The sequence below is a fragment of the Puntigrus tetrazona genome, chromosome 3 (genome assembly GCF_018831695.1).
Source record: "Puntigrus tetrazona isolate hp1 chromosome 3, ASM1883169v1, whole genome shotgun sequence".
NCBI lineage: Eukaryota > Metazoa > Chordata > Actinopteri > Cypriniformes > Cyprinidae > Puntigrus > Puntigrus tetrazona.
Window position 1 is genome coordinate 16,282,288 of NC_056701.1, and position 144,179 is coordinate 16,426,466.

Consider the following 144,179-nt stretch of genomic DNA (forward strand, 5'->3'; position numbering starts at 1 on the left):
AAACAAATAATCAGTTTCAACACAAATATGGTTGCTTTTACATTCATAATAACTGGAAATCAGCATATTAGAAAATCAGCATATCAGAATGATTTCTGGTGGATCATGTGACATTGAAGACTACATAAATTATTCAGAAAATTCAGCTTTTCCATCAGAACAATACATTTCATTTTAAAATGTAATGCAATTGATGGATTATTTTAACGTGATATTTTTTTATTTTTTACTGTATTCTTTTCTACTTTTTTATTATAAATATTATTTTGTATTATTTGTATAAATTATTATTTTTTTTGTTTTTGTATTGTTAATATGTAGCCTAAATGACTTTGAATAGAGATGAATGAATATTCAAGGTTCAGTACAAATGGCACAATGTTAATTACCATAAAGATGTGGTTAGAGAGCAGCACAAACAATGAAAGTAAATGGGGCTTATTTTTGGAGGACTGAAAAGCAGAGATGTGGCACTTATTTTATTAAAAATATATTTATAACATTCAATTATGGCTGTTTAAAGGTTTTAGGCCTTATATTGTCGTGCCGACAAAGTTGTAAAGCTGCATATGCCTTTACACAAAAAAGCTACTTTTACACTAACATTTTTCTTGTTTTGTTGTACAATTATTGGTCTTTGAAAGTGGCTCACTAACCCAAATCTTTTTTATAGAAAAGGAAAGACAAGTGGAAATACACTTTAATTAACATCATGCCAAAAAGTCCTGTCGACTGAGCTTAACGTGCACTGAATTCTGAAGTCTTGTAATGTTTCTGAGAAAAGAGTGAGAACATTCACTGAGACTAGATTTTTATCCGATACTGTCCTGGAAAGATGGGCTGCGATAATGTTAAGTGGACTAAACCTAAACAAGAGGGGTCCTGTTTAACTAAAGGGTCGGGCCGTGCCTGCTCTGCCTCTAAAAGCCTTTTAAAGGGCCTTACTGAAGGCTGTCAGGTCGTATTGAGCAGACTGAATGCTGGGACGGCCGCCGGTGTCCACCCACTAGAAGAGAGCGGGTCTGTGACCCCGGTAGGTGAATACATGGGCTGGCATGTTTACTACTGACCCTGGGAATGAGCCAATCTTATAGAGAGACAAGTAGAGCAGAAGATTGAAGTCAGCTGACTAGTGCAGCACGTCTAGAGAGAACTTGGGTGGGGGGCAGCCGATAACAGACAGACTAAATCTGTGTTGAACAGGTGGTGGTCTGGATATCGTGTGGCGTTTTCGACCCTACCCAAACACACAGAGCTACTGCTGGCAGTATAATTCAATCAGGAAAGATTCTAGCCATCACTTTAGTATCTCTGTTGTTTCTTCTTGACAGGTACAAGATTACATGTACTTTGAGAGAGAGAGAGAAAAACACAGAAACTTAGACAAAATCTTGATGTCTCGTACACTTCTCAGTCTTCAAAAGTCCTTTTACAATAAACCCAGACCAGATTATCTGAGGTAGAATGAATTTTATTCTATAGCTCCTATATAACATACACACATTTTCAGCTTTTCATAAATTACATTTTAAAATTTATTGAAATAGAAAATAGTTTTTTTAATTCTAATTATTTCACAATATTGCTGCTTTTTAAATCAAATAAACGCAACCTCAGAGAGCATTACAGACTTCTTTCAAATTGACCCCAACATTTCCAACATCCCAACACACACACAAATCTTATGTAATCAATGGATTCAAGGAAGAAAAATGATTCAACTGTACAACACTGAGTGAATCTGGATCAAGATGAACAAAATGAAATAAGCCTGAACTGAATTATAATCAGATTTATGGCCGATGACTGAAAGAGTGCTGACAGTATAAATTTACAGCCTCAAAAAGCAAATTACCCCAAAAAGCCTCAAAGTATGAGTCATCGCGTTACGTTCCCGTGACGTAAGAATTTAGGCAGACGAGTGAAGGAATAAAAACCCATGTTAAAGCAGTTTGCAGTTTGTCTTTGGTGATTATCGTGGCCTGGTTCCTTTTGTGTTGTGTACCCAGCATAAGTCTCACATGGCTGTAAAGTCATTTAACTACCTCACAGTTACATCTGCTTCACATTGAAAAGACGCAATTCCTCCGGCCCCCCATGGACCACCACATAAAAGCCATCCTACTCTATTGCATCAGTACATGGGCCATACGAAGGCTTATCTTAAAACTGCTTTAGAAGACACAGAATAAAGATTATCTGCTGGAACCATGTGTCTTGTTTCATTAATGTGTTTTTCTTTATTCATTTCTTCAGTTATGATCCCATAACAGTCAAACTTGAGTAAATCAAACACCAAAATGTGGACACAGACACCACAAGGGACTGAAATCTGAGCTGCCGGCTGCAAAGCGGGAAATAAAAGTGGCCAAAACTGTGAAATCCAAAATGGATTATACGAGAAGTGTATTATTACAGATTGGCTAGATTACTGACCTTGAATGGCTGTCCCATCTGTCATGGTTTCTCTTCCTGTGCTCACAGTGATGGAACAGCAGCAGGGTTGAGGGTCCAGGCATTACACTCAAATGTTTGGGCCTCTCTTGATGGGAAAAATTAGTCAAACAGGCTTCAAAAGCTCTAGTGGTTACTGTACCAGAGACAGATCGACTCCATGGGGCCACCGGTCCGCCCCAAACCCTTGAGGGAAGGGAAGTCAGGGGGTCATAAAGGCTGTTCACTGGGAAGCAGATCAGGTATCGGGCTAGTGCGAGGCCCGGGACCTTTATGAGCTCTTGGGGACCTCGGGCAGCTCATAATAATGGCATTGAGGCGCCTGAGACCAGCTCTACCTGCAGAGAGCACCGATATAAGACTGAGACACAAACCAAAGCATGGGAAAAAACAGAGCTCACTATAAATGCTATGTATCATCACTAAGTGAGAGCTTGGATAAAGCAAAAAAAAAAAAAAAAATAATAAAATCGCTATGAGAAAGGATCCTGTCTCTTCTAATGTGTTAATATTTCCAATCCAAATCCAATAATGGATACTTCAAATGTGCTACAGCAGCTCAAAAGCAACAATGGAGAGGTTGGGACTGTGTAAATGAGTCTCTCTTCTGAGAAAAATATTGTCAAGGAGGTCCACCAAACATGTGACATCAACTTACCATTTCACTGAAAGTCAAAAGGCACCCGACTGACCTTGAGGTAACCGTTCCCACAGCTTGCATGTTATTTTGGGAAAAGAGTGTAATATCTCACTGTGTGAAAAGAGAGCAATAAATACATTTCTGAGGTATTTTAATGTTGCCACACTTACAATGGATTTACAGAAAAGACGTAGCATGTCACATGCAAACCAAAACAAATATTCCAATCACAATTAATTTAGCAATGAGCTTAGCAACCAGTTTTATTTTTATTTAACAAAAGCATTTCTAAGATATACAATACCATACCATAAACACTACACTACACTACCAAAGTTTTTATGTTTTTGACATAAGCCAGGAGAATAGGCTATATAGAATAAAATATTTAAGGAGAATAGAAAGTTCTAAATATAAATAAATAAATCATAAAACATACAAAGTAGGTTTTAAATACTTTAAATAGTTTTAATCTAGTTTATTTTATTTGTTTTATACTAAAACGTGAATATACTTCCTCTTTACTTAAAATATTATATTTTGTTACATTTCTTCCAGTATTTGGAGAATTATGTTATAAAAGTAGTTGACATTTAAACAATGTTGACAGGTTTGTTCATATATTTTAAAATTTTTAGTAGTTGCATTATCCATTTTTCACCGGGGACTTGCCCAAGATGCTGATGATTCACTGTTTGACGCTGCAGCGGATAGGGACTGATGTCAAATATAACATTATTTTTGCAAAGCACTCTACTAGGGAGCTGAGGTTATCAAAGGGATTAGCTATCCTGGAAGCTGGCAAACCACGGCCGTTCTGATAATGAAAATATCTAACTAAGGTAAAAGTTAACCTAAAACATCCACTGCTAGTTTGCTAAGTCCGTTAAAAATGATATTAGGTAAAATTAAAGCCAAAGTAGCCTTAAAACAATTTAGCCATGACTACAGAACTGAGCATTTCATCAAGTCTCCAGTCCTATCAGTCAGAGATGCTAGTTTTTGATAGCAGTGGCTCACCTGTTACTAGCGCACCTGCTAACATCGCCCTCGGTGGACTTGTAAACGCTGCTTAGGTATTAATTATGCACAAACACGTTACATACAAAGAGAGTCTCAGGCGTTTTGCGGGCCAGAGATCATGTTATTATACTTTGCATTACTAAAGTCCTGCTCAGCACTTTGTGAGATGGTAGACTTCTCTGTCCGATTTTGAGATTCTCACACAGAATTATTCGCAAAACTCTGTCATCCTATTACCCCTACAACTGATTTTCAGCCTATTCTAACATCTCTCTGGTCTTTAGATCTCTCTCTTATGTTTGCCTACAGTAAAATTTTGACTTTGTGTCTTTTCTGTTTTACCTGTCTGCTCTCATTGCCTGTCTATCGCTTGAAAGCGAGGTGCAGGCTGAGCCTTCCAGGTAAGAAAAAATTAAGAAAAGATACAATTGCAGCAATGGCTTCATTCTTCCCCTCGTACCACATTGGTGGATGGCGTCCCCTGTGACCACACAGATACTTCACATCACAAAGCCCATCCGAAACTCAAAGTAGCTGACATGAGAGAAAAACGAGAAGACATGAGCCAAAAAGAACACAACAAACAAACAAAATCAACCTATCAGTCTGCTGACTCTGTTTTAATTGGTACAGTCCCAAAGTTGGTGTACGCATTCTCACTGCAGACCCCATGTGTCACTAAAATCCACCCCATATCCTCATTAAGTTATCTAAAACTACATTGTTTTGCCCCAATTACTTTAGGGTTTAAAATACATCTTGGATTTTCCTTCTCTGTCTGACACAAGGGATGTTAAGGCAGATTTATTAATTTATCTCATTAGCAGGTACTCAGGATAATAGGCCGGGTGCAGCCACATTAATGGCCTGTTTTGTAGGAAATGTGTTAGAAAGAGTTGGTCTATCCTATCTTTTTCTTCTTCACTTTTTTGGAGGACAGTCTGGGTGAAAGTAGGACATTTCATTTCTTGAGGTATTCAACTCAACAAAAAATGTTATGCAAATGAGCCCGTCCAGATAACAGGACGCTACAGGCAACAATTAGCACAATAGGCCAGTCTCAGTTATTCTGGGCTGTTAGATGTCATACTGTTTTATGAACTAAGCAATAAAACAAACGCCCAAAAACACAGAGGCTGTGTTTCCGATGAGACCTCTATTTTTCCCACGTCTCACGCCTCTCCTCGGTGGGTAAACTGCGATTAGCATCACACACACATACAAAGAGAGTCTCAGCGTTTTCCCAGCACACTCACTCTCTCCTGCTCAGGATTCTGCAGTACCACATTGGTTTTGGAAACTATAGCATGACTGGGCAAACAAAATGCAGGTTCTAATTTTCCCGGGAGGAGACAATTAAATAGACATGAAAACAAACAGATCAAGAATTCATTTCAGAGCTTGTTGCAGTTAATGAGAGTCTACAGGGGATTTGTGTTTGAAGTTGTCACTCACTCACCAGCTCTGAGGATTTTGACGCTTGAGGATTTTGACGCTTGGGACAATTACTTTCGCGCTTGTAGGTACGACCTGTGTGGCCTTCATTATCAACCTTAAAATGGTGTTTTATGGCGTTTAACTTCCACACCTCCATGTCACACACTGGTTTAGTGCGACATCTTCCCATCCCAAACCCTGTGCTGAGCTTTCACACTAAACTGTAGGATTGACACCATGTTCAACACTCATAATCATGCTATAGCAGGGTTTAAGGAGAGCTATGTGTCTGTTCAAGTATACATGACACAGACTGTAACCAAATACATTAGGGATTAAATACATGTCACACATAATTTCTGTCTTTTAGAGCTTGAACACAATGCCAAGGCCAACTGGAAACAAAAAAAGTGTATACATGCAGAACAAGGTCAAGCTACAATTGCATGATCTTGGTCTGTTATTCTGGTTTGTAAAAAATACTCCAATTGACTGATATGACTAAAGGCTGGAATCCACTTCACAACTTTTGCCCAGATTTTGCACGGCATTTACTTCTGGAGGAGCCGACGATAGTTGCAAAAACTTTTGGCAAATTATGGACAGACAATTTCACAGAAAAATCACAAGGATGATGGGCTCTTCTTAACTCCAGATTATAAATCTGTCCGGAGGAGATTAAACATATTTTTTATTTTGTGGCTCTAAACAAGACATTGTTTACATTTGCCATTATCCTTCAGCAATCATCTCGTTTATGTGACAATGAATGATGTAAAAATTGCTCTTTCAGTCTGACTGAAATCTGACATTTCAAAGTGCATGTAAACACAATTAATGAGGCTAATTGTGTTATACAACACAGATACACCACAGTTTCCCTAAGCACTATTCATCCAGGTCAAAATTTAAATATCAACAGTAGCTTATCTCTCCATTAATTACCATTCAAAGCACCAAGAGATTCACATAATGAGATCTCTTGATATTCTCCCAGAGGAGCCATTTCAGCATTCCCAAATGCCATTTAGCATTTAAATACCCAAAATGGGCTGGAGAAAAGGTAATTCACCTCAACAGCGGTCACGCCACCCAGAACCCATAGCTGGAATATCTCATTGTTTTCAATGAAAACAAAAGAAACAGTTCAGCATCTCAGTACCTGATACCCCAAACCATTTTAAGCTATTTGTAACACAGGAGCATTTAAGGGACAATCAATATACATCTAGTAAATGTGGTCACAACAGCATCACTGCATAGACTAGATCAGTCATGAGATCCATGAAGCCAATTACAACAGGACATGTGATTACATCATGACAACTGGCAGCGTTCTCAAACCCCAAAGGTGGGGAAACCTGACAACTTGAAACCCACTTGTATTTGTGGCTGGAATGCGATGGGAGCTTCTAGCAACAGGCCTATTGGCATGCAGCAAGCTATTAGAATGAGAATAGAGGCCTGATGAGAGAGACCTACAGTAGTGCTTTAGAGCTTAATGGGCTCCGGGCAGCACAGAAACATGTCTCAGTTTTCAATGGTTGGCTCATTGTCCCGCTCAGCAAGGTAGTGGCAGGCCACAAAAGGGAAGGGTATAGGTTGAAGAGAACTCTTTCAAAGAAACTGAGTGATCCAGAGCCTGATTCACCCACAAACAGCAGCGTCCTTGTCCCAGCTCCACTGTTCCAGCACTATACAAAGAGAGCCAAGCGGCTCCTTTCCCATCGTTACACCTCCCACTTCTTCCTCAAACTGTAATCGGCTACAAAATGTTACTGCTGACAGGTTGGGGAAAAGATTAGCTTCAGCTTCAGTATGTAAATCTCACATATGGTTCCAATGCTGATCAAATCTGCAGCTCTAAGTTGTTGTGCAATAAATTATGTAGATGAATGAGCGGTTAATTAAACTTTTCCCTGTGACTGCATGTCAGATGTATATTTAACTATCACTTATCACTACATTACATACATTGAGCATTTGCGGTTGAGGACAAGCCCGGACTAGTCAGGGGTGCAATATGACCCCCCACTGCTACAGAAAGGCCATTTAATCCATTGCTAAATTTCCCATAATCCATTTGACATGGTGGAAACAAAGCACAAGTTACAGCAACAACAGCTGGCACTGTGACACAGACCCTGGCGGCTAACATCTGCAAAGTACGACAGTCCAACTATCCGCAATTCTCAGAATAACAAAATTAAGTCTCTTCTGAAGAATTGTAGGATCTGGAGAGAATGACGAGCGAATCAAAGGCTTGGATGAGCCCCGAGAAAACAGACAATGTTTATTTGTTAAAGCTGCAAAAAAAATAGAGGCGCAAACCCAAGTCATCCAAGCGCATTTTCTTGTTCACAAATATTTATTCCATAGCTGAAATGCGCTGTGTGAGAGAAGGACATAGTGTATAAAAAGGGCAGTGGCAGAAGCCAATAGCTCTGTTTATTCTCCCAGCATGGCTGTGCTAGCATTGATAGGATTACAGGTCACACCAGAAGTGAGAGCCAGGGGACTCCGCGGGCCCTCAGAAGCTGCATTATGTTTCCCTGCTCGGGACGCAACCATAGAGGATATGCGCTGCAGGATTTATAGCCCAAAAAAGACAAATAAATAAAGAATGTTTTTCCTTCATCTGGCTAGAACACATCAATACTTTTTCCATCAACTAAAATAGATTTTACCAAGATGGGATGAATATAGTTTTATTATTACTCTGCTCTTACACCATAGGAATATCATCCAGAGCCATCACTGTCTGGAATCCCTTTTCATCCGAGACATTTAGAGAAAGAAAAAACAGAGACCTGGAAAAGAGAAAGAATGAAACAAGACAGTAAGACATTAAAACTCCAAGGACAGATTTGAACTTGGCAGGATATGCATAATTCAAACGAACATTTCACAGATCCACATTAAATATGTCAAATGACCATGACCGCTTCTCAGAGAGCCATTTTCTTCCTTTTAGTTGAGGAAAGAGATGACTATATGTCACGTATTGTATTTGATATTTGAAAGTTCTGTTTCGTAGCTGGCCAAAAGGAAGAAATTATCCCTTTCTCCTAAAAAAAATCAAATAGACCACCAAAAGATGTACTACAGGACACATACTGTAACTCCAGATGATTGTAATGCAGTTAAATGCTCCATTATGTGGATCAGAATAATAAACAGGAGACTGTAGGCTGACAGACAACCACTAACCATCCCACTATATCCTTGTATATGCCCATTGTACAAGTATACAGTGGGACACCACATAGCCGTCATCCTCTCATACAGCTGTTGTAAATTTAACCTCCATCTTCAAAGAAACTGTCCAATGGTTGGAGGGTAAGGAAAAGACAGAAATGAATAAAAATAAATATGGAACGGATGAAGGAAGGATGTGCCTTTATCAACATGATGGCGTTCTACCACTCCGAACAGACCGCTCTCATTACCCAGAGTATCTGTGTTTGTAGTTGTGGTGCATCGAGGGTATTAAGATCAAAGCGAGTCAGTTTGCATCAAGGGAACTGTTTAAACTGAACGGTCAGATAAGACAACTCTGTCCTCAAATGCAGCTAACATGCCGAAATTGCTTTGTTTACCCTACGCAAACATTCAAATCCCAAAACAAACAGTTGCGCCAAGCCTTGAGCTTGAGTTTTGGCAGGCGGGAAAAGGGGATGTTCAGACAGGGCACGTCCAGTTTCATTTAGCAAGGATGCCAGCCACACGCATTGAAATGTTGTAGCTCGCCTCTTTGCTGCACACATTAAAGTGACTATAAATAGCATGTCAGTAATCATATCCATTCCTCTGAGATTCTTCGTCATCCTGCTCCAGATGCCACGGCGGGACACCGGGAATGGGTTTGCGTTTATTAGCAGGATTGCTGGGCATTCTTGTGGGGAAGTGGGTTGTGCTTGGAGGGGAGATTTCATTTAATTGGAATTCGGCGGTAACTTCTTCAAATGGGAAAGGATCCGGGATGTGGTATGGAAGGCAGACGGGGGAGACTTTTTATGCGAATGAAAGAGAGGTTGGAAGAAAAGGAACCCCCCCTCCCCATTTTTTGTTATCCGTCAGAGGTGGAGGAGGGGGAATGGAGTGATTGGCATGAATCTGGGATATAAGCGGAACTTTCGCATTGTGTGTGGTTTAGTCCTGCTTTTTATTGCACAGATTGTCTGAGGAGTCTGACAAGGGGCCTGCCAAAGTGTTCCTCCATTCCAGAGTAAAAAAGAGTGCTTATTCTAAAAAAGAAAAGAGGCCAGGGGAGGCTGACCCCTCTGCCTGGTTTCTTATACACGTTTTAACACATTTTTTGTTGGCTACTTCAAAAGATTAACAAAAGATGCTCTATGTCTGTTAGCAGCAATGAAAAGTTTGAAGCTATGAGCTTTGTTTTGGATCTCTAGTATTTCTGAAGGAGCACAACCTTTTGTTCGAAAATTTCCAAATGACCATTTCTTGAGTGTTAATTATCTCTGCTATCAAAAAACAAGAACATCTCAGCTGTTCAGCCTGACTTGGAATTGAGGACTTAAATGTAGTATCTGTCTGCTCCTTGTTTTGAAAGCAAGCTGTTGAGAGGACTAGAAGTAGGATGTGAAGCATTTAAGTCTGTCACCAGCAGTTGCCGAGCTGTCAGCTGGAAGTCACGGTCAGGGTCGTGCTCCCAGATCTACAAGCTCTTCACCGCAGAAGAGGCGCCATTTTAAAGTGAGCTTAAGGAGCACGCGGTTGTTTGAAGGCCTCGTGGGGTCAGCTGCCGTGGATTGACTGGAGTGCGCCATCATTGTGAGTTTGATTTGAATGTTGGCATTGAGAAATGGCTGGTGCTTGATGTGATCCAGGATGTCTATTGAAGATGTCCTAAGTCAGTTGTCTTTATTGTTTTGTTTTTAATCTGTGCTGCTGTCTCTCCCTCTCTCCCTCACACACACACACACACACACACACACACACACATTGTAGTGGAAATTGTCATGTATTTTCGCCTTTCATGTATTCTGTATAGGCCTACATTTTCACAGTCATGTTAAAAATTGATTAAATCTGAAAAATAAATAATAACACACAAAATAAATTAATAAATAAAAAATAATGAATAAATAAGTTGCCACTAATTTGCTGTTCATGATAATGAAAAACATGTAATTAATTATAGCGGAGGCATGCATAGTTTGTTTTATAAGAGCATGTGCTTTGAAAATGTTTACGCCTGCGCTCTTCACCCTCCCCCCTCTTTGTCCCTCGCCTGCTGTCCTTTAACGCGTCCTCCCATTGACAGTCTCTCTGCGGTTCCCACAGCACAATAGCTATCGATGCTCCGCCCACTGGGTGTGACCATCGCTGTGGGCAGTTTATAAAAGCCCCTCCGATTTACAATGAGGAGACTCTCAGCGCGATTATGTTGCATTCGGATGACACGCTTGTTTTTTAGTGTAGGCTACTGGAGGGAGGTTTAGGTTAATGCTGTGTATATCACAAAGAGAGCGTCCTTCTCTTAGAGTTTAATGAACATGTCGAAAGCGTACGGCAGGAAAGCTATGCTCTCCCTCGCGGGGGCGACCGTCACCTGCTTCGGGCTGCTGTTGTTCCTGTCGCAGCATCAGCGGACTCAGATGGACGGGATGCAGAACGAGAGTGAGGTCGGTTTGCGCTCGCTCCAGAGTCTGGGAGAGTCAGAGGCGGATGATGGAGCTCAGTCTGAGCAGAATGGAAAGAAAGGATTCTCTGCCTATTTTTCAAAGCTGACCCGCAGCAGGAGGGAAGCGGATAAGCCCGGCGATGCGCCGGGAGCGACAACAGACGCGCCGCCTGCTGAGGACATCAGCGCGGATGACATCTTCATCGCAGTGAAGACCACTAAGAAGTTTCACCGGTCCAGACTGGACCTACTGCTGGACACCTGGATATCCAGAAACATGCAGCAGGTATGTCCGTTTAGGCTTTTACAAACTGTTTGCATAACTTGTTGCACTCTTTGGTTAAATTCTTTACCAGCCGGAAACAAAGGGGAAGTTTTTCGTGATATTAATGATAATGCGTGGGTACTGTTTTTTCCGCTTTAAGCCACTATGCCCTACTTTATGACACTTTTAACTGTAAATTTAGTTCATTTTTATACTGCTATCCAGTTATATTTTACATTACTATATATCTTAGTTAACTTTAATTGGAGATGGATAATTATTGCTTTTCAGCAATACAGATTACGTGGTCTATACATACATGGATGCATTTAAATACCTTAAATAATTGTATTATTAATTAATGACATTTAACTTTTTTTTAGTCTAATTGGTTGCAAGTTTACTGAGTCACTTTACCTGTGAACATTGTTGTTTCTTGTTGAGCACAGTGGTAAAATGGTGGTGTTTCTCTTTAGAGATCATCTGAATACTTGCATTTATTAGTACACGTGTTAATAAAGGACTAATTTAGCAATGTGTAAATAGCAGTGAAAAGCTGGTCAAACCTATCATCAGCCATATTAATATCTACAAGCAGGAGCCCAAAAACAAACTCAAATGTTGTACATAGTTATTGAGGGACCAAAAATCTTTAACATTATTTAAAATGATTAAACTCAGATTCACAGTGCTGCCTGTAGCAAACGCTGTGTTGGTCACAGAGCGATGGGTGGCTGTAAGTTCCCCCCTTTCTCCCCTCCTGCTCCATTGTTTGGGGTGTCCCCGTGAATACGCCAGGGCTAAGGATGCATCACAGCGGCTTCAGAGCTGTCCCCTTCTCAGCACTAACAAAGCGTCTTTCTGAAGGGGGAAAGAAAAGCTTTGCCAGCCCCTTGTCTCCCACTCTCCATGGGAACCGGGGATCTGGAGCAGAGGCTGGGTCAAGCTACCCAAGCGGTGGGAAAAGAGAGTCTTCGTTATGGAGATGCTGGGGGGCACAAAGGGACAGCATCTATAGGCAAGGGAAGGCTTTTCAGCAGCATGCCGAGTGGCTCACAGTATGAAAATACAGCTCTGAGAAACTCTTTTGCCGCCTGCACAAAAGCACTCTCTGCACATCAACAGCGGTGAGTGTAGAACAGTCAAAGTGATTTTATCCACCACCTAGAGTAGTTGCCGATACGTTTTGCAAAAGTCAGTTTAATTTGCCTCGGGGCTCTGTCACAACCAGTTTCCCTCACACCTTAGACAAGAGGGGTTTTATTATTGTCATTTGAATATGACACAGCCATAGCAACACTTTCAGATGCCCGCAGCATCTCAGTACAAAGAACATTATGTTTGAGTGAATATCAAAGCATATGGAAAGTGGAAATTTAAATCGGACCACTTTAACCTCTGTTCTCATTCAGTCAGCACAGATTTGTCTTTCACTCTCCAGCTAAAATGATTCAAGCACTACAGGCTTATAGACGAGACTGAAAACTAAGACTAAGTTTGTTCAGTACAGGAGTTGATGGAAGTTAACCCACAGAAGAGAGAGTTAACAGCAGGGATTAATAGCAGCAGCTGGTGGGGAGCAGCGCAGACATAAAAGACCAGCGCAGCCCAGAATACAAGGGGGAGTTCCTGGAGAATGAGTGCCAGGTGGCTGGGTCTCAAAGAACAAAAGATGACTCTAATGCCAGCTATATGAATCCTCACTTTCTCAATATGTGCACATGGAGAACCGCTCTCAAATTATTTCTACATTCATCCGTGCAACACCTGAGTATGTTAAATCCCAGTTTTTGTCATCTGAACGGCTGGGGATTATCCCAAGGACTCCGGTGTACCGTTTGGCCGCTTGCCACAATGGCTGGCACCAGACAAGTGTATCAGCGGGCCAGGCATTGTTAGACCCACAGCATGGGAACTTTGTCACATATGTCAAGTGAGATGATGCATGACCGACACTGTGAACATGTTCATAGGGGTTAGAAACTTGTGTAGGGAGGATCTTTCCAACCCGCTTACCTACTTCAGGTGCTGCCTTGACGGGTGATGAACAGCTCGCTGTCTTGGGCTGTTGACATGTAAACACTGAGAGTAGATCCAATCTGTGCCTGCTGTTGACACTCATGGCAGCCTGTGGCTCTTCTTTGTGGGAAACTGTCTTGTCTTTGTTTAGAGTTAGTCACGGTCAGCTAGAGGCTCCCCTAGCTTACTTAATACACTGGAATTATCAGTATTTTTCTAAGAGAATGAAACCCTAGAGCTCTGTTGCTTTCTGATTATTAAAAGCATACTTTGTAATTGTCTTGACTTGATGAGTCAGGACTCTTGAATAGTGTTATTCTTTTCAGTCAGATCTGTTCCATTTTGAATTGTTCACGCTGCAGCTTCTGGCTTCCGCTGTTTCTCTAAATTTCCCCCCTGGAACAATGCAGCTTCCCCAGCGAGAGAAATTCACAACAATGAGAGAACAGCCTGTGCCGTGGCTGCGGTATCCGGTGTCCAGTTACACAGAATGCCATTCAGATCAAATGCACACTTGCTCGACGCAAATGACCAACCTATCGAAAAAAAAAATCTATCTCTATTGAAATAATTAACTGCATAGCTACTCACTGTTTGTGGCAGTAGCTTCACTTGGTTGACGGCAAGACAGTGAAAGCAGTGCAGATCAGTTTTGGCATGAGTCTGTGCAAGTTTGTGGTCTTTGATTGGCACAGGTAGAGGGAGCACGGCTGTTTGGTGTTTAATAGAGGGAGTAACATCTCTCTACTTCCTTCCCGGGTAGAAGGAGACAGACAGCCAGGCTCCGCGCTCAGTCTGCCCTATGCCAGACCTTCCTTTGGCGGGGTGGGAAGCCCTACCAATCTCTGCCCGCTCAAACAACCAAACCCTCATCCTTTCTTGTGTGCTGAGAATGCTGGGAAAACCGCATTTTGAAGAAAAGACTTGACATTTACGAAAGAAACCACAAAAGGGTCATTTTGCTCACAACATCTTCAATAAAAGGGAAACTGGGAAACAAAGCCATGTGCCACGAGAGGCCTCTCTTTAGTTAACCACTGCAGCTGTATGCAAATCCAGGCAAACATATTTGGGATTTACCCAGTGACAGCTTTACCCACTCCTCATTGTCTCTGTGCATAGGGACAGTGGGAGAAGGGATGGGGGTGAGTGACCACACACACACATTGTAATGCACTAATCAGCTCTGAGGTTTCTTTCTCTGTCAGTGCCCAGTCTGCCTTGGCAGCTGCCTGTGTGATTAGTCTGTCCTTTCAGCGGAACTCTGCGCAAACAGCGCCAGCCTCTGATCCTTTACCCGGTCCAACCGCCAGCCCTCCCTGAACAAACATCGGCCTTGGGCCTTGGCCCCAGAGTGCTGCGCTAAACATCTGCTCAGAGTTTGTTCTGCAAACCAATCAAACATTATCTGGCAATGTTTGAACTTTGAAAAAAATGCGACTGTGAAAAGGGGGAATAAGTCCACGTGTGTGTGCTGGCATTTGAAAGGCAACAAAAAAAATGAATTCACTGTTGAGATAAAGATCACAAAACAGTTGAAGTTTTGTAGCGTAGGTGTACATGTTCAAGGCCAGTTGGGCGTGGGCAGGTTGACCTGTTCAGACACGTGGCTGTGATAAGGCAGCGAGTGGCAGGTGCTGTCTCACCTGAGGTGGAAAGCAAACAGGTTAACGACAGTGCATGGCCAGGGGCACGCCGCCTTTTCATCAGTCTGTCTGAGGCGTGTGGCGGCTTCTTCTCAATGGCTCCTTTGAGCCGGGGCTGCCGCCTCGCACCTGCTCTGTCTTATCTTCCACAATGAGCTCCTAATCCCACTCCTTCTATTTTAATGTTAACAAAACCCTGAGGGGTCAGACGTCAGTGAATGCACACTGGCATGAATGCATATTCATCAATTGGAGTATGTTTGGGAGAATGGGACCTGGTGCTTCTTTCTTTTCTTCCAGATGACTTGGCCGTCCCTTCCTGGGACATGTCTGAAGTGGATAGAGGGATGAGGAATGGAAAGACTTGGGAGGTGGTCAGGGGTAGTGGAATGGGGGTGGAGTGTTGGGGGGTGGTGGGGGTAAGTGGGGTGGTCTGCTCCCCGCTTTGTTCTGGGCCTGGGATGCTTTGGGGTGCGGAGCAGTTGCCATGGAGAGATTGACAACAAGAACAAGGGGGCCTTTATTTTGGGGGGTAGAATTTGGCTTGTTTAACTTGCTGAGTTTTCCATGGCGTAAAACCCAGACAATGGTTCCTAATCAGTCCGCTTGGAATAAATAGCTCTCCAAGACACATGATTCCAGTTTGGAACGCACCAAATCCTGTTTTGTCTTTGCTCTAGTGCAGTGATTTATTGATGAACTTGTGTGACTCTGTTGATGGAGCTAACTGGGCTTTGTCTTGTTTTCACAGACATACATCTTCACAGATGGCGAAGATGAAGAACTGAAGAAGAAAATCGGTGAGTACAGCTTCCTCAAGCGGAAGTCACAAGACATTCCAACTTTGATATGCACATAGTTTGGACTCAGCCTTCTAATCCTCTTAAAAACTTGTGGTTAAGCTAAAGGGAGCTGGGCTGTTATTAGGGCGCGTGCAGAGTCAGCCGGACCTCTTAGATAATGGGCATTTCTCAAGTGATAGACATAAGTGGAGTATTACCTGAGCATTGACAAAGTATCTGTCCTCTTGTCTACACAGGAAGCCGTGCTATCAACACCAACTGCTCTGCTGCCCACAGCCGCCAGGCTCTGTCCTGCAAGATGGCTGTAGAGTATGACAAGTTTATTGAGTCTGGAAAAAAGTAAGCATTGCATGATTACGGTCACATTGTAAATACTTGTCTTAGTGTCAAACCAAACCATATTGGATGTTCTAATGATATCTCTGACTGGTTTAGGTGGTTTTGTCATGTGGATGATGACAACTATGTGAACGTGAAGACACTGGTGAAGTTGCTGTCCAACTACCCTCACACTCAGGACATGTACATTGGGAAACCCAGCTTGGACAGGCCAATTGAGGCCACAGAAAGACTTGGGGACAACAAGATGGTAGGTGGTTCAAAATATCCTAATTCCTTATATATATATATAGATATATATAGATAGATAGATAGATATATCTACACACACACACACACACTAGTTTTAATGATTAAAGGAAGCGTTAAGAATAGAAACTAATGCTTTTGTTTCTGCATTGCAGAGACCTGTCAATTTCTGGTTTGCTACGGGAGGTGCAGGATTCTGTATCAGCCGTGGGCTAGCTTTGAAGATGAGCCCTTGGGCAAGGTACAACAACCTCTTAACTTTCCTAATGCAGCATCTAAGAGCATATTCAATGTTTTATGTTGACTTACTTTACTGTTTTTATGACAGTGGTGGCCATTTCATGAACACTGCAGAAAAGATCCGTCTTCCTGACGACTGCACCATCGGCTACATCATCGAGTCAGTTCTTGGGGTCCCTTTGACTCGAAGCAGCTTGTTCCACTCACATTTGGAGAACCTGCAACAGGTGTCCAAATCAGAAGTATACAAACAGGTGAGGAACTTGATACAGACACCTTTTAGTTCTGTAAAATGCAGTATAGTTGTATTAATGCAGTTTTACCTCTTTTCTTTTAGATTACATTGAGTTATGGAATGTTTGAAAACAAGAGGAATATCATCAACATGAAAGGGGCTTTCTCTGTTGAGGAGGACCCATCTAGGTAAGACAAGTTTTTAACACTGCTAATACTCCATTCGGATTTAGTTTTTACCTATATTTGCATGCATGTACAAATCTAACCTATTTTTTTATTCTCTCTTAGGTTTAAGTCAGTGCACTGTCTGCTGTACCCAGACACTCCATGGTGCCCTCCTCAGGTTGCCTATTAAGGTGACCGGCTCCTCTGTTGTATCCTCGTCCCTCACTGCCTCGGTATCTGAAAGGCATGAGGGACCAGTGTGGTATTGGGCCGTGTGGCCGCTGCGTTTACTCTGCAGTGGCGCATGGCCTTCCGTGGTTATACTGGGCTGCTGTGCGGCCCACCTTTAAACAGTTCCTTCCTGCCTGGTGCCTGAGCTTCCTGTCCAACTCAGACACTACGAAGGGCCTGGCTTTCAGAAGGACGCTTTCAGCGCCAAGCTTTGCAGGCAATCAACTGTGCTTTATGTGATTACTGTTGCTTGTATCCCATTTGCAATTCTCATAGAATGTAACTTTCTAGTATACCCAAGCCTTTTGCCAGCTTTATATGCTTAGTTGTAAATTCTAATTAGCAAATTAGCGCATACTTTATATTTTATTCTCTCCAAATGCCGTTCAGGATGTTCTTTCCCTCAGGTTTGATTTAATGATCAAGTTGTTTAAAATATTCAGAGGAAATAAGTAACAAGGGTGCTTTATTATCTAGTTCTAAAGGACTCCGGACAAAATTAATGAGATGAAGGTCCACTTTTTTGCAAATTGATTTATTTGATGTCAGTGTTATTATATTATTATTGCTATTAGTTTTTTTTATGACATTTTGTGCTGGCAATAGGCAAATTTTCCAAATATACTGTCAGGTTATTTTAATCTGTGGTGTATGAGGACTGAGCACTTTTCTCCCTAAATCCTCTGGGCATTTTATGGTGATTGAACTGTTATAGCTGTGTTAAAAAATTATCAAGTGCCCAAATTTTTAGATCTTTATATTATTTAATGCCAATGCATTCACACAATCTTGGCAGATAGATATGAGATTTTTGGCATGATTTATTATTATAGTTTTTTTTAAGCTTTGCTCAAAGATGTACTGAAGTGGGAGTTGCACAGCTTGGTTTAAAATACCTGTTGGTTGCTCAATTAAAGTGTCTCCTAGCATTCGCTTAATGCCGTTTACTCTTTTGAACTGGCACCAGGGCCACTGTCAACACAATGTACATTGTTAAAACAGATGGCAGCTAAAGTTTAAGATGTGTTTATAGCGCAGATCTTAGTACTCTGATCCCTTTTGCACAAAGTGGTCTGGCACAGAGCCACAGTTTTCCCCATTCCTACACGGCTGACAGTTGGACATAACTATGCCAACTATACAAAACATGTTAAGTGAGAGCTTTACATGAGCAACAACAGTGATCCTAATAGAGTTGCAGTTTCTCTATGGGAATGACCCATATTGGGTGAGCCTGTATATTTTATTTTAAAGCAGTATTTATGTACTGTGCCATTTCAAAACAATTGTATTTGTACATAATTGTTTAGATATTATATGCATTTGGTCACCTATGGATCAGACCTAGTTCTGATGATTCCTCTAAAATGTTTTTAATGCTCTGAATTTTGCTTATGGCTGTAATTTATATTCCAGTATCTGGATTCTTTGTTCAAATGTTGTTCTCTCAGGGATCACAATCCTGATATTGTTACCATGCTCCGTCTTGGTAATTCACCATTCAGCTTTTGAATAAAGCAGCATATTCGCTAAGAAACTTTACTACGCTGTTGTGTGTTTTTATTTCAAGGGGTAGTTCACCTACTACAACACATACAAATCCTTCTATCACAAATCTATCATATAATTTTTATAACATACCACAAACCACTATGAATGTTGATGGTGATTGGGCACTGATGTACTTTTTTCCTTCCATTGAGTAATCAGTAACATCATTTTCATTTATCTCTTTCAACAACATCTTAGACAAACAGCGAAAAGGGCACACTCACTACTACAGTGCAACACTGGCGACTTGCATCAATCATTTGGAGTAAAATCATTGCCAGACCACAGAGGTTCAGAGGCCAGTGTCTCTTACTCTGTCAAAAGTGTTGTGAACCATTACTGAAGCATGCAAGTAAAACAAACTCGGCCTCTCGTGGGTTTTGAGTGCTGGCACTGACTCGTTCTGCGTGGCTTGTTGTATTAATGAAACACACTTGAAAGTTTAGTCTCACTCACACGTAATTTATTATTCAACAGCAATTGCCATGGGAAAGGACATTTCCTCACTACCGGGCCTTTAAACACACTGTCATTTGAGGCCTGGAAAATATTGTCACTGTCAATCATAATTGCATTACATGTTTCGTACAAAACATTTGGAGATATAGAGCAGGATGTGCTCTATTATATGAAAATAGTCTACTATACTTTTTGGACTCATTGAAAAAGTTAACAGAGTTATAATGTGCATGTTCTCAGTAATACATGCAGCAAAAATGCTCGGTTTTAATTTTGGATAACTTAGTTCATTGCGAAGGCTTACATTGCTTCAGATCAAATAATTCCTTCGAATAAACTGGAAGTCAACAACAGAGATGTTGTAAATGTTATTGCAAGATGATACAAATCCTTTTATTCCTTCAACATTAATAACACGCTGAGGTCATATTTTGAGAACTCAACCACAAACACTAATTCCACACCCCAATGACACCATTAAATATATTTTTGAAACCACAATTTTTTACATTCCAGGCACATCACAAAGATCTTATAACAAAGATAATCATGTTTTTATTAAGTCACATCTGTGCCTGTTTTAATGGTGTGAGAGTTTATATTCTTAAGCCACGTCTGCCTGTTTTCCCATGCGTCTGAGGGCAGAGAGGGGATTTTGGCATTCTTCAGAGTAAGTCTAAGACACAGATCACCCTAAAATCAACCGCGGCAGCAAAAAAGCTTCCTTCGGTGATCCTGAAGCATTTTTCTCCCCCCCCAAAACCCTCTTCACAGACTTCACACAGTTCATATGTGGCTGCAGATGTCAGAAACCATGTCTGCAAGAGCCTGAGCATCAGACACATATGGGTATGTGTTTGCTCCCACTGTACTGTAATAAACCCAAAGCTATGATTATGGGTGTTCATCCTGAAGTCTGCGTTCCGGGAAGCCCGACAGCTTTTTGTTTAGGTTAAATACTACATTTACATTCAAGGTGGAGAGCGGGATTGAATTATGCAAAGTACTCAAGGAGGGCAGTCAGCCAGAGAAAGTAATCTGCCTGGAGGAAAGATAACTGCCTAAATATTACTCAGATAATCATCAGTCAGAAGAAAACCGGTGCCTTAAACCCATCCGTACACATAACATTACATCTTCATTGCGGTACATAAACAAAGCTGTCTGTACCATAACTGAAACTACTTGCTCATGACCATAGTAAGGTATATATGTGTAAGCGACACCCAAACATCCAAGCCATTCATCAACATGAAGGGCTTATTAATGACTTCTGCTAACCACTTAGCTGGCTGGTATGATAAACATTGCAGAACCAACTTTTAGAAATGGAATCCATTTCCGTTCCCATCCTTGTGCCAAATTCTCATTTGTAATTAAAGCCTTGAGGTCTGTTTTGACTGCTTCTGCACCGATGCGTGAAATACAGTTGGACCACACAATGTCTGGGTCCGAAAGAGACTGGAAAATGACGCTAAAATCTTAAAACAAAAATAACGAAGTCCTGGATTAAAACACAGCCGATCCTTTCCTTTGACACTTGACCTTGATGTATCTTGAGATGCCAGTTTCACCTCAGAGAGCCCAACGAAAACACTGAATCTGAAAACATCATGCCACAAACCACATAGCGGTTTGCCAGACAAATAAATAGCTGCTTGAGCAAAGCAACCGTTGCATGGTTTCTTGGAAGAAAGATGGCAGCATTTTTTATTATGAGTCATAGAGCCCTGTGGTCCACACTTTTTGAACTCTTGAAACCGATCACAGCAATAAAGAGCAATGCCTTTCTGTTCAAAACATATTTATATTGAACTTTACTGATATGATCTGTGTTTGACTAGAAATGTTTGTCTTTCCCCCAAGTCACATCAGGATGCATGTTCTACGCCTGCTAAAAAAAAAAAAAAAGTTAATTGAAGTGAAAGTGCTTGCAAATTCATAGTGAAAACTTCTTGGATATTTCGTCAGACAGCCTTCCTGCTAATTCAACAACAAAAAAATTCTTACTTTCACAAATCTGGTTTTGATATTTTCTGAATAAAAAAAAGTGGTGGTTGATATCTGCTCGCATGAAAGTACATGGGAGTAACAAGGAAATTTCATTGCAGTTTCCAAAAAATAAACAGTAGAGGCAGTAAAACTCTAACCTTTTATTCCTTTTCACACAAATATTACTTTTGATCAATAAATTTTTCACACAATTACTTGAAGAATATCATGTTATGAATATCAAAACAATATTAATAAGCTGGGAGATTTGAAAAAATGTTGCTTTCGAATGTTATCATACATATTCAGCTTCATAGGTGGTAGTTTTTGTTCAGTAGCTCTCTGAGTACAGAGATACAATCCTGTCTAACTACGATTCAATAAAACTCAAATCTTTAGAAATGGCTCGGCTGCATGACTTATTCATTTCAGTTTTGCTTTGTTAACTCTTGTTTTTCAGTTGTTGCCACATTTTTATTAACCCTGTCATTAATATAAGGCAGAGCATTTAACAAATTGCAAGCAACAGTAAAGTTGCTATTGCTAAATTTGAAAATAAACATTTAAAATTAGCCTTACAGGCTAACGCTCTTGTCTTCACTCTGGTCTTTTGAGAGGCTGTAATTATAGCAGTCTGCAAGCAAGCGTTCCACAAGTTCTCCAGGCCTCCCAGTCACTGGCCAGAGCTGAAAGCCCTATGAACATTTGCTCAAAGAACCGAGCATATCTCCTAATCCAGCTATCAGATATCCTCCGCCAAAGAGGCTTTACAAGAAGCAAAAAACGTCTGTTTCATGGATTCTCATGAAGGGTTATCAAGCATGCTGAGGGACGTCTCCTGGGTGTCCCATATGCTCAACACTCGCAGTTCATTTGTCTGTGACCTGAACTTCCTTGGCAAAGCTGCTTTGATGGACTCTCACCTGGATGACAAGAAACAATCAGGCAATTTCAAAAGTTGTGTTTCGGATTTCTTAAACGAGCACACATTTAAAATAAAACACGATGTTAAGATGATGTTCTGCCAGTGTTGAGGGTAAGTGTTATGTGTGATCTCATTCTCTACTTCCTTCCATCTGTGTGTTTAGTAATAAGCAGATCTTTCCGACGGCTCTTTCTGGAAAATGTGATCTTTCATTGGCCGTTTTTAGCCTCCTTTCATCAGCGTCTGGCACACATCTGCATAAATTAACACCTGACTATTTCCAGCTGACACAGAAAGTTTCATGTACATCATGTACTAAGATCATTTCCGCCGATATTTTACACTTTACCTAAAACTGCAAATAGCTCTGCAACAATCGATGAGCTTCACAAAGTACATAGCGACATCAAAAGATAACCAAAATGTTTTTAAAAGTTTCTCCCCTACAAAGTTGCATTGCTGATGTGATCCTAAACAGAAAGATAACGTGAAAAAATAAAAAAGAATAAATAAAAGAATATTTTTATAAGTCTTAGTTCATTGTTTTTTTAATTGAACCAATATACAAATATTTTAGTAGTATGGTTCATCCAGTGGCATAAAAATGTATTTCTCCTCAGGCTGGAATGAGTGCATGAACTAGTTTTAGGTGAAAGTGGTCGGTTGGTGATTTATGATGCAAAGCAGGATGCAAATAAGCAGAAAATCAGTTAAACTTACAGATTTCTCTCAGGCCAGGACAGGATGGTGCTTTAAACTGATAAACACGTCTAACATCTTCAGTTCATTTAACATCCTGCAAAGAGTTTGTGACAGGGCAGTAATTGTTAAAAACAACCAACAGTTATGAGTAAAAACTCCACTGCTGCTTTCCTCAAGGTTTTGGTTTTCGCGTTTCATAACAGATCAAACCTCTTTTAAAGAAATTACTCAGCTTTGTCGGCACAGCTCAGCTCTCCTGCCCTTTAGCACAATGCTGTTTCGGTGTAGAGCCGGTCTTCCTGCAGTTGTTCATTCTTGAGGTATTTTTGGGGTATTCAGAGGCAGCGTGGTGCACTAATGTGGGCTATACCTTGTTAACTCTCTCTTGTCCCTGTGCTGTGGTGGGAAAGAACACTGAGGTATATAAATCGCAACTGTGAGGGAGAATAAAGCTGACAAAATGGGTAAGAATAGGGCGCATGCTTGAGAATAAATGGTCTTAGATGTTTCTGAATGGTGTGTGTATTAGAGAAGAGCAATGGGTGGAGTTTGAAGTTAAGTGACAATCAAAGCCAGCACTGGAAGAATGGCTTCTTTACACTGCTCTAAAATAAAGGACAGGGAACAACAGGGCAGAGCTATTCAGAGCGGCCTGCTCCTTCCTGCTGGTGGAGGACAAAGTTAAAAAGAGGCAGCGGGGTGTGAGGAATAGGTATGCAGATCCCCTGAATACAGCTGCCTTTCTGTATGGCTCTGAGGAACCTGTCCTGTCATGGGTTCCTCAAAATCAGAGGGAATCTACGCACCGGAGACAGAGATGATGTGCTTCAATGGTGTGGAAACAACCTACCTAGCTGTGGAGAATAGCCCATAGAAATGACCTGAGATTCCGGTCAACAGTGTCATTTTCAGTAAAGCTTTAACATCGGAAATAAATATTGGTCACACTTGATTTGGAGCTGTCCATGTCACAGTGCACTTATAAATGCAAGTACTGAGCAATGTTAAATAACAACATGCATTTAGTATAGGTTTTAGAGTTAGGATCAGAGTTCAGTTTAGGGTTAGTTGCATGTCGTTATGCTTAATTTACTGTTATTACTAGTGTAAGTACATGTAAAGTGTAACAAGGAGTAAAATAAAGTGTTGTACATTGTTATTTGATGGTTTTCTTCAATTAAATTGTTCAATTATGCAGTAACGTTCATAATTCTGTTCATAAAAAACTTCAAGGAAATACTCCAATAATAATTGTTTTACTTTCAACTTTGAAAATAAATAAATAAACATTTTGTATGTGTGTGTGCATGTCATGTGATTACTGTTTCTGTCCTTACTTTTGAGTAAGGGTGGATTCTGCCTGTGAAGTTTGCCATATTGACAGCACAACAGAGTTAAGGTCTGATAAGAAAGTCCCCAAAACTTTCCAGAGTAACAAAAGTCATTTCAGGCAGATGGTTACTAAAAAACACTCCTCAAAAAAAAAAAAAAATTCACCTATTGATCATAGGTGAGATTTTTTTTTTTTTTTGAGAAGTGTTTCTGATCGAAACACTGATAAATCCACGTCCACGTAAAGGCCCAACTGAGATGAAAGAGGAAGCTACTCTAAAAGCTCTGGCATGGAGCCATGTCTAATAAAAGCAAATCTGCTGAGGTGGTGGGAGGTGAGGGGGGATTCACAGGAGCCTGGCATCACCCCCATTTCCATTCACTTAACCACTCCACTGCATTCGCAACGCATTCCTGCGGCCCAACAATAGGAGCCTAACTCAATTTCCAACGTAATTAGGCTGTGCAGAATTCCATTTGCAATCCCTGTTACGGAATAAACCTGCGCCATTTTCTATTAAAGGAAAAACCATTCCCGCAACACATGCAGTGGCTTTTCATTTGTTGATCACTAAGCTAATTTGTGTCTTTGATGCCCGTCTACATTTTTTGACTCTCAAAAAATGCTTTACATTTCCACTGACAATGGAAGGAGACAAGCAGGGTGTGCTCAGTGTAAAGACCCCTCTATTTTGCGCTTTGTTTTCCCAGAAGTCCGACCTCTTCCGTCCACACACACACACACACACACACACACACACACACACACACAGGCCTACTGAAGCGGCAGCTGTCGGACGGCTGACAGGAAAGACACTACGGCGGGTGTCTGTCCTGTTTGTGACACTGATGTCACAGCAGTGAGGTCATAAACACAACACTGATTTCTATTTTCCTGTCAGGCCCCAGAAAGCATTCAATGCCTTTGCAGTTGGTAACGTTTTACTTAAACGTACTTTATTTAAAACAATCTTCAAACTTCAACCAATCCCACAATCAGAGAAGTAAACAACAGTAAATTTCTAGGAATTTTTGGTTAAATGTCAAACCATCCCATTTACAGCAAGTCTTAACATCAAAACAACAAAGACTGTGTGTAGTTCAGTGTAGTTAGTAATTGTTTATAGTTGTAATAGTTACTGTAATGACTTGCTTTTAGATTATTTTTTCATTTGCCGACATCATGAATTGCAGTTGAACGTCACATTATACCAAGGTTTCTTGAACTGGAACGGCACGGTGTTTGTGAGGTAACGCAAAGCTAACAATGAATTAAATAATAAATAGGTTTCTCATTCATATGTAATACAGTTATAGCTTCTTCAAAATTATTTTTAAATATTAAAAGAAAACGCGCTGTTTTACTTACTAAAATGAATATCCCAGTCTTGTTCGGAGTACTTCTAAGTAAGCTTGTGTACCAATCCGAACATGTGCTTGTACCTTCTGATACGATACTGCCCTCTTGTGTTTATATGATACAACGGTATTACCCACGAGCCAAGTGTGCAATCTTAACTGTATATATTCAGAACTTTTACATATTTTCTTATAAACATAAATTCCTTGAATAAGTGCTATAACTATAAATACTATACATTCAAAAAATATTAATGTCAAGAAAGCTAAAAAGACGCGAACTTGGTTACTAACCTCAATACGCCTTCTTATGATTTCAAATTAGTCATAAAAGGTCAGCATTAAAATAATGTCATCTAAAAATACTCACTACAGCGCAGTGCTGTAGACACGCGGTTGAACATAAAAGACACATTCATCAGTTAATGTTAGGTTTAATCTGAAAACACAGTTCAAGCTCAATAAAACCACAGGTTTTACATTTACAATATTTTAGTAACTGAAAAAAGTTCATCCTACAGTGAATTCATATAAAAACATCTTGATAAAAGACCAAAATCATTAAATCGCATGAAAGAGACAAAATATTTTGTGCCTAATATGTCTAAAAATATGCCACGAGGACTATGAAATTCAAATAAAAAGTAAAACAAAAAACTATGATAATCACAATTTCATGTCCTTAATGGGGCATTTTCTTGCAAACATTGGTTCAATATACTGTATATACATTATTTTTGCAGTATGACATTACCAAGGAGTAAATGGCGACATAAAAACAGATTGCATCATCACTAACATGGTTATTGACAGAGAAAAATAAAAAAAAAATACTCCCACAACATCAGGCTCATGTTCACAGGTGTCTCATCTGGTTCCACAGAGCTCACGAGAGTCCACTTCAAAGATGCAAAACATTTAGATACAGGAAAGCTGGCAATTATTGGCACAGTCGAGGACAAAATGGACCTCATCATTGATCAAAAAAGCATCAATCGAGAAACCAATGCAAGCGTCAGTAGCACACAACATGGCTCCACTCCATGTTCATAGGATGATCATGCCTTTGAGAACTCACACGGTCCAATAATCGCTCAAGAACACAATCCAAGGCTATGTTCTTCTGTGTGAAGTTTTTGTGTGTGTGTTCATAAAAGTCTGGGACCTCAAGAGCAATGCTGTCACGATGGCATTTGTTATCAGCCCGCATTTAAACAGCATGCATGCATGCAGAGCCCACAAAGATCTATGAGTCAGATCTTAACTATAAGAATGAACCAATTCTCATGAACCTTCTCATTATGAGTTTAGAGCAAATGGATAATACAAACGCAGCCTTTTTAACTAACTGCTTTTTGTCTTTTTTCAAATGGTAAGGATATGACCTGGACTTGGTGTCCTGAAATCGAGATGTTGGCAATGTGAGGATGCAGGCAGCCAGTCCTGAGGTGTGTGTGTGTGTGTGTGTGAAGGTAGGAACAAAGATGCCCATGATATGAGAACACTGGCACCACTTTATAAGATCCAGAGGAGAGACGTGTTCATACTAGACTCAGTCTACAACATCAGAGAGAGGTCTTTTGAGGAGAAAGGGAGTTCACCCTGGTCAGATGCCAGCCTCCTGTGTGTCTGTGCTCTCAGCATGGGGAAAATACTCTAGATGACAGCACATCACATTTATGTCCTCTTCTGGGATGGCAGGTTTCCCCTCAACTCTGGGAATGAAAGCAATTTGTGGTACAGAAGCAACAAGCCCAGGAAATTGCGGGCTTTGAAAGTCACACTGAATTACAGCACAAGCTACTGAGGCTTGCAGCTCTCTTCTTTTTCTTCGCAAAAAAAGACCGGACACTGATGACTTTACTGCCATATTGGTGTCCCCTTTCCTGAGGACTGAGCTGATCAGCAAAATGAAGATCCAAATGTTAATTTTACATTGTGTTCACCACAATGAACCTCTTTACTAGACAAATAAGCAATGAAAAATTGTCCAAGCTGGTCCCAGTGTCTCCATTTTTGTACAGCATTAGGACAAATGTAATGTTCCATGTGATCCCAGCATCAGAGCAAGTCGAATTCAGACTGAAAGTGCTTGAATATAAAAGCAGTTTGAGGTTGTCCAGATTGTCAGAGTTTGGTCAAAATCCAGCTCATCAAAGTTTGGTAAACCGTCTGATGAGGTTTCCTCAACTTCCTCTTTGTTAGGCTGGTTTGTCCAGCTCTGGATGTCCAGGTTTTCCAGTAATGGCAGTGGATACAACCCAGTTAAATGAGTAGCTTGTTTAAATCAGTCCATGTGTATTGAAGAAGAACTACCCATGGGGTGGTTGACTTTGTTTTTTCTAGGCTTGATTGCATTCTGGGGTGTTGATGTAATGGACCCGGGAAGTAGCTCGTAGTTCTTTTTTGTAGGCAATAACCTGCAAGACTTTTTAAAAGACTGCATTGAACTTTTAATGTTTTAAATTAGCAGATGTAGTTTATGCTAAAACGGCAACATTACACACTAACGTTAAAAAAGGTAAATTGTAATCAACCATCCCTTTAAAACTCAAGCCTGTAAAAATCTCATCACAACCAGCATATGCTACAGATTTAGGCCTGAAACATACTATGCATGAGAACAAAAATGCAAAAGCTAGCTAGACCAAATCAAGCTTGATTTATAGCACTACACTGGAATCCGTAACGCAGTGGGGTTTGCTAAAGCAAGCATGTCCATAAACTTTATCTTTATGGTCCATTAGAGTCACGAAAAAGCAACTTTTTGAAGAGAAACTTGAGATGTGTCTGACATATAGTGTGCTATTTGGTTACGCTCACTTCCATAATTCACCACGGCTGATGACACTCAAAAGTGAGCTTCTACTGAATACAAATGCACTGTGAGAGTCATAGGGGATATATTCCACGACTTGCCAGTAGATGGAGAAAATGTACTCACTCCTTTAAGTGAACTGTATTAATGTGTGTAATGCAGTGAAAAGAATTTCTTAAAACATCTGACTCTGTATGGTCTCGAGCATGGAGGTTAGTCCCAAAGCACCTACAATGAGTCCAAAAACATTCTTGGCATCTGCATTTGTTTACTAGAGTAGAGTACGTTTCTGGACATCTTTCTCATCATTTCATTAGAACAGCTATTGCTAATTAAAAAATGAATTCTGGGGAAATTCTCACTGCTCTCAGGCTGTTCAGATTAGATCGGTTCAGTTATATTACAGTAGATGCCACAGATGTAAACGGTAGATTCGGGATGTGGCAGTAGGTCCTGCAAATGGAGAAGGTCACATTACTTCAAATGACCAGAGGACAGAGGCTACGTAGGAATGTAGGGGCATTATGGGCGTTAAACCCAGTCCAGTTCTTCAGTTTTGGACCTTTCTGAACCTCTGGCAAGAGCACCACAAATGAGCAAGGGCAGCATGGATCAACACACACACACACACGTCACTCAATGTATCTGTAGGTAATGAAGTTTATACTCATTACAGACGCTCACACGCAAGCACTCAGGGCTGAGAGTAACCCTACTAGCTGCCTGAACTGAACCAGCCATCTGGAAACAGTGCAAGAGGCCTCTGGAACATTCCTCTGACAGCAGTATTTACATGATGCAAGGACGTCCTTTATCAGCTGGGTTGGAGGGCACGCATTAAAGATCAACATTGCTGGATGGGCTGGCCTGGGGTGAAACCGGTCTGGGCTGTGGGAACAACATGTGGGTGAGTGGGAGCTTAAGACTGAAGGGGAAGAAGACTGGGTTCCTCTAGTTTGCTGAGGTGCTGCTGTTGGGGTCGGGCCGGGTGTTGGCCAGGTACTTGGCCCTCATGCTGGATGTGTACTGGAGAGAGACAAAAACAAACAAAAAAACAACAACAAAAAAATCATGTAGATTTTAGACTTAGTTTTCACACAACAGAACATGCTATAGATAATAGTGCAACTAAGTGTGATCATGCATGTCACAGTGGAACCGTTAATACCTGGCATAGAAAAAAAAAAAGATGGTCCACGACTTCATGGATATATATTAGGGATGCACTGTAAATGACTTACTTCATAATGTAATTATTATAAATGCTAAAAACATACTTACACTAACACACCCACAAACATATCTGGGCAGTTGATGTGTGACTTTGTCCTGTTGTGTGACGTAAAACAAAAATAACCTCTAACATTACTAATAAACATCTCACCTCAAGTTTGTGACTATACGAAGTTGTTTAGATATAATTAATAAATTTTTCTACATTTTTGCTATTTCACACCATAGGACTATACACATATACACATGCAGTTTTCAATGCATGCACAGAATACAAAAAAGTGCATATTTATTTTAAAACTTGCTGAAAAGTCATTCAAAAGTGTTATTAATCAGATTAATTTAAAGTTTTGGTAGCAATATATATGTAAAAACAACAGCATGAAAAACTATGTAACCAATTATGATTATGGATATTGCATACTGTGCATCCCTAATGCATAATACATGCATCAAAAATGTTTTGATTGGACTGTAATTTTATGTACCTCGAAAGATTTGAAATATTAAAATAACAACAAAAATAACACAAATAACTAAATAAATAAAATTGGGATATTGACATACTTGGGAGAAAAACTAAAACTAACAAAAATGACAAAAACAAAAAACTAATTATACATAAACTATGCATATTATTGATGCTAAAACAACACTTATAGACCCATGGTGACCTTTGATAACAGGTGTAAAGTTGAACAAAAATGTATCAAAAATAAAAATATCAAAATAAAATTAACAAAATAATGATAATAAAGTCTGTCACAGCATACCCAGAATCATTTAGACAGCCTTGTAAACACACGATTGTGCTTGTAGAGACTGAATCAGTGCAGTCAGTGTTTATTATCTATTTATTGGTGATTTAATGGCAAAAAAAAATGCATTTTAACTTTGTGACCAGATAAATGCAAGTATAAATACTACTCTTCGATTTCCTACTTTTCTTTTGTTAACCTAACCACCAACATGCTTTAATATACAAAAACGATGAGAAATCTCTTTATACTTCTAGACCTAAAATTACTCAAATACTAGAGTAAATCCTCTTTTGATTCCTGTAAGCTTGTTTTATTCTCACTGAGGTCTCTACGTGTGGCATGAATATAACTGGCTGATTGCTCTATTTGCCAATTACATACAAAATAACAAAACGGCATACTAGCATACATACTAGCAAAACGGCTAGTTCAAACAGCTGCAAACATGCCTAAAACTGAGATAATGAGTCATTCCCTCAGACGGGCATTAACAAATTCAGTCACGTGTGTTCATTCAAGTCCAGCATACAGTATCATAATCGCTTTACAAATGCAAATGCAGTGACTAGAGCTGACAGATCTATTTCAACACTGCACTGATACCAGTAATACTGCATCCCTAATAGGACTACATAATAATATTTACTTTAAGATAAAAAGTAATAATCACTTGTGAAAGGTATAACTAATATTACACAAAACACGACTACAGGACATTACAGTTCTTTTCTCTGCACTGCAACAAGGAATCAATAAACTAAAACTTGACTGAGAATTGCTGATTATCACTAAAATTAGAGATGGTGAGCATTCTTTACTCAAATTCAACAGTCAACCTAGAATCTAGAAATTAATAGCTCAGTGGCTCAGTGACCTCCACCAATTTAATAACTGTCGGTGTGAATGCACCTTTAGGATGCTAATCATTAGCCAAACTGAATTAAAAAGCAGTTCTCTCCCTTAATGTCTGCCTTAATGCATTTATTCCTCTCTGTGTTCTTGGAAATTGGATTCTCTGTCAGATGCGTGAAGAGTTAATGCAGGTGGAGGGAGAACATGCCAGACCAGGGATCCACACAGAAACACCAGGAGCGAGGGTCAGAGTGAGGGTGGTTTGACAAGGAAATCACGCTTTTTTTTTTTTTTTTGTTTGTTTGTTTTTAAAGGGAGGAAGGTGGGCCAGTAAGTGGGAGCGGGGCGTTTGAGTACCTGTTGGAATAGCCGAGGCTGTTACCAAAACGAGCGGGAACTCTCCGATGGCTTTAACTGCCAGCTGTGACGGCTGTTACTGTCCGTGGATGTCAAATACAACTGTGTGGGTTTGCAGAAAAGAAAACGACAAGACACTGTAGAGCAGATAGACACCACTGACTGCATCTCCAGCTCACAAGAAACACGTACACATGCACTCCCAAACACACACCACACACACACACACACACACACACACACTCAGCGTCTAGAGGACACAAGACCAGACACAAGGGTGTGAGGGGTCACAAGTACATGGCGTGAGTGGGGTTAACTTACATCAGCAAGTCCTAACAATCTGTATCTCACCTAAACTACCAGCTGACTAGCCAGTTTTAGGACAGATTTTTATCTTCATTTAAAGTTTGTCCAGTGATAACGTTTCTAAAAAACTTTTTGTGGTCATCTTATGGATTTGTCAAAAGTGGCCCCTGACGTACAGTACCACTGAGCTTCGGGTCTCCCAAGATTGAGTCTCAGCTTGTTGACCTTTCCTGATCCTGCCTCCCGTTTTGCTTCCTGCCTAGCTGCTATAAAACCCCCAAAATAAATCCCTAAAAACCTAAATAATAAGCTCACCAGAAGCTGTGTGAAAATGCATTTTAATAATATACACTAATCTCATAAGCAGTCTTGATTGAGTTTTGTATAAGACCATACAACTGGATTATCATCTGGTGGGTCGCAAAGTCAATAAAGTAGAGATGTATGAAGACAGAAGTCACTTTCAAGCTAAGTTTTCTGTCGAACTTGAAGCCGTTGTAAAATCTGCACAAGGAAATAATTTGCCTCGACATTAAATGACTGGATTTCACCCTGGAAACCTCTCCAAACAACGCTAAATGTTAAGAAAACCTTGAAAATCTAAATATTGTATGTGCGTCATCGTCACCGTCTCGTCAACATCATGTATCCACAGCGCCACCTAATGTTCACAGCTGTAATGCCAACAGTTTCTGGTTTGGCAATTTCCTGCAGATAAGAACGAAACTGACAAGCCACGCTGTCTGAACCGTATTCTTTTATATGTCTTCTCAGAAAATGTAAACTGCAAAAAGCACAGCTGTTGTGCAAGGTGCTAGTGTCTGCACTGTGCTCTAGTTCTTATTTTGAGAGCTTCATATTGATTGGCTCCCATAAAGGGGTGTTGAAACAAATTAAAAGTCTATGTGAAATGTCAGAGGCACTCAGGTAATCAATTACCCCTCTTCCATGTGGGAGCACTGAGTTTAACAACTCGATCTCAGCAATTACAGGTGACCGTGTTGATATCTCGCTTCGGTTATTGAGGTGTTTTGAGCCAATAAGTGGGGAGCTAGCTCAAATTCTCTGTTCTACTTTTCCACACTCACGAAAAATCAATGTGACATCGATCTATGGCTATAAAACACCACTAAACTGTTCTGTAAGACTGGGCAAGCAAAAAGTTCCCAACAGCAGAAGTTTTTTAGCAACTGGCTTAAAAGGTTTGCTTACTCAACTTAATCATCTAATTAGATATTTACTTGAACAGAGCTCAGGGCTCTCTGTAATGACTTGCTGTGTACAGTGTACGGGGGGAGACCATTGATTTACACAAGCAAACTACAAGAACGTGCTATTTGAGGTGAATATTTTAAACATTCAGGCTGTCAAAATGACTCTGTGGTTCGTGCGTTAGTGTGTTTGTGATTATTGCATGTTTGTGTGCGTGTCGTCATTTCAGGTACTTACAGACGGAGGAGGAGATTCTCTCCCGATCAGAGGAGTGTTCTCACAGCGAGGGTTCTGGAAGTTTGCATTCTGGGTCCTGGAAACCAGACAGACGCTCTTTACAAAGACCCAAAATCCTCCTGCTTAGTCTACTCCAAATTTATTTTACTTGTTTAATTACACTACCTTTTAAAAGTTAGAGGTCGGGAAGAATATATATTTTTTTAAACTAATTCACACGACGAAGTCCAAATAACTATTAGAGTGTGTTTTTTTGATGGGAAGTGTGTTATAATTATTTTATAACAGTGTATTATATTATAGTATATTATATAAAAAATTATATTTGAAAGTTACAAATTTCTGTGATGTAAAAGCTGAAGTTTTAGCATAATTACTTCAGGGTCACATGATTCTTCAGAAATCTAATAAGCTGATTTGCTCAAGAAACATTTATTATTATTATCATCCTAATGGATTATAATAATACTAATAAAGCAGTTGTGTTGCTTTTGTTTTTGTTTTTTTACTATTTGTGGTTATATGACTGAACAGTAGCATTATTAAAAAAATATTTTATTACAGTTTATTATTAAGTGAAATCAGTCAAGGCAGTTTTGTGATCTAAATAGTGAAGTGTTTACTTCTATAATTGTTTTAGGTAACAAATGCAGGTTTCTCCTAAATGACAATGCGTTAATCATTTAGAAATGAATGGTGGCACATGGAAAAACCAAAAAAAGAGCATCAGTTAAAACTATTGGTCGAACTGAATGTCAAGCTATTTCTACAAAAAACTCCACGTCTCTCTCACAGAATGGAAAAGTAGACCTGTATGCGTATGGTTGTTGATGTCATACATGCGTGTTGAACTCACATGTACTCAGTAACAGGAGCGTTGCTGACAGTGTGTGCTCCTGCAGGGATGCTGGTCTCGCTGCCGTAGCTGCTGCCACAGCTGTAGAGACTGGGCATGTGCACTCGGTAGAGGTTATCATGATTCTGTCTGCCTCCAGGAGCCATGGTCTCCTCCTCACTGTCCTCGTCAGTCCTGCATGCACAAACACACGACTCTTAGCTGGAATCAATTAACCCTTTTTATCCAAAGAGACTTATTACAGACTGGCTTGAGCTCAGTGGTGATGCTTGATACAGTGATTTCAGAGGACATTCGCAGTATAGTTTGATATCATTCAGTCTGTCAACAGAGCCCTGTGCCACACAACTTGTGAATTGCTGTGAAGTCGCCTCAGTGGAAGCGCAACCGTGATCGCCGTGGGAGTGCGAATTAGAGTAAAACCGCCAGTTAGAAGCGTTAGACGCTGCTGATAGCTGACAAGCAGAGTCAAAACTCAAGCGGGAGCCCTCCAGAGATCAGTGAGTTGTCATTTGTACCCGACACTTAGGCGCTGTTGATTAGCATTGACTCCAGGACAAAAAGGACAGTCAGGTAAAAATGATGCACTTTTACTGAAAGTTTTCTTGATTCAAAAAATTAGCAATGCAGTAAATTACAGTAATTAATCAATTTATGAATATGGGAAAAATATAAATAAATGAACAAAAAAAATATCTAGTCAAAAGTTTAAGCTTGGTAAGGTTTGTCCACAGTTTCTACAATATTACTGAGCTATTTTCAACATTAGGCAAAAACTCTGCATATTAAAAAAATCATGTGGGACTGAAGAGAAATGCTGAAAATTCAGCTTTACTATCACAGTAATAAATTGCATTTTAAAATATATAGAAAGCTAATTTTAAATTGTACACACACACACACACGACTTGTATTTGTGCTCCAGGGTCACATATATCATCAGTAGTCCAAAAAAAAGAAAAAAAGGAGGGTGGGGCATGAATCATACCACTGTGATATGCCCCAATGTACATTAATAAATTCCAACTGATCTTCCCAATCAATGTGTCACACTGTGGAATGAACAGCAGAGGGCACTCTCTGCTGTGTTACTGATGACAAACAGGAAGAGCACTTCAAGTCCTCATAGAGGCATGCTTGCTTTCAGCCACAGGGAACAAAGAGCAGCATGCATTTGGCCAAGAGGGAGGACACGTTATCATTTGAGGGAAAGCCTGGAACCAAACAAAAACCTGCATCAGTGACTCCTGACAGACTACTAACAGTCTGTTCTCCTGTGTCCACTGATTGGATTACATGTGACCAGAAACAGAACAAGATGTATCTGCATTGTGTTAACCTAATGAATGTAAATGAAAAAGCTGGCGGTGGCCAGAGGGAGAAAAAATAAACACTATCAGAGGGGCAGTGAAATATCCAGATCTGGGCCGCCCCCTGTTGGACATGGTAGCTTGATAAACTCACTGTAACTATTCAATATACAGCAGTCCAGCTTCAGTAAGACTTCAGCCAACACGTGAAACTTATCATTGGCATAAAGCGTGGTTGCATTCATTTCCACAAAAATAAACTCAGAGGTGATCCAAACAAACAACTTGTTCACACCAAGTCTGAATTTACAGTACTAGGTTTCATGACTTTTTTTTTATTTAGTTGCATAATATTTTGACTTTTGAGGTTTCGGATATTGCTGGTTAACCTATGATGGTTTTCTTAAAATTGTAACCTTTTCATTTAAGGTCATGAACAAGACACTCTAACACTAAGTATGTAATAGCAGTGTCCTAATTAACTTCTACTAGTAGTTAAATAGTACACTAAAAATAGTTACACTACTATTTAGAATCGCTGTATTTAAAAAAACAAAACAAAAAAAAACACACAGCTGTTGTGTACTTTAAAAATCATGTTTTTTTTATTGCCAATGCATGAAAAGTATGCATGTTAAACTTAGTTTTTTTGGTCATTTGTTTTCATAGTGTGATTTTTTTTATAGTGATTAATTGAATTAAAGCCAATTTATATAATATATACTTTTTCTTCATTTTTAAATTTTGGGCTGGTCTTTGGGCTTCTGACTTAAAGTGACAACAATAAGCCTTTATTATTATTAAAGTACTAATACATTTTAAAAGATATTATAAAAACACCTGCACATCTTTAACACCAGCTATTTTTTGCATATAAAAAAAGAATGCCCTTCAAATATCTTAAAATATTTCCCAACTTCATTCAGTTAACATAATCAGTGTCTACCTCCACACTGCACGGGCCTGCCACAGCCTGCCTAAACTCATATTCAGAAACTGCTAATTATCTATAATGAAGAGGTAGTGTGAATAGCTGTGTACCATGAGACACACACTTACGAGTGTGATAATTACATAATATGCTTAAGCTGGCATCTTTGTCCTTTCTATCTCTCCCAGTGTAATCCTGTTTGCCTGATGCAGGCCTGTCCTGGGAGAGCAGCCGCATGGGCCTGGCCCGGGGAATTATTGCAGTTTATGTAATTATAGGAGGAAGATGTGAGTGATTCCCACACAGAGAACTTGGAAGGAAGAAACAAGGGGGAAGAGATGGAGCGAGGCAGCTGTTTCCGTTTAGATTTTGACCAAAGAACGTAATGGGAGCACGAGGTGCACAACCATAGTCTTGGTAACAATGCCCATGGACACACAAATACACCACTAACTACTTCCATTGTTGTTTTATCTTTGGTTTAATCCTCCTGGGTGCATTAACTGCAAAAATGAGGATGTTCCACTGAACGACTGCGTCATACTGCTAACACTAACTGTGGGGAAATGCGTGTTTTATGACAATAACAAAACTCCTGCTTTCTCTTTAATGCACTATAAGCCTGATAATACGTATTTCATGTTATATAGTGTTGGGAATATATAGTAAAAGGTCACTATGAGATGCTTACTTTTACACACACACACAGTAATATACATCAAATAATTAATCAATTCCGAAGTAAAAGTTTTTGTTTACATAATAAATGTATGTTGTATGTATATTATGTATATGTAAATACAAACACATACATAATATTTAAAAGGAACACTCCACTTTCCTTCAAGAAAAAAAAAATTCTGTGTATATATTAAATATTATTTTATATAATGTAAAATATAAGAATTTAAAAATATATGCATATACACTTTTTTTTTTTTTTTAAATATACTGCATGTGTTTATAGCTAAATAATATATGTATGTGTGCTGTGTATATTTATTATTTAAACCAAAACTTATTTTTGGATGCGATTAATTGTTTGACAATAGGTTTCTGGCTTTGGTGTTGGGAGAGGTGTTAAAATAATTTTCTTTTTACAATAGCCTTTTGGTTTTTCTTTTCACCTCTGAAATTCTGTGTTGGGTATTTACAATTTGTAAGGCACAAAACATTGTTTAATTTTCATTAAAATAGGATAAATTAAATTTTTTTTTGTTACAACAAAAAACAAAAATGTTAAATGTTAAATAAATGTTAAATGTTAAAATTAAAAACATTGAATAAACCAAATTTTATTTTGATAGGTTGCCTTGAATACCTTTATATTTCTGTGTGTATATGATACGAGGATAGTTGAAACGGTCAAACGATCATGAAGTGCAGCTGTGGAGATGTTGCTTGTGTATTTATGTCAACATAGCGAGACGGCAGATGAATAATATCACGGGAAGCATCACACGCTTCAGTACAGCAGTGCACAAAACTACGCATCTGTGCCATTCATTAACACAGAGACATTTATATTTAAATAGCCTTTCTGCAGCTTAGTATTTACAAATAAGAGTTTTCCCCACTTCAGATCTCACCTTTTGGCATGCCATGTGTGCGGCACACTACAGACGACGGATGTGAACATGAGGGCTGTGATGAAGGAGAACAGCACCAGGTAGATCAGACCCTCCAGTCCATCATAACACACTCCGGTCAACGCCTGCACATAATCCTGCAAACAAACAGAAAGACAATCACAGCACTAATTCGGTCATCATTCACGCACTGACATCAATGACTCTTTTAACAGCCGAGGCACAAAAGTAGGATTTTAAACATCACGAGGATGAGAAATTAATGACAAAACAATGTTCATTCTTTAGGTCAACTGTCACTTTAAATGCCTTGCACGCAACAACACAAACAGAGAAACGAGTCTCTGCTGGGTATGTGGATAGCAGATACAGAAGAAATGAAAACAGTATGATAATATCCAGCGCTAGACTCTCCGAGAACTTTCTGCAGTAGACAGCACCATATGCTGCGGAGAGAAAGGGTTTTTAATAATACATGTTGACCGAACCGCGACCAGCCCTACACATGCTGCTATCAGAGGAACATGGCAGTGTCTTCCTTCCTCCAAATTACTGTCATTATTAACTACAAAATTGCTCCATTTGTAATTACTGCCGGCGCTGTTCTGCATCTCCAGCACAAACTCTCCCACATAAGGCTCAAAAGCACGCTTTGGATGGTGAAGCATGTTATTGCTTTTGCAGAATGAAAACACCATTAATAATGTATAGTGCATTTCCAAAAGTCCATATTTTATCCGTTACTTTCTCTTCTCATGGGAAGGAGATGCACTTCAAGGACCACCCACACAGCAAGCCTCCGTCTCTCAGCCCTGAGGAGGAAGTCTAGTCATACTGAATCCCGGACACCTCCATCATCTCAGAGAAGACGGGGTACTGAGTGCAGCAGTAAGTGCTGGTAAGGTTTAGAGCAGACAGGAGATAGAAACACATATACACATACATATATATATATATATATATATATATATATATATATATATATATATATATGCATGTGTGAGTGAGAGAGCGAGAGAGAGAGAGAGAGCGAGAGAGAGAGCGAGAGAGAGAGAGAGAGAGAGAGAGAGAGAGAGAGAGAGAGAGAGAGAGAGAGAGAGAGAGAGAGAGAGAGAGAGAGAGAGAGAGAGAGAGAGAGAGAGAGAGAGAGAGAGAGAGAGAGGGAGAGAGAGAGAGAGAGAGAGAGAGAGGGAGAGAGCGACAGAGAGAGAAAGAGAACTTCATCTCTGCATCTGATCTGTAGTGGACAGAACGTTAGCGCTAATAAGCTGTAACTGATGAAAATAAGTCATTTTTACCCTACTGGCCAAATATTGCGCAGCAAAGAGCTACTAGTTTTAATTTGTCTATAACTTGGCAAATGATCACGGAATGAGCGGGATAATCAACGGCTAGCCGTGCATTAAAGGATTTTAAAAGTACTTTACGGAGCCGTGCATTAAAGGATTTTAAATGCACGACTAGCTGTTGATCATCCCTTACATATACTCTGAAAGACTTACCATGTGCAAACTGCGGCAGTCCACAAGAGCAGTGAGCTGGTGCAGTCCAACTTCAGTGGTGTTCAACCCTCCCTGAATCTGCTCAAGGTTTACCTAAAAACAAACACGCATAGTTTGAAATAAAATGGTTACTCTGTGTCTAAAATTTACATAGACATAAGTTATGTGATCAAAAACACATTCAAAGAAATATTGTCAACTACTATTACAATTTAAAATAAGCTTTTTCTATTGTAATGTATTTTATAGTGTAGTTTACTCCAGTGATGGTAAAGCACCATTACTCCAGTCTTCAGAGTCACATGATCCTTCAGACATTATTCTAACATGCTGATTTGCTCCAACACTTTTTGTTATTTTAAATAATAAAAACAGTTAAAATACAGTTAAAATACAGTCTGCATTTATTTGAAACACATTTTTTGTAACAAATGTCTAAGGTCACTTTTTTCTAGACTTTTTAATTCATTGAAAAAAACCCTCTCTATTCTATTTCTATTCTACTTATTTTCTTTTCATTACAAAAAATGATCCTCTAACTCTACTATTCTTTTGACTTTTCTTCATATTTAATAAAAAAAAAAAAAAACCCTCTAACACTTACATTCTCTATTCTTTTATATTCCACCTACTGGTATTCTCTTTGTTTATTATTTAAAAAAAACATGTATAAAGACAAACCAAGATGTGTCCCAGTTCATGCTCAGCTCTTTTGCTGGTTTTGGTTGCTTCTATTGTCCTCATTTCTAAGTCTCTTTGTAAATGCAGTGAATACATTAGAAAGCATACTCAATATCCTCATTTCTATTCAGTCTTCACGAGTCCAGCACACAATGGCACACACATGACAAACACGTTCACACAGGAGGACGTCAAAGAAGAGAGGCTTGTTTTCTTTCTTTTAAAGGCTCAGTGTTGTGTGAGGTCTGAAGTTGTATGAAGTTGCAGAAGTAATCAGATTTTGGCTGGTTCTAGGGGTGAAATATTTCCATTGATTCAGCAGTTTCTCTCAACGCTTGCATTTCAGCGAGAGGACGGCTTTTCTCACATGTACAGAATGTCAGCCATCACTTTGTCCCAGAACACACACAGATGCTGCACAATGACAGAGGCCCAGGGGTAGCGAACACACACAAACATTACCACACAGGCACTACAAAAGGACCGGCAAGCTTTTGTGCATGTGGGAAGCTGTGGGAAATGGGCCATACGTACTACATGCATGCTCTCAATAAACACAGTCACGCAGATATCTACATACAAGCGCTCACCTTTGTTTTGGGGTATTCCCGGATTGCAGAGCGCAGTAGTTCAGACACATCGTCCTGCATTTCCACCAGTGCTTTGTGACTTCCTGACAGCTTCTACAACAAGAAATAACAAAAACCTGTTACAAGTTGTGTACAAACATGAACTCATTTACAAGCTTACACTTGTAAGAAAAGATTATATTGTACTTTTCAACATTCACAGGTTTTTTTTTAGGTTTACTCCATTTCTATTTAGTAAGAACGGAATTTATAAGAATCTGTTTAGTATGATATACTAAAACTAGCAGAAAATCCTATAGATCAAATTTTTTTGTAAAACGTAGGGTGACCCAAATGAAAAATAAAAAGATAGTGGTTTAAAATTTATTATAAAATGTATTTTACAAAATAATTATAAAAAGAAAAGAAACAAGTCAAGAATGCGAATTTGTTTAGATAAAAATATTGTGACAATTAATAATATTTAAATACCTGTTTTCTTAAATATATGCTTTCCTAATATATCTTAAAAATGTAATTTCCTGTGATAAAACTTTGTAGCATCATTACTCCAGTTGTCAGTGTCACATGATCCTGTAAATGCTCAGGAAATGTTTCTTCTTATTATCAATGTCGAAAATAGTTGTGCTGCTCAATATTTTGTAGAAATTGTGATACGCTTTTTTCAGGATTATTTGATGAATAGAAATTTTAGAATTAAATTCTTTTACAATATTATACATGTTTTGACTGTACTTTCTGATTATTTTAATGTGTTTTAGCTTAATAAAATAGAAATTTCTTGGTAGAATTCATAAAACTATATCATTTTTAAAAAGGCTTGTAATTATTTGATTCTGGTTATTTTCTGAAAGACACACCAAATGCAATGTTAAGAGCTCGGCAGTAACACAAACTGAGTTGCGCAACTTCCACTTCCTGGCCAGTGCAGAAGTATTTCCTCAGTGTTCATTCACCACTGCACACACCCACGCTCACTCCACTGTTAATACTGCAGCAGCAGCAGAGAGAGCTGCTTGCATAATGCAACGGTGCATTTACACCCGGCAGATAAAGTCGGTACAGGCTCTTGCATCCGGCCATTTAGGTGTGCCGTGCAGCATTTTAAGAGCACAGGTCTTGAAAACATGAATATTTGAGACGCCAAATGGCCACCATGTCAGCTTTGTCTACCAACAGCTCCACAATGATAGGCTGGGAAATTTGCTGACATTCACTGAGAAAGAGGCAGTGAAAGCACAACATGTCCTTCTATACAAAGCTCACAGAAGACTTCTGCTTACTGTGTTAATTGCAGGCGACAGTGTGGGAAACTAACTGAAGACAACAAGTAACATCGGCCAGGTTCAGTGCTGCTCACAAGAATTGTGAAAAACTCAAATACAACTCCAACTTTACTCCAAAATAATGGTGCCTTTTGGTCAAATTCTAAATCAGCATTATACCAATGTTAAAAGTATTTTTTTTAAAATACAAATTACTACTTCTACTGAGCATGGACACATTTAATGCAAATCAAATCTTCATTCAAGACAATGTTATGGAGGATGTCCATTTCAAATAAATGCTGCTCTCTTGAACTTTCTAATTCCAAGAATCCTGAAAAGTGTATCAAAATTCCACAAATTTTTTTTAAAAAAATAAACCACACTTAAATGTTTTTTTTCCAATATTGATATTTCTTGAGCATCAAAACGGCATATTTGATTTTTGAGGATCATATGACACTGAATAACACGCTGAATTAAGTTTGCATCACAGAACATTTTATAATACAAATAAACTTAAAATTATTATTTTTATTTAAAAATCCCAAACCCAAGCCATGGTGAGCATTAGAGACTTCATTTGAAAACAATGAATCTAAATCAATCCCAAACTCTTGCCATTCTTCACAGATAAAATACTTATGTGCTTTATGCTTTTGTGATTTTTAAAGCATAAAGCATTAAACTTGTAGCAAAATCTTCAACATTTCTCTTTAAATGTTCTTAATGTTCTTAAATGTTCCTATTCCTTGGTGACAAAGTCTGAAATTAATATCCATTTTAATACATTGCTGAAACAGATGTGCATCAGGCACGGTTCATCTGTATTCTGCATGAGGACTGAGGAACTCCATTCAGAGACATCAGCTGACAAAGCAGAGCATTCAATCTCCATATGGGTATTACCCTTCATTTAAATTAAACGACATCAAGAGAATGGAGCGGTCACTGACACAATCCATCAATCATGATCAGTTAAGAGCTGTGATTTGTCTGAATCATACACATGCATTATTCAAATAAAGACACAGAGTCTGACTCCATTAACTAACGGGAGAGGCAGGAAGCCAAAGAAGCACACATTTCCACTGAGTAGGTTGCAATGAAAATGCTAATGTACAGTGGCAAACTAAACAGGGGGCGGCACTTCCCCTGTAATGGAGTGCGAGGAAAAGAGTGGAGATTGGCTGTCTTCCAAACTCCAGTGAGGTTCCTTGCTGTCTATTAACTATCTACAAAAGGAACAACATTAATGGTCCCCTCACACCTAAGAGCACAGGACTAAATTAACTATCCCAGAGTCTGAGGTTACAATCAGTAATTAATAAGTACATACAATGCCACAATCCCAACTAGTAACACCTGTTAGCATGTTGCAATTTTTTTTTATTACCTCATAGCAATGAATTCTGGAATTACCATTTCCTTGATGCATACATGTAATGCTGCATTATATTTTTGCCAAATTAGGTACCTAAAATGAGTCTGCTAGTTGCAAAAGCCTTTCTATTTGAAATGTTTCTATGTCTCGAGTGTTTGAAATGGGGCCAATATACTTCTTCTGAAGACAACTCTCAGATATTTGAAAGTGATTGAAAGGGATTTTGGTAACTAAGAGAAGCTATGATTACCTGTTGGAAGGGGTTGACCTGACCCACGTTACATGTGAGGTAATACTGCAGGATATCTGGAAAGAGAGAGAGGCAGAAGGTCAAGAGCAATGACATGAAAGAAATCAACAGTTTTTCCATTTCCGTGCATCTAGATGCATATAATACAATTTATGCACTGTAAGTGATTATAAACCTGCAACATTCTACAAATTGTTTCAAATTGCCCAGAGCAGATGAACCCACACACTGACTCACTGTCATTTACTGAGCTCAGAAAACCCACAGCTGCCATGTCAGGTATCTGAACAGCTATATTCCAACCACCAGCAACCCTAGATTCGGTCCACAAATGCCTCGCTCGCTCGCTCAAGCCAAGCCAAGCCAAGCCAAGCATCGAATTTCTCTCCTGCAGAGGAGAATTTCCCAGTCAATGCACAAGAGTCAATAACTAATCCCAGACCAAATCTGCAGATCTTTTTTGCATCAACATCGGGAGGAAAATATGCAGGAGGAATTTAAACATGCCAAAATGGTTTTAGTTAAAGGGATAATTAAGATATTTTTGATAAAATCCAAGGGCTTTCTGACCCTGCATAGAAAGACCCAGAAAAATAGTAAGGACACGGTTAAAATGGTCCATGTGTCATCAATTTTTCAACCTTAATTTTATGAATCTATGAGAATATTTTTTGTGCTCAAAGGAACGCATCGTGGTACCCTTGTAAACGTAAATTGAAGACTGACACAGAAGAGAAGAAATTGTTGAATGAAGTCATCTTTTTTCTGCATACAAAAAGTCTTCTCATATAGCTTCATAACATTAAGGCTAAACCACTGATTTCACAGACTATTTTAATAATGGATTTGCTACCTTTCTGGGACCTAATGTCTCAGTTGCTTTGCTGACTATGAATGATTTTGATTTCATCAAAAATATCGTAACTTCCTGAATTAGTGTTCAGGAAAGGTTTTATGGGTTTGGAATGACATGAGACGAGTAATTAATGACAGAATTTTTTTTTGGTCGGGGGACTGTGTCTTTAAGGGCACTCCTATTGGTAGCTGAACAGAATAAATTAGGCAAAATATTTAATAAATTATTAAGTCTTAGGGTATTCTGGAATAACCCTTGCCTGGTGCAGGATGTTGCACGTTTCATATGCTAATTTACAAATTTTACAAATGGGGGTCATACTTTTTTTTTCCCATTGTGATTTCTACTATTTTCAGGAAATATGAATAGAAGTTGCACAATCACACATTTGAAGAGTGCTGCCAGACTTTTATAAGGACTGAAGAAAGGTGACGGCTTAAGACTTTGTAAATAGTAGGTTAGTATTTCAAACAGTGTGGTACAAATTGTACAAAACACACCAAGTACAAATGTTTTTGGTCTTACAATTTTTAAATTGTAATGATTCAAATGACCTCTTAATGAACCTGGGAATGGAAAGATGAATGGGAATGAAGAGCTAGACTGCAGTGTAAAAAAAAAAAAAAAAAAAAAAAGCTCTTTCTATTTCTGCACAGGAAATGGCACTAATTCACACAGTCCTCTTACAAACCTCCACACGCCAACACAGACGGAGTCTTGGGCCATCTTCATGCGCAGCTTGCAGCGGGTTGCGTGGACGCGAATCAAAAACAGACACATGCGTCAGAGCGGTGGGTTTGTTGAGGAGGAGTGTGATGCTTTCATCACCGTCATTACACACGTGGACACGTGGACACACACACACGGCAGCGGTCACAGGGAAATGTACGACATGCTTATGAACAAGCCAATTCCCCCATCCCATACAACCGGCCTCCCTGATTGCACTATAAATGGCATAATTACGGCAATGATGAGGGGAATAAATTGGCCTCTAAATTATATCCATGGACGGCTGTATACAAAAAGCTTAACTGAGCAACATTCATTTATAGTGTGGTAGCAAAGTTCAATGCTGCATTTATAAGTTGTAATGGTATTCAGGCTCGTATGTTATGTGTAAATGACCTCCAGTGATTGGATGCAACATTGTTTGACTGCTGATGCCCATATGAGACCGAACAAAGACGATGGAGTGGTATCCAAAAACAACGTGAGAGGAGGCAGAGCTTTAAATCCCACTCACACCGCGATGACTGCAGGCTGTAAAAGATCCTGATTCACGCGAGGCAGGGAACACATCAGCGCACTGACATCTCATTTCTGAAGTGTTTCACAGCTTTTCTTTGTAAAAGAAGCTTTGATGATTGTAAAATGTAACATTGTTCAGAGACGCTATCAGATGAGTAAACTGCATATAATGGGGGACTATTATATCATGCATTACTGTTGATTTTTAAAGAGATAAGTATTTAATTTAAATACATGTTTGGTCTTCGTCTGAGTTTGAAACTCTGCATGTCATATATCCTTTAAAAAAAACAAACAAACAACGAGACAGACTAGCAGGTTTGCCCAGCAAAACAGAACTTATTTACATGTAGAAGAAGCCAAAGTATTCTGCATAATTTAAGTTTCTGGAATAAAAATATGCATAGCCTAAATACTTTGTTAAGCCAGGCTAATATATATATATATATATATATATATATATATATATATATATATATATATATATATATATAAAAAATACTGTTATACATGAAATTAAGGAAATAGAAAAGTTCCATAGATTTATAATTGCAATAATTCCAAAAATGCACCACAGTCTATAAAAAGGGTGCATAAGGCCTCTGTAAACAACTAGATGTAGCATGAACAGAGCAGTGCAGAAGACACGCTGGGATACTTACTGATTCCTTCCTCACAGAAGAGACACGATAGATGGCACAGACATGTGTGCTATTTGTAAGTACAGAAATGTCTTGGTTCTATTCTGGAGAAACACAGTAGGATGAGTCAGTCTAGGACAGTGATAGCCAGAAGGAACACACTCTTTCTTTGTGGTCTCCATCTACAGCCATTAATGACATTCTAGTAAATGACTAGAATGTGCTAAAGTCTTCTGAAGTCATATTAAAGGGTTTGTGTGAAGAAAAGATGCATTTTAGTCATAGCTCTCTCCAGTGAGCCATTAAATAAAATTCTTTATGAACTAGTTCATCTTTTGATGTGGTTACAATTAAACTTTGCTTTTCTCTTTAACTTCAGAATATTGTTATTTTAGTATTATTTAGGTAAATGTTACTCTATTGTTTTGTAATTTTGTGTGCTTTTGCCATTATTTTTGTTTTATTTTAAAAGAAAAGGATTTATTTTAGGTTTTAGCAAAGGATAACACCACTGCACAGGTCACATTGCTCATGGTCAATACTAAACTGTTAGACTGAAAAGCCGAGTTTAAAATTCATAATTCTCCTTCTGAGTTAAAATTCTGCAAAGACGACATGGTGAATAAATGGAAGAATGTTCCATTTTGGGAGAACTATCCCTTTAAGGACTTATTTAGAGCAAATGAGAGAAAGAAAGCAGATAGGAAGAACAAAGATAAGAATAGAGCCCAGAAGACACACAATTACATGGGTGTGTGAAGCTGACAGTCACATGGTTTATCATCCACATCCTTCAGCGGTTTTCTCTTCCTTTCCTCTTATCTCTCTCCTCTGTTCTCCAGAAGTTCTTGCTGAAGCTCTTCTCTTCTCAGCCAACCAACAAAGGGATTAATCATAACAGATGCCAAAACTGACATATCCAACCTGCTTCTACTACATGAAAGCATATAGATATCCACATGCATACAAACACACTTCTGTTTGCTCCATAGCACCAATTCTAGCGGCCGTTCATTGAGGTTACTAACATAACCTCCGCAACTCCAACTCTAATCACAGGTCCTACATAATGAAACCATTTAAACACATTTAACAGGATTCACACATGTTCAGGTCAGTGCAAAAGCTTCCTTTCCAAAGATTAAGTCATAGGAAGACCAATTTTCAATGGGCCGTACCCTGAGTCCACCTAGATTAGGCTTAACCAGAATATATGATCCTAACTTTCCATCATCAACATCTTGCTCCGGCCACCCAAAGAGGAATGCTCGGACAAGCAAAACAAACACAGACTGATTTACTGAGAGCATCCAGCCTCCTGTGGATAATAAGGTCACTTTGAAGAGGAACTGCTGTGCTGAGTAACGCTGATAAAGTGAGGAAGTGAAAGTCAGATGGAACGTTTCCTCTCTGAGCCAACAGGAAATGAACGCCTGCGTGACCGCTTATCCCTCAGAGAACACGCTCCTCTGTCAGGAGATGTAGGACAGACTAAATTCAGAGAGACTCACAAGTGATTCACAATAACACCTCCTAGATTAAGCATCTTACTCACACATCAGCAGGAGATGGAAGAAACAAGAAAAAAAAGATAGGTAATATCTATGAGATTTGAAAGAAAACTGAATTGGAGTGAAATGAAACAAACCTTTCTTGATAAGCATATATTGATCTGACACCTTGGTCATGTACATGTCCGGCGCCACACAGAAGTCACTGAAGCCCTAAAATAAGAGAGAAAAGTAAACATAGGATATTAAAGGAATATATTCTACACTTTATAGCATGCAGAGAGCCTGTCCATTGATCAAAAGTGACAGTAAAAACATTTAAAATGTCACAAAATTTGAATTAAATGCTGGTATGTTGAGAATCCTATTCATTTCAGCTTTACTTTCTATAGAAGTTCTGAAATACCTGGATAATATAAAAATCAACACTTTAAAATGATTTTGAAAAAATCATGAGACACTAAAGATAAGGATTATAGTAATGCTGCTGAAAATTTTACTTTGGCATCGCAGAATAAGTTATTCTGTATCCATTTTTGATTAAACGAATGCAGTCTTGGTGACTGATAAAAACTAGGCTACTTTTAAAAACATCTTGCAAGCTCCAAACTTTTGAAGGCTTAGTGTTTATATTTTACAAAGTGTGATTTTTGCGACACTATTTAATTAGCATGCCGGCAGCTTGCTATGCTTTAACTGGTTGACAAGTGTTGTGTTTTAAAGATGGCATGTCAAGCTAAAAATAGTCTAACTTAAAAAAAAATGCACCTTGAAATCCCTCAGTTCTGTTTAACTGCCTTTTGCAGTAGCAAGAAAACATCTAATCTAAATTTCCTCTACGAAATGCAGCCAATCAAGCCCTGGTGAATGTGAAACTAACCTAGTCATGCAGGGACTTTCATACAACTGATATGCTAACTAGTAGTTGCGGCAAACTGACTAGTCCATTTTGACTAGCTTTTTACTTTGATCTGTAGGTTTGTACATTGCTATAACCTTTATTATGTTTGACTTACTACTGGTAGTGTGTAGATTCTGAGTGTTAGACGAGAAAACCAAAAATGGCATGAAAACTTCCTTTCTAAAGCGGTTTTATCTTATAGCTATGCTAAAGAGGCTGCTAATCACATAAACTATTATTGGCTGCTTTGTGTAATTCCACAGTTATTATTTGGGCATATGCAAAACCTCAACACGAAAAAGCATCACTACAATTTTGTCCTGCCTTTGTGTGGAGAAGCGTTGCCATGGAGACACTCACCGAGGAGACAGCCAGTTCCAGACCCAGTGAGCCCCAGCTGATTACCAGCGCCAACACACCCAGAAAACACACCCTGGGAGAACACAGATAATCAGCATTTCTGCCATCATTATATACAGTGCACACATATTATCATCTTCTGAAAGGCTGGAATCCCCTCACTGGGCTTTTCTGCTTAGAAAAACCCTTCATCTCGCAACAATTTTCATAACTTTCATCTATAATATGAATTTAATGGCGCTACAATTATAGAGGCAACAGTTGGATTCAAAACCATTAAGTAATAAGCACACATTGATTGCACCATACAGCATGTGGTTAGATTTCTAGCTTCACATTTGTAAAAAACTAAAATATCTGCTCATCTTCACATCTAACGCCCACATTTGACCATACCATTTATAACATTTTGCAAATTAGCAGACTGTGTATATATTTATGCGTGTATAAATATAACAAATAAAAAACATGTTTATTGATTGTGAACTTTAATTACAATACATAATATAAAAAGTATTTATTTTATGTGTATTTATTTTTTTTCGGCGTGCTAATCTGCAGTGTGTTTGGTTTAATCCAAGTAGTTGGTGTGATGGTATTACAGTATAAGTATAAGTACAGTCAAGATTGAACTATGGCAATCTAAAGATTATGCTTTTAGCTAGTAGCAAGTTTTATTGCAGAGCAAATCAATCCTGACATTTACCTTCTGACACGGCCTAAAGTCAAACTGGCTTTTTCGCTATACAGTGTGAATGCGAAATGTTAAATATCTTAACGTATAGTGAATAAGATAAGCTATCTTTAGCATGGACACGGCAAGCTTTAATGTGAACTCTAGCCTGGGGGGCAAATGATCCACTGCTTCCTCCTATAAGACACAGCAGGTTTAAAGATGAAAGGTCCCACATCATGTCCCTGAGGTACTCCAGCACACATATGTAAGCAACATACAACTGAAGAGACCTTCCAAAGTATATCTCGTTTACTTACACAGAACAGCATTGTTCCAAAATTTACTATGCCGCCTACCTACCCAGACGGCATTTTAAGCCTACACACTTCCAACATAAAGGCTGTTTCAAAGAATCGGCACACTACACAAGACAGCTAAGGCAATACTGCATGCTTTGATGAAAAGGCAACCTAGAATGAATTTGGAAGAAAAATAATTTCTGTGAGATCTCATGTCATATATACTGTATATGGATTTATAAGTCAATAAAAATATTCCATCTAATAAAAAACATTCTACCCAGTGTCTGTGTGCTTTGCTTTATTTTTAGAGTACAGTATGTAACAACGGGGAGTTTCAGAAGTAAAAATCCATTCATTTTTCTCCATAGAGGAATTGATTTTTAACAATGACTTACACATCTCTAAAAATAGGCCGACTCTGAGCTATGAATTCGTTAATCAATGGTAAATGCTTTTATTGATGCCATCAGCATCATTTTAATATATATATATAAAAAACTTTTTAAAATAATCATGTTCAAGAGTGGAATTCCTGATGAAAACTAAATCCCCACCCATCAGAGAACTGACAAGCAAATCCCATCTAAACACAGTACACAGTTTGTACCTTTGATTTGAAGCAGAAAAGTATTTGGAAATCAGACAAAACAACAGGGGCGGAATAAAATAAGTTAAATCGAAAAAAGGTCTTGGAAAACACACAGAGTTGTGCAGACAAAAAGGCAAAATTTGTTGCGATTTATCTTTTAGAGATGATTGGTTTGGTTTGCGCCAAAAATTAACAGGAAAAATACGACTGAAAACAAGGCTCCTGAAAAGATTGGTAGGCACTATAGCATCGTTAGCTTTGTGACATCTATAGTTGCACCCCAAATTAAAAAGTTTCCCCTATCCCCTATTCTGTCTTGTATATGGAATTTAATAATGTTATTTTGCCATTCAGCATACTGTGCATTTGTACAATGTAGTCAACACACTACACAAGAACATAGAATAGTGCATAAGTATACCAATTGGTATACTCTTATATAACTCTTTTAGCACTTCAAATGAGGTGGGGTGGCAGGAAGTTTCTTCCTATATAGAGTGGTTCTGGAACAGTGCTAATGTGTCTGTTTTCGAGCTATGTTGTTCAGGCAGTGTGTAGAGCTCGTCATGCTGTTGTTCTGTTTTTCTGTGCCATCTCTGATTTAAAACTTCCCAGAGGGGGAGAATCAGAGAGAAAGATACATTATAAATTCTCTGTTGGAGCTAAACCAGAAGAGCATAACTAACACTTCATAAATCAATCTGGTGTAATTGCTTTGACTGAAAGTCAGAAATCATTCATCACTATCTCATGGTGTGGCATGGAGCGGATGGCTCCTTGAAAACTGAAAGACCTTTGTGGGTCAGTGACAAGAGCAAATCAAATACTCCTGGTCATTTGCTAGTTTCTGTAAGCTCTATTTTCCCCTTTTGTGCCACACATGTCCTAAAGGCACATCTTTATGGCAAGCCTTACCCAATCAGAGTTCCTTTGGAGTTGCGGATGAGGCCGAAGAGCACCAGTAGGCAAATGAGCACGTCAAACAGCAGCAGACCCAGGTAGCCCAGCCACCTAAAGATAATAACACATGAACATTACAAACTCAAAAATGGTGAGAGAGAGAGAGAGAGAGAGAGAGAGAGAGAGAGAGAGAGAGAGAGAGAGAGAGAGAGAGAAAAGAGAGAGAGAGAAATAGTTTTTCACATTATTGCTGTTTTACTATATTTTTAATAAAATAAGTGCATCCTTGGTAATTAGAGGTAGGCAATATATATTGGTAGCTTACTGGTATGCATGCTGTCACTTTATAGGCTGTTAAAAGTCAAATACACACACACACTTGTATGTGTCAAAATGCCCATCTTTTAAAGTATCCTCATAAACACAGTAATTTAGATCTTTAGTGAAAGCAAACAGGTGAGAAAACACCACACTTATAATTGTATATTGGATCAGGGAATCTTTTAAAGTGACAGCAGTCTAATATTTCTGCTGTCTGTTATTCATGTTAATCTAACAACAAAAAACAGAAAATCTTTAACTGCTCTTGACTAAATCACTTCTGTTACTTTAATATGAATGAGTGCATATATAATGAAATATATTTATTTATTTTTATTATAATTTTTTTTTTCTTTATTTAATCGCTGACTGTTTACTTAGCTTCAGAGATGCATATATATATATTTTTTTTATCAAATCCAAAATTATTTGGAAAAGCCTGAAATGAAACTTATTTGGCTTTTTAGGCAAACAAACAGACCCCAAAGCAATTTCTTTCAGAGAGAAATGTAAATGGCTGACGAGAAGTGGAAAGAGGCAGTGAGTGAACAGAATACTAATTTCTATTCTCTCTAAGAGAGCACTGTTCACAACTTATGCGATACAGAGAAATCCTTTGAGCATTTTTCTTTTTCAGAGACTTTGTTTTGGGGATGTAAGAAAGGTTTTACACATTCAAACAAACTGAAGTACATTTTGAAATGTCAGTAAGTAATATTTCTAGGGTTGTTGCAACACTGAAGTTTACTATTATAAGGGATTATTTGTGTGTGTGTGTGTTTGTGTGTGTCAGCCAAACTTCTTTTTACCAAGTATGTTTATTTACTGAACCCTTACATTTTAACTTAATATTTTAATATTAAGTTAAACTCCCCCACAGGTTCACAGTTCTCTGATAACGATCACATGACATTCACAATTTTTTTTAAATATATAAAATTTGTGGAAAAAAACCAAAAAAAAAACACATACTTTCAGTACTCAAATGTTGATCTGGTACTAAAGTAGAATGTTCAACATTCTTTCTTTCAGTGACATACCTGTACCAGTCATATAGTTCAATCTGGGTTGCAAGATCCTCCAGGGATATGCTGAGATCACTCCAAAAGGGAATGTCAGCCATCTGACGAACCAACTCACTCCGCTGATCCTGGAGTTTCTGTACAATGGACAGGTAGTCTGTGTGTTTTGCATACTGGTCCTTCAGCAGCCGAAGGTTGTCGTCCACAGTCTGGTTCTGAGCTGATGTACTTTCTGACACCTACAAACACACACATCTGCTTTGTAAACTGTTGTCTCTTCAGCCACAGATCATACAGTATGACATTCGAGTGTGTCACTGAGATTGTCAAGCTCTGGTGGATTGTTGGGAAAAATGAGCACAGTGTCAATATAACCCAGTGTGCATCAGTGCCTCACCAGTCTGTCCACTCCAGACACGGTGCGGTTGGCATGCCGGAGGGAGTAAGTAAGCCGATTCACACCGTCACAGGTTTCACCATTCCCGTAGAAACCAACAGCAATGCCAGCGCTGTAAGGAGACAAAGAGAAAGGCATGAGGAGGAGAAGAAGGAGGGGAACAGGAACAGAGGCCTTCAGTAGAGCCGTGGTAACACTGAGGAATAGGTCAGTAACGTCCCAAAGCCCCAGCACACAGCCCAGCAGAAGACTGAGACAGGCATCTAATTCAGACTCTACTGTCATGAATGATTATTAAACAGGAGTGAATTCTCACAGATCATTCAGGGCACTGATTTACAGCAGCGTTCTCTAAACGTCCTTAGAAATCTTTCAGGGGTACAAGAACCCAAAAAAGACCCACTTATCAGCTTTATATGGGCATTTGTGGGTTGAAAACAGGAAAGAGTATAGTATTGTCTGAGCGAAATGAATTCTGAACATTATAGCATTACATATGGCTTATAACCAGAAGGTTGCTAGTTCAAGCCTTAAAAGCAAATCTGTGAATAAAACACACATCCCTTTGCTCCAAGGCAACTGTGAATGCAACAAGAGCCCAAAAAGTTAGCATAATGACTACTCACTTTATAAATTTGTACAGTTTGCAACTAACAAAATGCTTTTAGTCCATTTAGTCCAAGCATCGTTTTGAACATGTTAAAGAACCACAAGAGAAAGCAGTCGTCAAATGATCGATAGCACTCTGTGAAACTCAACACAACATTGACTCAGACTGTCAGGCTACAACAGCAGCACTGGGAGAAGACGGATGAAAGCCAATCGATTGTGCCAACAGCTTTGACCAGCCAGTGAATCAGGTCAGAAATGCACTGCTGCCCCACAAACCCACTGAAGCCATTCACAGCAACCTTCAGCCCACCTGCACCAGAGATATGGCCACTAACACCTCCGACTTGAACTTGTTGCCTCTCCACCAGGTGGCAGAACAGCGCAACCTGCCAACCCCACTCATTCCCATTCCCCACCCTCTCTAGCTCAAGTATGTCACCCAACTCCATTGTAAAGCATTCAATGGCAGCTACAATCAGCAGCCACCCCGCTTAAGGGGGTTCTGCGGCTAAACAAAGAGCTATTCACCGCAGGACAAGCCCTACAGCTCTCAGCCAGAGTACATTTAAGACGCATTCCATGCGTTTGCCAGTCTTTATCATTTGTTTCACGAATGGGCCAAAGTCTAAGCATTAAGATTTCACAATAACGTGTGAATGTGAAGGACTGAAGCGCTGAAGCACACCGCAGGAAGTCACATGAGTGAGAGTCTCTCAAACTCAGACTCTATATTTTGTAAACATGCAGTTAGTTGTGCTAAACCGACGTGATGTGTTGGCTGTATTCTCTGTGTGCCGTGCTGTTAGGACGGGGCGTGTTGCGGCACGAATGTGCAGATCAGGAAGCAGATGTCACCTCGCCGTCCCCCCGAAGCCATGGTCATGTGACCCATTAGAGTGGTCTCAGTGGAGTTCCCAGCATTCCTGCTACACTGTAAATCTGGTGGATAATCTGCATGAGCAAAGTTAACTAAATACACAAAAACAGTCTAATCTCACGCAGAACAACATGAGTGGTTAGAAAGTGATATGAGGGCCTTTTGTTCTCACGTTGTTTGTATTAAAACAAATTATAATTCTACTTGTGTTTACACTATTACAGAACTATGCAATGACTTCAGTGAGAAATTATCTCTTTGTTTGAAGCTGAGGTACATACTGTGTTTCCCAAGAAGGCAGAAATAAATGAACACTTATACAGGACAATTTGTGCAAGATTGCATTCTGGGTTTTTAAATAGAAGATCTTTTAAGAAATAAAACAGAGAAACTAAAAATCAATTAATAAAAAGAACATGTAAATAAATATAAGCCGTGTTCAAGGACCTTATTTTCAGATGCTATATGTTGAACTTGTTAAAACATTGTTAAAATGTTTTTACTTAACAGTGTGACTTTGCCAGTGTGAATTAATTGTAATAACACTATGGTATTATTAAGGTAATCATATTGAAAAAGGTATGGGCTTTTAGCTATAAAACTGTCAGGTTTAAAAAAAAAAAAAAAAAAAAAAAAAAAAAAAAAAAAAAAGGGAAAAAGGGCAGCTGTAAGGTTTACTGGGTCAGATACATAAAACGATATGAGTGACATCTCAGATAATAGTTATACAGAGAAAGGAAGTGATTGTGGGCTCTAAGGCAAGATATGACCTGAGGACAGATCAATCAATGTTCCTGCAGCTGTGGCCTTTGGTGGTCCCATATCACTGCTGTCCCGTATTAAAGAAAGCTCAGTCTGTCAGACAGCCTCTATTCTGGGCCACAGCTCTCATGGGTCCATACAGACATACTGCAAACAAATAAATAACAAAAATAAGCCACATGGCTCATCGAAATCTATCCCAGCGCTCCCTAATGCTAAGAAGCAGACTTGAGTTGCATTTAATAAGTAATGACCTGTGATTGTTGATCAATGTGAATGGGGTTAAATGCTCCTTAGAGAATAACACTCCACTGACTGGACAGATCACGCTGAGCAATCTCATTACTCATGCTCGTCCTGGTGCGCCCTTCCCCCTAAAGCACAGCGGCCCGAATCAGAGGGGATTTGGTTAAGTGGAGTGTCACACAGCTAAGACGAGACTAGTTTGGTCACTGACTGTACCCAAAGAGTGAGTGGCCTTTAGTGTTGTATATCTGAATACAACAGCTATAGTTCCCAAGAGAGAGAGAGAAAGTGAAATCTTCTTACAAAATAAATGTACTTGAAATATATAACAATTAGCAGCACTAAATTCACACAATTAAAGTGACGCATGTCAATTTAGCAAACATTAAGTATACTAGTTTAATAAACCAAATTACGGGAAATGTTATTAAGTGCATAAATATGTATATGTATTTGTAGCATACTTGGCATAAAATAAATAGATTTCAAATATATTTTAGTATATTTGTTTTTCACAGGGTCAATTGTCAACAATGATGCTGCAATAATATTAAATGTATTGCCTTACTGTCCAATAATTCAAAGCAACAGCAGGGATCAAATACCTGTCTGAAATACTGACAATGTAATTTAATGTAATAATAAATGTAATATACTAAAGTAAATAGAATCAAAACCAAGAGCTTATGAATCAGAATCAATAATAATCAAAATAAATAATCTGTATATTATACGTCGACGTACAATCTAACAAATGCAACATATTTCTGGTTCAAAAATGTTGGATGGACACGAGCTTATACATTCCCGTCTCAAGCCCTTCAAAATTCCCAAATGTACCCGACACTAGCTGCTGTGATGCTATCAGAGCCTTTGAAGTGGCTTCAATGTCAAGTCATGAGCTGATTAGCATAAACGCTGTAAAGGTTTCCGAGTCTTGCGCTGGATTTCCATAATCTTTAGTTATGCAGCGCTGCAGCTAAGATGTGCCTGAAGCTGCAGACATCAGAAGTCCAAGCGTGAAACTGAGGTGCTCGTGCATCTGGAATGAGTTCTCCAGGCTGTTTCGCACCAACTACAATTAAACTATCTGACAGAGGTGAGGATCAAAACTTTAATCACTGAAAGCAGAGCAAACTCATGTGTCCTGACTTGCGTGCATTCAACTATATCAATTCTGACTGAACAGAGTGCATTTGACAGGATTTCATCTAGACTAAATAATGAATGTGGTGCAACAGAATTCAGAAGAGACGCACTCCTATGTAAGAGCATATAACAACACAAACCGTAAATGTTACTCACGATAAACAGGAAACACTAAAGTAGGTGTTAACCTACACAACTGGTTGGACGATGAGGGAATCTGCTGTAACATGCCATTTACGATCACTCTTCGTTGTCTTCATGATTCATAGATTTAGGACAGGGGATTGCATGTCTCAACCACAATTTTGTAAAACATTCTTGTACTTTCTGGTTTCTATTTGAGCGCTCATGTGTTCCTCCAAATGAGTCCACTGAGATTTCTTGTAAAGCTCTTAAAATATGTGCCTTCATCAGCAATTCTCAGGAGGTTTCACAATACAATTTGCTTCCAAGAAAGACCGTAAATTGCACAACTCTAGACTTCTATTTCAATAGAAACAGAATTAGTGGACATATTTAATACCAAACCTGATGGAATAAAACAATCTGTAGATGGTACACATTACAAGGGCTTCCGACAGTCTGTTCCTATAGGGTGTCCACAGAGTCTCCAGGAAAACTGTCCGTTGTACGGACAGCATGAGCTTGTTTCTTCCTAATGCATAAGTGATGACTAGTCCGTGCAGAATCTGCACTTTTTCACATTTTCTGTGCTGATTGGGGTGGAATATCTGCAGTGTTTTGCAGAATAAACTCAAATATAGTACATTTCGCTTGAAACTCAAATGTAAGAGATGGGTGAGGAGTTTCGTTTGAATGAAGTACAAAAGAATTGGGTGGAAATCTGCAGAACGTTCAGTGGAATATTGCTGGTGCAGTTAAAATGCAGGTATGCTGATGTGAAATAAGAATGTTAGATGTTGGCCGATTTGAAGAGGCCTGTTTATATTTTCAGTGTACACACAAGCTGAACAACGGCCAAACCTGCTAATTCATGTATCAACATGTCTTTATTACTCAGTACCATGATAAGTCTTTCTGTATTGCAACTCTGTCTCAGTTTATAATTATTATGAATGTGTAAAACTACATATTAAAAGGGGTTATGGGGTTCCCACTTTACACAAGTTGATATGATTCTTTTTTAAGGGTCCTAAAGAAAAATCTACAACATACTTTGTTTAAACTTTCTAAACGGTAGTGTTAAAAACAGCACCTTTACCCTGTCTAAATGAGCTAGGTTTTCATAAAGTCCTTCTATCACAAGTTGCTTTTAATTCTAATGAGCTCTGCTTGACTCTTACGTGGAGTGACGAGCAGACAGTAAACATCAGCCGCAAAACTGGCTAATTAGCACATTATTATAGGCGATTTGCAAAGATTCCTAAAAACACGTAGACTCACTTCGTCTGTAGACGAAGCAGGATCACGAACGATTCGCGCAAACGTTCATGCAAATTTAGGAAGATTGGGAACCGGCCGCTCCCTTCCTTCGACTGTTCTATTTATTATCACATCCACCAACAAAGCACCTCAATCGCTTCATCTTCCCCTGCACTAGAGTCAAATACAGACAGACTGATGACAGTTCACTCAGGGCGGGTCTAATGTAAGACAGTCTTGTCAATCAACTAACGTGGGAGGGGCCTGTGCACAACTACATCATTCTACCAGGAATCTCAGAACAGCCTAATTTGAGTAAGAGAAGTATGTACAATTATGTTCAAACTAAATATACAGTGAATTTTGCAGCCAAATAAAAAAGAAAAACTATCAAAACTAAAAAGAACAATCCAGATTAACTTCTCGCCAGCTGAACAACAAGATGACCATCATAATTATTTGTAATAATTATCGCTTTAAAAATGTACATTTCATCCTAAAGCGTACCACTTTAAGTGAGAATGAGGCCCGCCTAAAGCATTACTGGCTGCAGGCATGCATTATGAGAATATTAATATCACATTATGAGAAATCCTGAGTCATGTCCCTCGCAGGTGTGATGATTATTAATGGTGTTTGTGTTGAAAATGGGCTCATCTTCCTCCCCATAGGGAAGAATCAGCGGGGAGCTTGTGAACACGACAGAGAAAGTGTTCTCCGTATTTCCATTTCCACACAGGACCAGATGTGCACTGATAAACTTTCACAGAAGGGAAGATGCTTGCTCAACGTGCAAACTCACAGCAGAAAGCATGAGAGTTTTAGTAACTGATTTAGCAAAAGAGCGAACGGAGTGTGAGACTGTCAGTGTGAGTGAGGACGTGTGAGACTCTCTTCATGGATTTAATGAGTAGATCCACATGAAATCACTTTCCTCCACAAAAACACAAAACAAATCAAACAAAAGCTAAAACAAAAACTAATACTATAAAAAACCAAAGCAAAGCAAACTAATACCAAATAAAAACAAACCAACCTAAAAAGAAGCAAACCAAAAATACATTCAATAATTAAACAAATAACAAATGAGAGAATAAATAAATTAATAAATAAACATCATAATCCTCATTTATACAGGCATAAAACAGATTTTTTTCACATTTTGTTTTATATTATATATTTGAAATATGTGCTAATATACTGCACTAATATATAATCTAAATAATAATAATCTAAACAGAATTTACTGCTTGGTGTGTCATACTTTGAAGAACGGAGACTCACAAAACCACACAGCAGGCCCTGCCTCATGCTGATACTATCACAGGAGACCCCCTGAAGAGCGAGCACACGTTAACACAAAAAAAACATCAGGATCGGTCACGAGATGCGGGGGGTGATGGTGGAAAAAGGTAGTGGTCTTTTTTTTTGCGAGTCCTCGATGGCTGCAATGCCAAAAACCACGAGTTAGGAATTGCCGGGAAAGACGCTGCCATAGCAACAAGGTTTTTTTGAGACAGGATGTCAGGCCGGACAATAGCCGAGCCTCAACTTTCCCACCAAATTCTTTTCATTCACATTGTGCGTCAAACATCATCATAACAAAAGCCAGCATTACTTATTCAATCGGTATATAACTCAGTTGAATGAAACGTCTTGAATTTTAATGGATTATAATGCACTTGGAAAACAAAACAAAACAACAGCATTATGGTCGATTCTGAAGACAATGGATGAAAACTAGAGTGAAGGACAGCAGAAACACTCTTTGTGGTTTTAATGCATTATATCAACTGCACCAGACAGAAGGCTGTGTCTGAAGTAATGACTTTCTCATGCACGAGCCTACTTTATGCTGCAGCTCAGTACTTTGTCCTCATTGACATTATAACACACCAGAAATTAAACAGTCAATGTTTCACCTCAGCAAATTTCACAAACCAATCAATAGTTTCACAGGACCAAGAGTTCATTCCCAAGAAATCCAATGTGCATTTTTTAATTTGCATTGAATGTTCAATTCTTTTCAACCTGCTTTTCAAACTGCTATACATTTCACATTTTTATATATATATATATATATATATATATATATATATATATATATATATATATATATATATATATATATATATATATATATATGCATGCTGAGCTGCCACAGATATATTTGTACCTCGCAGAGAGACTTCAGTTCAGTGAAGGCAATTAATTCCCACAAAGAAATTACAACAAAGCTTCTGACAATGACCCACAGTTATCCCAAAAGCAACGTAAAAAAAACAAGATCCAAGTTTTCCAAAACCATGAAAAGAATGAAATGAAGGGTAGCAAACAATAAAAATATTATACCATATTGCTGCTGTCTTTGTTTTTGTTGTTCTTTTAAAGCAAATTTAAAATATACAATAAATAAACCTTTGTTTTTATCAAACGTATAGGCTATGTGTGAGCGTCACATCATGTTTACATTAATCTAAACACATTAATCTTAAGTATAGCTGCCTGAATAAGGAACTGAAGGTCTCATGGTTATCTAGTTCACTTCTAACTAAAAGTCTGATACCATTAACCTGGCAAACTCCAGCAACTAAGTGATTAGTTCTTCATCTTACTAACTAACTAGCTTGTTTACCAGAAGGAATGATGAACAAAATCTGTGCAATGACACTACCTTAAAAAGGTAGTTTATTTAAAAAAAAATATATCATAATTTGTCTGAAACAGTGCAAGCATGTAACAAAGCAACAGTAACAAAGTAGATACTTTGAGAAATGTCTCAGTGCCTTTTGTAACCAAAACTGTTTGGCTACCAGCATTTCTCAAAATATCTTCTCCTCCTGAAGCCGTTGAGTGCAAAAGGTTGAAACTACCGCCAAACTAACAATAACAACAGGACAGTATTGGATAAGCATTTCAGTACTTCCATAAAAAAAATTCTGGCCTGATAAATGTTCATATTCAAACATTTTCACTGGGATAATCCTTAAATTAGCACTTGCCACTGAGGATGTTTGGGGCTACAAGTAGAAATAACCCCATGCCTGCAGCCAGAGGAGCCACACCGAACCCCAAAGAGAGCTCTAAATGAACTACAGAGATTAGTACAGAAAACGCATCCTTTCCAGAAATGAAACCCTGCAGCCCTTCAGATAATACACACCTTCTTCCACACTCTATGAAGTTTTCCAGCTGGGGATCATGCGATTAAAGCATCTCTCTGGAGACTGACTACACGCGTCTTCTGCCTGAATGAGTCACTGATATGAGGAAGAATGCCTTCAGACTCACCTGCAGACGAGGGTGGCAATGATGACGCACCAGGCGGTGCAGCAGCAGTCTGCGTTTGGCTGCTCGTCACTCTTCTTACGGCGGCAGCACAGCCAGCAGGAGTAGATGAGGAGGAAGAGGAGGTCCAAGGCCAGGCATGCCAGAGCTACACTGCCCAGTAGCAGGATAGACTGCGCAAAAGAGGAGAAGAAAACATGGGCCATTGGTTACATTCACATGCACCCAAATAATAAATGAGAATGTCACTTATTAACTATTTCTTTATCTTGCTCTAAATATTAATATTATACCCGCAAATGAGAATCAAGACATTTTTCAGTCACAACTTCTGAAGAGAAATAACCTAGACACAGGACAAGTGTTCAAGTGCTTTCTAGTGCTCATGGCTCAAATCTTGTGTTTGCGCATGCTAACAAAGAGCCTAAAGCAAACTCTGAGGCAAAATAGATTTTAGAAATAAGATTTAACAAATTGCTTATTGCTACCAAAGTTAACTTATATCTTTATTAAAATGATTACCAGAATTTTAATTTTTATTATTATTATTTTTTAATTTAACACATTTCATATATTTACAAAAAATTGGATTTAATCTTTTTTTGTCAACTTGTTTTCTTTTAGTTAGCACAGAGTTTGTATTTCCTTGATCTGAACTCATCTATTGTATTAATATTACCAAATCATTCACTATTTTTTTTTCTTTTTGATTTGATTGTTTATTGGTTTGTTTTCATCCAAAAAACTGAGGTGCATAAGTTCAGATCAATGAGGCCTATTATCGATAACCAGTTGATAAAAGATTAAATCCACACTTTGGTGATAATAGCAAAACAAAAATTTACAAGCAATTCCAAAAAAGCCGCAGCTGCAGCATGCTGCTAAATATAAATGACTTGATTTACCATTCATTTCATTTCATTTTGCAGACAATGACTCATTTTAGTTCAAAATATGACTAAGATGAATCAAAGGCACTCTGCTTTCATTAAAATTGAAAATGGTGCGTGGGTCGCTCTAAACCGATCCCGCTCCAACTCACGTGACAAGTAACCTGCAGGGGAAGTTTTATGTATAATGAGGTCAGAGCTATTCTCGGTTAAGACACACACTTCACTCTGGCAATCTTGTTGTGACAACCACACAGGGATTAAGCTTCTGTAAGATCGCCTGCACCCACATTCTTCAAAAACGACCCAATTCAGGTCCCGCCTGATTAGCAGGGTACTCGGTCAAATGGAGACGCCCTTGATGGGTTTGGTCTGGCATCCAATCAGTTAATCTGCATGGACTCACTGAACCCCTCTTCGCATATAAGCATTTCAAATCTCCCAAATCACATAGTTTCCATACGGCTTTCAACCTGTGCCAAGCTGTCTGTCAAGCTCGCAGTGTGTGATCACAGGAGAGCTGGGAAAACCATTGTGCTGGTTCAAAAGGACCAAGCGAGTCAAACTGGAAAAGCGAGCAGGTCTTAAAAGCAGACTGTAATGCTAAAAGGACATCATTGCTCAGTTAATTTACTTTAAAATACAACGCTTAATTATTTGAATCAAGGTGATTCTTTGGGTTTATTAGACTCTGAATATTCCAACAAATGTTCAGGTTTATCAGACCACCTGGAAAAAAAAGTTGCATAACTAATATCACCACTTGTGATCTACTGACACTGTATAAAGACAATAAAAACAATTATGACAGTACGTTTTAGAGTTTATTTGATGCAACTGTTCACAACTAAACAAGATATCAATAAATACAGCTGCTTATTAAATTGTGTTTCATGTCTGAGAAGTAGTTCATTTCTGAAGGATAATGAAGTAATGGTTACTAAAATACAGCATTGACGTCACAGGAATAATTTATATTTAGCATATAGTCAGATTGAAAACATTTTAAATTGTAATATTTTAAAATTTTAATGTTTTTGCTGTAGTTTAAAATCAAATAAATGCTGCCTTGCTGGTCATTTATGTCAGTCACTATGCCATTTCCAATATAAATTGACTGTTTGTAGCCAGAATACAGTAACAAAAGTTTACCTCATTTGCTAAATTAAGCTAATTTTATCATTAGATAATTTATAACAATTCATCAGGTCAAATCTAGGTTAGGGTAATAATGGTAATCATGCAATAGAACAGCAAGTATGCTTCACAGTTCTTGTTTACTAGACATAAGCCATGATAATTAGATCACCTTGATTTACAGACTCTTCTGAGCAGTCAGTCTGCCCTCAAAACCAAGGATTATTCATGATAGTCAACCAGTAGATGGATCTTTGGCTACTGCATAGCAAGATGAAAAAATAAAGACCCCTGTGTTTTGCACATCACAACTTGAAACCGTTTCAAAATGCTCTCATTCAAGACCTGTGTGTTGAATCTGGAGAACATGTCCATTACTTCACTGCTGCTTTACATTTGTGTGATTGGAGATTGGAGATTGGAGAAACATGGGAAATCTTTTCCAAAAAGCAAGACAACCCAGTCCCTGTGGGGGAAATGCTAAACCGATCTAATTTTAGAAGCATGATTAAGCCCCGTGCTGTATAGACTCTGAAAACCACTTGTCCGCAAACCACAATGTCCACTATTCATAGTGGCACTTCAAGAAAAATGAATCTTTTGTGAGGTCTTCTGAGTCTCTCACTACATGACAGTTCAGAAACAGACACTGAGGGTTGTTCAGAAACAGACACTGAGACACAAATCTTTTAAATCTGACTTACAAGTGAATAATCAAACAGACACGCATTGAGGATAGATCAATAAATCAAAACAACGCACCATTGCCCATCTACTTTCTACTTTACGATGAACCATAAAGCTCCATAAAGCTTTCCTAGTCAGCATGACTAACAGACTAAACAGTTATCAAAAGATTTGATTAGTGACCGATTGTTAATTTGTGACCCTGGGCCACAAAACCATGGGGGTAATAAGGGTCAGTTTTTTGAAACTGAGATTTCTACATCATGTGAAAACTATATAAATAATATTTCCATTGATTTGTGATTTGTTATGACTGGGCAATATTTGGCCGAGATACTGTTGCAAAAAAAATAATAGCCTTTGAAGTTTTCCAAATTAAGTTCTAAGCAATCCATATTACTAATCAAATTAAGTTTAGCAATGCATTGTTGGCTATTGCCACAAATATATATGTGACACTGGAAATAGATTCTACAACAAAGTTGAGTTTTACCGTTTTGTTCTATTAGTTGATCTCCGGGTCTGGCAATATCGCTTTTTGCATAGCTTAGCATAGATCATTGAATCCAATTAGAACAGTAGCATGGCGTACAAAAAAATGACCAAAGAGTTTTGATATTTTTCCCATTTAAAACTTGACTCTTCTGTAGCTGAATTGTGTACCAAGACCAGTAGACAATGAAAAGTTGAGATATTCTAGGCCGACAAGATCAGGAACTATTCTCAGTGATACCACACAGCGACTGTGGAAAATAGTCCTCAGTTTGCAAGATATGGTCCCTGTGCAAGCAAGAGGGTCTGGCTGTTTTCAGGGTCTGCATGATATCACTGCGTTTGCTATGCTAAAAGTGCTATCGCTAGACCCAGAGAATGGATGAATAGATTCCAAAACTGAAAAACTCAATTTTTAAACTCCGGGGGAGTTGGAGAATGAACCTACTTGCAAAACAAGTGAAAAGTTCCTTTAAGACTGGTTTTGTGCTCCAGGGTCACAACTGTAAACACAATCTATGCAACTTCTGATCTTAACACTCATCAGTGTCACTGAAATAGCTGTATCTCAATGAATCATCACATTAAATGAATCAGTCATAACCAGGCGAATCGCTTTCATCACATTCGGTCAAGTCCAACTCAAACCCAAAACCATTCAATACAACAATGGGCAATGTGAGGCAGGATGTCATCTGAAACAAATGATGTGTGAATGATGATGATGGTGGGTTATATGACGTCTAAGGATGAGGAAGTTTGTGAACTGGTGCCAGCACCATCTGGGAGAATGGCCAGTAAGCACTCTTGATACGATTAATCAGTGCTTAAATACCCTCATTTACAAAGAATGGCAGATCTTGCCAGAACTGCATAGCTGACAACCTCTGATAATGTGTTTGGAGAACGTGATTAACAGCCTTTGAGCCCATGAGATCATCTCAGCGTACTGGCAGAAAGCTGTGTCTTTATATAAATACATAACACAACTGAATAATCAGCCCTGGTAGGAAATGGAAGAAGAAACAAGAGGTTTGCATATCTACTAAATCCATCTACTTAATTGGTTTCAAACAAGAAAAACAAGTTACAAATAAGAAGAAACATCACTTTAGCCAGCACAGGGGTGTTACTGCCAAAAACAGCTTTAAACATTGTATCTACTTCCTGTAGCTCAAAATGCTTGCAACGCCAAGGTCATGGTTTCAGCTCTAAGGGAACGGTAAAAAGTGTACTTTAAATACAATACAAGTTGCTTCGTGTAAAAGCACCTGATAATGCATTAAAGTAAATGTAAATCTAACAATCTACACGTTTTCAACAGACTTACAGATGTGAAGCACAGCTGGCATTTGCCAAATCAGAGGGCTCATGTTTTCGTGTGAAAACTGTGCCAAGGAGGTCACCGCAATTACAGAGATTTCAATCCTGCCACGTTTCTCCTTTTGCCGCTAACAGGAAAAGACCCAGACTCAGCTTTTCTAAACAGACGGTAATCTTCTGCAGATTATCTTAATGGATCTACTCTTTCCATATGCTGATTCAGGATGCGGCGTAGCGAGAGACCCCTCTGAGCGATAGCACTGCCCAAGAACAACAGCAGCATTTCAAACAAGGTCACTGGGCTGAAGTGCTCCTGGCTGTAGGCCATCCGAATGATATTTGCACAATATGCACCACCCTTGATCCTGTCACGTTTCAGAGAAAGGACGTTTTCTGCATACAGGGAGGATGTCAGATTTTTCAAATGAATTTACTTATTAATTCATTTATATACACTAATTCATTAAATACACTAGAAAATGGTGTAGGATTTACTTTGTGGAGTCAAAACTGTTTCAGAGAAATGCTATTTGCAAAATCTCTACTAAAACAATCAATGCTGAGATATAATTCAGGTTTATCTAGTGACCGAATCATTTGCTGGCCTAAATTTCATTTCAGAGGCATCTATGAAAGGGCTTGATTCTCTGATAGGAGCCTGTTGCTGTGGTTCTTTGAATGAATGCGACACAGTAGTCAAACACACAGGCAGATTCATTCAGTCTGGCAGAGACCGAAGCACAAAACCGTCTTAACAACCTATGATAGGAGTCTAGAATAGATCAGCCTGAAGCTTTTGAGCGAATGCTGCTGCTTCAGGAAATGACACAGGAAATGTCACACCTTTGTTACAGCCCTATGGGTGTGCCTATGAAAGTCTCCCTCTCTCTCAAACTGTCATTCTCTTAGGTTCACCTCTCTGGATTGACATTCGTTCAGGCAAATGATTATTGCTAACCCGCATGATATCACAACCCTCGCTACCAAATCTAATACGGTTTTAAGGGACACCTGAGTGACCGCTCTGTCTCTTGTGGTCCATCTTTGCTTGCTTTCCTGTCCCTTATTGGCTATAGTGTTCTAGCCTGGTTGATAATTGTTGTCTTAGTGACACTTACACTGTGTATAACGTTACCACCTATGCTATTCTGCATTTTGTAATTCATTCTAGTTCTGATCGTAAGTTTCTCATATCACAGGAAAAGAGGACAGAGGTGTCACGTGAACTACATGGTGCAACAGGCAGAAACACTACTGTACAGAAACACCAGGTTAGAAGTTGAGTGCCACACAAATGGTTTGTATAGTTTAGTTAGTGCGTGTAAACGCTGAAGAATTTAAGGTTTTTATTTTTTTTTAGGTTAGAGGTTTCATTGTAAGTGAGTTTAGAGTTTTGCTACACTTTTCCCTCCTTTGGCATCACTTTAGAAATACTTTATTATAGTTGTTTTGGGTTAATTTAATTGGTTGTGTAAATCGTTTATATATAGCCTATGTGTTTTGGCATCTAATTCTGTATTAGTTAGCTAACTGTTTTTGGCAGTACCGAGGTTTGGTTTCTTGAGACCCTCATCATACCAAATTAATCACAATCTAAAAGTTTCCAGACCCACAATCTAAAGCCATAACACCTGTCACAGGAAATAACACATTTTGCACCCGAAATAAGAAAAAGATACAATTTTCAAATTTAGATCATTTAGTTTCCAAAAAAAGCATCATGTGGGTGGAGTGGTATTGTGGTGGGAAACAGAAACTATGAAAGGCACACATTTTCATCCTTAATTCGGTTCAGTCAGCCATGTGTGAACATGACAATGACTCTCAGATTGGTTTGCAAGAGAATGTGTCTAAAAGACTTTAGATCTACTAACAACCCTGGTTTTAAACAGTAAGAGAAAATATATATTTTAATAGTTTATATAACGGGGCTGTATTTCATATGTGCGCAGAAAAAAAGATGCAAAGCTTTACTCTTCAAAACAAAAGTAAATACATGAGATATTGAAATTAATTTTGACCTAGTGCAGCGACAGTATAAAAGCTCTCTCTTTTTTTTGACAATATAAATAAGTCTTTACATCAAGTTATATAGCTGCCTTTTTTAAAATAATTAAAAAATAGGACAAATAAGGACGATAATAAGAGATATATAGTTTAAGGCCAGAAATTTACATGTTCATATTCCAAAGTATTGCTTTCCACTGTTTTAATTTTCCTCAGGGAGCCATATAGCCTCCACATTGTCATGGAAAAGAGCTGAGGTTCTTTTCATTTGCAGTTGGAGCAGCAAGGGGCCAAATCTGGGTCAGAGATTTCTTTGGGAAACCAACAGTAATCTGGGGAGGAGTTAGCAACTTTCAGAGAGGATGTCCAAAGCATTTCAGCCTTTGAAGGCAGGACTGGATGGCAATAAACCTTCCCACACACACACACACAGGAAGCCAGTAGTTAACACCTAACAGTAAATGTAAACTGCAAAAAGAAAAAAACACGCAGATCAGATTTGGAGTCAAATGAAAGCCGAGACATTATTTCAAACAGGGTTGTTTTTACACAGCTCCATGAATGGCTCCTTCACAAATCCTTCATAAACGGCTGACCACGTGATGAATTTATTGGCAATGTGCCACTTTGAGAGACAGCTTGTGTTTCCTGCCTGCCTCGTCAGTCTGTGTCGCACCATGCAAACACGCTGACAAAACAGATTATCAGCATCCCTGCTCTCACTTCCTGTGCGCCCAAAGACATCCCTGAGAATGACACGCTAAAATGACTCAAAAACCAGCCCTACAATTAGCAAAAATGGAAATGTTCTAACGCTCCCCCCACGACATGAAGAGGCCAGTCACGAATTTCTCCAACCTCCCCCACAGCCAGCCTGGGGAGTGGGTGTGGGAGTGGGAAAGCATGTAGGGGTTTTGTTTTTCAAATTTGCACTTCAAGCCGTGCTTAAACCCACATTCCCACAACAAGACTACAAGAACTTTAACTGGCGAGGCAAAGGAACAACACTACACTGATGCTTTTAATAAAACAGTGGTTAAAGACCCCAATGAAATCAAAACTGTAACATATGTTAGCTTGGAAGTCAGAATTTAGTGTATTATTAGTTCATCACTAAAATTCCTTTAAGATTTAGTTCTTTTCTTCTACCAAAAAAAAAAAAAAAAACCAGCCGATAGAAAAGAAAAGAATCATCTTTCATGTTTTGAAAGTGGACCACCCTAGTGAAAGAGTTTGAACCCTTTTTTTTTATAAATCAAAAATAAAATCTTCTCTAGAATGAAAAGTGTGCCATTTCTTTAATTATAAATATACCCTCCCTCCGATCAGCATTTGCAAATGCTTTGGTGTGATGTGTTTTCGGCAGTGCTAACATTTGTACTTTATATTTCCATCCTACAATTGGCTGTTAAGTCAAACTATTTATACATGGAAAATGGCTGGAATTTAAAGATGACAGTTTTTCTCTTCAATATCGAAAAAAAGCACCTATTGGCTATCTATTGGCTGTTGATTGGATGGAGGCCAATGTGAATGTGCTCTTGCTGGTGATGAAAAAAGGGTGTGGTTTAAGTGGAAATAATTGTTGGAAAACTTTGGCATACATTACCAGAGAGAAAGTAGTTTCACTCATTTTCACCAGTTTTGTAGAAGTCCAAAAAAATTCAAATGTGTAATACACGCACAAAAAAAAAAAAAAATCAAAAACGTATTTAAAAAATGTACATTTTCCTTCAATGCTTACTTTAATGATTTACTTCAAGACAAGTGTTCCCCTTTCCCAGTTGTTACCTCAACTGAACTACTAATTTACATTAAAAAGGGATGAGTCCATTTCAAGTTGCAAAATATCAACGCAAAAGAAACCCTTCTAATACAATTTCACAGAGTCCTAAATATGAATAAAGTAGGAAAGTTTGGATTTGGCAAATCTGATATTTGGTATTTTTTGTCAGGATACTAGTCAAATTGCTTATGGAATCTGGATGGATCCAGTAGAATCCCTGAATAGAACAATGAACTACTTATTAATAAGCAATCCTTTATTGTCATTGTATGTTTCAATTAAAATATCCTAACAATATAACAAACTATACAACATAAAACATATTTTCAATTAAAATATATTCTTTCCATCAGCTTAGAAAGAACGGTTTCAGATAAAAGTAAAGACAAGGTTTGATAGAGTATATGAAAATGCCACCTCTATTCATAAATAAACATCAAATTACACCAGATAATGTTTGCAAATATTAAATCTATTACTAAAAAAAATACTTATTTATAGGAGATTTCCCAAACAACATCATTCAGATTAAATCAACTCATGGTGGCGACACACTCAAGTCAGCTTTGTGTGCCTTCCTCATCTGCTAGCAGGTCTGTACTCCTCACCCAAACAAACCCAGAGCTCCAGTCTCATCCATCACCGTGCTGACTGGACCTCCCCTTCACAGCTTGGCTTTCATCCACGCCGATTCGTGAGAAGCACTGCCCAAACTCCCACAGTCCTGGCCTTTGTAAACATGAGACATGCTTTTCTCGATGCAATACCCATTGGTAGCCAATGAGAAGCGTGTAGGGATGGAAAAGGGTGAAGTTCAGCTACAATTTTAGACATCGATACAATCTACTTGAGTTGGCCACAAAGATTTCAAAAGGGTTAATATATGAATTATTTTTAATTTATCATTATTAATTGATAAACTGAATATTTAACTGCGCTTATAACGCCAATTTATTTTATTATTGTTTTTCTTAAAGATTAAATTGATCAAAAATTTTAAGTTAATAACACTGTCAAATCCTATCTTTCGAGAAACACACCACTTTAAGGCCAGTAACACCTGTGCTAAAGGACTCATTACCCAAACTTTCTTTAGTACATTAGCTGGCCAATTTCACGTTTCTTGAAACAGTCTGCAGAGCAACATTAACAACCTGTCATCTCACTCCCTGCTACAAGCAGTCCCCAACAACTGAAGATTTAGGCAGCGCCATCAATAAATAATGATTTGGTGTTAAAAGAGAGGCTGTCTTTGTTCTTTTTAATGGAAACAGACCATCAAAAGTAAAACTACTGAGCTGAAATTAAAAGTAGGACAAAGTTCACAGATAAGCGCATCAAGGAAACCCCAAGTGGGACATCAGGAGTGAGCTTAACCCCTCAACTAGTGGCCAAACGAGATGACATTTCTAGTTAATTCCAATCCTGTGAACAAGCGCCATTCAATGGACAGCAGGTGTCTCTCTCTCTGTCTCCCTCCCCCATCCTCAGCTGTGCTGTCTGTTATCATTCACTCTGTGCGCTTTGACTCCAAGACAAATGCTACGCAGAACAGGCTGCTAATACAATCTTCAAGCATCCTGTGTATTTTATCGGATACGGTGTCAGTACCACATCCAAGAAATATGATAATGTTCTTAAAGTAATAATTTTTTATAATACAAAATTGTCATCTTATTTACTTTAACAAAAAAAAAAAAAAAAAGAATGCATGACTGCAAATGGTACTCTTTACTTTAAAAACTATAGAGCAAAAACTGCTGTTTTTGGCCTTCCTCTCCAACCATGCAGGCAGAGGGGCTTCTAGACACTTCAAGTACAGTTGTCTGTAATTCTATATGTACCTGATGTCAGTAGCATCTGTCAAGAAAAGGTTAGATCCCTAACAACTGTAAAAACAGAAAATTGCTTCATCGTGTGCTTTAGCTTGCTTCTGCCATGCTGTTTTAAGACATTCTTCCAGTGCTGATGCTTCGAAAAAGCCACCGGTAAAACGTTTTCAACCAGCTGACAGTTTGACAGACTATTCTGGGCTTTATGACCCAGACACACTGAATCCTCTGCCTTCACCTCTGCTCTCCATCTCAGCTGCTTTCTCAAGCAACTTTTACATTTCTGTGCATGCATGATTTCCAAGAACTATAAGCTAGAAGACCAGCCGGGATTGAACATTAAGGTTGCTACTGCCGTTTCTAAATTAATCCACTCGTTCTCACCTTGATCTAGTTCCTCGACACTTCCAGCTAAAAGAGAAGTGATTCTCATCATCATGTGAACACACACCGCAGCTAAAACATAAGCTGAACCTACATTTTGTTTACATTCTTTAAAGGGTGTTAAGATGATATATAGTGGATGCAAAAAGATAAAACCGTTTAAGTAAGCACCTTGATCCAAAACACTGACCACCTATAAGACATCACATTACTACGAGACCACCTTAAATAATTATAGGTGCAACAAATTATGATTATGTTCCTTCGGTTCTGGAACTGTATTGCAAATGACAGAATGTGTCATTTAAAACTTGCCATTTGCATCACGTTGATGTTGATGGCCAAGCACACAATCACGACTTCTTTACATATGTATTCCAAGTTACCAACTAATGCCACCCAATACTCCATGAAGCGAACAACAGTGAAGACGAACTTGATTTAAGGAGCTTTGATTAGAGGTATTGTCACCAGGCTTATGGCACTCCTGGCTTGTATTTAGGCCATCTGTCGTCCCTATGATGAAAGACTACTGCCAAGTAGTTGAAAGGGTGCTCGGAAGCCTACTTTCTACCTTCGCCAGCCATGCCTGAGTGTATTCAGCATCAGAGAGATGCAATAATAAGAACTAATTTATAATATAGATTGAACTATAGTTACTACCACTTTATGGCACAAAGAAATGTGGACATAATAAGATCTGCATAATCCCTTTAAGAGATAAGCACCCACTAACTACTGAAACCATTGTTTGTTCTAATGCTTTAACTCAATGGACAAAAAGGTGAATATAGTTTGGTTAGTGTTTTTCAGTCCTCCTGGGCAGTTAATATTTAAAAAGTACATTTGTGTGTTGTATATAGTATGTTTTCAAGGATTTAAAGGGTTAGTACACACAAAAATTAATATTCTGTAGTTAATAACTCACCCTCATGACCTTCGTTCATCCTCAAAAGACAAATTAAGATATTTTTGATGAAGTCAGAGAGCTTTCTGACCCAGCATAGACAGCAATGCAATGAAAATCTTCAAGGCCCAAAATAGCAGTAAGGACATCATTAAAGCAGTCTATGCGACATCAGTTGTTCAATAGCAATTTTATAAGAGTATAAGAATATTTTGGCATGTTGTGGTACTCGTATGAATGTGAATCGAAGACTGACATGGAATAGAAGAAAGGCATCATTGATATTTTGTCTGCACACAAAAAGTATTATTGTAGACCGATACTACTATTCAGGGACTTGGCAATGGTAGTAATGATGCCGTCTATGCAGGGTCAGGAAAGGACTAGATTTCGTCAAAAATGTTAATTTGTGTTCTGAAGATGAAAGCAGGTCTTGTGTGTGTGAAATAACACGAGGGTTAGCAATTAATGACAGAATTTTCACTTTTGGCTGATCTAACCCTTTAAGCCACTGAGTATTTTAGAATAATAAATACAACCTTTTCAACATGACTTGAACGCAAATGTTCACTAATGTGCTGGAAAGCCACAGATGGAAAATCTGGAATGATTATATGACTCTGACTAAAAGAAGGAACATCTAGGCACAAATGCTACTCCAGTCCAGTTTTGCAAAGTGACAAACGAACATTGATGCTTTGGCTACTTTTGTAACCAATTTAGTTGGCCGATGAGAAATATATGAGCTAACTGGGTCAATGTATGTCTTAAACAAAAGGTAAGGTTAAATAAAAGTCACTTAGACATCACGTTATATGAATATCAGCACGACTACCAGAGTATAAGGAGAATAAAAGCACTCTTAGAACGACTTTAACTGCTTAGACTGTGTTTTAATCGGTATCACTGACTTTTCAACACAAACCATTTAATTTTACCGAACAGCGTTTCATCTACACGTGTTGCTGTATCAAGCGTTACTGTAATGCATAGACTCACCTGCTGATAAGACGAGTCCTCCGGTCGAAAATCACTGCTGGTTTGTTCAAATTGCAAATTAAAGTGAGGCAGTCTGTGGAGAAGGTTAACCCACCACGGAGGAGAGTAATTCACAACGGCTGCCATAATCTTTATGACAATAACACCCCGAGCCGAGAGAAACTAAAGCAGGAAGTTTAAAACTTCTGTCAGTGCTTAAACAATACCATTAGACTATAAAGTCACACATTAAGCTGCTCTTCCCCGGAAAACAAACATCTATCGTCCTTCATCCATAGCGATACGGAGCGAAAAACGACGTTAGTTGTTTAACGCGTCTGGCGTCCCTGGAGACAAACCGAAAGCTGACCGTTAAGTAAAACGAAGGTTTAAAAATGGCTAATTATTTAAAGCCAGCTGTATAAACTGACTTCAGCTTTCATATGCCTACCGGCTGGCAAACGCAGAGGAAGAGTGTATTACAAGCTCCTACTTCCCCTTTTCAAACTGCCTATTGTTTGGGTAGGCTAAAACTACACGCGTGCACACAATAAACCCTGAGATACACAAGCATTCAGAGCCGAATCCTTTCGAGACCCGAGCCCCAGTCCTTAGGCTGCTCTCAACGCCAGCCGGTTATAAGATGTATCTCCCTGGCTTGATGTCAGTCATTGGCCGAGATTAGTGCCAAGCGTTTGTCTGCGGCTCCGTCATTCCCACGGTGGAACTCCTCCGTCCTTTTGTCCTTATTAGTCCTAAATGACCGGGGAAGGTGTTTGCGAAGTCGAGATGTCCGTGTGTGGGTTAGTGGACGCCACGCGACTCCTCCCCGCCGACAAAACTCGGCGAGATGATCTCTAATCCAGCGTGAGCGAGCGAGGAGCAATCAAGCTACGAGCCCCGATGCCACCGCAACAAACTCACGCCGAGATAGCGAGGGTTTAGCGGGGCACCAGACAACTGTTGAAAATGCTGACATCTAGTGCTCAGACACAACACTACACGCCCATATTACGTATTTTTAAAATAAAAAGTTTATACAATCTTTATACAAAATTAAATCAATGGGTTGCGTTCATTTTATAGGTACAAATGTGATGATTTTTCACAGTCACAATGCTTTGGGGTAACAGAAAATCCTGAAATCACTGAATATTTCTTCATAAAAATCTAAAATTAATAAAAACAAATCAAATGATTTTAAGTTAAAATGGGTTAAAATTAGGTTTTAGGTTAAAATGTTTTTCCTCAGTAAATAAATTTAATACACTATTATTTTAATGTATTTATTGCAAATAAAACAAACAATATTGGAGTATGTTTACAAGAAAATACAGTATTATTTATTAAAATTACTTGCATTTTTTCATCTGAAATATAAATTAAAGTGCATGGGACACCATAATATAGGTTGTGACTTACTTTAGTACAGGATTTAGGAATATATGCCAGACCTGAGACTCAAACCTGCAACCTTTGGGTTTTAGGTACAACTCTCTATGTAATAGGCCATGACGGGACAGTAGCGGTTTTATGGATAGAGAGTTAAAAAAAGGGGAAACAACCTATATTAAATTAAATTTCAGATGAAGAAGACTTAATAAACACTTTAAAAACACAGTTTACGACAATAGATTAAGTACATGGAAAATATTATGCTGGCAACATTATGTTGAAAACATTCTGGGGAATCAGTCTACGAAATGAATGCACATTTTTTCAGCCAAACCAAATATTTTAACAACAATGCAACTAGTTTTTGTTTTGAAAGGACGACCTGATGTAATGTAATTTTATTGAACTGAACCTGACCCCATTAATGCAAGTGGTCATAGAGAGAAACTACCACAAAAATGAACTTTGACCAAAGGCTTAAGGAATTCTGACCTAAGCAATTTTGGGTTCGCTGGTTTGTTACCCATTCAATGCACTATAAATGAATATCTGAAATGTCTTAGACAGTGAACGCACTTTCACAAAACAAGTCTAAATGAAACCTAAAACTGTGTGATGGTTTCTGCTATTGAACTGAACAGAACATTTAATTTGCAAAAGAATGAAAATACATTCAAATATATGCCAGGATGGAGAAAGAAAAGTCTAATTGGAGTAGGTTTAATTTAACATGGTTAATTATTATTAATTATTATTAAACATTATTAATGTTTGGCCCTTCAGATATACTCTAAAACACATGTTTGTTTTTGTGAATCGTAGGGACTTTCCGTAGACTTTTGTTACTTTTATACTAACCAAACAATATTTTCCATCCCTACCCCTTACAGAAAAACCCTTTTTGTATCGTTACACTTTCATATAATCATCATTTCCTATTTTTAATGATAAAAGTTACTCACATAATGGCATCATTTTAGTGTCACAACCAAAAACTGGTACCCCGTCTTAGTCAATTTGGTAATAAGCAACATGCCTTTTCAGATTCATTTCACTGTAGTGGCACTGGCTTTGAGCAAAGATGTGCGAGTCATCTTCATCTTTTTGATCATTTTGATCTTTTATGCTTGACAGATCTAATATGGTAAAAAGTCAACAACATACTGAGCTGTTCACAACTTACTGTAAATGTTAATTCAATGTGAATATAAAAAACGTATTTAGGTCTCAAGAAATGATTCTTAAAGGTTTTTTCACTAATCAATTCACAAATTAACTATCTGATATCAGCTTTATCAAAAATGTTTTACAACACATTCACTGATGCATTCAAAGACCTTAAAACTGATTTTAGTCAAAAAAAAAAATAATAAATAAAAATAAGATCTTGGTCAGATGAATACTTTATAATTCTTCACCACTGTTATTTCAGTTCCCTAAAGTTAAATTGGATTTAGTCCAGATTTTGTTGTTTTGACTTCAACAGAAAATTATTTTGATTAAAAGAGGAACAATGCAAAGTTATCAGAGGTTTCATAGACCTTCACAATGCGACGGGCACACCACTTTTCTTCCCCTCATGCATAGTCATTATTTTCTGGATTAGTTACTATAGTAGGCAAAACAATAGCATATGCAAGAAACTACACCAGTGCAAACGGTGAAGGTAATTCAATGTCAAATTTACTTATTGTAAAGGTAAATCTATACAATATAGCACGTCAGTTTAGTAAATGTGGAATTGTTTTTGTTTTATTTTGCCATGCCTTGTAAGCTATATTAGTTAACAGATCACATCTCTGAGTGAATCACCTTCTAACCTGAGTGAAAAACATTCCAATCATCTAAAACCAGTCTATAATGTCATATAAATATGTGTTTGTCCTCAAAGAGCCTGCTGAACCCGAGGCTCCTCCCACTGTCACACTGTACCATGTATTTCCACATCACTACAACTTTAAGGAGAGGGACATTCCTGCTCTTTTCTGCAGGAAATCACATGGAAGTGCCATCGCGCTCACATGACATATAAACTATGGCAGCGGACATCAATGAAGGTAAGGAAGACGAAGTACAGGCATTTAAGCGAAACATCGCACAGTTTCAGATAATGTTTTGCCGTGAGGTTTATTCGTTTAACTTTTGTGCTGGCTTTTGTCTGCGAGTTTCTTTTCTTCACAATTTCTCTGGTGGCGTTTTACATATCTTTAGTCGTTTTAACTTAACGCGAGTTATGCGCTAACGTTTCTCTTCATCTGTTGTATCTCTGGTTTCACCTGTTTAGTGACTATACATTACCTGTCAATTAGGTTTTCCAGACCGACAAGTCAAAACTAGTTGATATTTTAAAGCTGATGTGTCCATATAGTATGTATCCTATAAAATAATTTAAACCTTTGAGACCATTTTATCCATTTTTGGAGTGAGCTGGGCAGAACAGAACAGATAGTTATGATTATGCGCGCAGTGATTATGCAAGTCTGATTTAAACCATCATTTACTCCGCAAAGGAAAAATTGTCATTGGATTCGAACGAAAACACAAAAGCCAATTTTTTTTTTGCCGAGACGTACTATACTTCACAATTAATCTATATTCTGTCTTCAGTCAGTTTGATTATTTCAGTGTGCAATACAGTAACAAAATCGAAATGTTCCCAGTCGCCTATTCCAAGTCAGTTCAATACTAAGCGTATTGTCTTTTGAACGTAGGATCTGTCCCTTCATACTATCGTGAAGTACATCAAGCCATCTGCTCCAGAGCTGATGAACGAGTCCCTGTCGGTGTATTCCAGAGAGTTCTCAGCAGAACATCTCTCTCCATCACCCTTCAAAACCAGGTGAGACTCGCGCTAGGATATATACGTACATACATACATACACATACGGGGTTCTTGTGGAACTTATTCTGCACTGGCTGAAAGGTATCTTGTCTGGATTTTAGATAGCAGAACATGTAAACGGTGGAGATGGGTTCTTAAGTAAAGTCTCGCTGTATAAAGGCTTGGCTCTCATTGCGCTTGCTCAACAAGGAAAACCACCAAGTCCTAAACTGCTGGAGAATTTCATACAAGGTAAGCATAAGCATATCTGTCCCTCAGCTGACTGTGGTAAATGTGTAGCTTGATCAAATGTCAGCCCAGGTAGGTCCCCATAAAAATTGGTCTTTTTTTCCACGTCATGTGATATTAAATTGCCTCTTACGTGCTGTCCCGACTGAATTACATTTAAGCTGCATTGCAGTGATTTGCGCAAGAGCAGAGCTTAATATGTAAAAAGATTTTATTGCTTTTTCAACATTTCTAAGAAAAAAATGTGCACTTTTGAATCCTAAGGTGTCCTCACCCTGTTTTATATGGCATACATGCATTACATTCCTCAGGCCTATGATTTTGTTGGATAGGTTGTGCAATGGTGTGTTTTCGCGACATATGATTCATATAAGAGCTCTGAAGAGTTAAATTCAGTACAGGCCTCTTGTGTTATTTCAGGTGCTGTCAGTATGACAGTTGACTGTGCACTTTAATAGTGATGTTTCCTGTTTTTTCCTCTAAGCAAGAGCAAGTTTCCCGTCAACTGCATGCCAAATGCATATCTCTCTTTGGAATGACCAAAAAACATTTTTTTTCTTTTGCATTCCACTAAACAAAAGCAAAGATCCCGGGTTGAATATGCTTGCTGAGGCAATGTTTTGCTGGGTCAGGTTGTTTTTTCCCATTTTCCAGATTTTTGTTTCTAAATTGGAAACACAAACCACAGAAATTCACAGAAAAATAACATTGTGTGCTGCACAGCTCTTTGCCGTTTTGGCAAAGACTTGGAACAGGGATAGAAAGAAAGTAATCTTCTTCTTTATCTCATTGAAAGTTAAGTATGACACTGTGATCATCACCCACATGTAACGTTTAGTCAGTCACACCCGGCTGTCAGACCTCTTTAAATACAGTACAGTAACTGATATACGTTTTTTAAGAGTTCCCGAAGCCTCAGCTGGGAGAGCCGAAGGAGCTTCAGAGTCTGAAGATGCAGACGGTTCAGGAGAGTCCTTTGAACTTGACTTTGACTCTGGAAGAGCTGTTAAAGAAGAACACCATCAAAGTCGAGCTCATTCCTGAGAAGAAGGGGCTGTTTCTTAAACACGTGGAGTATCAGGTCACCAGTGAGGTGAGTGACTTAAGCCAGCATTAAAAGTTCATCCCAAAAGTAAAAAAGTGCTAATAATATCAACCCTTCAGTTATCTAACAAGTAGCTGAGTTTATTTCTTCACAGAAATTTAGCATTGCATGACTTGCTCACAAATGGATCCTCTGCAGTGAATGGGTGCCGTTAAAATGAGAGTCTTTTCAGTGGACAAGGACATGACAGTAATCCGCAATTAAGCCATCGTAAAGTTGTTTTCAACTTCTAGCTGTTGCTTCTGGCAAAAATAGGAGTTATATATCTGTGTATTGCTTTTTCCAGTGGAACAACTCATATTGTCTTTTCTGTTGGTCAAATCCATTGCTGAGCAAGTGATACAATGTTTACTTTCTCCAAATCGCAAACTCAGCTACACCTTGGATGGCCTAAAAGTCCTTTTTTTTAGCAAATTTTAATTTTTAAGGGAACTATTCTCTTAAAAGGCATGTTTCACAAGTGTTTTTCTGTCTTTGGTGAGCAAAAAACCCAAACTATATATCATTAACCATTAGCTGAGTCATTGTTGCTGTGCCATGGTGCACAAACAAACAAACAAAACAATTACTTCTCTCCATATGTAGTTGAAATATGGCCCACTTTAGCATTACCTTTTTTAAATTTAGCCAAGATACACGTGCAAGGACCAGGAGTCTGCTTCATGTTATGAGGAATGGTTTTCCTTGATCACTTGATGAAAAATAAAATAGCTTGACTTTGCAAAGACACTGTTATAGAAGGAAGAGAGGGTTAAAAATTGTATTTGGCAAAAAAGTATTATAAGTTATAAGTAATAAATTATAAGTATAATTTTTTTTATTTAAAAAGTAATAATGCAAAAATATAAATATTGATTGATTGCAACAGTTACAGTTGTTTAGTTTATCTTCTATTTGCCCTTTTTCAGCGCTTTACAGTATCAGTCTATCGGCGATACAGTGATTTTGATGTGTTCCATGAGCTCCTGCTTCAGAGATATGCTTATAGAGTCGTGCCAGCACTTCCTCCCAAAAGGGCACTGAAAGGAGGTAAGGCGTTGATTTATTCACTCTAAAATCTCAAACCTGTAGATTACAGTCTCGTGCATTTCCCACTTAGACTGTGCTGCGTGGCATTTAATTTCTAGAAACCAAAAAAAATCGTAGCTATGCCAGGGTTTAAAAAAAGGAAACTTCTGTTTTTCTGCAGATTTCAGCAACTTGTACTTCCATAGTAACTGAGTACCAGAAAAGTTCCTTGCTGTGTTTTATTAATGGGAGGACTACACGTTGTTTCTGGAAAACTTTAATCTTTTCTCTGTTCTTTGGCCCCGCTGCAGTCTTGACCTCCACGTCAGAGCGAGAGTTCATTGAAGGGCGGAGACGAGCTCTGGGCAGGTTTCTGAATCTTGTGGCACGACATCCTGTCTTCTCCGAGGATGAGCTTATGAAAACATTCCTCACCTTCAGTGGCTCGGTGGGGATTTTTTGCACTTGATTTAAAGTTCTATATAAATGGGATTGAATTATTATGATATTTTATATTGCAAGATACGTGCGTTTAAAAGTATTTTGGATTTGCCGGTTCCGGCTTGAGAAAAAGAAATGTATAAATTGTTTTATATTCTTAATAGACATTTCAAATTTCTATATTTATGTCTCACAGGATGTCCAAACTAAACTTAGAGATGCTTGCAAAAAATTGGGTGATGAGTTCATGACATGCAAATATGCAACACTGGCCAAGGTTTGCTTCAGTTTTATGTTAAATGTTAAAATGTATGTTTGTGTCGAAATGTCATAATATTTCCTTTCATTGCAGTATTTGATCATTAATACTGCTTGGCTGTATTGGGATTTCTCCTGCAGGATTACCTTCCAGTGGATATTCAAACTCAGTTTTCAGCCAGCAGAGAGCTCATCAAAAATATCCATAACAGTTTTCAGAAGTTACGGGACAGGGCAGAGAGGATGGCCGAGCGCTCGAAGGAGAACGCCACAGATCTGCTGATGTTTGGGAAGGAGCTCAGGTACCAGCTCATCCCGGGGGCTTTCCCTGAATCTTTGTGGTATCTCATAAACCAAGGCCAACTTCCAAGGTGGCCTCAAATGTTTCAGAATAAGTTAAAGCAATATTCTGATTTCACATTTAAAGTACTAGAATTTACGATTATTACAGTTGGTACTGTCATTTAAAAAAGGTTCAGAACCACTGTCGTAAGCCTGAGAAACATTGCAGGATACACTGCATCGTGAAACGATCGTGGCCAATCGCAGCGACTGTCTCACAATGTCTGTGAAAGACATAAAATCAGAACGCTCAAAATATAAAGCCAGAAGAAAGATCCCAGCCATACGTACTGGTAGATGTAGAAAATTTTTTTTTTTACCATTTAGAGGAAATAAACTGAATTATGACTTTAAAGGCCTATATAGAGAGCCACGTCTTGAATGTAGAAAAAGTTTAGAATGTTTAAAATATAAAAGGCAGCTATAGATTTCTATCTGTACAAAAATTCACTAGTACTAACCAGTTTTTTCTACCACCTGTTCTGATCTCTTTAAGTCATGTATATGTAACGGAGGTGCTGTGCAAGATAAACCTCACTCCACTGAGCGACTGATGCTAGAGGTCGTGGCCTTTAGCCTCCTTGTTAGAGCGCCCTCCTCCCATGCCAGAGAATTGGGTTTGAGACTCGCTCAGGGGGAGTATAAGTTGTGGCGGTGCAGACCTATGGGTTTACATATATATATTTTTTATTATTCTTCACATTATTTATTTATACATACATTTATACATATATTTATTTCAATACTCCTTTGATTTTTTTTTTCTCTTAACTACCCCCATTACCCCTTGCGGCATAAATAAATAAATGAATAATCCTTCAGAGATACAATCTAGATAATCATATAATAAAGGCTTTATTTCTTTGATGGTGATTGTAATTATGGTACGGTGCAGTAGCATTAGCTGTTTGAGTAGTATTTTAAGAGAGCCTGATTGTCAGATGTTTGTGACTACCTGCCATAGATTTCATGTTTGGTCTCTCTCTCCGTTCCAGTTCTTTAGGATCAGATGAGTCACCTGTGCCTGTCCTGGCATCCTGCAAGAGTCCTTGGGCTGCTCTCAGACGCTCAGTCAAAGGGCTTTCTGTTGAGTTCTCACTTCTGTCTGAAAAAGCTGCCCAACAGGTACTGTGCTGCCCACACATACCACTTGAACTGGCTGCACACTGCTACAGAGGAATTTAATTTGTTTATTTAATACAGGGCAGAAGAGAGGAGGATGATGTGGTGGAAAAACTGAATCTGTTCCTGGACTTGCTGCAGTCGTACAGGGTGAGTATTTAGGGTGTGTGCTTTAACATTTAGCCACAGCTGAAACATTTTTCTTTTTTGCCCATTGAGAGGCAATAAACTGAAATATGACTTTTAGGGCTGATTATGCAGTAAATACAGTACCAGTCAAAATAACTGTTATTGATAGTAAGAAATGTTTTTAAGAAGCAAATCGGCATATTAGAAAGATTTCTGAAGAAACCCGAGACACTGAAGAGTGGAGTAATGCTGAAAATATAGCTGTGACATCACAGGAATAAATTATAATTTAAAATGTATTCACATAGAACACTGTTACAGTATTTATTGCAGTGTATATTTAAAGTTGCAATAATATTTCAGAGTATTAATGTTTTTATTGTGTTTTTGATGAAATAAATAGGGGGATGAGATTTTTCCAACAAATTGTAATTACTACAAACCTTTTGATTGTTGTTTTTTTCCTAAATTATTTTTTTTTTTAGAATAAAGCAAATGAGCTGTAATTTAGCTATGTTCATCTGCTGTTTATATAGAGAGGACAAGAAATAATGGGGAGACAGAGGAGATACAGAATTGGCATTTGTTGCAAGCTGAATTCAAACCTGTGTTACCCACATCAGCACCAAAGTTCAAAGTACATATAAATCAACACTGAGCCGTGGCATGTAAGATTTTGTGTATGTGTGCTGTCATACAGGACTTATGTGAACGGCATGAGAAAGGGGTCTTGCACGAACACCAGCGCGCGCTGCAGAAGTACGGTGTCATGAAAAGACAAATGCTGAGTGCCACGGTTCAGCCTAAAGAACAGGTTTCTGTCGAACAGCTGGAGTCCCGCATTGTCCAGGTCAACCCTCACACACACAAAGCTACAGCACATTGTCTGGGAGAATTACCTGAGGGGAAATGTGGGTTGAGGGGCGCTGAAACATCCTTTTAATTTAGTAGGTGAAATTGATCTGAAGGGCTTGAAACCAAAGCCCTTGAGCAAGATTTGTATCCTCAAAATCCCTCTGGGGATGCCCCAGGCATCTGAACAAAGATCTCTGGCTCTTTGGAGAGGATGTAGAAGGCCTCTTTTTTTATCTTGTTTAGGCCTGGGTTTTCCAACTGGGTGTAGAGAGGATGAAAAGGGGGCGAGGAAGTTTGTGAAAGACTGGATTTAAAAAGGAAACAAACATTGTACTTAAAACAAAAACATTTAATTTAGGCTTAAATGTTTACATTTGTTCAGAGTTTGATTATATCGGTAATACACCACTATTTGGTCTGAGTGAGATTTATTTATTTAAAGAAGTAAACACTTATAAGACCAGATTTACTATCAGCAAGCCCTCGTTTCACTTTAAAAAACTACTGTCAGGATTTACTAAAAACACCCTGCAGGAAATTAGCACTGAAAATGCATGGACGGTTATATTTTGGATATTGAAAATGCATTTGTAAGAGTTTCCCTTTCGGAGAATATTTAAACAATAATCATGCAAGACAGTTTACTGAGATTTGCTCAGTTTAATAGTATTTGTGGCATTATTTAATGGCCAAAAAACCATTTGTTAAAGCAGGTAGTGCCGCTCTACGCTGGTCCATATGGAAATGAGATGTTACGTCTGTGTTCTTTAATGTGCATATTTTCAGTAAATCACACACATCATTTTCCGTTTCAGCGCTTTTATGGAATTGTGGTATAACACTAATTGATCAAAAGCGACAGTAAAGACATTTCTAATGTTAAGAGCTTTCTATTTCAAATAAATGCTTTATTTTAAACTTTTTATGTGTATCAATTTTTCCCATAAAAAAATCATGTGCAATAAGAGTAATAACCGCTGAAGATTTAGCTTTGCCATCACGGGAAGGAAATTACATTCATTTATATTGTTATTTAAAATATAATAATATTTCACAGTATTACGTTTTTACTATTTTTTTTTATTCAACCTAGGTGAGAATAAGGGATTTTTTTTCCAAAATATAAAAGAGAAATATTACAGAGTATTACTAAAATAGTAATAAAACAGTGATAAAAAAACTGAGATTATTGCATAAGCCACCAAGTAATTCTTGGCAGCCCATTTCATTTAGTTAAATCTACACATTTATACACCGACTAAACTTTCAGCATTTAAGCATCCATTTGATTTATCAATTTAATTTTGCTACACAAAACATAAAGTCCCTGGCCAGATGGAGGACAAGAGAAACACTCCCCCGTTCTTAAGTGATATTGATGCGATGCCAAATCATACGAGGCACTTCCCATATCTGTCTAACCTTCAAATAGCATGTCACAATCCAGTGGTTCTGAACAGCTGGGTGGCTCATTGTGATAATGATAATGATGATGATGATGATGATGGAGGTTAGGGTGGGAAGATGCGACCGCACTGTGACCTCACTATGATCTCTGACTCGCCGCAGCAAGAAAACGCCATCCAGGCCATGGAGCTGCGTAACTACTTCTCCCTGTTCTGCCTGCACCAGGAGAGCCAGCTCATGTTCACATACCTGCCCATTACGTCTCACATCCTGGGGGCATTTGTAAGCTCCCAGGTGCAGGGACATAAAGAGGTGAGCTCATCTTTTACCGGTCTCTGTGTTAAAGCTATTCATTTTAACGTGTGCCAAAGTTAGTTTGATCCTGACGAAGCCTTCTAATGGTTGCCGTTGTGTCTTATTTTGCTCTGATCTAGATGGGTGAGGTGTGGCAGGATCTTCATTCCAAGCTTAAAAGTCTTTTTGGGGACGGCAATGGACAGTCTCCGCCTCTCAGCCCAAAATAGCCTCCCTTCTGTGCTTCCAGAATCGAAAGAAAATGAACTCCAGCCTGTTTTGAATAGCAGGAGTATTCTTTCTTGCATAGAGTTATGGGGAACTGCTTACGTGTGAACGTGTTATGCGGCAGTTCCTAAAACCTGTCGAAAAGTGCCCTTCATTTTGTAGAGTTTGAACAAACTGATGTTTAAAATAGGCTAATGCTGTTGAGAACAAGCTGAGGAAATGCGAAAAGATGCTACAACACTGTATTAATGTTAAGTGTATGCAAAGCTGATGCTGTTGTTTTAAAATGTAAGCAAAGCTGAAAGAGAAATTTTAGATTATACAAAACAGTGCATTTAGAGAAAGATGACTTATAGCTAGTTTAGTGCAATATAGAGAAATGAACTGAGAAGCTAATAGCCAGAGCGGTGGTCAGTCGAATATACACAGCAACACAGGAAATATGCAGAAATGATGTTATTAGTTGCAAAGACTTCATATTCTTCCTTGTTCGTGGTTTAAGCTGACAGATCTGGTTGTCTGTTTTTAAATCTTATGACTTGCGCTTCCTTGTGATTGCAGCTTTTTCACATTTCATCTTTATTTGTAAGTAATATTTACACTACCATTCAACAGTCTGGATTTAGCAAGATTTTATTTTTTGAAGGAAATAAACATTGTAATTTAGCAAAAGTCACAGTGAAGACATTTATATTACTAAAGATCCTGTTTCAAATAAATGCTGTTCTTTTGTACTTCCCGTTCATTAAAGTATAAAGTCAACTTGAATCGGCACAAATGTTTCCCTCAATGACAAGAATGAATATTTTGAGCAGGAATAGTATACCTGTATTCTTGCTGAGCGTTCCCCGTGAGGTATTCAAACTTCTGAACAGTAGTGTATGCATGCAAACACTTTCTGTTTTGTTTCAGAGATTCGAAACGTTTTAAGTAGTAAATACAACGAGCATGGTTATTAATTGCTTATTATTAGCTGCTCTATACTCCAAAGACCTGTTTTCATTCAATAAATCGTGAAGGTCTGAAATTTTCTCACCGCTAGTCAGCGATCAAGTGAATTATACTTCAACATGTGTGTGAAAAACATTTTACTTTTACCATAAAGTTGTTGTTTCTGGATAATGCACGTACCACACATGTTGCTGTCTTAACTGTTTAACATTCTACAAAACAGAGCTTATTATTATTGACTGTATGTCTTTATGTTTCTACTAGGTGAGAGGCATTAAAGAAATGGAAACTGTTGTTGTACTCCAATACATATTCAATCCTGCCACCTCCTGGTCACAGAGGACAAATGTTTTGAGAATTATTATCACCTACATTACATTCAGTTTGTGTACATATTCAGACAGACAATTAGTTTTATTCTGCACTTTCCAGGATTATATTTAGCAGATGACAGATGGAGAAATGTGAAACATCTTTATAAGAAAGGTATGAGTTTTGATGTACTCTACAGACCAACCATTGCAGTAATGATGGACAAAGAAGGAGGTAAAAAGAAAACAGAATATACACATGTATGAATTTAACCAGTAACACTGAACTAACAGATAACACCTTTATCCTTGCAAAAAAAAAGTATGCTTATACAAACCGCAGGACATTTATTCCATCCTACCTCATGATTTCACGTAGCATCCATGAAACCACGTAGCTGGATCATTTCCACTGATACAGTGGCAGTGTTCATCCGTGGTATTCAAACCCCAATCACACATCCTCCACTTCCTCCAGCTTGTGCTCCACTATCACTTCATGACCGTGGAATTTAAAATATCCCAAGAACTTCTTTTTCTGAAGCATCAGTGGGAACCACAGGACATCATCTGCCCACATCTGGCTGAAAGGTATTTTATCCGTGTCAAACCACTGTGGCCTCATCTCTGAAAGAGAAAACAAAGCGCTTCGGTGACACGTTATTAGACCTCCCGTCTCGGCATGTGTCTCACAAACTGGATCATTAAGTGATGTGGTGCTGTATTACCCTCTGATTCGCTTGGCTCTCCTTTATAGGTGTCCGCTCTAAAAATGTGGACATCCAGCAGTTCTGTTTCCCCAATAAACTCAAATTTAATATTTCCAATCTTGTGGAGGGTGTCAACAGTGAGGCCACTTTCCTCTAGCAGCTCCCTGTCAAATAAAATGTTATTTTATTTTAGATGGGAAACCAATAAGAGGAGGGAAGATTGAACACGGCCAATCGCTGACAGCATTGTTAAGTTCTACAGACAAGTAAATAATATAAAACATTCTCAGCAGCGTTACAAAGTTCAAACGGTTTGATCTGTAGCTTCAAGACAGACACTGAAAGAACATAATAGCTTTTTTTTATTTTTTAAAGTGAAGCATAGTGGTTTCTATGTAAGAAAAAAAATATACAAAAATATCTATATTAATAAATCTTGGTTCTCGAGAGCAGAAAGAAAACCATTCTTAATGCTTTTATACCTGAAAACATCTTCTATGATTCAGTGTTGGACCTGTAATAACTAAATATTTGTTTAAACACCATTTTATTAACCATATATTCTCATTTAATTTGCTGTTGTAAATTATATTTGTACATTTAAATATTTGTTATAATAAGTGCTGTTAAACGATTAATCGCATCTAAAATAAAAGCTTTTGTTCACATAATATATGTGTGTATACTTATGTATATGTAAATACAAACACATGAATATATATTTAAAAATGTTTATATTAAATATAATATAAAATATTATAATATAAATGTATATAACTATAAATATTGTCAAAATGAATACTCAAAATATATATGTGTGTGCATTTATATATAAATAATAAATATGCACAGTATGAATACGTATATTATGTAAATGGTTTAAAAGACGTTAAGATATCTGCATCAAAAAAATGTACTAAAGATTTTATGTCCATAGAAAGCACATTAATTGTATATAAAGTGTTTACTTTTAAAGTTTAAAATAAGGTTTTGGTGAATAAATGTCAAAGTTTCATTAAAATATTGTTACTTTGTCATTCAGGTATAACAATATTCATAAAAAAATGCAAACAATGTGCTTATTCTGACTTATATATTACATATTAAAATATATTAAGAATAAGGGAGCATATTACATTTTACTGTGTTTTAAATTAGTAAAAAATTCTTACAAATAAAACCTAGGATAGTGGCAAATTAAAAAAGAAAAGAAAAAGAAATTACAACTAAATATTATTTGGAGTGAAAGCATTTATTTTTGCAGTAAATATACCGGACAAAATTATTACACTTAGTGAGAATATATTATATTTAATTTTTGCTAAATAAAAGAGCATTAAATAGATTTAATTAATCGTACGATAGCACTAGTTGTAATATTATTTTGATGCAATAGTTGGAAGTATTACTATTACTAAAACTAAATAAATTAAAACTTACAGGCATACTTTAATAAACGAACAAAGTGACAGCATCTCAATAACTAAACTAAAATGAAATATTAACAGAGCTATAAATGAAACTAAAACAACACTTTTTTTGGCATCAGTAACATCCCTGTGTAGTCGAGCGTGGCTGTTAGGCTCACCGTCTGGCCGCCTGCTCTATAGTCTCTCCTGGCTGGACTTTCCCTCCAAACCCATTCCATTTGCCAGCTCCAAAGCCTCTTTTCTTCATGCCCAACAACACCCGGCTGGGCTGCACCACCAGCACCAGGGTCAGCAGTTTATTAGTCAACATCACCCTGTACAAAAAAAAAAGTGTCTTTAATGGATACTACACTATTTTCCTTTAAGAGTAGGCTTTTTTTTTTTTTTTTTTTTTTTTTTTTACACTATCCGCGTTTGAAGCGCGATTAAGTTTTCTTTTAAGTCGATGCACATTAAGCAACAACTATTAATAGATCAGATAATTAATGAACGATTAATATAAACCTGTACAGCGCAGCTTCCTAAATTCATTTAAATTGTTCACTTTGCATTTACTTGTATGCTAAAACTTTGCTTACTTTGTCCAGAGTAATAAGTACAGACACGAAACGTAATCACATATACAGTACAAAAATAAGATACGGATATATGCAGATAGTTGCAGAAAATGAATCGTTCTTGTTCCCGCGTGCTGGCCTCAGTCACATGATCACGTGGAGACTTCAGGTTGACAACAGTGAATTTAGTCATAAAAGTGATTGACGTTTAATGGAGATTATTAACAGCATATGATCTACAGATCTGCTCAAACGTATTACTCCAGCAGCTATGTTTGACTCCGCCTACGTGCGTTTTGTAACCGAGTTGAGCAACAGTGAAATGTTCTCGATGGGAAAAGCGAGTCATTTCTGTGAATCGGTTCGTTCGAACAGAACTAAACCTGCAATTCAAATACATAAATTGTCTAAATTGCATACTTTAGCCAAACCGTAAACATTGTTCAAGTACACTCTAACATTTCTGCCACACTACTACTAAAGACAGCTATTCCTTATCTCGCCACACGTAAATCATTGAAAAGATCCGACTCAAAAGAACGGGTCTTCGAATCGTTATTCGGAGTGTGTAACAGTCAAATATTCTCGACTGATACTAAAAGCAATGATACACAAAAGCGCAAAGATGAGCGTGTTTAACAATGAAACGATCACTAAATGATGAATGCGTTTGATCCGAATAATGAATAATATGTCATACAGATAAGTAAAGCGCGGTAATGCTTAACGACATGATTTAAGAGTCTGCGCAAAGTACGCGCATCTTTGACAGCATTGAGGACGCCATAAACGCACATGTGTTTCACTTGTTTTCTTGCGCTTGAGTTCTAATGTATCTCTCCGGGTGTTTGTAAATGATGTGGAGACATATCCCAAGGTCGTTCTTTCACGTGTCGGCGGTCTCTCTAAAGAAGACTCCTCTGCATCTGAAGGGCAAGAGTGCAGCCGATCAGAGATGGCTGGTGAGGCAGCTCAGTGACCCTTTCGTTAAAGCTGCTCACGCACAGAATTACCGCTGCAGAAGTGCATTCAAACTGATCGAGATAGATGACAAATTCAGACTTCTCAAACCCGGCTTGAGTGTCATCGATTGCGGTGCTGCGCCTGGTGCATGGAGCCAAGTTGCAGTCCAGAGAGTCAACTCAACAGGAGAAAGTGAGTGATCACCAGTGTAACAACAATTAAAATATAGTAACAAATTAAAATATATAAACAATAGTCTCTCTCTCGCTCTCTCTCTCTCTCTCTCTCTCTCTCTCTCTCTCTCTCTCTCTCTCTCTCTCTCTCTCTCTATATATCTATATATCTCTATATATATATATATATATATATATATATATATATATTACCACCTTAATGAAAACTTTTGAATACACTTACTTTTTCATTTTATTATGTCTGTTTTATTTAATATTTCTATAATAATATAACATCCCATCATTATTATTATTTTTATAAGTAATTCATAGCTAAGTACAATTTCTATATGTCTACAGAACTAATTCTTAAAAAGACAGAGAGATAGAGATAACTCATATTTATAATAGTGCTGTCAAATGATTAATGGCATCCAGAATAAAAGTTTTTCTTTACATAATAAATATATATTGTACTGTGTATATTTATGCATATATAAACATGCGTACACATACACTATTTATTTACATGTGTATATACATTCATTTTTATATATATATATATATATATATATATATATATATATATATATATATATATATATATATATATATAAAATTCAATGTATAAACGTAACACTTCAATTATTTTAAATAACTTAAATAATATATATTTCACATATATATACATGTGTTTGTATTTGTGTGTACATAATAAATATAAACATTATATACACATATTATGTAATCAAAAACATTTATTTTGGTTGCAATCACTGGTGATTGATCATCTGACAGCACTAATTTATAATCTATTAGACTATTGCCTTCTGATTTAGTTATTGTTTTTTTTAGCTGGTGAGGACATAAACACTATACCTTTGCTCATTCCAGGTGTGGGTCTTCCTAAAGGAAGCGTAATAGGAATAGATGTATTACACATTTGCCCTTTGGACGGAGCTCAGCTGCTGTCAAATCATGACATCACTGAGCCCTCGACTCACACGGCACTGGAGAAGCTCCTCCCCGAAGCCCGAGCAGATGTCATCCTCAGTGACATGGCCCCCAATGCCAGCGGCTTCAAGGAACTGGATCATGAAAGACTGGTCACCATGTGTCTATCAGTGCTGGACTTAGCTGACAAGGTTTTGCACCCTGGGGGATCTTTGATTTGTAAATATTGGGATGGAGCTTTGGCCTGTAAGCTCCAGCAGAAGCTTTCCTCTGTGTTTCGAGACGTAAGAACACTAAAACCAAGAGCAAGCAGGAAGGAGTCTGCAGAGCTTTTCTTTCTGGCGAGGATGTTCAAAATGAGATAGGAAGGCTTTTTTTTCATGCAAATGCATTTTAATGTGTAAAATATAAATAAGTATATATTTTATTTAAAAAATATATTATGTTCCTATTACTTGTATGTAAAAACACTTGGCTCAGGGCAACAGAAACCAGAAAATCAATACAGATAATGGATATAAATGCTATTCAGAATAATTAGATTCAGGTGTTGTACATAACATTAAGTCAGATTTCATATGAATTTTAATTTATCAGAGAGGACTAGCAGTGTTAAAGACATGATTGACATTCATCTAAATATAGTGCAGTTTTCTTTCCTTCTGTTAATAATGAAATAAAGAATATTAGAAAAGAAAAAGAAACATTTACTCATATGAGTATTTATATTTCATTTTATGGATTAAATCAGTGGTTCTCAAACAGTGGATTGTGAAGGATTCCAATCAGGTTTTGACTAATTAAAAATATTAAGCAAAACAGATAATGAAATAAAATAATTATAATTGACAAAAAAAGCTTATGATAATGAATTAACAGACTGTAACATTTGAAAAAATTGTGTTTGTGTTCAGTTAATAAAATGCAATAAAAAAATGATTTCCATTCAATAGAAAATTGATTGTTTCTGTTCATGCTGCTTTAAATTTTAAGTTTAGTCGACCTAAAATGTAAAGTGACACCATGGATATCCACAAGTTAAATAACGGAAACTCCAACTTCTTTCTTAACATACAGGAGGCTGCTTTAGGTTTTACTAGTTAATATTTCCAAAGAACTGAACATGAAAGAACAAAACGGCAGTCTGGCCAAATTATGGATAAGCAAATGTTATTTCATGATTCATCTTTAGACTATGAATATTGTACACAACTCAAACAACATAAAAGCAGTTGGTTTGAGGAAGCTGGTAATCTTTCAGACTTTGAAGTGTTTCTGTTGTTATAAATGGTTACATTTATGTGAATAATGTGTGTATATTTATAATCAGTAAGTGTTTGGTCTAATTATTATTATCTAATTAAAAGTCTAATTATTTAGGTTATTAGTTACAGTCTGTAGTTGTTAAAAAACAAAATGACAATCCATTATTCCATAATTTAACATGCAGAAAAAAAATCAGTGTTCATAGAATAATTAACATAATTAAATTGTAGAATCATAGATAATTGGCTGAAATGAAATTAAATGGGTAGTAATATCCTCATCTTGTTACAAACTTGTATGACTTTTGTTTTTTCTGCATAACACAAAATATGTTATTTAGAAGAATGTTGGTATGCAGTTTTTGGCTCTTATTGTCTGAAAATAAATAAATAAATAAAACGGTGGGAAACAAAACTATTTGGCTACCAACATTCTTCAAAGCGTCTTCTCTTGTACGGCAGAAAACAGAAATTCATACAGGTTTGGAACGACACGAGGGTAAATGTTTTTCATCTTTTAAAGCTGGATTTGTCTTATTTTAAATGATTTTTAGTCATTAAAGCTGCCTAATGAGCCTCAGCCCTCTGGTTCGCTATGGATATTAGGTAGCCTTTACTTTTACTCTTTGTTGCGGCACCTAAAACACCGGACCGGAAGCTTGCCAGAAGGTGGCGCTCTTGAGTTGCACGCGTGAAAACAGCAGGCTGGTGTTTGCACTCAGACTCTCTCACACCCCGGTGTGGACCGGCTGTTACCGGGAACGCAGTATTTCCCGAACCGTTTGAGAGTCGAGTGCTCAAGAGTTAAAAATCCAGCATTGTCATTTGCATTTTAGCGAACTCTTGAAGTGTGGCTTATTTGACAACACTTTAATTTTGTGTTTCCCTAACTGGAAAGCTAAATTGTTTGCGCAATACCGAAAATCAGTTTTTCCAGCCGTGTAGAAAGATGCAATCATTCTCTCATTATAAGCCGAGGAGCTGCAGAGAGGATGGATAAGTGTCTTATAGACAGTATGACTAATGAGAATCCTTTGTCCCTGTAGCACTGCAGTCTCGCAGATATTAGCCTGACACATTATTATCTCAGACACTCGCTTTCTACAGTCCAGCTGTGAATGACATCCGACTCGTGCTGCATGGAGAGCTTAGACCTAACCTTTGGTAGTATGCAGAACAGAAACATTAGAGATAATAAAATAGGGTTTAATGATTCATAGAGGTTAGATCGGAGTATATTCGCCGCTAAAGCCCTCGTGGAGTTAGGGTTTTACTACAGGAACTCCTCAAACTTTAAGTAGCTCAAACTGTATGCTAGGTTTGATTTGAAAGCGCTAGAAAAAGAATGTCAGGTTCGACTCTGGATTGCTCTAATCTCAAGCTCAGGGAATCTTCAGCTGAGAGACTCAAACATACCTAAATGAATTCTGCCGGCAGCTCCGGCGCTTTCATATTCGACTGAGCTGCAGTGTGTTCCATACAGTATGGAAATTCTTGCAACCTCACTCTTTAATCTGAGCGCCTGTGTCAGCAACATGTTTAATGTGCGTGCCGCTTCGGTCAATTTGAATGCTGTGGTTTTTGATCATTGCTCTGACGTACGCTTGAGGGACAATCCGCTCCCTGCGTCAGTGACATGTCAAAAGAGCCTGGAGAATTCATTACGGCGCTTATTTGAGAGCTTAGTTTTATACGCCTGTTAACTGTTGTAAAAGTGGAGACTAGTGACTGCAGGGGTTCAGCCACACTGAGTGATATGGAAATACAAGTGGTCGTGCTAAATTTATAATAGCTTTTTTGGCCCCTGAAAGTTATCGTCTTGATTTTAGAGGTTTTTTTTCCATTTCTCTTTTATTCTTTCCATAAGGTTCATTGCTGTTAACTCACGTCCTTCTGGTTTCCCGGAACGTCTCAAATTCTCTTAAAGGTCAGAGTTCAGACACTCCGGTGCACTGTAATAATGTGCCGTCTAACTTTTTGAGAGACTTGAATTTAGAGTTGGATAGCAAAAAGTTTTGGCAAAACTTTTTGCTCGCGTTTTTCGAGCACCATCACGACTTCTACGTTTGTCGATTTTTACTTGAATGAGCGTTTAGGCAGCATTTATTCAAATTTGAATTGAAGGAAGTAGAATTAACCCTTTTAAAGTTATAATTAAACACAGTTCAAACGAATCCATGTAACTTTTTTGTTGTGCCCATAAACATGTTATTAAATGCGCTGCATAAGTGCTACTTCCAGGAACAGAAATTTCCATTTATATTTCATTATATTTAATCAATGATTTTTCATTTTATGGAGCATGGTAGAAGAACACTTCATTTCCCAGAATAAATCATCTCAGCAATGCCCATTTAAGCCTCAGGTGTTCAACGCTAAAATTGAAAACCTGAGGTCTGAATTGAAGAGAAGGCTGCTGCACATAATGCACTGAAGAACATAAAGGAACCTGAAATGTTTTGCCCCGAACAAATGCTTATCTGTTCCCAGTGCTGTTACTCTCTTTAGGAAAGTGGGTTAAAATATTACCATACACGACTGTTTAAAAGATTGCGTTTTAACAGTTTTTAGCAGTGCTTTGAAAGAAGCCTCTAATGCTCACCAAGGCTATTCAACTGTAATATTAATTGCAATATGATTACAGTTTACAATAAACTTGATCTTTCAGGAAATTATTTTGGAGTCAGTTAAGAATAATTAAATTATTATTATTATTATTAGTGCTTAAAATATTTTGTGCTGCTTAATAACTTTTGTGGAAACATTCAAGGCATCCTTTTTCGCTGAAAAGTATTAATTTCTTAAATGACAAAATATGGTTTTCCATATGTGATGATAATTTAGCTTACTCTTTTTTTCTCATTTCCAGAGCTGATATTTAGGACTGCTTACCAATACAGAAAACTTAAAACATGAATTAAAAATTTAATGGACTTTTGATAAAATGCTTATTAAGTTTTACATACTTCTGTAAAATAAGATGAAGGGCCAGTACTCTCTAAACGGTCATCTAACATGTTCATAATTATCTTAAACAGTAAATGGTAATTAGTTTTATACAAATTTCTTTTCTTGGCGCACCACACATTAATTCCCAACTCAAGGCTCATTCTGGCCAAAAGGTAACACGGAAAACTGAAGCAAAGCCATATTCTCAAGTGCACATCATGTTGTCAAATGTCATTGTATTGATTTCTGCTGTAATACACACAGCACAGGAAATGCAATTTACTAAATTGTTCAATCATACCTTTTCTGTCAGTAAAAGTGAAAACCCAGAGCAAAAACAAGGAAGCACACCGGAGAAACAAGAAGGTGGTTGTGTGACAGAGAATAGATGGGAAAGAGAAAACCAGAGAAGAAGTCTCTACATCTTTATTTCTTAGATGCATAAATTTGTTTTGGTGAACTAACTCTTTAAGCATTATGCAACACGTGACAGTCTTTAATCAGTCACTTACAATAATCAATAATGATAATAATAATTATAATGTTCTGCTGAAAGTCTATGCCATCACATTAAAACCACTTGTGTATGTAACAGATAGCAATATACTGATTGTCAGTAAAATGGTTTAAAAATAACGTGCTGGACATTTTGGTGGTGCTGTAGGACCAAAAAAATACAGCTGAAATTATTGAATAGAATTTTGTGAAACGTGTCTAATTATTTGAGAGATTATCGATTATGATTATTTAAATTGATTACTGCACAAATGACATTTCTATGTTGATTTCTTCGAATTGCTGTTCTGTAAATGACTGTATGCACAATTCATATTAACACGCATACAAATGAATAACTGGGGATTTATCCACCCCAAAAGTGAAGATTCTGTCAACATTTACTCACCTTCATGTCTTTCCAAACCTGTATGACCTTCTGTCATCTGTTGAACACACAAGAAGATATTTAAACCCTCTGACTTATATGTTGTACGATGCAAGTCAGTGGGAACCAAAAGTCCTTAATTACCAGCATTCGTCAAGGTAGGTTCTTCACCAAGAAGCTCATCCCTAAAAGGGTAACCATATTTCCTAATGTGTCTGCTTTTATTCAATTAACGCATTGCCCCGGGTAACACATTTCACATGAATAAATGCCCTTTGAATTAACATAGTAAATATCCTTGTTGCAATCAGATTAGACCCAATAACTGGGGGGTTTTGAAGTCTGATTAAGTAATTTGTAAACCTTATAGCGGTATTTGCATGCATTTATGAACATTTATGAACAGGCTATTGTTGTTCCAGCAAATTTAAGAGTGACCCAATAAAACACAGCTTGTCTCTTATGTTGGGATGAATGTAATAACCGTAAGCAGAGTTGAAGGCTGTTTTCCCTCCGCTAATTCCCTTCTTTAGTGTTTTGATCACATTTGATACTACTCCCATGGCTATAGAAGCTAAAATATATTTGTATTTAATCAAGCAATTCCCTGGCAGTTGCCGCGCTGGTTTCACGCAGGTGAGAATTTGCACACTTCGATATTAAATTAATCTGTTCCAAGAGCGTTCCGGGGGGATGGTGAACTGTCAGGTTAATTTACTTTTGTTAGGACAGCTGGTGGCTTGTATGTAAATATCAGTCAATTAAGGAAGAGAAATTATACGCGGAGACTATGTATACTTCCTAAAATTTAATTACGAGAATACGAGATCAGCTTTTAAATCCTATGGCTTCTGGCCACGGACGCAAAGAAACCCAGCGGAAATAAAGTTAACTTGCCGAAAACTTGATTTGTTCACCGATATATAAATAAAGATACGGTTAAAAAACATTTGATGGAGTGCCGGCTTAGATATTTTCAGCCGCTGTGCGATGCTCTGCATGGAGTTTAAAGCTGCAGAGGCTGACAACGAACCCCTCCGATATGAACAGATACTTGCACCTTCCAGTGCTGAATGAACACAAATCTGTTTTCTGTGGGTCTGGAGGAAAGAGATTAGAATGTTTTCTCTGAGAGTTTTCTTCTCACAGGTCTGTCACGAAGGCCCATTGAATGAGAAAATGAATCAAACAGAGATTATTCTGACAGGATTTGGAATGATTGAATGACAAGTTTCGAATGGCTGAGGGAGCTTTCGGGACACATTTAAGCAATATCTCACGGGCAAGAGTACCGTTATACTGAATATCGGCACGGGTTGACTGCGAGTAGTTACAGATGTGTTGGTACAACGGTATGTTATTGCTTTTATACAACAGTACATGCTTTGAGGTCAAGTTTGAGGTCAGTATGAGTTTTTTGAAATACTTTTATTCAACAAGACTACATTAAATGAATCAATGAAAATCTTATAAATTATTTCTCCCATTATTGTACTTCTTTTTTTATTACATATCGCCCCAAAAACTCATTAATATGCAAAATGAATGCAAGTTTTATACAAAGAAAATACTAAAAAAACAAACAAAAAATCTGTTATTTTTGCCAACGCGAGTTCATTCATGTCTTTTTATTTATTCTTTTATTTTAATTGAGTCCCATTTTCCTATACCGTAAACATAATCCAAATATAAATTTGTAAAAAAAAGCTTTGATCACTGTAAAGATATGAAAAATAAATCCTAATTTTTATCCTGGGTCTAAGTTAATTTATCAGGTTAATTCTATTAATATACTAATGTAAATTTTATTACAATAATTATTTCATTTATTTTTTTAACTGTATTTTTATTAAATCAATGTAGCCTTGGTGAGCATAAATTATGTCTTTTAAAACCATTAAAAAATCTTTTGGATCCCAAAACCTGATTCCAAACTAATGAGTACAAGTATAATGCAAATATAGTATGAATGACATTTATACTTATTTATTTTGGAGTTATTCTCTCTAATTGCATTGGAAATTATAATAATATAATGCTTAAGTGCTAAAGATGTTTAAGCCTGGCTAAAATCCTCTAAAATCAGCTGTAAATGTTGGGTTAAGCACATTTTGACACATTGCATGTAGCTTAGAGCTTGCTGTTTACTCAGAAGTGTTTGATTTGATACTTGAAGCCTGAAGGAAATTAATTAAGATGTTTCACTGCAGTTATCTATATCTAGATACCCCAACAGGCATTTATAGAACTAGACAGTCATATTAGATTTCAGATTCACCAACTGTGATTTCAAGAGGTTACCACTGTGTGCACCACTTTTGTCTTGATGTTCAAAGATGGTGGCATGCAAGGCGAGATCTTTCTATTTTATCCATTTTTGTTCTGAACTAGAGCTAAGTGCTTTCTCTGCAGGGGTTCCACTGTGCCACTCGGTCACTTTAACCCTTTGCTTTGATACATCCCCCTCTCCGGAGATATGTTTTTTACATTTAAATCAATGTTTTGGATTTATGATAGTCAAAATAAGAGACAAAGACTATTATTCTTCAGTCAACAGGTGGTTCGTCTGACCTTCACATCAGCAGTGTTTACTAAAATCCGACAAGCTTTCTGTGTATTAGTCACCGTTTTTCAGTGACACTTTCTCTAGGTTAAATTGTTACGCTTTATAGGTGGCAACAAAGGACTGCCTTTATAATTGAGTCACAGAAATATTTCTTAAAAAACACTACGTGTGACTTTGTCTTCATGAATAAGTCTTTGAGTCACTCAATGTTGTATTATATTATTATATTATATTATATTATTATATTATATTATATGGGTAACAAAGTAACAAATGATGCAAACTGATGGGTGGGCTGAAAGAGTGTTTTTTGACATACTCTGTCATACATCCAACTTGTTTTTTGAGACTCTGGTCATGTTTTGCCAGAGAAACCTCTTTACCAATGCAAACAAACAGAATGCATGAATAGCATTAGACATCCCCTGTTTATGGTGCCCTCTAAGCGACAGATAGACTCTATACAAACTGTTCGATATATGTTGTTTAGACGGTTTCTTCCCGTCTATGTGTGTGGCTATAAGTCTGGCCACACGGCACTACTAATGAATGGCTTTGCAAACTCAGAGCTATAAGGCCTTCTTCTGCCAGAAAGAATGGGAAGTGGAGCATGAGCCTGAATATTCATTGCTTTACAGACATTAGGTTGCTATAGTTGCGTTCTGATAGGTTTCTGCCCGTGAAGAGCCTCTAAATTGCGAAGAGGTTTTTCTGATGAAGCTGATGGCTACCAAGATTGCAAATGTGCGGCAGGCATTAATGCTTATTCCTACAGCTGCTCATATCCAAAAAAATCAAACATGTGCCTGGATTTTATCTCCTTCGGAAGAGATACTAAAGAATCTAACACAATTCAATGCCTTTAACATACAAAAAAAACAAAAATTAAGTTCATGTGAAACAATTAATCATTTGGACAGATCAATTTTTTTTCTTTTTTTTTATTGTACAATGCTGTATTATTATTATTATTGTGCAATAAATTTCAGTTTAATTCATCGCAGAGACATAAGAGTAGAAAACAAAACCCGAAACCAACTATATAATCTGATTGTTTGTTCTAAGACCAACAAGCATGTTGATTCAGTAAAATGTTCTTGGGTAAATCACATAAACCCTGATAGCACTAAAGGATAACACTATAGCATGAGTTGCTGTAAGTATAATACCATAAGTATGAATAGCTCAAGGTATTATAGACCTCCTGGAATTAAGCACCATTAAATATAAAGCTAAATTATAATTCATTTCATGATCGCTACACTTATCATAGGGATCCTCCACAGCGGACCACTTTCTCCTATCCTTTAATTAACCGGTGCAGAGACAGGTGTGGATTGGTGCATGGGTCAGCCACAATGGCCTCTAGGTGGACAACAGCTAAATTAGAAGTTAGAAACAAGGACACAATATCAGGAGACTGACAGATAGAACATAAAGTAATTCAGAGATGTCTTTATTTAACCTATAACCTGTCAAACAAGAGAAAATCCTCTAGACTCTTGGTTAAGACAAGAACAAAATGTTTTAGTGAGCAAACAATCAAAAAGTTGCTTACATGGTTTTTCTGTTGATTGCACAGATTATACCACAGTGCAGTGCAAGTTATTTTTAAGGGAGATCAGATTTAGTTGCATTGATTATATTTCAAAATCTGTAACTGTTTTTATGTACTCTGCTTCTGAAACTTTGATGTAATGTGCTAATATTTACTAAACTCTTTTACAAATCTGAAAGTCAAAGAGTTGTGTAAAAATAAGAATGGTTTAAATTTTTCAACTTTCATTTGTTCTAAATCATGTTTGCATTATTATTGTATTGTTAATAAAAAAATATACTACTGTTTCTGTTCTGTTTAAACACTTTTATCCACTAAATGAGGTTCATTTTAAATGTGATGTCTGCTACAGTTGTCAAAAACCTTGGCATGGGAGACACAATGGGCTGAAAAAAAGCAAGAAATTTTGAAAAGATTCAGCTGGGAGAACATCTAGCAACTAGTTAAGATAACTGACATCAGGGGCCTTATTTACAGAATCTGCGCAAAATCTCTTTATAAATCCCAGTCAGTTGAAGATCATGCGTCCGTGCATCTCCACCCCAATCTCTTACTAGAAATAACTATATATGGAGCTTACTATGCATAATGTTTTCTGCATATCATTTCCTGCAAATGTGTACTGTATATCGACATAAAAACAGCTTAAAAATCATCATTTTTACTTTATTCATTCATATCACTCTAGGAAAAATAGTTTGTATGCATGAGTCAGTGTTTGCGTGCAGGTGCTCAAATTTTCCTGTCAAATAAATTTTTTAAAAATCCTCTTTTTGCGTAGGATGTGGCATACGCCTCTTTCAGAGATGGTTTTGTGCATACACAACGGTTATAAATGAGGCCCCAGGTGTCTAATATAATTTTCTATAAAAGGGATGTCTTAGGGAGGCAGGGTCTTTTAGAAGAGAAGATAGGCAGAGTCTCTTGAATCTATGAAAGAATGCGTGAAAACATTTCATACAAAAACAATGTTCCACAACTTCAAATTGCAAAGGCTGAAATCAACTACAATGAATAACATAATCAAAAGTTTCAGAGAATTTGGAGAAATCTCTGTGCATAAAGGACGAGGCCAAGTCCAAAGTTCAAATTTGACACTCTTGTTGGAAATCTCGGATGCCGTGTCCTCTGGGCTAAAGAGGAGTGAGACCTTCTAGCGTGTTATCAGCATTCAGTTCAAAAGCCAGCATCTCTGATGGTATGGGGGTGTACAAGTGCATACAGTAATGGACAGCTTGCATGTTTTTGAAGGCACTATGAAAGCTGAAAGGAATATAAAGGTTTTACATCAACATATACTTCCCTCCAGACAACGTCTATTTTAGGGCCTTGTATATTTCAGCAGGACAATGCAAAACCACACACTGCAAGCTATTGCAACAGCATGGCTTCGTAATAAAAGAGTGCTGATTTGGCCTGCCGTCCAGATATTTTCTCTTTAGAGAACATTTGGCACATCCTCAGGAATGGGACCAAATTCCTCCCAAAAAAAACAAAACTCTAGAAACTCATGACCTCGATGGCTAGACGGTGCTACACCACAGTAAACCTGCCCCAGTCCCAACTATTTCAAGACCTTGTTGTCCTTCTTGATTTTTGTGTTAAGGTAATATAGTTAAAGCTGAAGTCTGTAACTTTTTTGTGTCTATAATAACCATGTAAACCATGATTCCATTTTCCAAACCATGGTTTTTGGCTTTCACTACAGTAAACCTATAAAAATGATTACATTTGGACCATTTTGACTGGTTCTGTAATCAGCAGTAAATGCCATCAGGTGCGTGATTTCACATTGAGACGTGTTTACTACACAGAACCGTTGTTCACTGATGAACTGCGCAAATCCACGCTGATGATGAACGTGGTTTTATGCAGCTCATCAGTGAACAACGACTGTATGTAGATATCATATTCAATAAAGTGCTATCTTGAATATTAGCATGACTGCAAATGTGATATTCATTTTATACAACAGTCCAAAACATAGTTAGTTCGTTAGTTAGTTCAAAGCGGTCATATGACATTAAAAAGAACCTTATTTTGTGTATTTTTGTGTAAGTTTTTATGTAGTTTAAGGTTCAATAAACATTATTTTACACATACTGTACATTATTGCTGCTCCTCTATGCCCTGTCTTTGTGAAACAGGTGCATTTATACAAAGCTCATTGTTCAGAAAAGTGAAGTGTGTTCTGATTGGCCAGCTTTCCAGTGTTCCATTGTAATCGGTCAAATACCTCACGCATGTGACAGAAATGTTATGCCTTTCACCATAATGTGATGCCATGTCCAGGTGCAACGACACACACACACACACACACACACACACACACAAAAAAAACTCTCATAAACAAGGCATTTGTTGCATCCAGTGGGGACATAATACTCATTATATTGACTTAGGCTGTGTTCAAACTTGCCGTCTTTTCTGACTTTTAAAAAAAGTTGACAAGAGTGCTTTTTTAGAAAAATAAATAGCTGGCAAAAAAGCAGCTGAGAGCGTCTTCTGTTGCTACAGCAACAGCTGCAACAGTAGCCCAGCGCGGTGTGCTGCAGAAATGTCAAGAAAGTGTAAAAAGTTGGCTCTTGTGTTGGCTTTTGAAGTTAACAGGGAAGCAAATGTTGATTCCCATCGATGTTTCTTGTGCTCTGAGACTAGTACGATCAGTTTATCTATCTGCAGCTTCTTCATTTTTTTCTTGTTGTTATGGAAACAACATATCTCGCTACTCGCTTGGTCATTGTTCAACTGTCAAAAGGTGCTTGACGTAAGGTGTTTTTTTTTTTTTAGTTGAACTTTTTTCAACTCGAAAAGACGCTCTGAGCTGCAGAAAAAGACACCGGCGGTGGTGTTTTAAAAAGCGCTGAGGATTTTTCTGAAAACACAGTTTACTCCATAGGATTCTTATGTAAAACAGCCGCTGGCAGCTTCAAAAAAGATGACAAGTGTGAACATAGCCTTATACTATCTTTTTACATGTTGAGTTGCGCCACGTAAACATAACACCATGTATGCATATGTGTCCGGAGAAATCACAAACTAGAGCCACACTGCACTGCTAAGCAGATTAAGTAGCAGATTCTTTAAATAAGAAAAGTGAGTCAGAAGTGCCAGACTGTTCTTGCAAAATTGGAATTGCCCCAAACAGCCTTTGTGCAGAGTCACCATAGACTACTCTGTCGGGTTCAGGAATTAGTTCTCCATGAAATGTGCTACATTTGTACATATGTACAAAATGTACATACACAATGCGACTTTAGGGGTCTTATCTATGCAAACCCAGCTTGAAACACTCCAAAGAGAAAGGAAAAATCGCATCATATGACCCCTTTAAGGGACCATTTTCACAGTCGATTTGGTCAGATTTTTAACTGCATGTAAATGTTTCATTGCAAGTAAAAGACCTATCAACCCACACCATCTAGAGTTTCATGACTAAACTTGACACATGTGTGTGTGTGTGTGTGTGTATAAAGCAAGCATATATAGTCAACATAGGCTGTTCATCCCTGTGGCAGATTCCTAGAGGTTCAGGTGGACAAGTATGATTACATTTTAAGACTTTTCTTTAACATCTCTCTAAAGCAGATCAGAGTTCATCACCTTCACGCTGGCTTTTAATTTCAATAAATGATGACTGAATTCAAACCCCACAGAGTCCAGCACATCCACTTAGCATTTCTAGTTCTGGCTGAATACCCCTCCGGGTTGCTTAAGGAGCCCAGATGGAGGCTGGGGAGTCTTTTTAGAGCACATGGCCATTAATCTTTCTAAAGATGCTGAAGGCATGGTTTGACACATCGCTGTAGTCAGGTCCACGGGGGTCCTAGAGAGGGGAGAGCTGGGTTTGTCACACATTGAAGCCACGATACCCCCCGCTTGCCGTTCACAGGGCCTGGCAGCCTATTCAGAAAAGCGGCAGGCCTTCCACCATCTCCGGGAAAGTAATCTCTCGGCTGCTGCCATTCTCATGACAAGTGCAGTCTCACCTAAGGAGTGAGTGTTCAGCTGCCAGCAGGAGGCCAAAGACAAGACTTTTGGCAAAGTGTCTAACACATCCTTTATGATGGATAACAGCGGGAAAGACACACAAAAGGAGCATGACTGATCTAGCTACTGAAAAATAGCTTTCAGTTAAAGGTTTAGATTTAAATTCATGAAACGCTTCACTTGGATATTTATCAGTTATCTTTTGTGACACAGTGGCTTTTGAAGCATAATCGAGGAATTCCGGGATCCGCCAAGACATCTTAATAGGAGTGACTTCGTATAATTTTTGTCATATGTATCGTGTTGCTGTTTCACAGTGTATATTTTCACATGAACAAACAACAAACTGATAATGACTTTCGCTGTGGGAGTATCCGAAAAAATATTCTATGAATTTTTATGAGGTTTTACACAATTTCACAGGTTCCTGATTACCATAGTAGTATTGTCATATATGCAATATTTAATAGACATTTGCTACTTCATCAACACTACTATTTTCTTTTTTTTAATGTAATTAATACTTTTCAGTGAAGATACATTAAAAGTGACAATAAAAGCATTGGTAATTTTAAAAAATATATCTATTTCAAATAAATGTTGTTCTTTTAAAGGTTCTCTCCATAAAAACCCCAAAACAAAACAATTAGTACCACAACTGTTATCACAATTGATATTAAAAATGTTTTTTGAACAGCAAATAAGCATGTTAGAATGATTTCTGATGGATCATGAAACAATTGGAGTAATGGTGCTGAAAATCAAAGGAATATATATATATATATATATATATATATATATATATATATATATATATATATATATATATATATATATATATATATATATATATTAAAAACCTCAATTGTAAAACTGTAATAGTAAATGTAGAAATATTACAATATACAGGCGCTCAGGTCATGTAATCAACTTGCATTTACAAAATAGGAGCATTACTTTTTTCAGGGATAAAAGGGTTTTGTATTACCTAACAGGAACAGCCAGTAAATTAAGATATAAAAATAACATGTCACAACTCTAGAATCATGATTTATTTATTAAGTGGAAGTCAGATACCTGTGAGCTTAAAGCAATCTTTTTTTCTTTTTTTTTTCAAAAGCTGATGGGAGTCTTAACCAGCGGTTATCTGCTGTTATCAAACATTTTGTATAATAGACAAGGCATTCTATTACTTTGGCTCTGGGTATCTGCCAAAAAAGAAAGAAAAAATCAAGTGAATGAAAGATTATTGTTATGCTTTCTAGATGGGCTAACATGAGAAGACTGCTGACATGCTTCATATCAGATTGCCTGACATTTATCATGTTGAGATATGTTGTCTATAATGGTTCATTTTTCAATTAGGATTAGGTTGAACTATTGAACATGTCAGCACTGAAAATGTCTGTCTTTGGGAGAACAGATACAGATTATCTCAGACAGCAAGCATAAGGCTGAAAAATAAACTGACACAGTATAATGTGTGCATAAAATCATAGGCTGTGAACAGTGTGTTGATTTTATATTTGTGCAAAGCATAGGTTAGGAGTTTTTTTTCTGTTTCCAGCATCTGATTAAGAATACTATTATTTCTGTTAAAACCAAATACTTTATTTCTATTTTATGAAAACTTAATAGTACAAACATGCCATACGTCATTCTTTCTCTTACATTAATGTGATTAACAAACCAATCAACCATGCTCACATAAAAAAGCATCACAACAATAGTCCATACAAGCCATGTAATATATATCATTTGAGGCCAAATGAGGCTTTATATATTGAACAGAGTGAAATTTATGTCCTTTTCTTATTCACTTGCCCGCATTTGCATAATAGCCATCACAGTAGATGAATGAACCTGAGTTCATGATCATTCCGGATTATTAGTCTAAAAATCACAGTATTATGAAATTAACTATAATGTCAAACCCCTGTAAAATCATCTGCTGCTAATTTTGGCTGAAATATTCAGGTAAAACATTTCAAGGCATTGCTTTCAGTTTGACATTTGCGTGTTTTAGACAGAACAATGAGAAAAGGGTAATTTAAATATACATTTTTAACAGGATTCTTTAGAACGTTTGTTAGCGTAAAAATTACTGAAATGAGAAAATCTCTAATGTATCTTCTATTTTAAAAAACAAGACTTTCTTCAATTAAATGTGGAGGTTCTTTTACTTCGACTCAAGTCTTTTGGCACTTGTACTAAGTAATTTTTGCACCTTTGATTATTTCCATGCTAATAGTATTCCTATTTTCTTTCTGAATATTATTTTCACATACAATCATCTATCATGTTAAAACTCCAGGAACTAGAAGTGAAACACATTTTGTTGTGTGTGGCAAAGGATTTGGATGAAATCGTCTTCCTAAATGTTTCAGAAATCCCCCATGAGTTGGGCTTCATATTCAGCAGTCAAAAAGTATTATCTTGGTTGAATAGAAATGAACGAGTGCTTGGATGGAGTCACTACACTTTAGGATGTGGGGCCCACAGTGTTTCCCCGCAGGCAACCCACTAAAACAGCTGTTAACTCTGATATTGAAAGCCTGTCAATCAATGTGTTGCAACAGAGTGCAGGGAATTTTTTGTTGAGACGCTTTCTGTAGTTATTGACAAATCGTGCCCAGGTGGTCACATACTGGCATTTCAGACAATTAAGATGGAAAGGTCAAATGTCATGTGCCATCAATATGTCAATACAAATGACCTGAAACCTTCTGCGAGGACTAAGATTTGTGCTTAAAAACAAATAGTCTCATTTACAATATCTAATAATCTGGATCCAGTAACATAAAGCACTTATTTTGTGTCCTTAAGCCTTGCTCCTGCTATTTTGTGGGAGTGATACTGCTTTGAAGCCTTTCATAATTCAGTGCAGTATGCTATATATAGATTGACGGTTTCTTAAAGCCCAGGGGGCACAATTACTATCTATATTCTCTTGCCAAGCAGCTTTAGCTTTGTTTTCTACGCTGGTAGGGATGTCATTTATGAGATCCTCTGAGTAAGTGAGGGTCTAGCTTGACTGACACTGTTTGGCTCAATATATCTGGATGAGTGATCAAGGCAGGTTTGGGTTTAGTACACCAATTAGACCTTTGAGAAATTGTACCACAAAGACAATTGCTTTCTGAACCAACACCTCTTTTTTGGCAGTGGAACCAAACATTTAACATGTATAGTGACAGTCCAGCTCCCCCCTTGGTTCAAAACTGATTACTATATAACAACTAAAATAAGGTAATGTTTTCCTTTAAAGGTGTCTCTGCCAAGTTAAGCCAAGTTAAGGCTGCTCTGTGCAATGGCGCACGAAAGCCAGACTAAATTATGCCACTAGTATCAGACTGCTGTGTGAAGATGCAATTACTGTGTAAATGCATTCATACCAACTCTGAGCAGAATCAGACTGTTTGAATGTCAACGTCTGTGGCACCTTTGCAGTGTAAATTCGGTATAAGATCATTTTTCTGCAGTGATTTCCTAAAAGAAAACATCCAAGTAGGAAGACTGTAACAAAAATGTAAAATGGCAGAATATATGTTATCACTACAAATAGAAAAAAGATATTAGCCTTGGTGTCTGTGTTTTGTGATTTGCAAGATGAGATTTTTGCCTGATTTGTGCAATAAGACAGTGAAAGAAAGGTGTATTGCTTAAATGTAGATAACTAAAAGCGATTTCATTTTCCAAAATGTGAAAGATTTTTCCAAAATTCACAGGCGTCTCGTTATCAGAAATACTATTCTGTTGTATTTGTTACAAAACATTAAAAATCTACAGGTGATTACCTTGAGCAGAACCACAAACAACAGACAGTCAAGGACTAAGAATATATTGTGAGCCAATAATATTTCTGTTTTGTACATCCAGTAGGCTATGTTAATCAGTCTCACATACGCTAAATAATTAAATCCAATTACCACAGATTTTATGTGGTCTGGGCAAGTAATTATCTAAGTCAAGTCACCAGTGGTATCGTGGCCTTATTTACTCAACAATGCATTGATCCGGGAAAATGTGTTCTTCCTCATACTACATTTGGATCTGTAATGGTTTCCAGATTGCTGTCCCTTGGTGATTCTGTGTATGTCTCCATGAATATGCAGTTTGGTAATTAGCCTTAACTGAGTGCAGAAATAAGAAAGAAATACATCTGAAAGGCATTGTTTCCCATAGGATAGAGCCTTTGGTACAAATGTTACATCAAATCTCAGCAGCCTGAGTTATCTTTATTTGGCCTGATTGATTTGAAAGTTTTAGCAACATTCTCTTTGGTTTTGTTTCTGGATTTCCTGACCCAGAAGTATACAACAGAAAAACTACACTTTTCACAAACAAGGCAGAGGCAGAGCCTGGGAAGATACAAACCCTCTGGCTACTAGTCTTTAATTATAACTGTAAAAGTATATGGATTACTAAGTCAGAGTCAAAACAACTTCATTTTCATAAGCCAGCATTTACATTTTACAAGTAGTTGTAGGTACAGCTCGGAATTGCCATGCATTATTGAATACAGCACAAGACAGTCTCATTTTAAACAAATAAATTAACAAATTGATTCATTAAGCAATATCACGGCCACTAGAGTGCTGTTGTTTCTAAAGCTGACGTTCAAATCTACAACACGAATGAGAGTGTGATTGCTTTTATGCAGCAGTTCAATAGTTCAAAACTTAGTTAATATTGAATAACTTTTATAGTACTGACATTAATTATATGTTTTTTTTTTCCTCCACAAAAATTAATTAAGTTAGATCTGGTTCTCAAAAAACAATCCTTGTGAGCGGCATTCCCAGTGCATGCTGGGATTGTTCTCAGAAAGCTGCTTTATGAATCTGGTTGGATGCCATGCATCGTACTTCTATCCTCTCACAGAACTGCTCAAGCTCTTTAAAGTCAGACTGATTCTGAAGCAATGTTTATCATTCATCATACGGAAACGTTGTTTTACTGTGTTGCCTTTTCTCTCCTCTAGTTGTGGACTTCACTTTTGTCATGGAAGTACAATAAATAAAGAATCTCTGTTTTGTTATAGCATTCATGATTTCTTGAATATTCTTTTTATGCATTCAAGGACCTGGATTTCATTTCCTAATTAATCTGCATCTATTAAAGCAGGAAATATTATTACTTGCCTTTTGATATAGTGGTTGATGACACTGACAGCGGAGGATAATCATCTGGGCTATGGATTTTCAACTGTGATGTATTTTAGATCAGTGTTCGGAGCCGCCACACAGTTCTGTCTGTAATTTTTTGCAGTTACTGGGGAACGGCTGATGATGGCTCAGAGACGTTGCAGGGAAATCTGTGCAAATGAATTATGTATGCTGTTGCCTCTTGATAGGCCAAGCCAGACAAGAGTTGAGCAAGTAATTCAAAGGCTCTCTCCCTGTTGAAGCATGAAAGTAAAAGATAATTAGTGCCAGTGTCTGGAATAAACGTGATAAAGTTAAACAAGAAGTGGGCAAACACTTAGAGAGAAGTAAGAAAGTATTCTGCATGAAACAATATTGACATGGCTTTCTGCTTTTCCATGCTCTGACTGCAAAATGAACAGCTGTCTGAAGGAAATCAATAAAGTGGGCACTCATTTGTCTCAGGTAGGCCCGTTAACGATGAGAATGTTTTGAAGTAATTAGCCTATCTTGCGTTAAAAGACCTGACCTTTTATCGACAGGGGCAACCCTCTTTGAATACAATGCATCGGTAACTCATTTCAGGGGCCACAAAAGGAAATAGGATTTCTTTGTAGAACATTAAAACAAGACATAAAGCAAACCTAGCTTTTATTTCTCATTTAATTGGATTTTTTTCCTGCTTTGGTTTTTGATGATAGGAAACGTGTTATGATGAATTCCTGTCCACCACCCAATCCCCCCCTACACACCCAATTCTCTTCTCACTCTTTTTGGGAGAAAAAAATACTTTATTGGGGTAAAATACCCTTTATGTCATTAAACATGGTGTGGTATGCTTTAAACGTTAATGCTGAAATACATGCATTTATATATAGCAAAAAGAGAAGAAAATAAACTCCTGTTTGTTTGTTCATTCATATTTTTAAGGAATTAACACTTTAATGCCAGGCTTTGGAAATTTTTACTCACCAGAAATCCTGAAAATGTATCACTGTTTGCACAAATGTAATATCAATAATATAATATAATTATTTATTAATACAGTGATTTAAATTGAAGTACTTTTCTATAGTATTACAGAAGCCAAATGTTTGAACGAACGGATTATTTTAAAGTCTTCTCATCCATGGCTTCTCATCATTGTTTATATTTTTGATTTATACTTCCTGTCATCATGGAATAAAAGGGGCCTATATTAAGAAAGATAAGTCTTACATTTTAAGAGTCCTTCAAAACAGAATCTGGCACTGTATACAACCTTCACTATAATAGTATAAGCAATTATATGAATGATTTATGCTGATTTTAGAAATGTTTTTGATGTGTCCAGATGGCATCTACCACCAGGGACTAACAGGGCCATGCTAACTAGCCAAAGTGTGACCTCTTGACTGTAACATCTGAGCCTGCAGCTCACCCACCGGCCCAACACAATGAGCTCTCTGTAGAATTAGTCACTCATGAGATTCACTGAACTGTTCATCAGTGCTCACACACTTTTCAACCCTGTCTACAGTTGTGATCTTCCATATTCATACTGTATGTTTTATGATTTTCTCATAGTCTGTTTCACTCGCATTGGTTAATTTTATCTGACTGGACCGGACTGTGCGCCCTCATTTCATCCAAATGATCATCTGCATATAAATCCAGTGGTTTCAGTTTTGTTTCATGGTTCACACCAGGACATTTGTACAGCCATGAAGCGTCAGGATTGGAGTCCAGAAATAGACTGCATTTGGAGTTCAGTTTCTAATGAACGCTCCGGCTTCAGTGGGATGCCAGCTCTCTTCTCTCATTTTGTTAGTTACCCACCAGGGTACAGCAGTCTAGAGAACTGCGAGATTAAACAATCAGCTCTTAACACTTTTTTAAAACAGTATGGGACTTAAAAAGGTTATCTTGAGGAAGAAAACGCATTTCTGATATTTCACAATTGTTGTTATTCTCCAAAGAGCAGTTCACCAATAAAAATGTCAAACATGAAAATACAGGCATAAAAATCGTCTGATTTGAATGTCTGGTGATGCCACGGTAAAGCCTCATTTTCTATAATGATAAAGTCCACGCTGGAGAGCAAACCCATGAGAAATGGAGTGAAATGAAGTGAGTTTATTACAGGGCACAGACACATCGTCCATATTATTGATGTGCCATAAATCATAAGCAGAATATTTTTAATTACAGCAAGTCTCTTCACCTTTGTTAATACACTGGCCTTTGAACTTTAAAGAAATAATGAGCTTTACACAACACTGTGTTAGAATTGGAGTTGGTTTATTTTGGCTTGCTTTACAGAGTCTTTCCATGCCTTGACCTTAAAGGATTAGTTCAGCCAAAATGACAATTTGTTGAAAATTTTCTCACCTTGCAGGCATCGAACGTTGTTTCTTCATTGCAGCAGATTTAGAGAAATTCAGCATTACATCACTTGCTCACCAATGGACCCTCTGTAGTGAATGAGTCAAACAGATAAAAACATCACAATAATCCACAAGTAATCCACACAACTCCAGTCCATCAATTCATGTCTTCTGAAGCAAAAAGCTGCGTGTTTGTATGTTGAATCCACTTCTAGCCAAAATACCATAATCTTCCTCCAGTGAAAAGGTCTATCCACCGTTGTTTTCTCACGTCAAAATCCACAGAAATGTTTGTTTAGAACTGTTTTGAAACTTAGATTTGTTTCCATTTTTAAACTGTGCTTGATCTGTGCATATTTCTCTCCTGATTCCGAAGAGCAAAAGTATAAAGGGCTAGTACTTCATAGTTTGAAACTAAAAATATCTTTAAAAATCATTAAATAGTTTTTTTTACAAACATGCAGCTTTTGTTTTTATCAGCCGTTTGGACTCTTGTTCTGACGGCACCCATTCACGGCTGAGGATTCATTCTTGAGCAAGTCATGTAATGTTACATTTCTCCAAATCAGTTTTGGAGAAACGAACAAATATGATGGGCTGAGGGTGACTAAATTTCAACATATTTTATTTTTGCAAATGAATTCCGTTAAATCTTTTTTAACCCTGTTTTAAACAGTTTGTTTTTAAATCTACAACTTTGTTTTACCGCAGCGCGCATCTGGCATTAAAATCTCCCTTCTTTTGATTTTGTTTGGAGATGATGAGATTTTCACTGTGTTTCTGTGAGAGTCCTAAAGGACTGCTGTGGAAAGCTTTAGAGCTAAGATCTGTCTAAAGTGCTATTGCCTGTTTTAGAGAGTTTGTGATTTGCAATCATTGAAGGAAAGCAAGAACCAGAGGAAGACAAGTTCATTTGCCAGGCCGAGAAAACCGGGCTCAGTCAAAACCGGCTAACAGCTTTCCTACAACGATAACTATTGAACGCTTTATCTCATTGTGGGAAGTCACAGCAAATCCATGTCCGTCTAGATTAGGCCTCACCGTGTACTTACAAATTCATTTTTCACCGCCTGTCAACAAATTAAAGATAAATAACATGATGACAATATGCTGAAGTTGTTGACTTGCTTAGCATGCCTTATCAGAATTGTACACCTGTTATTGTGTTTTAGAAAACCATAGCTTGTAATTATTTGTCTTGTTTAATACTGAGCAATGTTTGGAATAGGGTTAATTCATATTTCGAGCAGCGTTCGTTAAATGCAAACACAGAATCCATTAGTGTCAGTTCACAAAACATGCTCAGCGGTGCCCTCCTTCCATTCCATTACCGCTCCAGTCTGTGGTGAATGGATTACTGGGTCTAATTCACTCAAACTTGGAGTACTGAAAATCCACTCAAACTTTTGCATTTGCCCACGCATTGATAAAATCTCTCTGAAAATCTCCTCCATCAAGCACATGCATATCAATACGAAATGCTTGTTGCTGTAAGGATAATAGAAGAGAAGCTGTTGAGTAAATATTACCCCATGACTTAGGCATGTAATGAGGTGGTCACGCCAAAAGCAGGTGCTCATTGTTTGCGTACCTTGCAAGGCTGCTTATTTCGGCTGCAACGCTGCAAATTGATAGTCATCCAGAAAACGGAATGAAATGTCAACAGTGATCAGCATGATCTTGGATTATGATAAAAATGCATTAATATGGAGAACAACACATGCACAAAAAGTGGTTTTGCAGCCCGTTGGCCAGCGCAGCCACAAGAGCTCCACCACTGTGCCAGTGGTCCCACACTTCAGGTTGTAAAGTGTTTTTGTTTTTAAATGCCTTGTCAAGTACGATATCGTAGGGGGGAGTTTGATGGATGTTTTGTTTGGAATTTTACAGCAGAAAATGAAGCGGCATTATCCGTGACAAAATTGAAATGAGCTCAGCCTACATCGCAGCACAGAATGTGCAATCCCACTGCAAAATTGATAAAGAGCAAATCATTAGGATGCTGGTGGAAACTAGGCTGCACAAGTACGTTCTGCAAAGCTCACAGGTGTTTCTGGAGGCTTATCTCAACCATGATGTGATTGAAAATTTAAAGATGGAGAAGTCATTTAGTCCTATCACACGAACTGCATGTCTCTCATTGTGTCTTGGAAAGCACCATCTGTGCTTGTTGTTAGGGGAGGAAATAAAACATTAAGATGGTGTTTGTAGGCTGCTTGAAATCATCAGGGGTTTCAGATTCATGTGGGGCGTACTTACTTTTTGAAGGTTTTTAAAAATTAATGCACCATGTACTATTTGTAATGTCCAAATGATAAGCATAAACAAATGTAATACGTTACATTCTTTTAGAAAGAGATACAAAAGCTAAAGGGTGCATATTAGTACACAACAAACCAGGTTAGTTCAACCAAAAATGATAATCTGTCATTAAGAACTGACCATTGTATCGTTACAATTTCTTAGGAACTTCACTCATCTTCAGAACACAAAATATATATATATATATATATATATATATATATATATATATATATATATATATATATATATATATATAATTGTTTTTTATAATTTTTTATTTTTATTTTTTACATTTATAACAGCCCCTGCATATACATATAGAATGCGGCACCAAACAAATGAATATGTGGAAAATGTAAACAATAAACCAACTCCATAGCAGATTCTAAATGATCAAGGGCACTTTCTGACTCATTCCAAGGGTTCCAGCAGTAGTGTGCACTCACAATCAATGACGAACATCCGAGTAAACAAGATGGAGGAAAGTTTGCAAATAAAGGGTATAAAAAACATTAATAGGCATGCAGCCACAATAAGAATAGCGTATCTGCTCAGCCATTGAGCTGAGTATGTTATACAACATTATTATTTTAAAGAGTACTTTTCACATTACCAAGACAATAAAGTGTAATGTCTAAAATGAACGCGATGCAGCTACTTTTGCTGAACCTCACTGCCTCACAAGCACGTCGCACTGTCGACTTATTTGCACGGTGCTGCTTCTCAAACGACTTTAGCAAGCTAGCTAGGACATATTATACACCTACATACTAACTGACGAGAGAGAGGTCAACAGCTTGTTGTAAGTGGGAAGATAAAGTGATGCCAGCTGCTTTAAAAACACTGACTCTGAGATGTTATAGCTGTATAGGTGTTAAAGTCTTTGTTCCTCATTAGCTGTAGCTAGCTCAAACTGGCTATGGATCAACCTGTGACAGAACTGGATTAGTAAACTCAGCTGGGGCCAGTTACGATGCATCAATTACACAGCTAATATATATATATATATATATATATATATATATATATATATATATATATATATATATAATGTGTGTTTGTGTGTAATTGTAAGTAACTGATATACATACAGTATAACAGTTTTGCTTTATTGAACTGCACATGTAGCTTTCTTTGTTTCAAGGCGTCAGCAAGAGGAGCGTTTATAATAGCAGCTAATGTATTGCTAGATGTCAGCACACACCGTAGTGATCACTGTGGGCCAGGTATACACAGACATCATTAAAAAAATTAACTGTGCTACACTAACTGCGTTATTGCTTAATACTATGCATTCTCAGCAGAGTGGAACTCACCAAGGAAGTTCTCCTCATTAAGAAAACTGCAAGATAAAAGGATGAGATGTAAGGAGTTTCTTCCCGCAAGCCATCAGACTCCTCAATAATCACACCTGAATGGACTTTCTGTTCCATAGGCATTCTTTGCACTTCATATTTATTGTTGTTTGTATTTTGTGGTTTTGCACTTATTATGTCTTTGCCTTGCACTGATTTTGTCTATGCACTGTTTGCACTAGTTTGCACACTGGGTTTGCACTCTACTCTACTCCCCTGCTGTTTGCACTAGTCTGCACACTTTTTTTTTGTATTGTGTATGACTTTACGGAGCACCAGGTCCTGGAGAAACGTAGTCTCATTTCACTATGTACTGCACAGCTATATGTAGTTGAAATTACAATAAAAAACCACTTGACTTGACTTGAGAGAAAAATATACAGTAAATTCCTAAAGCGCCACATGGGTTGCCACTGTCACTGATACCAAAAACTTATACGGTGGAAAAACACTAAATTATTTTGTTGAACTGAATTTATAACATTAATATACGCATTAAATTAAGACAATAGTGCCTGTGTAGAAGAGTACATTTTTTTAATCATCAAGTAAACAAGTGTTAACGTTCATCCACATAGTTAATTCATAACCTGTCAGTAACTACAGAACAAAGCAATACATTAAGAATAGTGACTGGTCTTTTGTTTTTGTTTTAATCAATATTATTTATTATGTATTATCACACAAACAGCAAGGTTTATCACACTGCAATGCTGAATGCATAGTTCCAATATTTTGACCATCATTCTTAATACCTGTGTTATTTTAGTATAATCGAGAGTATCATCATCATATAGTTTTGTTGTTGTTATTAATATGTAATATTTTTCATTTTAATTTTTCTTTTAGTTTAAGTATTGTGTTGTTTTTTTGCCAAACGACTTATTTGTTTAACCCAATAATCAATTAATACATTTACATATTAATTTAATTAATGGATTTTAAGCTTTGTCATGGTTGTAAAATAAATATGCAAGTTAGCAGGGAATATGAATAACAAGTCATTCATTACTGTCTAGTTCTGTACGTATGGAATTACTGATCATGCTTTTTCATTGTCAGCACAAGATTCTTGCATGTAAGTACAGTAATAGCTGATTTGTTCATTTCACTTGAAGGCCGCAGTTAACCATTCACAGGCACAATGGCTTGACCGTGAGGTTCTTTCTTTTCTATGCAATGTAAACATGTGTCTGATGGATGTCTTGACTGTTTTGCCTCGTGTTGTTGCTTTTTTGTCATTCAGGGGTCACGTTAATAGAAGTACTAGTCTAGAGACCCAGATTTTTTCCATTCTGCTGCCTCTTGTATTTAAAGTGTTGTTTGTAAAGCGCTCCTAATTTCAGTATCAGTTTCAGCTTGCCATCCCAAATGATTCTAAGAGGAAATAAAATGTAACTGAAACAGCGTTAACCGTTCGTCTGTTGATGCAAGTGGTTGAGCTAATAAAACACTGTGTCAAAAAGACAATGACCTAATATAGTTTAGCTGAAGCATTTTTTTTCCCAAAGTATGGTCAAAATTAGGTTTGTCTGTTTATGGCCATAGACCTTCCAGGACAGCACCATATTTAATATTTGACATGAAAAGGAGGGTGTGAGGGATAGAGGTACAGTGTGTTCAATACTGTGGAGCATACAGATTTTTCAGCTGACTAAAGGCTTCAAAAAGTAGATAGAAAAGTAGATTTAAACTTCGTAACAGCTTTAAAAGTTGTAAAATTACATCATGTAGGACCTTATTTACACAGTGTGTGCCATTGTAAATATTAATTCATATAGGAATTATACCTTCAGATATTATTGGAAATTTACTTTTGTCACATTCAAGTGCTTTGTTATCTAAAAAAATGGGAATCATAAAGGATGGCCCATTCATGAGCTCATTTATGCAGAAATTAAAGCCAAAAGGTTCAGAAGATACTGAGACAATATCAAAAAGGTTTTGAATAAAAAGTAGTATCCCATTTATACATCAGATGGTTATTTATATTTACGCTATTACAGATGACTGTAAGGGCACAGGACAAGCCATATAGAACTTGTAGAAGAAACTGTTTCACCTCACCTCCATCTTTCAAATGTATGGCCCATCCAACACAGAAACTTGTTTATCGAAATTAGATCATTAGGTAAGAGTATCCCTGTAAATACGACTTTAGAGGCCATTCATGCCTAATTTCTGACTAGAAAACTCATAATTGCAATAATTCCGATAGCATGTGAAGGTATAAGGTCTTCTGAAGCTCTTAGATATTAGTTTTCTAGTCTAGTCTTACTTCTGTCGAATGATTGGCTTGTTCCTCCACAAGGTTAATATCAGCCTTTACAGCTGTTTATGAAATATAACAACCTGAAAATATTTCGAAGTGAGGCTTTATTGTCTGTCACATACTAGGTACCGACTTCCCTATTTATAGCCATGCCAAGAAGGATGTGTCTGAACATCGAAAAGCTTTATCTGTCTTCAGGTTTGATTTGATCAAATTGAGCATGAGCCATGGTGTTTCATTTTCACTTTCTTAGCTCAATCAAGGTATGTTTGTTCCAAGTCGATATCTATTCAGCCGATTGTGCCCAACACTCATGCCACAAATAAAGTGCTTTTAGTGTGTGTTGTTTATCCTTCTTATCATGGATGCTTTTAAGAATTCGGGTCACCCGAAATGTTTCATTCTGAATCTCATTAGATTTAATCGGTTTGATTTTGTGACTTCAGCTGGCCAGTTTGTACAGCCTTTTGCCTTAATGTGATGAGGTTATAAATTTGTGAGTGGCTTGTTTTGCTGGTGATTTTTAAACAGCACATTATGCTGATGATATGAGTCTAGACTAATTTTGCTCACTAAAGATAGCCTGCTCTATCACATGTTTGGCATGGGAATCAATTTATGAATTCTCTTAGCAAATTGCACATTGGCAGACCTCAGCAGCGGTCTTGATTGCAACAGCTATATTCTAATTATTGCTCACAGTTAAATAACCTAATGTCAGCAAGGTGCCATGAGTTGTCAAAGGATATAATTAAGAGAAAGGCATTTATGAATTTCCTCACCTCTGACTTAACCCTGTGATTCTATAAACGCATAGCAATACCGCAGAACCTGGATGTGAAAATGCAGTCCAACCTATGTGATATCTTTTAGCTCTAAACTGAGGTGTTAATTAGGGAAAAGCCGTATCCCTGTCGCTTTGAAGTCAAGAGCTCAGTTTATGCTTGTTCACTTGAAGAACCAGAGGTTCGGAATTTTAAATGAGCTTTTAGAAATCAACAACAGCAAAGATTAAACTTGAGGTCAATTTTAATTGTATAATTGAGTGGATGAAGAAGAAAGACTTTAAGCCTAATCATGTGTCGCAAAACTGAACAGCATTTTGTCTCTTTTTTGAGTAAATATATATACCTGTACATTTATTTTTTGTATTTGTATTTTCTCTACATATATAGCAAGAAAAATATTTCAGATTTTATTTAATGCAAACAGTTGATTTGTCACTAGTTTATGCAGCATTCGCAGAGGCAATCTTTGCTCAATGAAAAGAAAGAAAACACTCCTGACAGGACTCCACGCACATGCCACTTAAAAAATCTTTCTGTTTGAATTAATCTAGCACGATGGAAATATGCAGGTGTCTTTGAGTTATGAATGAAGCGGCATGTAGCAGACTCTGGGAACAGATTGCCAAGCGGGTCTAAAGCGGATTAGAGTTAATTAAAGGGATGTTCCTACTTGTCATATCCATGGATCCACTTTCTATTTACATACTAATGCTGAGAGCAGGCGGAGGAGGAGAGCGCTCCGACATGACATTGCATGCTTTAACAGATGAGGATTGAGTTTTTCATTCTTTGAAAAAGTTTTATTAGTGTAGACACTTAACCTGTGTATACCACTCCTGATTGCCTATACACTTCTATTGAGTGTCTGTTTTTTTTTTCTTTTTTTCTCAACAACCACACAGTAGCAACAAATGCATACGTATTTATATCGCTAATTATGTGCACTGTTAACTGGTTGCCCTTGAGCATTTACTTTTTAATAACAACATTGCATGCCACATGCAAGCTGCATCAAAAATACTCTTTGTATAAGTACTTATTTTGAATAAGTTTGTGACGGTTAAAAAAGGGTTCTGTCTAGTGTCAAAGTGTGAATCAGGACACAGTAAATTTGTCATATTGACTCTTTTGTGTGACTCTTTTGACATATTGGTTTTTGCCTACTTTATAGTAGGGAAGTATTATTACCAGACAAACCTATAAACTACATTCCTTAATAGTATTCTGTATATGTATTAAACAACCTGGTTTCATAAAAAAATGTACCTCTTTGTATTTTTTGTGCAACACCGTTTTTATGTGCCTTACTGCACATTCAGCAACAGTTTCAAAGAGAAATGTTCACTGAGTGACGCTAAAACACATCTTCAGTGTGAACCCTGGTTTTAATTACGTTGATATAGGTACATATTGTGGCAGTTCAAAATGAAAATATCCCTGGATTGTTAACGCTCTATCATGTAGTAAACATGCCTACCCGATAGTGTTAACAAGTGAAAAACTAATAAACAACTTCCTCTTACACAGATTTTAACAATTTTATCAAAAAAAAAACCTAGTTACACGGAGCTCCTTTCCTCTCAAGTACATCTCTGTACAAACCTACCGTCTATGAAAACAGAGAGATATGAAGCCAGACATGTGTGATGATAATATTCAAGAGCATCAGTTTTTCAAATCGCCCCGCATATTAATATCGTTTTAAAGTCACATGATATTTTTCAAGTCATTGAGTGAAAATGATCCTTTATTAATCAAAACTCTGTCAAATTGTAAAAAGGAATAAAATGTGTGACAGAGTTTTACTGACTCTAGTGTTCATCTCGTTTGTAAACTACATAGATATGTACTTGTTGGTATGTATTTTGTATATCGCTAAAAAGGGCACCCGGGTATGTTTATGCCATGAGACCAGGTAGGTATTAAAAGTAGGACCCTTAATGGTAAAGATCCAGGTCCCTTTGGCTTTCTAAAGGAAAAGGAGGTCCTGTCCCGGTAATGACAAAGATGTCTGGTCTGCTTGATGCCTTGCATGCTGTCTGCGAAGGTCACATGTGTCAGGTTTTGGACAGAGCCCTTGAGTCGTGTTCGTTTACTGAGATGCTGCTTTGACCAATTAGTGTTGTCATTTTCTTAACAATGCTATGTTTTCGAGGAAGACTTTGAGATGTTTTGAATATATTTCCATCACATGAATTGCCCTTTTCACATTAGAGGGCAAAAGAAAAAAAAAAATTGTTTTGTTTACTTTAGTAGTCAACCAATTTCACCGCTTAAATGTTATCATATTTCAGACTGCAGTCCCCCGACGGCTGCTGATTTAACATTCCCGCCGTAAAACCCCATTATTAGGTTCCAGACGAAAGCCGAAACTGAATAGAAAAAGAGGAAATAATGTGATGAGACAAACATTCAATGAACTTCTGCCAATATGCGCTCTATCTGAGTGAGGCCTGTCTGGGTGTTAATTGGATATTGTTGTTCATGTTGGTCGTAAAAGACATCAAATGTTTTTGAGTGATTGTAGAAATCATATGTGCCATCCACTTTCCGTTTAATGTCTCCTAGGGGCATAGCAGATGACACGGCCATTGTTTTAGTCCACTTAGGCACATGATTGTTTTGTGAATGAAAATAATGAGGCTGACTTACCGCAGCAGCCTCATTTAACTACCATATTACAATGTGACAGACTCAGAAGCAATGATACAGGATAGCTATTTTCTAAAAACATTAATGCATCCAGAGAGATTTGTTCCTATAACCATCAGCTAATTAATCTGTGGACAGAAACACAATATCCTCGGCTTTGTTTTTGAATTACTGTTACTGAAATAAACACTTCTGTGAAATATGATTTCTCTCACACAGGTCACTGCGGTCATTTTTTAAAAATCAGAATAAACCTGTATGCTTGTGTTTGGCTTTCTGTAAGTGGCAGGCAGCAAGTGATAAACAATCATTACTGACATCTCTGTATTTCAGATGAAAATCAATTCCATCAGTGTCAGTTTTTTTTTCCGTCAGGATCTTATCTACTGTTTTTTTTTTTGTATGGTGTGCTATCTTTCTGTCATCCGGACTCTTGTCAAAACACTTTTTGTTTGGTATCTAATCGATTCAGAATGAAAAAAGTCTTATATTTTCTCCAATGTACGCATTCATAGTAAAATATACAGGTTTACATAGGAATACATTTTACTTCTTCGTAAAAGATCAGAAATCATAATGTAAAGGGATTTGGTTTTGTTAACCGATCCTGAATTTAAAACACACAAGCTGGTTCTTAATGATCTCTTGTAGATTAGTTTTAATGAATAAGATTAATAGTGTTTTCACGGCTTTCAGTTAATTAGCTTTAATGGTGATTATAAAGGAAAGAGCTCATTTATTTGTCAGAAATGTCAGTCTGATGGTATTAACCAAACCTTTTGAATTTGGAATCTAGTTCACCAATTAAAATGCCCTTTTCTTAAGGTTTATTTCATCATTTGAAAAGACAGAAAATACTGAGCCCAGTTTAAACCTATACGCGTCCTGCTACGTAAAGGATAACCCTTCATAAAAGCGTGTTTGTATGCAGGTCAGTAATAGCAGAGAGGCTTCATTAATGCTCTCCCTGAATAATGCATATTGTGTTTCTGTGCTTTGTTGCTCTATATTAAATCAAGTGGAGTTTGTTATTGTACTGTATGCAAGATTCAGCAGGCTTGTAACAAGAGAGAGTTTTGGGTAGGAAGGGCACAGTGTCCTAGCACGGCTCTTTAATCTCTCACTTTGAAACTCTGTTCCACCCAAGGGTGGCTAACTGAAAAGGGCTTCCTAGACCCCCAGGAACAATCACTCACTGCGTGGAGGTGATGAAACTGTATTTTTTCAATCCAAGGAGAACTGCCTTTGTGCAGTGAGGTGTGATGGAATTAAACATGGGGGTTTTGTGCTTATCTGTACAGTATATTAGGTTTCTCACCCAGTATTATACTTACGGAGACCTTTGTGTGTGTGTGTGTACATGGGAGAATGTATTTTTTGTACTTTTTTATATTATATACACAGTGTGCGCCAATGTTATAGTGAACCCTATAGTGAACTGTACTATATATATATATATATATATTAGTATATTAGTACAGTTCACTATAGGGTTCACTATATACAGTAAATTAGTACTGTTCACTATAGGGTTCACTTAACAATTACAATAATAATATACTAAATTATAATAATAACAGATACCATTCAATTTTACTTACAGAAAAATAACTGTCTCTGTCTCTTTGCACAAAAAGGAGCATGAATATTGGCATACATTTAAAACACTTTATGAAGATTGTACACTTTGGTCTGGGTCATATTCCGCTGTTCTTTTTTGTTGTGAGAGCTACTGAGGGCATTTTGCAAATGTGTAAAGACTAGAAAAATGCTATACAAATGTATATTTTATGTAACAAAAAACATGAAGAAATATCTAGTTTTAAACACACCAGTAGTCTTTTTCCACTCTCAAATGGATGATTTTGTCCTGTTACACTCCAGACAATACTTTGACTTTATTTTACTATTAGAATTACACAGCAATGTCATTTTGACATGACCTGTTGAATTTATAATACAGTACATACACATTTTTAAAGAACCAACTTTAAGTACCAAAAACATAATGTTTATCTCTGTCCAAAATTTAGTTTGCATGGTTTTGAATATAATTAAATGAAATTAATATTTTTGATCTGCACTTATAAATTAACAATGTGCATGGACAAATCAATTTACAAGATGTGCAACATTCCATTAAAAACAAAAATGTTTACATTTTGATTTCATGGAGAATCTGAAGACCTTGTTTTGTATATTGCAACCGTTGAAAGAGTTTTCTGTGTGCAGTCACAATACCTCAATTAGTGTCCATGCGTAAACTTTGCATGAAAGTTACACATCTAGTTTGCCTTTTTTCTGCTTTTTGTTTTATTTTTATCCCTATTCCACCTCTTCCTCTTCCTGCTTCTTCCCAGGCAGGAGACCACAGAAAGACTCCTGCAGCTGGCCTTTGCAAATGGCCCTAAAGCTTTACAAAAGCCAAGTAAAAGCTCAACCTGCTGTATTCAATGTGTGCTGAACAGAGACCAACCTATTATTTCGTCCATTCCATGCCTTTGAATCTGGTGACCTATTCCAGTGAAAAGCAATTTCAATAAAGGTCATACACATGACTAGGTAAGGGAGAAATGCCCATGAGGCAAGGTTTTCAAAGGATGTTTAAGTCCTTTATCTTTTTATTGTTGTGTGGCATTGTGAGGGTATCATTACAGGTTGAATTAGGTTTAGAATGCAAACTGGAAACTAAGGCTGCGTATTATGGTAATATTCAAAGTTGTTGTTCATCAAAGCAATAACTTGAGTTTTTTAATAATATGCTTAATTAATGTTTAGTCTTGTTCACTATATGAGATTGTAATTGGGTTTGTGCCCCTCAGGTAACTCATGTCTAAATTTGTGAAAGTTGTGGATGCTCTGGGCTGGGGAATATTAGCCTGTTTAGTACTAACTCTCAATCAGTTTTCCTTTCTTTCTTTTTTTTTTCTCTAACACTGTATGTGTCTCATTTAAGAGACTGTAATAGATGCAACAGCAAACACTGCAGGTTTCAACCTTCTCAAATTTTCGGTCTTCTAGAAAATCTGTTTCTCAGCACTCTTTATCACTTCAAGTTCAAACATTTGCAAACACAGCTTTCCCTCATGCAATTCCTTCATATTACGGTACATATCACAATGGAAATGTTTTGTTGCCATCTGTTGTGTGAGAGCATCCATTATTGAGTTTTGAAGTCATTACTTAAAATGGCCAAGTTTTTCTAATTCCCACTCTTTTTTAGATGACATATTGTTTGTAACATGATCTTGTATTGTATTGCAAAAGTTTGGAAAGCCCTCATTCGCAAAGCTCTATACATTGCACTGCTTGCATGTCTGTTTATGAAACATTTTAGAAAATTTGATAATGCTTTCAGGCTCTTCCTTCAAACTGTGTTTATTGTATCATGTTTAATTCCATTGTTCAGTTGATCAGTTTTCCCAAATAATAATCTAAAACAAAAATAATAATAAATAAAAAATAAACTTTCAGGGCCTGGAAATTAGGAAACAAATTGAAAAATATCAACATACATAAAATATATATATATATATATATATACTATATATATATATACACTGTATATATACTGTATGTATATATATATATATATATATATATATATATATATATATATATATATATATAGTATATATATATATATATATATATATATATATATATATATATATATATATATATATATATATATATATATATATATATATATATATATATATATATATATATATATATATATATGTGTTCTGTTGTGTATATGTATATATATATATACATACAGTATATGTTTTTAAAATACGTTTTATGAAAATATATATATATATATGCAAGTGTGTGTATTTATATATACACATAATACAGTTATACAGCACACATATATATATTATGTAAACATAAACTTTTACTTTGGATGCAGATAAATCACTTGACAGTGTGTGTGTGTGTGTGTCTGTCTTGGTTAGAATTTAAATATATGCTCTATAAATGAAACCTGATTTTAATAGTCATGGAGATTTGATTGTACTTATTACTAAGGGAATATGTCTCATTCTTCAGAAAAATGAACTGTTCCCACATAGGGAATGGTATTAAGCACAGAAATATCCAGACCAATCATAGTCTATAATGAAAGTTATTAAACATAATCTCTGTTGTAAATATTTGAGGAGGTTGACATCTGGTTGAGAGTCCATTTGTGCTTTGGATAATGTGCCCCAAAGCACTCCACTTCTCTCTCCCTCATGTAAAATGCATTTGGCCGTCTGTTGCTCCCATTGAGTTGAAGTCTGGAGTGTGGATTTTAGTACACCCACCACAAACTTCTTTGTACATGTCAGCTTTCTTCCACTGGTTTGTTCCATCAACACTGTTTTTATGTTTTCCTTTGCTGCCAGCACAGCACTTTCACCCCTAACTACTCTGGTTTGGGAGTGCAAAACCATTATCGGGGCTTGTTGCCATTGTTGCTGTACTCACTATGTTCCTTTACAATGCTGATGCAAATTTTCCTGTCTTCACTCTACTGCAATAACGATCAACTTTCTTATAGCTTAAAATTGATATTTGCCTATAATTCAATACCAACGTCAAATAATGTTACTTTTTGTACATGTAAGAGGAATCTTACATATACATTACAAATATATTGAGTTAAATTGTTCTAAATCAAAATGACCTCAAGATGCTGATTGATGACGTTATTAAATTCTTATTCAGCATTTTTAAAGGTCAGAAACATATTATTAACTGATGAACCTGATGCAAAAGTATTTATCAACTAAAGCCTCATTGAGTTTCAAGAAATGTTTAAAGATAAGCAGACTGTTTTACATTTGAAACTATTCCTTTAAAGGTATTAATTATCATTGCATAGAGCAATACACAAATGAAATTTTAGACAACTAGAAATGGTGAAACACAGGGATGCATCTTTAACAAATTATACTTTGTCAATGTTTTTTGATGAACACACAACACTATTAAGCATATGCTGAGTTAGTTGTTCATCAAAATGACCTTAAGTGATGTAAAGTGAAGTATCAATAAATTGAATTCCATAAAAGATAAGCAGGTTCTCCTGAAACGTTTCTATATTTATCATTGGTCAACAAATGTTTTAGACAACCAGAAGTGGTGGGGATGCACAAACTAAGCTGTTTTTGATAACACACACACTATTAAGGGCAATTGAAAAAAAAAGTGAAATTAGTTTGGCTGTACTGCTCATTAACTTTCAGAATAGTCTTAAGACACAACATGAAAAAGAATTGGGACAAGCTTGTGGATTAAGACTGGATATTTTGTTGTTTGTTGCCCACTCCTATAGCTACAATTGCACTATTTGGTGAGAACAAAGGATTTTAACATCAAAAATGACACATTGTAGCTGTAATGGAGTCAAGTCAAGTCAAGTGGCTTTTTATTGTCATTTCAACTACAAATAGCTGTGCAGTACATAGTGAAATGAGACAACGTTTCTCCAGGACCTGGTGCTACATGAAGTCACACTTACAACACAATACAAAAGAACTCACATATTGAGCTAAGACAGTGTCTTAGCCACATAAAGTGCAAAGTGTGCAGACTAGTGCAAACAGCAGGGGAGTAGAGTGCAAACCCAGTGTGCAAACTAGTGCAAACAGTGCATAGACAAAATCAGTGCAAGGCACAAAATACAAATAACAATAAATATGAAGTGCACAACAATAAATATGACGTGCAAGAATGCTTATGGAACAGGAAGTCCATTCAGGTGTGGTTATTGAGGAGTCTGATGGCTTGTGGGAAAAAATTGTTAAGCAATCTGAGGGTCTGAATACTCCGATACCTCTTTCCAGATGGCAGGAGGGTGAATAATGTATGTGAGGGATGTGTTATATTGTGGGCTTTGCAGATGCAGCGTGTGGTGTAAATGTCCGTGATACAGGGCAGAGAGATGCCAATGATCTTTTCAGCTGTCCTCACTATCCTTTGAAGGGTCTTGCGATCCGATATGGTGCAATTCCCAAACCAGGCAGTGATGTAGCTGCACAGGACGCTCTCAGTGGTCCCCCTATAGAACATAGTCAGGATGGGTGGAGGGAGATGAGCTTTCCTCAGCCTCCACAAGAAGTAGAGGCGCTGCTGGCTTTCTTGGTGATGAAGCTGGTGTTGAGTGACCAGGTGAAGTTATCCGCCAGATGAACACCAAGGAATTTGGTGCTCTTGACGGTCTCCACCTTGGACCCGTTGATTGGACAGCGGAGAATGGTCACTCTTTGCTCGCTTGAAGTCAACAATCATCTCCTTTGTCTTGTCGACATTCAGAGATAGATTGTTGGATCTACACCAAGTTGTGAGCTGCTGCACCTCATCTCTGTATGCTCGTCGTTCTTGCTGATGAGACCCACCACGGTCGTGTCATCATCAGCGAACTTGATTATATGATTGGAGCTGTGCATCGCTGCACAGTCGTGAGTCAGCAAAGTGAACAGCAGTGGACTGAGCACACAGCCCTGAGGAGCTCCAGTGTTCAGTGTGGTGGTGCTGGAGATGCTGTTCCCGATCTGGACTGACTGAGGTCTGCCTGTCAGAAAGTCCAGGATCCAGTTGCAGAGAGAGGTGTTCAGGCCCAGCAGGCTTAGCTTCTCTATAAGTTGCTGAGGGATGATGGTGTTGAATGCTGAGCTGAAGTCAATGAACAGCATTCGGACATAGTTTCTCTTTGAGTCCAGATGTGAGAGGGCGAGATGGAGGGTTGTGGTGATTGCATCGTCCGTAGAGCGGTTTGGACGATACTCAAACTGTAATGGGTCAAGTGAAGGTGGTAGCTGTGACTTGATGTGCCTCATGACAAGCCTCTCGAAGCATTTCATCACAATTGCGACGAGGCGATGTGAGGCAAGAAACCACAGACTTTTTAGGCACCGGGACAACTGTTGTTGTTTTGAGGCACGTTGGAATGACAAAGCTGCGATGAAGATATCAGTGAAGACATGAGGCTCTGAAAGAAACCACTGACTTTTCCAGCAGCACCTATAAAGTGGACAACTGTGGTGAAGCAGAGTTGTCATTTTGAGGCACGTTGGAATGACAAAGCTGCTCAGAGAGATATTGAAGTTGGACAGTTTGGCCCTCGCTGTTTTTAGAGCTGCCCGGTCCTTTGCTCTGAAGGCGAAGTCTCGCTCCTTCAGGAGAGCACACACGTTAGCGTTCATCCACGGCTTCTGGTTAGAATGTGTGGTGATGGTCTTGGAGACGGTCACATCATCAATGCACTTCTGGATGTAGCCAGTCACTGATGATGTGTACTCCTCCAAGTCAATGGGATCGCCGATGGTTGCAACCTCCCTAAATATTTCCCAGTCAGTACACTCAAAACAGTCCTGAAGAGCAGAGATGGATCCTGCTGGCCAGGTTTTAATCAGTTTCAGAACCGGTTTAGTGCGTCTGATGAGTGGTCTGTATGCTGGAATCAACATAACAGAGATGTGGTCTGAGTAGCCGAGGTGGGTGCAGGGCTCCGCATGATACGTGCCGGGAATGTTGGTGTAAACAGAATACTATGGAATACTATGAGTTCAGTACAAATTTAAGCAATTGGACCTATGCCACAATGTTGACAACAAAAATGAATTAATGACCTAGCCCTCCTTTTCTTTTAAGAAAAGGTAAACATCTACAGTAAGTTACAGTGAGGCCAATACATAAACATTAAAATACTGTTTCCACAGTACATCCACATATCATGAACAACATACATAGTATTAGGATTTAAATGTGAAAAACGTATTAACCTTTTATGCTGTAAAGTTAGTGGATTTTTTTTATATTTTTCAGTAATAAATTTTACAACAATTAAAAGCTTAAATTTTCTTTTAAATCCTCTAAAAATGTCCCTTTTTCACTCCCATTGTAAGTTTCCAGTTTTATTGATTTAGAAAATGAGGGACGTTAAAATTACATTTGTGCGGTAATAATTCACATTATACAACAAATGCTGTTGTTTGAGCATAACTTGCATCAAACCTGATGTACAACAGGCTATTTCTTTAAGACATAAAAGCAGAGATACTGTTGATGGATCTCCAAATGAAATCCGCAGAGACAGAAGTTGCTGTCAGACTAGGACTCCATTTGCAATCTGATTGGTTTGCTCAGCATGCATTTAGCCGCATTCTCTCATGTGTGGTGTTCTTTTATAAAATAGCTTCCTGTTTAACCACAGTCTACAAAGATGCGCAAGCCTCAAACCACAAACAACATTTTTTCCTCCGCACTGTTCTGTACTTCCCTTCCGCTAAAATCCAACGAACCTGTCAAAACTCCTTCAAAGGCATCTTGTTCTTCGCTCGCTTGTTTACATTGCCACATATTCTCTTTATTAGCAAATAAGGAACAGCTGAAAGAAGAACATCTGACACGATATCACACTTGGAGAACGTTTACGATTTATTTTCGGAAAAGTAGTCATAGGGATGATTCGCAGCACGTACGTTGGCGCATATGTTCCTCTTTGTGTTAAAAGTGCGTTAAAGTGCTATTCAAATCTTGCTATTCAGGAAGCATCCATCACTCACTTACCCAGTGCTAAAAGACAGCTTGTCTGCACAGAATGCCTCGGCAATCGGCCTGGGATAGCTTTCGCACCTTACATGTTATTGTTGCTGGCAGGCTAATGCATTAACAAGTATGTAGCGCCAGGTTTGTTTGAGAGGAGGGTGTTTGAACGGCAGGCTCTACTTATCTACTTTTTAACTGTTGATCCGGCATGGCTGTTTAACCGTCTGCATGAGGACAAAGTGATGAGGCTCTTAATCTGGGCCGGGGATCCGTCGAAGCCCTAAGAGCGTGACATTAAAGGGAAGTGTTTTGTCTGAGATGTCTTTTAATGTTGCCACTCTTTTGTATAGTTAAGACGGTTTGGCTGTCTTTAAGGAACTTGCCGTTATGAAGAGCTTCCCGCACTTAACGCTTAATGAGCTCGGGGAAAGCGCAGACAGTCGGAAATGCGTGGAGGCTAATAGATTAATTCAGAATAGTATAGTTTACAGCTTTGCCTCAAGTTCCCTAAAACAAGGCGGCGATGGGTTTGGAGCGCATACATCACGCCGAAGTGCTATTAACGTATTTCGCAGCGTAATTCATTCACCCCGGCTGCGAGAAGGGCCTCCGTGTGGATTGCAGAAGTCTAGGTTTTTCTGAGTGGCACGTGGTGGTACATGAATGGAGGCTCGTACATCACGGCAGCGGTGCCTGATGAGTTTGGAACAGCACTAAATCATTGACTGCTGTGGAGAGCTCAAGCCCTGCCAGGTTTCCTCATTGTGCTGCACTGCAGACCCATCCCCACCACCCACGTGAGCTAATCGGAAATGCTGTGAAATTCTCTGGATGACTTGGGGCTGATAGAAAACCAGAAAAATGTCGAACGACATTGATGTCTTTTGATATCAGCATTGAGCCAGGGTGTGATGCTTCCCAATGGATTTCCCCCCCGTTCGATATTTGTCAGTGCTTGAGACATACTGCGCAAATGTGTTTTTGAACAAGCTGACCGATGGGAGAATACGTCACTCTGCCGGCGTTTTGTATTCTGTCTGTGCTCTTGTGCTTTGACCATGGATGTCTGTAATACCTGCAACTATCTGATAGCATTCTTATTCATCTCAGTGGCAGAGCACAATCTGAAATCTGCCACATTAGCTTATGAAACCGCAGAACTTTTTGAGTCGATCACCTAGCTGTTAATAGTATAATTAATCATTGTGGAGTGGCAGGAAAATTACATCATGACAACACTAATTAGCAATTTTTCGCCTTTAATAACCATACAAAAGTGAATCTGGCACTAGTAAAACATCCGCTGTGCTATTATTCTTATTATTATTATTTTATTATCATTATTTGCTTGCACAAAATGGTTTGTTCCATCAACACTGTTTTCCTTTGCTGTCAGCGCAGTACTTTACCTGGTTTGGGAGTGCAAAACCATTATCGGGGCTTGTTGCCATTGTTGTTGTACTCATTGTGTGTGTTTGTTTTTGTTTTGTTATGATGCAAATTCTCCTGTCATTGAAATACCAAACAAATTTAAATCTTGGGAGATTTACATGCAGTTATCATGTACCGTTTGACATTGTTGCTTGTTTTTGTGTTTCAAAATAGACACGTCTAAATGGAATTTTTGCTAAAACATTTCTGGCCTGAAAAATCAGATATTGGTACAACAGAACCGATTGGTACATATAATAAATATATGTCATGCTTTTTTGCAGGTGGATGGTGTAGTTACAAAACCAACCAACAGGGGCTAATGTGATCATGTTAATTTATGTTTTGCTAACAAAAATACACTAAACACGTATTAGTGTTCAATATTGGAGGTCAATTTTGCTTCAGATAATGCTCCCAGAGTCTGCGAGAGAGGTTTGTATGGGTTTGATGTAGTTTAAATGACAACCCTGATGGAGCATGTCATCCTGGATAGACCTGTTTCCACCCTGAGATGAGGCACGCTTAGAAAAGCAGTGCAGAGGTTTTCCTAATCAACTAATTTGTGCTGCTTCTTCCTTCCTGCAGGCAGCACAGCGGATTATCAAAGCCCGCAATGCATAAACACAATAGCAATCATGTGCTAGAATGCTTGATAGATTCAGAGCCCTGGGATGTAAATGACTCCACTCATGATTACAGCATTTCTGTTTTTGGACTCCCTGTGTTGTCAGAAGACAGGCATGCTCTCTTTTCGCCGAACGATACAGAGCCTTAAAATCTATCTATTTGGTTTATTACAGCAATAGACTACACTGATAGCAGGAAATGGGAAACAATTGTAACATGAAAATATGCAGTTGCATTTGCAAAACACGCACATTCAAAACAACTTTGCAACACAATTCGGATTTAAATAAGAGTTAGAATTGCTTTCCACAATAATACCAACTGCTTTAGAATTTCAGGCTAATAGAATTCTTAAAATATTAGAAAATCCTGACATTTTATGTAAAATGTCAATTAACTGCAAAAAGTCATTTTAATTGTTATTTTAATTGATTATTAATTTAATTTATTGTTGAATTGTAAAAATTATGATTAAGATGTGTGCACCCATATAGCTATTCAAGGTAAATATGTTATTACTTTTTGCTTGTGTCACGAAGTGGTTGAGGAAAGGAGTGCTCAACGAGAAAATAACTTTAACAGTTTTAATCTTTGACAAAAGAGCAAAACAACAATACTACAGGCAAGTAGGCAGAAACATTGTAACCACACGTATTAACGACCAGAATGGACGATTAAATAGAAGCAAACTGGAACTTATATACACACAGGAAATTACTAAATGAACTAGACACACCTGAACACAATAAGACAATTAACAGAAAGTAGGGCACACAGAGCACATGGGAGAAGAGAAAACAACAACAAAGAATCCAAATATGTCCAAAAAAGGTCCAACTCCCAATGTGGAGATGTAGCAAAGACATGGTGCACATTCAAACTGAGGGCATGCACCTTCTCAGAAGCAGCTCATTTTGTGAGCAGATGGACATTGATACAATAAATTATACATCTAGAGTGAAGTTAACTAGCAATCATAACACCAGATGATAAGCTGCTCTCAACCTTTGTGCTAAATTAAATTCATATCAAATGGAGCATGGACAATAATGTACACAATTGACAGGGATCGTTGATTGCTAAGCCTTTGGTTAGTTAATCTAATCCTTGGCTGTCGTGATTGTGCATGTAATTATGTTGTAATCAGGCCAGTATCCAATAACTCAATTCAAACAGGAAGAGACTAAGAAATGGTTAAGCATCTTCATCATTTCTCATTCATGATGTCAATTCTGATCTTTGTTGATCCTGAAGAAATCTCTAGAGATGCAGGCTCTGGTGTTAAGAGAGTGTTTTAACTTCATCATTTACTTACCCTCATATCCTTCTGAACACTTTTGTGGAAGATTTAACAATTTGGAATAAGATATTGTCTATGCAATGGAATCTAGTATGATCCAAAATGACATTCAACCCTGTTGAATTTTACTTAATGGACAATAAAACATTTAGGTGAATGCCATTCATACAAATTCATATGTATTATGCAACTTGTAAAATACGTACATTTTAGCTAAAACCATCATACAAATTCGTACAAATTAGACCTCATAAAATATGCATGAACTGCAGTGAGATCAGGCTCCTTTTTCTGTGTTCCATAGAAGAAAATCATACAGGTTGGGGGCATGTGGAAAAGAAAATGATTAAAAAAATTTTGGATGAAGTTTACCCTTTCAAAGTGTTTTCCTGTTGTCTTTGTGTCATGAAAACATGGCTAGCTGTTTCAGAGGAAACAATGCGATCGTGTTTAAATGTTTCAGAACTTCCCGGCTATATCCAGACAGACTTGAGGACAGAAGCGGTTGTGGGTATGGTTGACATTTACCATGAATATTAACGATTGCCCTCTACCACGCACGCATTCACTCTCCTGCCGGAACACTGCAGCAGACAGCAGGATCACCCCAGGCCTGCACTTGTTTTCATGTCTATTTGAGTCCACCGTTCCAGGTTCAAATCCGCTTTGAAAGCCATGTGGAGAGTGAAGACTGGTCTTCCTGTGCTGACCTCTCTCGGGTAAACTATGCCTTTTGCAAGGTCACCCGCGGCTGCGTTTGCTTGACACCTCCACCTTAGCTACGGGCCAATGTAGATTAACCAGATTAACCCTGAGCAAGAGGTCATTGCATGCAAACACTTCTGGGTGTGTTTCCCATACGATGTAGCTCACTTTTTTTTTTTAGAGAGCAACTACTGTAGGCATCACTGTTTCCCAGTATGTTAGCATTAGTATGTTTACTATACATCTGAACTGCAGTGAATGCTCTTGCATTATTGACGCAGGTGGTGAAGTATAGCAACTTAAAAATGCTAATAAATCAGTTTGAGAATGACTGAAAGTGCCATCTGAGACCTACTTTGCTTTGCTGAAATGCTTTTGGAAAAAAAACACGCTTTTTGGGAAAAGAAGTTCTGTCATGACAGCTCTCTGAGGGATTGACATGGTAAGAACAAATCTGCTATGTTTCTGCTGCGCCAAAGCAAGTATAGAGACTCTTGTTGCTGCCAATACATCCACAGCATGAGCATGTAAGAAATACTGCTGCTGCAAAAATTATATATAAAATAAACTCCATATAGTATACATTAATCATCCTGTAGCAGATCTATACAGGTGGAGCTGGGGAGGGTGAAGGCTTTCTGACGTTCATTGAAACCCAGTATTTTTCTTTAGCCCAGTATTTGAATTTTGTGCACCAAGCTTATTGGTTGCTGATACAAAAAGAATGAGCTGTGACATGTGATAATGATGTCATTATGTGGGATTGGGTTTGACCTATAAGAGGTTTGCACCAGAAGGTTAGATTAATGTGGATAAGGTGGTTGGTTTGAGGGGCATAGCAATCATTATATCTGATGGAAAGTTTTCCATACTTTTTAGGATATTTTCATTCATTATATATATTCATTATAATATTAGAGCTATGTTTTACTGTTGTGTGGAAATCAGTCAAATCAACAAGAGAATGAGAATGAAGGTTAATTTTTTTGTTTAGAAAATGAAAATTTTTGAAAAATTAAAACATGTTAAAAACAAACCAACAAACAGCAAACTGAAACACCTTTGTCGGAATAACCTTTAAGTCGTTGCTGTCCTGAGACAAATTTCATTTATTTATGAGTTATATAAATATAGTGACCTCAAATAGTCATTGATTTATTCTGTTACATGAAGTTGACTTCAGTTCATCATATGAACATATTGAGCAGTGTTAGTAAATGTGCAGGTTCTTGTGGTTTCCTTCTGCTGTGGGTTTTTTTTAAATCTGCCTATTGAGTCTGCTCCCCTGTCACCCAGAATGAAACCCTCTGAAAAAGAAATTTGGAGCGATTTTACCCTGGAACAGGATTGGGCCAGCTTTGGCTGTGACTGGACTAGTTTTGAGTGCCAGTTGGACTAGTTTTGATGCAAAGACTTGGCAACCCTAATGTTGACCCCAGAAAGGTTGCTGCCTACTTACCTTCTTTTTATGAGTTTTGTTATGCCGACGAGTAAGTCAACTAATTCATTCATAAGGTTTATAGCATATCACCTCACTTTTTGGATGATTTCTAAAGCTCTAGTTGAAAGACAGTGGAGGGCAATGTGTCCTCGTGCCAGCTGCCATGATAGAACTTGAATGTTGACAGCATATGTGTTCACTGCAGAAGCCGGCACGTCATAATTTTTCAATTGACTTCAGTGCCTGCAAATCGCTCATGTGTCAAACGCCTCTCTGTTCGGCCTCCTCTGAGATCTCAGGCAGGTGTTGTTCGATCAAACCAGGTAAGCACGTTTCTGCATGTGCACAATGGCGAGACCAACAGCTGAAAATCTGTCATTGTTAAAAGGTGACATCAAGTTAACAGAGGGGTCGTGAGACACTTCAGTAACCCGTTTGAATGCGATGGGCACGGATCCACATTTGTCAGAGTGTGGCTGTAAAGACATGCATGGCTGGGCTCATTCTCGTTCCATTGTTTGGGTAATGATGGCGCTATTACTCATATGTTGTGGTTTAGATACGCAGCTGGAGACCAGATGATTGTCATCGTAAACAAAAGCGATGAAATATTCCCACATCACTGCCACATTCCAAACAGCCAAGTTGATATGCTATTATACGAGCCAGATAACACACCATGGGTTGACTCTTGCCCATCTGTTTTATGGGCCCAAACTGAGTATCTATAACAATAAACAGTTTAACATAATCGTAAACCATTATATTTAGCATATGAGTGGTGATATTACATTTGGTTGTACTGTACAGTGGCCCCAAAAAGCATTTAACCATTTTGGACACTTTAAATCGGATTTTGAAGAATAACCAAACAGAATATCTCGTTTTACGTCCCACAATAGAAGTAAACGCATACAGATTTGTAAGACTTAGTAAATCATGACAGTAAATTTTATTTTTTTTTGCTTTCTGTAGAAACAAAGCAATAATGAGGATAAGACCTGCCAACATATAGCATCTGTTACATGTCCAAAAGCTGCTGTCATATGATGTAATGTTTAGAGACAAAGTGCTAAGTATGGACGGCTGTGCTGAAAGAAGTAGAAGCTCAGAGAGCTGTGGATGTTATGTATTTAATTGGGAGGTGTTGAGAGGATCTCTCTGGAGTGGCGCTGTCTGCGAGTTTCAGATGAGTTGAGATTTTGATGAGAGTACAAAAATCTCTATAGCTAGACCTTCAGTTCTAAAGAAGCTTTTACGTGTGCTCTCATCCAGCATGTTTTTTTTTTTTTTTTTTTTTTTTTTTTTGTAGAGGCACCAGTGGTAGCCTGAGTAAGATCAAACAGTGCTAATTTTGTATTATTTATATTTACTTTATATTTTATTTATATATATTGTAATATTGATTAATATTTTACATTTGCCTTGTTTTTTATAATGTCAGTTTTCATTTTGATTAATTGTTAAAAAGAAAAAGTAATTTCTTTTTGATAATTTTTCATAAATATTCATAAATATTTCAGTTATTTTTTGTTTTCTTAAACTTATATTATAATAATATTAACTTATAATATTATATAATATACCTTAAGATATGTATTATTTATTTCTTTATTTAAACCAAGCTAAATCACAACTAATAGGGTTGTATGTCAAGGAGAAACTCAGAACCTTTTTTGTTTTTTTATTTATTTTTACCAAGCGAGGTTAGTGTATTTTAAAATATCTGAGATGGCAAGCAAACCCTGTTTTTAGGGAATTTTCTTTTTTGCATGAACTATATCTGTCCAGGATGGGACTCTATTTCAGTTCATTAAACGTAGCTTTCCAAATCAAGAAGTTCAATAAGCTTAGGTATAAAACTCCTGCCATGTTTTCCTTGAGGGGGAAACCCATTATTCTGAGCTTAATAAGAAGATAAACAGGTCACAAATGAGGAGCTTATTTGTTGCTTGAGATCTGTAATCAGACATGTGGATTAACAGCTCAACCTAAAAGCCTAACAACAAAGTTGTTATTTTAACCTTTGCATGCTGCTAAATTACATTTAGAAAGCAGCTCTGTTTACTGCTCATATCAAAATTCCTCAGTCCCATACAATAAAATAAAGAACAAAAAACGCCCAAAATATATATAAACATATATATATAATATATAAAAATCTTTTGCTAACACTAATGCTTGAGTAGCCATGTGTGGATTTGTCAATCTTATTGTCATTCAGTTTAATTCATAGAGAAAGTGACTTTGAAAGCTTAATAAGATGTTAATTGAATGGTTAATGGATTGAGTCTAATTTAGTAAAAGGGTCACTGAAATAAGCACGTGTATATATCACAAGGAACTGATCTTCCAACCACTGAAAATAGAGTGATTCCTATTCTGTGGTATGAGAAAAGAAAAAAACAGTATTTTGTTGACAATAGGTCTGGGAACAAATTACTTTCTGATAACTCAGATTGTGTCCGGAGTTTCCTTTGTGCATGTTTTTGTTAACTGGTTTCTGCAGAAAATAAAGCAGTCAGTTTCCGCTTTGTTCACTGGGAAATGTATGCGAGGAACCTGCACAGACAGCGAGGGATCTCATAATGAAATAATCAAATAATAATAATGAATTTCTAAACTGAAAAAACTGACACCCTGCTGATTTGTGCCCTGCATATTTAATGTCAAATATCAATTTGTGAAATAATTTGTGAATCAATAGTTAAATAATCGAATTTCTTATCTGTTCATTTAAAGATTGAAACGCGTGAACTGATTTTATGCCATGTTTTTAAACATTCGTGAGTCAGTAATCAGCAGTTTCTTTCACTCCTCAAACATGCGGTTGAGGTAGCATGCGTAATGCCTCGTGAATAAAGATAAAGGAATGTTAAATGAAAAGAAGCCGTAATAAATGAACATAAACAGCGCAAGCGTGCAGTTACAAATATGTTAGACAGTAATGTAAAAACATTTTATTTGCATCAAACTTTTATAAATATGATGGATGGATAAGTGGTTGTGAAAGTTAAAGAGAACCAAATCAAATCTTCTATGGAACAATATGGGCTTGTTAAAATAGAGAAAATCTTCTAAAGCTGAGCTGGATATATGGATTATTTCTTCTGACTGTGACTGCAGTTAATTTTGGTTAGGAACTTATCTGAATTTCGAACTCTGTGCAGATTGTTCCTCAACACAATCCTATTTGGTAAAGTATTGTTAGTGCGATTTGTGATTTTAAATGCACTTTTTAAATGAAGTCAGAGATTGCGATAGACGGGCAGGAGATTTGGATTTGGAAGAGTGCAACCTGTTACTAAACCTCCTTTAATTGAACCCTGACTGAGTAGCATAGTCACGTCATAATTGTTTCATGCTGTTCTTTAAATTAGTGGCTCACTTGTCATGTTTAATCCTGTTTCACACACAATGCATCTGTATGTGAAAGTGAAAAGCTTTTTCACACTAACAGCACTTTTGTCGCTCTATAGAGATAATAATATGGTTTCACTGAAAATTACCTTTGATTGCACACAAATGAAAAGTAAAAAGACTAAGTTGAGGAGGAGGACAATATTTACAAACAAATGGTAATAGAAAGCAACTGCTGACATTATCTAGATATGATTAGATTTGTGAAAAAGAAGTACACTTCAGTATGCTTTAAAAAATATTATGGAAATAACATAATTTAAAAGAATATACTTATTTTAAACTGTTTAGTAATTACATTTATTTGTTATTACACGTTTATGAAACAGCAGCTTATAACTTTTAATTTGACATTCTTACGTGAGTTTATATAAGTGACACAAACTCCTTAAAGTGAAAGTGTGTTATCTTTAAGTGTGCTTACATAGCTTTTTATTTCATTGCATTTTTTGTAAGAAAAAAAAAAAAAAAAAAGATTTTTTTTTTTATGTTTTAAAAATACTTAATATTTGAAGTACACTACAGGTGCATGTTCAATACAGTTAGGTGTACTACTTTTATCGTTCCGTACTTCACATGAAAGGACAAATTTCAGCAAGTTGCATCATTCACACAGTGACAGACACACAAATGGCTTCTATTGAGTATATCTGCCCCCATCCCATATATATATATATATATATATATATATATATATATATATAGAGAGAGAGAGAGAGAGAGAGAGAGAGAGAGAGAGAGAGAGAGCAGGCATTTTGAACAATGTTTCAAACTGTTTTCATTAACGGGGTCCAAATCTTTCAAGCTCTAAAAAGACATAAAACCTTAGTAAAAGAAGGGATCCATATAACTTTAGTGGTTTAATCGAAGAATTCGTAAGTGATACAATCGCTTTCAAACAGAGCAACCAAAGTCAATTATAGCGACACATCAATAGCATCTTTCTTTTGGCACTCTGTTAATATGGGTGCCGAAAGATTCACGCGGTTTATGTGCTGCTGACTCGTGATGTGTGAACAATTGATTTTTTTTTAAGTCTTTGTTTCTAAACTTGTTGTAGGCTATAAAGGAGAGCTGTAAATTGTGAACAGTGTTTTGTCTCTGATTTGCTCCAGAGAGATCTGAGAGCCTGTTGACCTGTTGGATTTGGAAGCATATGCAGCACTTTAATTAGGGAGTCTCGCGCATTTAGACTGGACAATGAGCATGAATCATTTGCGTGGAACTTGTCCAACTCGTAGACTAGACAGCTTTGCTCTTTCTGCCCACTCTCTCTCCCTTTAAACACAACTCATCACAACAGATAAAAGCGAATCCTATCCATTAAATTCTATCACAGCGACCGCATGCCTCATTTCTGTTAAACAGGCAGTTAAGATGCCCTTGCTTTCCTGTCTCCCTTGCGAATACAGGGTTATCTACTTAGCTAGCTCTGCAACCTGATGCACAGAGACCCAAACACTCCCAAATGTCTTTTATCGGCTATATTGTGCAATATGTTCAGCAAAATTGTTGTATGCTATTGCTCTTTTTGAGTTGGATGGGGGCCATGTGATAAAACAGCAACGTTTGGGCTCCGGGCCCCCTGCTGTGACAATCTCGTATCGAGCTATGAGCCGATAAAGCCAAAAATGCAGCTGCGAGAGATGTTTATTTCACCTTAATTTAGGGAAATCAAGTTGAGGTGATAATTGGGTGCTCAGTCACCTATTTTTTTGGTAAGAAATCATCGTGGTATTGGCATACAAAGCAATGTGTTATGAAATCATATGTCACTCTTACCATATCCAATGGTGATAATATGACCAAATTCTTTCACAATTATGCTCTGATGTCTTGTTTGCGTTCGATCTAAATTGGCCAACATCTTTTTCCCATAAGTACTTTTTTCCTCTTTCTTTTTCACTGCAGGTTTGTGTTTGAGAAAAAAAAAGTTTTATTAGGCTCTCTAGCATAGTTAAAATGTAAAAACAATCAAAGTTGTCTGATTGTATGAATTGGGTTGTCAAGTTGTCAAGAGAGAATGTTGGCTCAAGTAGCTGAAAAAAATTGGGCAATTTTATTTCAGGCCACCGGAAGGATTTTGGTAGTTGGACATCCTGAGAAATGACTCCCTGGACAGCCCAGGTATGTGGTTAAAAGAGAAACTTCTGTCATCGCTTACTCACCCTCATGCTGTTCCAAACCTGCATTATTTTTTTCTTCAGTGGAACAGAAAAGCAGACATTATGAAAAATACTGTAATTTAATTTACAGTACAACAATTTCTTTATTGTATTTGTATTTACAGTATTGTTAGCGTATTTTGATTTAAATGACCAAAACAGTAATAAGAGTTTATTTTCAATTAACATTTTTATCTGTAACAAAACAATTTGATTCTGGTACAGCACTGTAAACCATTTTTTTTTTCACAATAACTCATGAGCTTTAATTTTGATAATATTCTTTTTTATTGTTGAACATTTTCTTTTTAAAAATACAAATAATAAATCTTGACCTCTCGGATGCACTAGCTGAAAAGAAGGGCATCACCACAGTGCCCTGGGAACATTAAAACACATCACGGCAAAACACAACAAATACACATACTGAAACGCAAACGCATTAGCAAGTACACTACCAGCCAAAAGTCTGAACAGAAAGATTTTAAATGCTTTTAAAGTCATTAGTTTGATCTAGAATACAGCAAAAGATGTAATATTGTGATATATCTTTACTATTTAAACATAACTGCTTTCTATTTGAATGTTTTAAAATATAATTTATAAATGTTTTTCAGAATACAGCAAAATCTGTTATATTGTGTTATATATTTACTATTTAAACATAACAGCATTTTTATTTGAATATGTTTTAAAACATAATATATTTCTGAGATTTTAAAGCTGAATTTTCAGCATTATTACTCCAGTCTTTAGTGTCACATAATCCTTAAGAAACCATTTTAATATAAAGATTTATTTATATTATAAATATTTAAAACAGTTAAGTAATTTTTTACAAGATTCTTGAATGAATAGAAAGATCAGGATTTATCTGAAATAAAAGGCGTTTGTAACATTATACTTCCCGGCTTGGAGACATTAGAATTTTTGGGGAGAAAGAAATGATAGAAATTACATTTTTAGTATTTATTTCTTTACTTTTATTTTATATGTTAAAAGATTAAAAGTAATGATAAAGACATTTAGAATGTTACAAAAGATTTCTAATCTCCATCTCTCGACATGAAAAACGGCACAGTGAATAATGTTAGTTAGCTGTTGACAGTTGAAAACATCTTAAAATATCGTAGTTTTGCATAAAGCAGAATTAATATATAAGTATTTGTTAAGCTAATGGTGCAGAATTTTGTCCTTTTACAGCCACTTCCAAAAAAAAAAGAACAAGAAAAAAGAACCCCCCCCTCCTGCCATTGGTTAGTTTTTTCGAGAGTTTTGTTAGTTTGCTACTGTAAATTGATTTGTAACCATATATTTGCCATAATCCTTTGCTATTTACAGTAATGCACTGTTTACGCGTTTTATAGTAACGTTACTGTCCATATTACAGTAAAATACTATAAAACTACAAAAATTGGGCTCAGGTTAGGTTTCAATTTATTTTGTTGATCCCTTATGAACACTTTGCACCTACATGTCAACTAACTTCCACTATTAGTAGACTTGTAGGGTTAGGGTTACAAGAAGTTGGCACGTTCTTGAAAAGCTGTCTATAGTCAGTAGAATGTCTGTTGGGAGATCATCGCAATAAAGAGTTAGCAGATAATAATCAGACAGTCTACTTATACTCTATGAAAGTTAGTTGACATGTAGGCGCAAAGTTGCTTCTAGTCAACAGAATGTTCATAAGAGACCATCAAAATAAAGTGTTACCCAAATTCTATAAAAATAGATTTATTTCATACTATAGTTCAAATCTATTAACATATTTACTGACATAGAGACTTATTTGTATAAAAATGATAATTAAATGCTATTTGCCTTTTGTGTGCAGTTTCTGTTTTAACATCACTTCTGAAGAAAATGTTATGATTTTTTTAAAAATAATATTGGTCTCTAAATGCAAGATATTTAACATGTACGCTTGCACAGGTTCTACTTTAGCACAAAGCAATTAGTTGGACTTTAGCGCTACAATTAAAGTGCATTATGTACACAATTAGCCGTTCCAATTTAGCTGAATATAAGTATACTAGTTTAGCATATTAAAAGTATAATTCCACAGAAAAAAGAAAATTAGTAACAGTTTAGTACAGGGACCAATTCTCACTTTTAACTAGTTGCTTACTATTATTAACGTATTGGCTGTTTATTAGTGTGATAAAGCGCATATTCTTTATCACTGTATTCTACATTCCTAATCTTTCCTGATAACTAAACTTAACAACTACTTCACTAACAATAAATCAGCAGCAAATTAGAAGTTATAGGTTTATTAACTGAGAAAACTAGACTTTAAAATAAAGTGTGACCAGAATTTTACACAGGTTTGGAAAAACACGAGAGAGCGCAAATGAGGACAGAATTAAAATGTTTGGATGAACTATTACTTCAACATTAGTTAACATTATCTAGCCTGTAGAAACCTC

General features: G+C 37.4%; 5 protein-coding genes across 7 annotated transcripts; 3 read left to right on the forward strand and 2 right to left on the reverse strand.

The window, feature by feature from the left end:
* The first annotated feature begins 10,934 nt into the window (after window positions 1-10,934).
* lfng (LFNG O-fucosylpeptide 3-beta-N-acetylglucosaminyltransferase) lies at window positions 10,935-18,937 on the forward strand. Its single transcript, XM_043235266.1, has 8 exons — window positions 10,935-11,487; window positions 15,883-15,931; window positions 16,171-16,273; window positions 16,370-16,523; window positions 16,678-16,763; window positions 16,851-17,016; window positions 17,100-17,185; window positions 17,288-18,937. Exons 1-8 carry the CDS (start codon window positions 11,068-11,070, stop codon window positions 17,352-17,354), a joined length of 1,131 nt encoding a protein of 376 aa, XP_043091201.1. The 5' UTR covers window positions 10,935-11,067; the 3' UTR covers window positions 17,355-18,937.
* Window positions 18,938-26,133: 7,196 nt separating this feature from the next.
* Window positions 26,134-75,245, reverse strand: ttyh3a (tweety family member 3a). 2 transcript variants are annotated; one of them, XM_043233724.1, is made up of 15 exons: window positions 74,338-75,245; window positions 61,897-62,066; window positions 53,577-53,688; window positions 53,198-53,418; window positions 51,852-51,947; window positions 49,370-49,442; window positions 48,246-48,321; window positions 43,850-43,905; window positions 40,951-41,043; window positions 39,680-39,772; window positions 38,178-38,314; window positions 34,348-34,521; window positions 33,492-33,567; window positions 31,737-31,838; window positions 26,134-29,559 (listed from the first exon to the last, which is right to left on the reverse strand). In XM_043233724.1, the coding sequence occupies exons 1-14, from the start codon at window positions 74,461-74,463 to the stop codon at window positions 31,758-31,760; spliced, it is 1,584 nt and encodes a 527-aa protein (XP_043089659.1). In that variant the 5' UTR covers window positions 74,464-75,245; the 3' UTR covers window positions 26,134-29,559; window positions 31,737-31,757. The 2 variants fall into 2 exon arrangements, with proteins under 2 accessions (XP_043089659.1, XP_043089660.1); XM_043233725.1 differs by lacking the exon at window positions 31,737-31,838 and having other exon boundaries at window positions 74,338-75,244.
* Window positions 75,246-77,624: 2,379 nt separating this feature from the next.
* snx8a (sorting nexin 8a) lies at window positions 77,625-87,214 on the forward strand. The gene is made up of 13 exons (XM_043235305.1): window positions 77,625-77,768; window positions 78,423-78,550; window positions 78,655-78,784; window positions 79,684-79,874; window positions 80,795-80,915; window positions 81,206-81,342; window positions 81,532-81,612; window positions 81,735-81,895; window positions 82,931-83,060; window positions 83,139-83,207; window positions 83,887-84,036; window positions 85,611-85,760; window positions 85,883-87,214. The coding sequence occupies exons 1-13, from the start codon at window positions 77,747-77,749 to the stop codon at window positions 85,970-85,972; spliced, it is 1,560 nt and encodes a 519-aa protein (XP_043091240.1). The 5' UTR covers window positions 77,625-77,746; the 3' UTR covers window positions 85,973-87,214.
* nudt1 (nudix (nucleoside diphosphate linked moiety X)-type motif 1) lies at window positions 86,586-90,152 on the reverse strand. 2 transcript variants are annotated; one of them, XM_043235308.1, is made up of 4 exons: window positions 90,015-90,152; window positions 89,531-89,686; window positions 87,961-88,106; window positions 86,586-87,859 (listed from the first exon to the last, which is right to left on the reverse strand). In XM_043235308.1, exons 2-4 carry the CDS (start codon window positions 89,680-89,682, stop codon window positions 87,687-87,689), a joined length of 471 nt encoding a protein of 156 aa, XP_043091243.1. In that variant the 5' UTR covers window positions 89,683-89,686; window positions 90,015-90,152; the 3' UTR covers window positions 86,586-87,686. The 2 variants fall into 2 exon arrangements, with proteins under 2 accessions (XP_043091243.1, XP_043091242.1); XM_043235307.1 differs by having other exon boundaries at window positions 89,951-90,110.
* Window positions 90,153-90,481: 329 nt separating this feature from the next.
* On the forward strand, window positions 90,482-93,204 carry mrm2 (mitochondrial rRNA methyltransferase 2). The gene is made up of 2 exons (XM_043235306.1): window positions 90,482-91,084; window positions 91,960-93,204. The coding sequence occupies exons 1-2, from the start codon at window positions 90,784-90,786 to the stop codon at window positions 92,382-92,384; spliced, it is 726 nt and encodes a 241-aa protein (XP_043091241.1). The 5' UTR covers window positions 90,482-90,783; the 3' UTR covers window positions 92,385-93,204.
* Window positions 93,205-144,179: the final 50,975 nt, after the last annotated feature.

What these genes read in the sequence shown, in the direction of transcription:
- mrm2 (XM_043235306.1), top strand. Translation starts at nt 90,784, where the DNA reads ATGATGTGGAGACATATCCCAAGGTCGTTCTTTCACGTGTCGGCGGTC. An exon ending in AGTCAACTCAACAGGAGAAA is followed by an intron (nt 91,085 to 91,959) that starts GTGAGTGATCAC and finishes TGCTCATTCCAG; the next exon opens with GTGTGGGTCTTCCTAAAGGA.
- lfng (XM_043235266.1), top strand. Translation starts at nt 11,068, where the DNA reads ATGAACATGTCGAAAGCGTACGGCAGGAAAGCTATGCTCTCCCTCGCG. An exon ending in AATCAGAAGTATACAAACAG is followed by an intron (nt 17,017 to 17,099) that starts GTGAGGAACTTG and finishes CTTTTCTTTTAG; the next exon opens with ATTACATTGAGTTATGGAAT. An exon ending in GTTGAGGAGGACCCATCTAG is followed by an intron (nt 17,186 to 17,287) that starts GTAAGACAAGTT and finishes ATTCTCTCTTAG; the next exon opens with GTTTAAGTCAGTGCACTGTC.
- nudt1 (XM_043235308.1), bottom strand. Translation starts at nt 89,682, where the DNA reads ATGTTGACTAATAAACTGCTGACCCTGGTGCTGGTGGTGCAGCCCAGC. An exon ending in ATAGAGCAGGCGGCCAGACG is followed by an intron (nt 88,107 to 89,530) that starts GTGAGCCTAACA and finishes TTTATTTGACAG; the next exon opens with GGAGCTGCTAGAGGAAAGTG. An exon ending in AGAGCCAAGCGAATCAGAGG is followed by an intron (nt 87,860 to 87,960) that starts GTAATACAGCAC and finishes TTTCTCTTTCAG; the next exon opens with AGATGAGGCCACAGTGGTTT.
- snx8a (XM_043235305.1), top strand. Translation starts at nt 77,747, where the DNA reads ATGGCAGCGGACATCAATGAAG. An exon ending in GGCAGCGGACATCAATGAAG is followed by an intron (nt 77,769 to 78,422) that starts GTAAGGAAGACG and finishes TTTTGAACGTAG; the next exon opens with GATCTGTCCCTTCATACTAT. An exon ending in AGTATCAGGTCACCAGTGAG is followed by an intron (nt 79,875 to 80,794) that starts GTGAGTGACTTA and finishes GCCCTTTTTCAG; the next exon opens with CGCTTTACAGTATCAGTCTA.
- ttyh3a (XM_043233724.1), bottom strand. Translation starts at nt 74,463, where the DNA reads ATGGCAGCCGTTGTGAATTACTCTCCTCCGTGGTGGGTTAACCTTCTC. An exon ending in AGGACTCGTCTTATCAGCAG is followed by an intron (nt 62,067 to 74,337) that starts GTGAGTCTATGC and finishes TCTTTTGCGCAG; the next exon opens with TCTATCCTGCTACTGGGCAG. An exon ending in TGTCTGGAGTGGACAGACTG is followed by an intron (nt 53,419 to 53,576) that starts GTGAGGCACTGA and finishes GTGTGTTTGTAG; the next exon opens with GTGTCAGAAAGTACATCAGC.